Genomic DNA, 116511 nt, shown 5'->3' on the forward strand with positions numbered 1-116511 from the left:
CTTTTTCAAAAGGCTTTGATACTGGTAAGGAAAACAAAGTATAAAATCACATTCAAAAATGCTTTTCATTGTGGAACTGTACTGTCTAGCTACCATTTTAGAGATGTGTCCGATATTCCTGATTACGCGTCTACAGTACTAACATACAATAAGGCATCAGATACAGTGTGAGAAACAATTTTTTCGTAATGTTTAATGAAAAATGCTTCAGAACGGTCACCGTGTACTATGAAGATCTCACGCAGGAAAAGTTGATCATAACAACATGAGCTTAGTAAAGGCAAAATACATGATGCACAGATGAAAACAACATGCGACTATATATCACTACCATTGCCACGTACAGAAGAGAAAAATGAAAGCAAAAAGTTAGTTATCCCTCAAATTTCATCCATAAAGCTGTTGCACTAGCATCCTATTGCAACATCATCTCTTGTCATGAAAAAAAAAAAAAAATCAGTTATCGTTGATTCTCCTTGTAATTTTGATCAATGGTCTCTGAAATGAAAATTAGAGCCAAAATGGAGACTATTTGGCCAACAGGAAATATGCGTGCAGAGCCATGTGGAGTGGTCAAGCTGCCCGGTCTGTTAACCCTCAAGGTGTAGGTCTTTGGCCACTGTCTTGGCTGTGATGGGGTGCATGTTGCGCCTGTTTTCCAGGAATGTGTCGATGGCTCTCTGCCGCGCATCGGGAATGGCGTACAAGTCCCTGCACGATGGATAGCATTGGACTTTGTTTAATAACAAGTTCTGAACTTGGCTGTATTTTCAAACATCTCAAACATGGTGACATGACATTTGCTCCTGCCACAATTGCTCCAGTCTTATTTTCTCCGAGTACTTAGGGTTAGGGTCAGGGTCTCGATAGGACTTAGATTCAGTATGATGTGAGGATTAGGATTAGGGTGAGGGTTATGTTTGTGGGTTCAATTCATGTTTGGCTTAGTGTGCATGCACTTCATGGGAGCAATTGTCACAGGAGCAAATGACATGGAACCCTCAAACACACTCAAGGGAATTCACTCTGATAACGATGATAATGTTATAACAGAACAATAGACAACGGACGATGCATGTCGGACAATGGAAAATGAATGGACGATGAATGATTGGGAAAGCTCACTTCAGCCTTTGGCTAAGGTGAGCCGAAGTTAATGTTTCTAACACATCTGATTGGCGAAATAGACAAGGGCCGCACACTTTCAACAGATAAATGACCATTCATCTCACTTGCACAATAGTGAGTTTTTGCTGCTCTGAGCAAGCAGCACCCAATCACTGTAGAATACTTGTAAGCATGTGTGTCATATATACAAAAAAGCAACAACAATAAGAAACATACAAAATCTAGACCCGGTCAGTTTTGTCACTGGAGATACATCTAATATCTAACAACAGAACCCTGTTTCAACTAGAATTTGCTTGTTGGCTCTTCTGCCAAAATTCTACTGCTTTGCTACTTTTACTACTTTACAAGAAAACAGATGGAATTTAGAAGATTTGGCACAGGACTTTACCTTCAAAAGTATGTTTGAATAGCTTGAACTTTTGAAAATGGTTACTACATCAAGATATATTCTCACCTGTAAAGGACACGGGTGAACTTCATTCGACCTGTCTCCACAGCCATTTGAAGGGCGCCCTCAATGGCAGACTCATCACCAGCTCGAAGCTTCAGTCTCAGCCATCTACAACCAAACCATTTTGATGTGCACATCACTGTGACTTTCTAGCATATTCCAAAGTACTGAACTTTACACCTTCAGGTAACAGAATAGCATGAGCTAAATTTGGGATAAGATGGCAAGTAAGATTTGCATTAAAAAACACAAACATGAAAACTTAAATATTCTTTTTACAATGTCTAGGGCATCTTCCACTTGTCTTTGTTATGCACAGTAGAATGGTAGCTGCGCAATATAAATGTCCTTTGCTATTATTATTTAAGAAATTATGTGAAACTTGTGACTTCAATGTTAATTGTGATTATAAATGAATAACTTGCTCTGGCACGCTAACTGAATCGGTCATCAATTCATCACATTTGAGATTGAAATTTAATAATAATAACAACAATACTAATGATAATAACATTGTCAATTGGGGTTTTTTACATGGCACTTTCTACCATGAAGAGATGGCGACCTTGCTTTGCAAAGTCTTAGAATGTTTCACACACCAAAAATATTAGCTTCAACTTTTCTATCTTTTTGATGCTATTGATATTTTTTTTTTTTTTTTGTTATCTCTGTTAACTAACACAGTTCTTTCTCAGGAACTTTTATTTTATTTTATTTTATTTTATTTTTTTTTTTTTGTCAGATGCAAAGTACTGTCATGGAGGTGGATATTAAATTAAAACAGCAGTCAAAATGTTTGGTTCAAGCCAAAATTTCTCAAGGTGACTGCAACACTATTTTTAAGTTTTTGAGCAGATCTCATAACTTTGATTTAAAAAAAAAAATGCTATAGTGCAATCTAAAGTAAAATCCTGTATTCAGAGGGTTTGCACTGACCTACAGTTTATATCGTCATGACAACAGTGTTTACAGAGCAAAAATCGATTACCTAAGATTCACCAGGGAGGTGAGACAATTCACCTCCCTGGATTCACAGAGTCTACTGTAAAGTATTAGTTTGCTCACACATTACTGATATTCAGGAATGTCTATGCTGGCAATGAGCACTGAGGACACATGATACACATGGTTGCAATTGAAATGATTGCAGGGAATATTCAGGATACTTTTCCTCACCTAAATCTGATTTCAGAGTTGTGGTTCTGGTCCAGGTTATACACTTCTTGCATTGCACAAATATGTTTGGGAGTCAGTGGTTTCTGTTGGGGGGGGGGGGGGAAGAAGGATAAAGAGAAGTGTCATAAATTGCATGATGACAGTTGATTACTATACAGTTCACACGAGTGGAAAGAAATGGTAACAGCAATGCCAATCAATGTTTTCCCACCTAAAAAGCCGCACAGGCAAACTGGATCGCATATCATATTTGTACGTCATTCATCATACGTAGCTTCAGAGATTTATATTAAAATGCAACATCAGGAATAAGACACCTCAAACACCTGAAATCTTATTCCGAGTTCAAAATGTCCAAATCCACTACTACTTCAAACAGGTACACACACATACACACACACACACACACACACACACACACACACACACGGAATTTGTTTATTGTGTATGTCATTGTAATTTACATTTATTTATTCATTCATTCATTCATTCATTCATTCATTCATTCATTCATTCATTCATTCATTCATTCATTCATTCATTCATTCATTTATTTATTCATTTATTCAGTCTTCTTTCAACAGGTGGCCCCATCAGTAGGCAGGTACTGTTCTTCCTGGGGGTCCTGAACATACAAACATGACAGATGACAAAACAATGACATTTACATTAAATACAACATACTGTACGTGGACAAGTACAGTTCTTCCACTGAGTCCCATACATTTTAACTCTATTGTACAAATGCATTTATCCAATGAGAAGCTCCTGTCTTAACTCCTCTTACTTTGAAAGGAAAGAACTAGTAAGAATAGCATAAATGCTTACTGTATTTTGTTGTCTTTTAGATGAGGTAAACAAAATACAATCTTTGGATACATTCATTTATACAACACATGCAATAGATCCTTGCCATCTGACTGGATGAATGTGGGTCACATGACATTCAGAAGAATCAGGTACCCCACGCTCACTCTTAATGGCAGTGCAATAGACATCTATTGAACAGTAAATAAAGCTAGCCAGCCATGCAATAAATCCTAGGACATACTGAACTTGTGTATCGTAAAGCATTGGTGCACATGCACTTCCATTTAAGACCTAGAGCCAGATCTAGTTCTAGGCCTTACTGTTAGTCCTCCTCCTAGATAGGTTTGATGTTAGATCTATTTGGGTCTGGACCAGGCCTATATCGTGTTTTTTATAAATATTCAACATTTTATAATTCGTGCAACAGTTTGAATATTACATTCAGTGCAAGTTTAACCGTTCTATTAAACTCCGCTTTGTGTCTTAGAATAGAACGATTAAACTTGCACGCTCATGTACCATTCGTAATCACTGCACTCATAAACAATGAATATTTGTATATTATACACTTCTGTTTTCAAAGGTACTCTTTTCCCCCAGACTAACCTCATGGAGAAGCTGAGCAAGAAATTCCTGAACCTGGGAGGATGACATCGATTTTAGGTCATCAGATGAGAACTGTCCAAAGTCACCTTCAGATGCCTGGAAAGCAATTTTATACATGTAGATATTCAATAAAGGGGACATGTCCTATACACACATATATGGCATCATGTTGATAGTTATTTGAGACTTCTAAAAGACAGCTCAGGTGGCCTTTTGTAATCAAGCAAATCTGTATCAGATTCATACTCTGCAGGTACAATGCACAACCTTACTGTACCCCTCCCCCCCCCCCCAAAAAAAAAAAAAACACATACACCCTAATCATGATGTGACAGGGGCTAATAATCACACAAGCGGTACATATACATCTGTAGGTATAGAATCATAAATAATAAACAAAGATACGATTAAAACACTCCAACCCCATAAAAAATACCGAAAAATCATAGGAAAAAGAAAAAGCACATTGCTCAATAATTATCATGGGCATACATTATTTGCAGATTTGCATTCCTACTTTTTCACCACATGCTTTCTGTTAAAAATAGTCTTTAGTTGAATCTGTAGATTTGAAAAATAAAATAGACTGCTCTTCTAAGCACAGCCCCATATAGTCCAGCAGTGTCTTGCAAAACAAGGATAATAAACATGGTAAAAAAAAAAAAAAAATGTGCAACATGGATATAAAAGCAAACACCTTACACTTTATTTGTAAGAATTAGCAGATAGCATGTCGACATAACTTTAACAAGACACACTGTGCATTACCGTAAACGCAGAAATTTTCGAGGTACATTATTCTTCACATTTTTCGCGCTACTTATGGCTAGCACGAGTTCTAAAACCTGTAAAAATATCTTCACAATTTTATCTCCACATTTGGAATCATTTAACAATTGCACAGTGCAAATTCAAGAACCTGCAAATTTTATTGAGCCCCCCAGGGCGAAAAATTTATCGCATGAAAATATTTATGTTCACAGTAGCTTAGAGGGGCTCGTATCAATCACTGATTGGCCAGCTGTATTTCGGAACATTTGGATATTGGAAACTTGTCACTCTTTCTGGAGTTATGATACCAGTGCTGATTTCACAGCATTTGGTAAAATCAACCGAAGCCACTATTGATAGTGCAATTTTTCACACATCTAATCCCAGCCCTGTCTAATATGTCCACTTCACTGCCTCCTTACCTCAGCCCATTTCTTGCACAACTCTGTGCACATGTCACTCAGGGTTGTGTCATACCTGGTAAGAAACACAAACACAAAACATGAAGATGTGTGAGATACAGTGCATGTCCATTATAATAAACATGGTTATAATGAAGCAAAAATTCAGACCATAACATTATCCACTCTCCATATTTCTATTGTTCATTTGTTCGGTTATAATGAAATTTCGATATAACGAAAGAAAACTGCCAGTCCTGAGGACGGGAGTCCACTGTATAAAGAGTGTTAAAGTCTCCTAGCAAAGAGCTGTTCGATGAGGACGACCAAATTGTTATTTCGAAAAATACGACCTTACACACAATAGATCATAATAGATCACCAAGTCTCTTTCTATTCATTAACTGCCTGCATAAGAGAAAAGATATGCTTTAATCTTCAACAGCATGCACACGCAGGCATGGGCTGCAGTTAAAGAGTATGTGTATAGGGCAAAAAAGAAATGCTCATGATACACTACTGCTTCTCAGCTTCACAATTCTTTGTTCTATCATTCTTTAAAGAAAAAAAAAAGAATATAATGATCTTTAACAAGGAGGATGAGGGGGAAAAAGAAGAATAGAAGATGAAGAAAAAAATAAGAGAAGATTTCAAAGTTCCAGGACTTACTTTGGTGTGACAGGTGGCATTCCAGGAGCAAAGAACCATTTGTCCCACTCTACACAGTCAAACACACCAGCAGTAGCCTAGTTTGGGGACAAGGGACAATGTAGATAATTGCTGCAACCAAAATTGGCACATACACAAGTCATACATGCTGAATGCAATTTATGCAACTTCAAACCAGCATGAAATCAATACATACATTTATGATAATCTATCTTCATCTTTATTGCAAAATATAAAAAGAATCTCCCACAAAAAAAAAAAAACACATAACAAAAATGAGCACACAAATGATGACATATTATTTTGTTTGCCCTGACCCAAAATAGACACAGCACATAAAGTGCAACATGAACATTACACATATGTATTAATCTACTATGTAATCCATTGCTTGGTATGCAAAGAAGGAAATGGTGTTGTAGAAGTACATCATTCATGTGCCACACAGCTCTTGCCCTTCCCTGTCCCCTTAAAGATTTTTAATTATCATCATGAAATATCTCTAAACCAATAAATGATAATAGGTAGAAAACATGTTGGGGATAATATGAATCACGATAAAGATGAAATACGAGCAATAAAACATCTAGTAGAGCTTATCATTAGTTTTCAGTACCTAACATTCACATACATGTACTCAAATTAGTAGTCTACAAACATTGCAAAAGCTTTTGTTGTTGTTGTTGCTTAATCTTATGGCACTTTCCATTCACAGTGAATATGTATGCCAGAAACGTTGTTGTTAATTCTCTTTGAATACAGCTTTACATTTTTCAAATTGCAAAAGCAAAAGAGCAGACAGTAGTCTTGCAACAAGACTTTCACAAAAATACCTGTTCCTGGAAGTATTCTAAGAGGTAGTCCTTCCAGTCCTGGGTAGGCAGAGTCTTGTACTTGAATTTTTCAATGTAGGATTTCAGGAATGCTTCAAACTCTGCAAAATGAATGATTACAATGCATAACATCGTTAGACGATACCTCCAAATCAAGACCCTTTAATGCTTAATAAGATGTATCATAACTATTGATCTCATCATGAAATAGACAAGCTGGTCAGAAAGAAATGGGGCAATTTCCAAAAATATATTCTTTTGAGTGATCTCTTCTGGTTCAATTGGAAGGGGTACACTGTACCGTTCTTGTGGAAGGATGATTTAGAACAGCTTTTTTGCACTTGAACATTACATGATACAAGTATGTTATGTTCATCATGATATCATAAAATGTGTTCACTGTTTAACACAGTGAAAATGTATGAATAAAAACCATATATCCTTCGAGGGTTTGTTTCAGGTTCATTAGTTTGTTTTTGAACCACTCGATGGTGGAGTTTATAATTCTCTACTCTGGCCCTTTATCACTTGCTAAACATGAATAAATTCTAATCACATAGAATTTAGCATGTTAGGTACAGTAAGCCAGACTTCATTTTCTTCCAAATGTTGTCATTGTATTTTGTCGTAAATCTACCATGCATGTCTGACAGTTTGGTCATTTATATCTTGCTTTTTCACTTTTATAGTCATTTTTCACACTGATTAATTCTTGGAAAGTGTGAGGCATTGAGAGATTAAAGCATGGACATTTACCAAACAATTACAATGAAGACAACGAATCTGTAAGTTTCCCCAATCCCCAAATTAGATATGAATATACCAAAGCAATTAAAATTATTGTTGGATATTGACTGTATCCACATTTTCTAATCTTGCAATGGCAAATATCAGTAACTTTGCATTTGGGTTAATGTCGCCAGCGTACCAAAAACCACATAAGAATATAGATGCAGATCAACAATGTTAGAGTGCAGATTTCCAACAGGATTTGCAACATACTAATATTCTGGGAAAGGAGCTCACACTAATTACAAGATTTCCCTAACTTAACATAATTCCTATCAAATGTCATTCCTAAAATAGCTTGTCTATGTAACAAATTTGCAGTTTACCAACCTGAATTTTGACATGACAAATTTTTGTTGGGTTTGGAAGGAATTGTCTTCTGTCTACTAAACAAATATGATTACATTGAATTAATTTCATGCCTATAGCAATGATAATAAAATTTCTATATTCTATTTTGCATTGTGAACCATCAAAATATTCTAGCATATGACAGCTTGGGGCCTTTCAGCATACCAGATGCTTAACATCAGGTTCTTACTATACAATGCCATGTGAATTAATTTAGTAATTAATAATTGCATATACAATTTGCTGAGGACATGTTTTAAATCATTGAAGAGGCATCTATCTACACAAATACGCTGTATTTCATTAAGAGGAGCATGCACAGCTGATAACCAAAAAATTTCAGCATAGTCACAAGAGTGATATCACATTTACAATCATACCAATGCCAATACAGAATCAACAGCCATATCATATCAAAAATATTGCTATAAGATTTTCTCTTTGAGATTAAGTCTTTACAAGAACCAATTATTTAATGTCTAATAGCACCCTACGGTAAAGGTTTACAAAAAAAAAAAAAAAAAACACAACCACAAGGAACAATCTTACACAGGCAAAGGAAAGCAAACACTGTCCTTAAGCTTCTGCTGCAGCAAAATCTACCAAGCTCGGTCATACTAGCATTTGTCACTTCACAAACTTATCATGCTGATCAAAGACAAATATAGTGAGTCAGTTTGTTGCTTTAGGGTATTTGCTTCAGTTTTGACATGAATATCTATCAATCTTTTAATTGATCAATTAATAATTTTCCACTCATAATTTGAATGATGTGATAAAGATTGGCATGAAAAGGTAACAAGAATTCACAGAATATTGTTAAAATGTGTCTTTAAAGTATGGTGAACGAGACATTAAAATCAAGAAAATCATATAAAAGAAGATGTCAAAGCAGAGGGAAATGTCTCCTAAAACAGATTTTTAACGTAACTTAGTAAAAAATATTCGCGCCACTGAGAAATCGCGAGTTAAAACTGACTGATTTGCTTCACCGATATTCACTCCAGAACAACTGTCTTTTTCGAGTCCTAAAATATGATGTCACGAAATGAACAAAACCCTTTACGAGTGCAGCAGGATATCGAGGCTGCCATTCATAAAGCACATATTTCTTGGTGAGCGGATGCAATATCTGGCCTGTCTTTAGTCGCCTCTGCTTTCTCGGCTGAGGCATTAAAACGTTCAATTTTTACCTTATATTGTACGGAAAGACTTTGAGTTTGACATCGAGAGTGAATTGAGTGATGACAGTAACAATGACACTGATAGTGACAATGGCGAAGTCGGAGTGGTAGAAGAAGCACGGGAGAGGCGACGGATATGGAAGGCCGCTGCGGACATAACTCGTTTGGGGCATACATGGAAACGGGCACACTGCCTCTCCAAATGTATGCCCCAAACGAACCACGTCCGCAACGGCCCTCCAAAGACGGAGCCCACTGTGTGGATGGAGTGGTAGCGCAGCGCACATTTCGTGACGTCATAATTTTGGTCACCAAAATTTCGCCGTCAGATCGGGTTCTGGTGGTCTAAAAAGGGTTCCAAAACACCATCTCTCCATCGTTCTGGAGACGTTTTTACCTTCTAAAAGTTAATTATTCATATTCCTAGAGACTTAAAGGGGCCGCGAAGCCCAAATCAACCTAATTTTCAGGTTTAGGCCAATTTTATGTAATGTTTTGTGGTGATTTCGCATTTACGACTACTTTTTGATGATTTTGATGAATAAAAGTGTTATTTTGAGAGAAGATACAGCTCTGGGAACGCCCCCTGAAAAAATGTCAAAAACATGCACACGGCGCGTACGTCCTCATACGTCATCTCAAGAATGATGCGAGTTCGAGCAGATGCGTGCAACGTATACTCAGCTCTATTTAGCACGTAGATTCTGTTAGCGGATAACAGTAACACAACTAGACCTCTAGCTATTTTGCTTTTGAATAACCCTTGAGGCTTTCCCCGGAACTTAACATGAGCGATTCAGACAGTAGCGTGGAAGAGAGCGCAATTCACTTTTCCAGTTCAGATTCCGAACATGACAGTCTTGCTGAAATTTCTGACCAAATTCGAGCTATTCTGCAGAAATCAGACCCTACGGTACAGGTTTGAGCCCGAGCTCGCAGATGAACTCGAAGATGAAGGTGCAGTCGGAGGTGAAGACGAGAATGAAGAAGACATTGAGAGGAGGCTAAGCAACAGAGATTGGTAAGTCAAAATGTTGATTTTCATTTCACTGAAATTCTACTGTTTTTTTGTCGCAAAACTGTAACGTTAGTTCCCTATTTACCAATTTGCCCTTACCCGTACTTTTGCAGCTTCGACGTGCATTAGTATGTCAATCGGCCTGGGTGTACATGCTTGCCATAGCTGTGCACAGTCACAGCCAGCCGAGCCTAGTCATTCGGCACTTTGGCCGTGCCATACATGGCGGTACTATCGATGTAACGGGGTACCGGGTTTAGCGTAGGCAAAGATTTATCATTTTTTTTGTTTTTTCATGAGCTGGGCTAGGAACTCGATATGAATGAGCAGAATTGAGATTTGTTTCGCTCAGCAATCATATTTGCATAAGCATGATGTTGATTTATGGTAATGGGGTAGACTCTATATTAAAAAACCTAGGTTTTAGATCTATGTGGAAATTTTCTTTTTCTTCAGCAATTGTAATATTTTTAATCATCGTTTATATCAACTAAAGAGACAAGCTCTGATCATTCCAATTTCAGAGCAAAGTGTTCATTTTTTGTTACAAGTAAATTCTACTCAAGACTACTGTAATTATCTAGTACTGTACTGGTATCATCTAGTATTATAAATGATGTTGATTTATGGTAATGGGCTAGAGTCTATATCAAAAACAACAACAACAACAACAACAAAACATTCTTATTGTGGACAAATAAATATGGGGAATTATGCATTGATCGGGCTCCCTCAAGCTCTGCCCCGGCGTTTTCCCCCATGCTGATACATGTACGAACAACAGCGCCTATAACAGGTCTTGTCTGCGCCTGCAGCCCAGCACAGTGACTGCACTAGGCTCATGCTGACGAATGACGATGTTTCATTTCATTAATTATCCCCGCTCTTTATCTCATCATAAAGTCTGAATTTGATATTTATGTGCATTTTTACAATGAACAGATTCTTAATCAGGCATTTTATTGGTTGTACAGCCCCTCTTCGAATGCATCCTCCGGGAAGTGGGCGCTGCACACCAAACTTGAGCCATCCCAATTGGCCCTTGTCGTTTTACTCGTGTGGTCCAGATTCTCCGTAAATTTGGATCGTTGGGAAAGGTGTGAAGGCTCACCCCATCCTATGCCGTGTTACTACACCCTGCAATGATGCATCGTCCAGGCATGGTTTCATTTACAGGGTGCAGCTAAGATCTCTTGAAAATATATTTTTGCAATCAAACGTTTAACAACCCAACGTCTTGTGAACAATCAACACACGACAACAGCGTGGTACATACGCCGCCGGGTGGGTATGGGCCGTGTGCGCGTGCGTATACTAACGTTAGTATACAAGTAGTATGTGGTACGGGTGCCTCGCATATCGGCTATGGTCAGGAGTGTCGTCAACTACGAAAGCTTCATTCTTGAGATGACGTATTCGGTTACGTGACTCACATTTGTCGAAATTTCACTTTTTTTAGCGGCGGAGCTTAGGAACTTGGACATATACAAAATCAAGATGGCAAAATTGGATTCTCTCTCTTACAGGTGCTTTCTACAAACAACTGGTGAAAGATTATCAAAGAATAAACACATCTTAGCCCTCTCAGAGCTCAAATTTGTGGATTTCACAGCCCCTTTAAGCTTTCCAGAAATGTATAAATCACCTTGTTTATGAATATCGTCCTTTTTTTCTCGTTCACCATACCTTAAAATGATTTTGAACTTCTTTGAAAATCAAATCCCTAATAAACACCCTTTAGAAGGGACATGTGAAAATGCAATATTTTCTATCAATTTCCTTTAGCTGTTTGGACCTCTATAAGAATGAAAACCCACCAGCCAATCCGACCAAACTCTCCAGATAGAACAAGAAACTGGAACCTTTCTCATACGCTATTGTGGAAAGTGCGTCATCGGGGTCTATACCGCCCTCTAGTGGCACAATCAAGTGAGTGAACTGAGGACTGTCTGCAAATTTCTCCATCTATCAAGACAACAGAAGTAAACATGCAATGACAACACCAATTAGCACATGAAACACCAAATCAAGTTAAGTATTAGTATCTCAACAGGGAAGAGTATCAACTGCTGCAGTCAGAGTGATAAGCCATTTCAACATTAAAATCACAATTCTGACACATTTTCACAAATCCTCACGGTCACATGACTTCATGCCATCTATTTCTACACATCCATTAATTTACCAGTATCAGCACAGCCTGTGTACTTCCATTGCCATGTGTGGCCGTGGAAGTAGTAGGAACATGCAGAACCAGAGTGGTGCTGGCTTGTCCATTGCAGAATGATATTTACAAACATTTAAGACTTCGATCTCCTGAAGATCTTAAGAGTCATTTTTCTGTTCTTTTTCACAATCACTTTTGGTTCTGAGGAATCAAATACTGTCTTCAAAAAGCCCTCCACGTGTGAGTGTGGAATTCTTGCAAGATGTGTGAAATAGAGTAATCAAGTAACTATCAATACACTTATCATAAGTAAAATGCTATTCTTTGTTGATATGACTTGATTGGATCTTTGATTGGGGTCTTGCAGAAATGAAGTCAGAAAATTGGGATTGTCGATGTGGAATGGTCAGAGTACTGCGAGCAGCTTGGGTTAGGACTAGAGAGTATCCAGAGATTTGTTAGTTATGGAGTATGACTACAGTTCTGAAAGGGGGGGAGGGGGTGAGCAACTTCCAAAGAGAGACCCATGGATGGAAGACCAATGTTTGGTTATCTTCAAGAGACCAAAATGATGGCAACAGAGAATTGGATTATAGTTACGATGAAATGGCTTATCACCAGGATGACAGTGCTGCTGGTTAGTGTGGCAGGCTGAATGCACATTGGTCATTTTAGCTTCTTACCCTGGACGCCTACGAGTGATTCGAGGTAGAAAAGAAAGCAGGAGCCCTTTTCATAAGGAACGCTACTGAACGCGTCATCTGGATCAATGCCGCCCTCTAGGGGCGGAATGAGCTGGGTGAACTTGTGCTCAAAGCCATACTTCATCACCTAATATACAAATACAGTAAGTAAAATGATGGCAAGACAGAATTGGGTTGTAGTTATGATGAAATGGCTTATCACCAGGATGACAGTGCTGCTGGTTAGTGTGCAGGCTATTCAACATGCACATCGGCCATTTTAGCTTCTTACCCTGGACGCCTATGAGTGATTCAAGGTAGAAAAGAAAGCAGGAGCCCTTTTCATAGGGAACCCTACAGTAAGCATCATCTGGATCAATGCCGCCCTCTAGGGGCGGAATGAGCTGGGTGAACTTGTGCTCAAAGCCATAATCCATCACCTAATGTACAGATAAAGTAAGTAGCGGATGTAATGCTAACTTATGAATTCAAAGAATGAAATGCTTACTTGAATAGCAATTCAATACATCATAATACAGTATGTTATGTATTATTGGGTTTTCAAAAGCAAAACCTGCATGCATAATGACGCTGTGGGATATTACTTGGTCCAGCTCTAATTGGGTTTCCAAATGCAAAACATACACATACCATGGTCCTTGATTTTTATACTTGATATCTATATCTTTATACACACTTGTAATTTGGTGGTCATTGAAAAGAAAACCAGATATGATTGATGGAATAATACAGTGGGTGGTCTACAGATAAGGCTAAAACCCAGACAATTGAAATCTCAAGGCATATTTGAACAGACTTCTCACATATAACACATTGTTCCACTAGAATTGAGTCAATAGTGTTTTATGAGATAGTCTTTCCACAAATAGACCAACATCTGCACTAGAAGAGTACATTTGTACCTCATCAATTGCGCTTCAAACAGTAAACTGAAATAACATGCATGATAAAATCAATGACGAGTGAAAAGTGGCGAATCAGTGCTGGAGTTGAGCGGAACAGATCATGAAGAGAAGCACTATGCAAATGATTGTATAAAAATCTTGGTAAAGCAGAATGAACGATAAAAAGTCTACACATTTTTTTTATTCATGGACAGCCCAGGGAAGTCAGATGGTTCTGCCTTTAAGCTTCATTGGTTCTAGCTTTTCGTTACTGATAAATATCATCAGGAAAATTGCCTAGACCATCACCAGCCTTATCAATAATGACAGTCTATGACCAGCTATTGATTTATGTGTTTCCTCTTTACTAATGACAGTAAACAGGTCTATGTCATGATTAGGTTGAACAAAGACAAATAATTCTCCTTTTTTTTAAATTCTCTACAGGGAGTGACATAAGCATTCTCAATCTTTCCCATGAAATTAATAAGGGCATTAACACTACAAATTTAGACAAGTGCTAACACACTCCTGTCATTTCCAATGGGCAGATCAATAGCACCCTCCACATTCTCAACATGATGGAATTGAACTGAAACTCACTGCATTGAGGAGTTCCTTGGTGCCGCCGATGAAGGCAAAGTGTCTCGCCTTCTCCCCCTGCATCCGGCCCAAAATCTTCCTCTCCACGAAGACGGTGAAGCCCTCGTTGAGCCAGAAGTGCTCCCAGCTGCAGTTGGTGACCAGGTTTCCTGTCCAGCTGTGGGCAATCTCGTGTGCCACAACCTGCACAAATAGCGATTGAAATAGGATTTCACATTGCTTCTTGAAACACTGCACTTTTGGCTGTGTACGTAGACCAAGAGGATTCTAAAGCAACACAGCAAGATATTGGAATGCACACAAAAAGAGCTATACTGCAACTTTTTGATAGATCCATTTAATAGTAGAAGTGCTATCCTGCCAAAATGTATGACTATGGACTTAGATGTTACATAGCTATGTATTATATTTATGAGAGAGTTTTATTGCAGGTAGTTTAGTGCTGGAAAAATTCATAGAAGGCTGATATTTCATTGGTAGAGAATATTAAGATCTTCATTGTTTCAGGTGACACACAACAGCATAAACACTGGGCCTTTGTTTGCCAAGAATAGCGATAAATTCCAAGTTTGTTCAATAGACAGCCAGGTATTCAGTAAAATCAGACACCAGTCTCACAGTAATGATACTTGATAATACTAAGGAGGTTTTATACATGGAGTTCCAACTGGCTGTAATTATTCAAACAGTTGTTAGATTTCTATTGATGTAAAAAAAAAATTCCACAGGTGCACTTGTGCCTTTGATGATCGATGTTCAACGCCGCCGTCTTGCAGAGTAATCTGAGGATTCATTTTGAACGTTATTATAATGTTGGCCATATTTTACTTATTTATTTAAAAATGAAATGAAATTTCACTTAATGATAAAGCATGTAAAACAATAGTTAATTCCATCCAGAAATTTGCACAAAAGTGTAAATTAGAGCTGTATCATGTGAAAATGTTCAATCTGTACCATCCTGGAAAGCTTGTTTTATCACTTTTCCGCTTAATTTCCACAAATGAAACTAATATAGAATAATCTTCAAGTATAATTCTTTATTGATAGATATATAAGATTAGTACCCGGGTATGCCCAGTCAAGTAATTTTCATCTTCATTTCAGCATTTTTTTGCTCAATTTTTATTTGCGCCTTCTCGTGTCTGTACCATCTACCTTTTATAAGAAGGGATAGCGAAAAGTAATGACCATCACAAAGACATATCTTTCTTTGAAAGTGGCTGGTGATTATGCAATGAGACACGAGTCAATTGTCTTCGTATCTGCGCCGCAGATCCTGTTTGGCACATGCTTCAAATATTTTTGAGCGGCGGCTTCGAACATGGGATCAAAGGGAATAACACTGTTGTTATTCCATCTCTTGAACCTCCTTGATAATACAGAGAAAAAGCCTACTGGATAATGCAACCAAACTACCATCTACTCGCAAGCAATCTATAATCAGTCATACAAGAGTTGCATCATTACTTTTACTCGTGTTTATGTATAAATGTTAATGCCACGTATGAAGAAAATCCAACTTTATTGATTAAAATTTTTTTCAAAACTAAGCAATGTGCAGAATACTCACATTTGCTAGTGACCGGTCTCCTGCCTGTAAGGAAGAAAGTGAGAGGAAAAAACAACAACAACTCATTATGTACTTGCACTGCTGAAAATCAGTTTAACAAAGAACAGTACAGACCTTGGCTGCTCAAAACAGACTGATTTTAAATTATCAATGTTTCTCTCACTAACTCTGCTTGCACTTATTTCATTTATCATAATCTGGATCACAGTAACTGCAGAAAGAAACAAAAACAGCAACAACAAAGAAATGAATGACATAATGAAAGAACAATGCAAGTGAGAAATAACGGCTTTGTTCCACTAACAGTGATTAATTTTTCAATTGTCATAAATTTGCGTGGATATCATCACATTGGTCAGGTTTTCATGAGACAAATATCAAACTATGATCACTGAAATCAGCTATTATTCAGGTGCAAATGCACTTTAGCCAAACCTTGTGGAGCAAAAACATATTAGATTTTGAATGATTCTCCCTCTGAAATTGGCTGCAACTTAACCCATTCCATACTAAATTCTGAAATGCCTATAGACTTAATATGCCTGCCACCACGTCCCCGTTCGGAACGGCATAAGATAAACAAAGCCATGCAGCTGAACAATGCCAATGTCTCATAGGAAGGGCAATGTTTATTACACAACATACATTACCAGGGACCTGTTGCATACAACTTTTAACCTGAAAACTCAGGTAAGTATGATTCTGCCATTGAATTAAACACATGAAGAAAGAATGTCAAAAATAACCCAAGTTTTCTCCTGTAAAAAGTTTTATGTAACACGCAACATGATTTCATCACCACAATTCATTGACCAGCTAAGTGTCAGGAATTCTGAGAGAAGACGGTACACTGACAAACGCAGCACAGAACATGTTATCTGACCCTTGCCAATGCAGATGACAAGCCAAGTCCAAACTTGTGTATCTATCTATAGAGGTATTTCAACAGATATAGTTGAGTCAAATAAAGGATAACAGATCGACACCGCAATATTTTCCTCACCAGCAGAGTGGGTGTGACAAAAGTGAGACAGGGGTTCTCCATTCCTCCATATGGGAATGACGGGGGCAGGATCAGCAGGTCATACTGCCCCCACACGTAGGGCCCCATCAGGTCTTCTGCAGTGGACAACATCTCTTCAGTCTGATGAGGAAGATGTAACACAGTTCATACATTCCACATGATGAGGTTGGAAATAGGTAAAGATATCAGTACTTATTTAAGTGTGTGATGTTGACGTTATGCAATTGCATGCACATCTAACTAACATTCTATGTTCAGGTCAAATGTGTCTGGTAACGTTACTTTATTGAATCAGATTTCAGAACAGATAGCCTTAACTCAATCCCCACCTAGAATCCAATATGGTGAATATATTTTAGATTGATTTTAAGTTCATGAAAAAATGTAACTGCTGCACTTCAAGGGCATAATACTCTCAGATTATGAAACTGAAAGTGCATACAATGAAAGTTTGTTAACACCGCTAGACATAAGACATCTCTGAACAAAGAAACAACAGTGTTGTAAACACTTTCTTAACTCACCTTGAGGAATTTCTGGTAACAATAGATATTTTACCTTGGAGACTCATGACAAAGTAATAAATTTTTATCTCACAACTGAAGTAACCTCTCAAGGATACCTAACAAAACCTACAACTGACAATGCTTTGTTATTATGGCACAATATAGATTGAACAAATGTGAAAGAGAAAGGAGAGAGACAACGTTTAAAAAAACCCCCAAAACAGTAGCTTACCTCTGCAAACTCGTATGCAGACTTCTCAATGAGTTCCTTCTCAGACCATACTTTTGAACGTGGCCCAATTTTTCTAGAGTGCAATAAGAAGAAGTTAACAAGTATCAAAATTGACATGATTCTTCCAAAACAGCAGACATGCATCACTTGATGTGTTGTGAGTCCTAGAGTACATAAACCTATTGAGGACTAGTCCTTAGTATGTTCCGGCAGGTGTCTGTTGGAAATGCGTGTTGTAGCAAAATCAGTCCGTCCTCAACAGGTAACAACTCTTTTATGAGACATACAAATACAAAGTTAACAAATCTAAGATGCCGTTTACAGTGCAGGGCTGGGCCAAACCTGGGCTAAGCCCAGGCTGAGCCTGGCCTCAATTGCGGTACTCGGCCTTGCAATACTGTCAGTTTACAGTGGAGGGCTCAGCCTGGGCTTTAATTCAAACCTTTCAATATTTTGTGGTAGTGGCGCTCTGCTTGTAAACAAACAATTATTATTAGGAGCGCACCAGTCGCAATTTGGTACCGCATTTGGCCCAGTTTCCATTCACAGTGAGAAAAGTCTGGGTCAAGACTACCTCCAGAGGTTGGCCAAATGCACGGCCGTTTTTGGTACTGTATGTGGCCTTTTGAGCGCTTACAGTGAAAGGAAAGCCAGGCTCAGCCCAGCCTTTTCACTCACTGTAAACAAGGTCTACAACACTCTGATTTTATCCAATCAACAGAACATTGAATGACCACAAAATAGGATGAATATATCAGGCTGATGTACAAATTGATAGCAGAGTAATTCCATCCATACCATCAGCCCTTATCTTGAGCACAATCAAACATATCCTGACCAATATTAAGACACTCCACATATTAGATTGTTCAGGAAGCTACATCATTTGATTCATGAAATTTTTCCATCGAGATGTTTTTACGTCGATGTAGAACAATTTGTCAATCAGTTACATCATTTGAGTTAAAAAAAAAAAGAAAAAGAAAAAGAAAATTTATTGACAAGGAAGTTCACCTGCTTTCCAGTGCTCCAACAACAATAGCTATCAGATAGCTTGGCATAGGGACCGTCTGCTTGAAGGAAAAGATCTTGGAGGCACTGTCTGATGAGCAAGGCTCATCCCCTTCCCCACAGGCACTCATCAGACACACCAGGTCACGGGGAACTGTCACCTACACATCATATATTGTGAGAATGAAAAGCAATACACAGACTATCGTAGCACAAAATCAACTAGATTCTTCTGTACAACGCAATGCCAGAAGTACGCAACCAGATTGTCTCTATTTCTGCAAATGCTGAAATATTGGTGGTTGTTTCTCGAAAATTTGGGAAATAAGCTCTCAATCATGAAAATAACAACGCGCAGAAATATTGACAAAAATGTGCCCCGCATGCACTGTCCAAGGCCAGCACATGATTGTTGCAACATCAAGTCAACAAGCACTAATACATTTGTGTTTCTGACAGACTTGATCGCATTTCAAGCAATGTTTTAACAAAAGTTTGTTTGAGTAGTCACTCTTTCTTCTGAATGTTTGTGTTAGGTTGTTTTTGTTTTTGTTTTTTGCAATGATCATGATAAAACCACAAAGCACAAAATTAAGTTGCAAAAATGTCTGATCAACTGTCATTTGTGAAATATCAGTGCATGAAAATAGTAGCATTTACAGTAATAATTACGACGTAAGTCAACAGTTTATTCATATTGTTCTTTTTGTCTTTCACTTTCCTCATACAGAAAGTAAATATAAATTCACACTGTCTCTGTAATTACAATTACATTTTGTAAGACTTAAAAGACTTACAAATCCAAGGTGTTAACACTGTTTAAGTTCATGGCATGCCACTCTTTCCATGACCTAGATAACCTCTAGATATGCAAACCTATGAAGGTCTGTGAACATATATGAGTTGACCAAGAGTATCGAGCTTGGTTACGGAACAGTCATCTGATTTGTTTGATTGATTACCTTAGCATCATAGGTTGCCTTGACGGATGGACTGTCTTGACACGGCAGAATGCTTCGAGCATGGATAGCCTGTAAGAATGGGAGAATGAATACTTGTTGCTAACTCAGGCACACCAATCATCTGACAAAATCAATGTTGTCCACTCTATGTTGTAGTAAGCATATTCCATGCTCTTCTAATACCTTGCTATGCAGGTTACAACACTACTTCAAGCAGGGCTCAACACTAACTTTTTTGTCGGGTGGCCTGTTTGGGCCACAAAAATCTTTTAATCTGAAATTTTGGTGGCCCGAAAAAGATATGTAGAAGCCAGAAATTAAAGTAAAGGTAACAATCTATTTTGAATCTCAGTTGCCTAATCGGGCTACAAAAAGATAAACTTGGTACCCCAACATCAATCTTTAGTGGCCCGAGGCCACCAGGCCACTGGGTCAACAGGCCATTGGGCCACCAGGCCACCACCAATGTCAAGTCATGTTCCAGCATATTACACCAGGGGAAAAATTGTACTAGCATTATTTTAGTAGGATTTTAGCTAAAACTGTTGTTGGAGTAGCAGTAAACATATAAATTCTGTACCTATACATTTAATGGGTTTTCATTTTGCTTGTGATAAAGGATTCAAATTCATCATTTTACGTAATGACAACAAAGTCAATGCTTTGGTCTGTTACTGACATGTATTCCCATTTTAATTGAATATAGTCTCTTTCTGTCCAAGACCATCTCAATGAGATGGACACAAAGACTACCACAAGAAAGTAGAAAGCATTGTCTCTTTAAGGACAAGTTCACCTTCATTAACATAAGGATTGAGAGAATGCAGCAATATTAGTAGAACACATCATTGAAAGTTTGAGGAAAATTGGACAATCCATGCAAAAGTTATGAATTTTTAAAACTTTTGTTTTGGAACCACTGGATGAGGAAACTACTAAGGCTCGTGATGTCATATGAGTACAACAGTATAAAGAAAATTCAACATATTTTCACTTTTTTCGCATAATAAAAGAGCACATGACTTGCCTCTTTCTAAAGGCAATGGGAATAATATTACCCATAACATATGTCAGTAACGAGTCAAGGGAATGTGTACTTTTTTCAAAAGATGAAATTTTGTGAAATTCTCTTTATATTTTCCCTATATTGTTGTACGCATGTGACATCATACACTGCATTAGTCTTCTCATATAGTAGTGACTGCACAAAAACTTTAAAAATTCATAACTTTTGAACAGATTGTCCGATTTTCCTCAAACTTTCACTCATACTGTTCTACTAATATTGCTACATTCTCTCAATCCTTATGTTAATGAAGGTGAACTTGTCCTTTAAAGATTTTCAAGGCAGGTGCAATTGGTTTCCAGAATGTCCTGAGAGAAACCCACTCATTTTGACAGTTTGACTTCAATGTCGTAAGCATAAATAATCTCCTATTTCACATTGAAACCATGCAGGTTTGTGTATTACGAGCAAAGCTGTGAAAAGTCAAGAGACCTTGGTTTTCCTATCAGTTTGAAGAATTTCTTAATCCATCAATATCTGTGGTGCAGGCAAAGCAATATTGAAACCAGAAAAGCATTTGGAAAGTGCAGACCTCCCACAAAGCAGCTCATTTCCACCCTACATGCATGCTCAATATTGCCCCCTTTTCCCAATGATAAAGAAGCCTTGTTTTTACCTCCTCATTATCAGCTTCCTGCTATGCAACACCTCGAGCAGGGTACGCGCTTTAGTATGCATGTGCAAACCTCTAATGTGCGCAGCTTGAACTCCCAAGTTCACCGACTCTATTTGCTAAAAGATTAAAAAAAAAAATCCATCAAAACTTCATAAAAATTCCAGGATCACTACCAAAATGTAATCATCTGTTCCTTGTGTAATTATTGACCTTTCCCGTAAGTTTCATTGAAATCCATAAATAACTTTAGTTATTTTGCAAGCAAATCAACCCTGACAAAAACATACCCTCCCTCGCAGAGATAATAATGGTAAAAGTGGACAAAATGAATTCTAATTAAACATCATGTAGTCTTTCCTGCTGCAGTTATTATACTAAATTGGGGTAGCACAGTGACAGAGCAAACTGCTCAAGACAGGTGAAATTTGATTAACATAAAACCTGTGAAGCTAAAATGATAAGAAATTTGCTCTTAGATACAAACTGCATCATACAACAACGGGGTAAATGAATAGAAGGACTGGATAGGAAGGCTAGCACCAAACCTGACATTGGCTGTAGAGGTATGGGTGTTGTTTGCCAGAAGTCTGACTGGGTTCAAGCCATCCAAGAGCAGATGCTGAGGAAGATGTCTCATAGATGACCTTGATACACACTTGGGACCCTCTGGAAAGTAAAATCAATTTGACACATTTAGTAATCTCCAAACACAGAGTGGCTTTAAATGACATTATACTTAGCAAAATGATAAAAACACATATGTTGAGCAAAGTTGGAGATGACAGCTTTTTTTTTTAAGGCACAAGACGTACTATAAGATCTTTAGAAACAAATGCATAAAAGATTCCTCAAAAGTCTGTGGTTGTCAAACTACTTACAATGTACGTATAATTTCAAGATCCATTCTTCATAGCCTCTGTAAGGGACTGGAACAATCTTCCCTCATCAAATTATGTAAACAGTTCCTCTGGGAAATATTAGTTAAAGTCGAAACAATACAGCTAAGTTGTTCCACATGCAGTGCACTTTTCACCTCATCAAGTTACATTGCAGCATGGATGCGTCTGCAGAGGATATTTTGCTGATGAAACTATCCAGATCCAGTCCAGATAATTTTTCACAAAGAAAGGAACAAGTGATATGTTCAAGAATGACTTAGTAGCAACAATTCAAAGAACCAAATTTGTTTATCACATAAGAACATGACCTAGTAGAGTGTTTAGTGACATGCCTGTTGGGCACAATTCCTTACACTCACAGATTACTTACTTGGCTTGCGCAGATGATGGTAAGTTGATAGACAGAGGTGAGCCAAGTGCGCCGGTAGGTTCCTTAAGTTCAAAGGTCAATTTCTCTCCTGATGAATCATTGATAACCTCCGACACTGTCAGCTCTTCGCTTGTATCTAAAACCTGTAGGATAGTTGTGGGTTCATTTAATTATAGAATTGTAAATGAAGCAGAACTGCAGCATTTGCAGCCACTACTTGATCAAAACGGTCTCCCAATTCTTACATATATGGTAGCATCTCTAGACTCTAGTCCAAAACAATATCCAACATCTCTCCAGCTTCAGCAATATTCGCCTACAATTTTCTGTCATGGACTTTTCTTCTCATATAAGAACATTTTACTACAAAATATATATCTCATATTTTCCCTCTTAAGAAATATAATGTAATACATGAGGTAAATAATAGTCACATAGATGCACAATACAGCAGGGCTGCCAACCTTGAGTGAGAGTTTGGAGTGAGACATTGTGAGGGAGTGACCAAACCTGAGGGATTGAAGCAACCGTGGCGGTGGTGGTGGGGGGAGGGGGGAGAGGGGGGTTGAGGGTGGTGTGGAAGGAGAGTACATCTCCCTCCCCCTCCCCCTTTCCACTGGAGGGAGCTTTGACAGTTTTATATTTTAGATGGTGCACCCTGCCCGGCCCTGGTGCATACTTCAGTTCAGTAAAGATTTCAACACATGCATAGAGAGTGTGCCCCTAGCAAAGTCTCGAAGGTTTGGGCTTGGGCATTTGAATGTTTGGATTATCAGGGACGGTCAATAGGGAACACTTCTTTTTTTTTTTGCTTTTTGCTTTGTTTTTTAGGGTTCGGTGTGAGAATTTTTTATCAGAGTGAGACAGTTAAAATTTGGTGAATTGGGCGAGTCTCACGCTAAGTAAAAAGCGTGAGCTTTGACCTCAAAATGACTCGAGTCATTTTGAGGTCATAACTGTGTGTGGCCCCTACACCCTTGGACTGCCAAATCTTTAATAAACTCCTTTTTACAGCATTCACTGAGATTAGAATCAGTTTCAAAGTTTTATTGCAGATTACTTCCGTTTTGTTTTGTCCTATGTAAACTGAAAACTGCTCAGTCCCATACGTGCAAAAATATGCACTGCTTAAATTTCGACACACTTACCACACTGGAAACACCGTCCTGGAGAACATCCAGCGACAGTTTCACAGATCCAGTGAGTACCTTCCGCTTAAAATCCACATTCCATTCAATTGATAGATGTTTTGTGGTAACCTTTGATGGATCGGACAGTGAATTTGGGTCGCTTCGTTTGTCAGCCATTCTGCCGAATTCGCATTTCCCTTTCAGCAAAGAGAGTGTACAATAAGCGCAAGCACGCACTCGTGCAGCGAGCGCAGCGGCGGCGATCGCGGGGCGAAGCCACCGAACTTTAGTTCGGTGGGCGAAGCCCGAACTGTGGTGCCGGGTGCAGAGGACTGTAGCACGTGAGAGCGGAGGTGCAGACTGAGAGCTAGCTGAGCGAAGAGGCGGTCGCTTGCCCTCATGAATATTCACAACATAACACAATGTCAAAACTCGATGCCTGTACCTGTGAACCGCAAGAATCAGCAGCTGGTGATCGAACATCGAACCAAGGACAAGGAGGCCCAATCTCCCTGATCGAACCTTGACCACCCTAATCAGTGGGAATATGTCATGTGATCCCAATTTGATTATGGCGAAATAGACTATTTATATATCTTTTTTTCTCTCTCTCTCGATCTGTATCTCGAAGAGGATCGTCCACAATTCAACACAACTACGGAGTTACTGTAGATTGATTATGCCATTTGTTTTATTGTTCTTTGACCCTGTCTTTCAGAAACAACAGGGAATTAAAGAAATACATCCACAATTTCAACTAACCGTGATAATATCTCTTTGTGGTGTCACGTTCACGGAGATCGCATGTTGCAGTTCCATGATATTTACTCCTACAACATTTTCTCCTATAAGATATCTGTAGGCTAAACCAGACATCTATAGTCTGCCTACAATTGTAACACTAAGTCTAATCATAATCATCACATCAAACTAAACCTAAAACCCTATCAGAACCCTAACCCTAACCCTAACCCCAATTAAGTGCTTGCAGAAACTTAGACCGGAGCAACTGTCGCAGGAACAAAAATGTTGTGTCACCATGCAACACATGATAATATATTTCTTGTAAGAAACGTACTTTGTAAGTTGACAACAGAAGAATATAGGCACTACCATGAAGTCAACTGCAGAATGTTAAACTGAATTGTAATAAAGAGGGAGGGGGAGAGAGGGGGAGGGAGAACAGAAAACATGTCACTCAGAATACCTAAATACCTAATTACCTAAATAACTAATATCATGCATTTCAATGAGCAGTTTTTGGTCTGTAATTAAACCAAGGAAGAAGTTCAAGTGGTACACTAATGTCAAAACACATATCATCTGCATTAGGTAAAGTGGTAGCGGCGATGATGTTACTAGATAACATAAATTTGGTGTTTTAAAGTTACATATTCAAAGAGTTTGTTTGATCATAACCACCTACATTTCAACTGAAATAGGTTCAATGTATATTTGTTTCGAGCAACTAAGTACTTTTGGGTCAGGAATTTGCAAGAAGACTTTTATGGCAAAACGAGCTAACTCCATTCTTGTTAAGTTGAGATATTTGTTATTAAGCTGCTAAATAAACAAAGAAAATAATAAGAAAATACATAATATTTTTAATGATAACTTCTAGAATAATCCTTGTTGTGTCACTAGTGAGGTATAATACCGGGAAGGTTTAATTTTGCTCTATTTAATGGATGGACTTACTTTTAAAATGCTTAGTGGCGCTTAGCTCATTTTGCAATAAAGTTCTTCATATTTAAATTGGTTCATTGGGATATCAATCATCATCGTTGAAAAGGGTCAGTAGATGTGCACTATCGTCAATGTCACTGTACTTAGAAACAGCTGCCAGAGTAGTCGAGAAGGAGAGTGAAAGGATAAAAAGATATACCAGGAATTAATTCCGGGCAAGAGCTTATCAGAGGTCTTTGCACTGTGGAGTATGAGAACGAAGGTAGTCTCTCTTGTAGTCGGAGCACTAAAATTGCTTGGACGATCTGGGTGTGTGCCCAACCGAGTGCAGATTCTTCAAAATGCAGTTACTCAGGAAGGCGAGAATCTCAGATCGAAGAGTATAGAAGTCTGAGGTTCCAGGATGGAACTAGACGTGATGTTGATCTCCAAGAGATGTTTTTTTTTTTTTTTTTTTTTTTTTTTTTTAAATGATAGAGACAATTACAATAATAAAAACATAAGGAACCTATTTGTACAGACTACGGTATGATACAGACACGGCCGGCGCTACATTGAAAAAGGGGGAGGGGTAGTTCATTCATTTTAATTCTTTCATTTATTTGTTCATCTCCAACAGAACTTGTAAATACATTTTTTTTTCTCAAATAAAACATAAGTACATAATAATTTATGTGTCAACAATTATTACAATTTCTATTTCTGGTGCCACTTCCGAGTTTCATCAGCTAACAAGCAAAAAGATATTCTTCAGCTGACAAGGAAAAACATGCTTTACCCCCGTTCCCACTTCAAGGTTTCATCGGCTGGCAAAATAAAAATCGTTCTGGTACAACTTTCAATAAGCAACTTCGAAGCATTTTTTTCTATTGTGCAAAAAAAAAAAAAAAAAAAAAATGGGGCGCAAGCACTCCTCCCCCCTCCCCCCCTCCCCCCCCCTCCCCCCCCCCTCCCCCCCCCCCCCCCCCGGCCGAAATGTGGTTTCCTGGACTTGGTGGGTTAATGGACGAGTAAATGATTTTTAAGAGTGGGCAGCAGAGTGGATCATTACGAATTGTATCTGGGTTAACTTTTCATAAAACCAGTGAAAATTCTGGCTAGCTTTGTGTTTGTTTTATTCGTTCGAGACTGAAAAAGGGTCGATCGACATCCTTTCTCGCAATTAATAGCGCCAGCTTTAGGTGGAACATTTATACCCCGCTGCTCCGTGGATCGCGGGTCTTTGTTCAGTATTCGGTGTTGACGAAAACTTGGTCTATTCATCATAAATTGGAGTCAGATTGCCTTGAATTAGGTAAATATTATGGAAATCTGTCCACATAACTCAAAACTTTTATTCCAAACAGTATTTAATCATATCTCCTCGTAATTTTACACCGCTTGTTTGCGTTTCGTTTTGTGCATTGTTTAGTTGTGGCAGGTTTACATAGGCCTAGTCCCATGAATTATATTTTGTGTCTCCAATAAACTACATGCATGTACTACTTTAGAAACGGTAGACAATAATTTACGCTATTTTATTTGTTGTTTATTGTTTCGGCGTGGGCCATGGCATACTGCAGGCTAACTGTACACAGCTGCAGCCCTGTTGCAACACTTGTGTACAGCGACAGGACTGCTCCAATTGGGATCCTAAACACAAACACTGACAAAGCAATGCATGTGCGGTGCACGTCGATTGCGTTGATTTTGCAGTTTTGGATTCATGACAATAATGTTGACGACATCATGTTTGTCACCTTAGACTTGTGAAGGACAATCGTCATTAAAATTAAATTCATAATGGTGTTATCGATATTGACATAGACCAAAGACAAGAGCTCTACACAATTCACAAGTTACCGAAAACGAAGATTTAAATTTAATGCAGCGTGTGCGCACGGTAAATCAGACTTCTTCTCACGGCCATATTTGAATAACCAGTAAGTAGCGCGAGCGTGATTGGCGCTGCACTTTCAAAGGTCACGCTGTCGACCGTGCTGTGGTACACTCAAGCAGCGCATGCCACAGAACTGTATGTGACGCACACAGAATTTGGTCACACATTTGCGCACAACTTGCATCGTTCAAATCTGGTATCTAGAATTATGCAACGATGGACTCCGAAAGTCAGGGATTGTGCTAAAAATTGGTCAGGGTACTAATAGTTAGAACCTGGACTCAAAATAGGCCAGGACATTTCTAGCTGGAGCTTGGTTTGGCCCTTCTTTGCCTTTAGATTGGTTCTCAAGTTTGAATTAAACATGTTACCTATTGCTATTCTATTGGCAATATTTGTGGCAAACTAAGAGAAAAGATGACATCTAGACAATATAAATAATGTGTATGTCCCATTGCACAGAATATAGATTGGATCTCTTCAAAATTGTTTCATACAACTCTTAACCCGTTGAGGACGGTTTGATTTTGCTACAACATGCATTTCCCATAGACACCTGCCCGAGTATACTCGGGACTCATCCTCAACGGGTTAAATGAAAGTCTGGTTGCAATGAAATTGGTGGATAGATTTTAACTTCAGGGATGATGGGTAATAAAAATAGCAAAGTCCTTTTTTTTCTGTTTCAGATTCCAGCCATCAATTGTACAAGAGGGTGTAGGTCAAAGATGTCCAAGCGTCGCAGATCTACAACCTCAGAGGCAAGAGATGATGATGAACCTCACACGTCGCCAACAACCCTGACCATTAAGAGGAGAAAGAGATCTGTAAATGTCCAGGATGTTGTACGTGTTCCACCAGTGTCTCGGGTTTTTGTTTGTTTGCTTGCTCATTTGTGTCACATTGTACTACTAGAAGGGTTTGACCACAGTTGTATGTATGTATCGCACAATAAACCAATAAACCTAAGATGGGAATGAAAGTAGATCAATCAAAACAGAATTCAAAGAAGATCACCATACTGCAATTTGAATTGACCCATAATATAATATCATAATTTCTTCAAGACGAAAAGAACATTTGATAGCTGGTGCTATGAAATCATTGTGGTCTGAAAATGCAATGAATAGAATTATCAATACAGTTTGTTTGTCTTTCCTTGAGGTCTGTTTTCATCAATGATTGTGGTAATTGTTATCATATTGACTTTTGTGTCATTCTGTATTACATGCTCATATGAAGTGTATGAAGTATCTACTTTTCTTGTCTACTTATGTTGAAGGCCAGAGAGAAGACTTGAGGTACGGTTTGGTGAATTTTCAATAGTACAGTGCTTATTTGTTGAACACATTTGTCAGTGTTAACTGTGAGCAACTTTGCTCTGAATCAATTTGTAAAAATGATGAACATCGGGCTAGTGTTTTGTTGTGTCTGTCATTCCCTGTTTTGACATAAGGGTATATGTAGAATAATTCAAATTGTTTGCTTGTTTTAAAAGCCATAGAGAGAAAAAAAAAATGAAATTTTTAGAATTATTTTTCTCTTCTTTTTAAATTATAATGAGGTGTATTTGTGGAGTGCATTTATCAGTGCTCGTTATGAACAAATTCATTCTGAATGTATACAATATAATGATATTCATGCTAAAGATAACACAGTTCTTATATAGCTCATATCACTACCGTGGCGTCTCTATGCGCTTTAAGGGAGAGGGATGAAAGTAGAATGAGGAAATGTAGTGTACAATGTATGTACCATAAATGCAAAACCAAACTCATTCATAATACTTTTTGAACAGAAATGTCTTGAGAGCAGTTTTAAACTTTAACATTGTGGGAGCTTCTTTTATATAACACGGAACAGCGTTCCAAAGTATGGGAGCAGCATGAGCATACAGTGTTAATGTGTGGTATTTGATTGTTCCCTTACAGGGTGAAGTCATACAGGAGCTTTATGAAATTATCCGAAGTCACAAAAATGAAGAAGGACGACTAGTTTGTGAACCTCTCATTCGAGTACCAAAGAGGAGGCAAGTGAAGTTTCATTATTAGCTCAGTAGATGGATCTAGGGAATTATAAGTACTGACCCACATCATGTTCAAGTTGACTTTTAATACCTTAAGTGAAATCAGATGGACATAAACATTTTGTGTACTTGGAGTGCCGATAAGTACAGAAAATGCAATAGTGTTGTAAAGTCTGTGACACAGAAAGGGTCAAGGTAGAAATTTATGTGTAATTAGAAATCTCACCTAGAATAAGAAAGTTATGGAATTTTAAAGTTTTACACATTTTCACTGATGAATGATAACAACGCAAAAATTAGAAGAGATGCATAGTTATATAATGATAAGAACATAACAAAAAACATTTATTGCATATCAAATAGGAACTTTAGTGAATATCCATGCATTTAGATTTAGATCAGTGGGAGGTTTGTGCTGACATTTGAAATGGCCTCCATGTTTTCACTGATATTGGTGGTTTGTGAAAAAAACCTGAATCTTTGAAATTCTGTAATTTTCTTGCGTAAGGTCCAACTTTGATGAAACCTCGCATAATCTGATAGTTTGTTTACTATTTTTTGTTTTAAAAGCCAACTGGACCATGGTGTGGACTTTGCAGGAGGTTCAGACATATTTTGAAATGCCTAACATCACAAACTAGCTATGAATGCAATGCCTCTGTTCGTGTACAAGGTATCTTTATACCGGGTAGACCTATAGGACATTTCATTTATTTTGTTTTATTGAGAATACAAATTTTCATTGTGATGAAAAACAATCACAAAAAGGCACAAAGTGTGCAACTGTGAAACATGCATACAGTGCAAGAATAGGAGGGAAAGAGTCTGGTATACAGAGTAGTTTGCTTACAGATCCTCATGATTTCTGTAAAACCTTATATACACGATGCCCCACACAAGCATACAGTCCTGAAAGCCAGCTTTCAATCAGGCTGCCTGTTGGTATGACACTGTTAAATGAATCTGTTACTCAAATTTCCTCTCATCTATATATCTCTTCATGGCATAATCCAGTCCTTCGTACATAAGAGTTTGGTTACTGAGTGTGTGGGGTTTTTTTTTTAGCAGCTGTCGATCAAAAGTTTTACTGAAAATTGGTATGGGAATATAAATTGAATAAGTCTTGTGGGAGATGAGTCATCATTTAAAGCTACTCTTAACTGTTATTTGTGTAAGAACTCCACTGCCCCTCCCCCTTTGATTATTATACCCCCGCCAAACGAAGTTTGAAGGGGGTCAGGAATCAGCGGACGGTCGGGCGGTCGGTCCGTTGCAAATCTTGCGTCGCGAACTACTTCCTCACTTTTCAACCGATTCCCATAAAAGTTGGAACAGATTTGTGCCTTGGGTTGTAGATGTGCAAGACGTATTTTTTGACAGTACCCGAAAGTATGTTGCCATGGTAACGGCATATTATGGGCAAAAATGGGTACAAATCTTGCGTCGCGAACTCCTCCCACAGTTTTTGATCAGTTTTTATGAAATTAGGTACAGATGTTCATCTGAATATGTTAATGTGCAAGACACATATTTCCGCAGTGGCAAAAAGTGCGTTGCCATGGTAACGGCATGTTATTGGTAAAATATAGGGCAAAATGCTTCATGGCAAAACTGCTTCATCAGTGTTCTTCCAATTCTCATGGAATTCATATTGAATGTTTGTCTTAGGATATAGGTCAGCATGACACATTTCTTGACAGTGACAAAAAGTATGTTGCCATGGTAACAGCTCTCATATTATGAGCCAAAATGATGGAAAATTTTGTGTTGCAAACTACATTATGTACTTCCTCAGTTTTTGCCCAATTTCCATGAAACTTGGTACAGATGTGTGCCTTTGGTTGTAGATGTGCAAGACGCATTTTTCGACAGTACCCGAAAGTACGTTGCCATGGTAACGGCATATTAATGGCAGAAGATCAAGGAAAGATCTTGCGGATTTAACTACTTCCTCAGTTTTTTGACCAAAGCTTATGAAATGTTGTTTTGACCAAAGCTTATGAAATGTTGTTTGGCGGGGGTATAACCAGTCGCTGTAGCGACATTTCTAGTTGCCAATAGAATCCTGCTGCCCCTAAATGGAATGATTTGTATCACCCCACTCTCTGCCATCCAAAGGTCTGCCCCAGAGTACTATGAGGTGGTGTCCAACCCCATCGACATGCTGAAGATCCAGCAGCGGATCAAGACGGAGGAGTACGATACAGTGGATGACATGGTTAGCGATGTGGAGCTGATGGTGAATAATGCACAGGCGTACTACAAGGTGAGATCAAGGTGGCCTAGATCAGACATAATTTTGAGCCTCTGTCTGTGATGCACCAAAAAGTTCAAGGAAGATTCATATCTAATGCAATTTTGATGGAATGGATTAGGACAAAGGCAGGTTATTACTTTGCAGAGATTCAGCCATGGTGCAGTACTGCAAAAATACAGGATAGAGTTGCATTTATAGTAGACCTCAATTTGAGCTAAAATGCATCTCGAAACACACTTCATGGCAGCAAAAGTGATGCACTCAGAATACCAAAAATATTGACTGATGCCACTCTCATTTCACCCTCATTATACATGGCTTTATATATAAATTGTATGCTGTTAGAGAAGTAGTCATTAATTGGTGTAGCTTTTAATAGTGAAAAGTGATAGAACCTTTTTTTGTTGTTGCTGAAGAGTTGCCTAACAATTAAGAAAAGGATGACATAAAGAAAGTGTGTTCGTGATGTGAAGACCATTTGATTTGATGAGTGATCATGTTCTTACCCACAGAAAAACTCACAGGAATACCGGGATGCCAATGAGCTCTGGACAGTCTTCCTCCAGTCACGACGAGAACTACTGGAGGAAGCGGAGGCCCGCAGGCACCCTCCGCCGGCTGTTGAAGAACCACAGGTGAGAAAGAGATGCCAGCTTGTTAGTGGTTGTTCACTTCGTAAAAGGTGCAACTCCAAATTTGCTGCTGTTCACTTTTGCATTTTACTCGAGAAGGGTGACATTTATATTAAAGAGAGACAGTCTGTGTTGTAATGTTGTAAACTTGTAAAGTTTGTGATAGAAATATGTGTGCTCTTCTTTCCTGGTCAGGACGATTTTATGAGCTAATAGTATGTGTATACCCCAAGTTTATAGTAGAACCACTAATATGCTAAACATAATAAATGTATCAAGCAGAAATCCATTGATTTACAGCTTGAAATGGTGACTCCTTGGGTCATTATATCACTAAATTCCCCAACATAAATCCAAACCCTCAAAATCTTATTTTGTACCAATTTGTGTAGTTAATGAGAGAATGTGAAAGGTATTCAGTTAAAATGAAAGGAAATGAAAAAAATGAATTGAAATGAAAAAGGAAATTAAAGAAAAAATGCCTCTGTTTATCATGAATTGTAAAAAATGCCTCTGTTTATCATGAATTATACTTAGCAGGTAGTTTGACCTCAACGTTGATCTGTGCCATCCTTACACCAAATGTCATCTTTCAGTAAAATTTGGTAGAATAGGATAGGATAGGAACCTTTGAACATCACATCATTTGTCAGTGTTTGTCTTTCATTTTGTGGCCAGCATATTTATACCGTCAAGAAGTCACACAGTAAGGTAAAGTACAAATATGTCTGTGATGCTGCCAATACCAATTCTTGGCTCCCTCTTGAAATCATATTAAAGTTCAATAAGTAACAGTGCCTTGGGATGCTCCTATTAACTTCTGTTTTGCTCGTTAAATACTAATCTAAAGAGTGAAATTCCAATGTGATTTGTTCACCTAACAGTGTTTATTGTAGCTTAGCTATGAAAGGTTTGCATGCCATGAAATGTCTTGATTTTTTTTTTTTTGTAATTGAAATAAAACATCTTAAAACTGATGAGTCAAGAGAAACAATATTCTTTTTCTTCTCTAGATTTTTAAAAGGAATTCCTTAAAGCCAATCTAAATCTGGTCAAATTTGTGTAGTAGAACTTGGAGATGAACTTAAGGTGCACTTGATGGTCAATCTTTGGTAGAGACCAGACTAAAAGCCATTTATGCACTGTAATAAATGCAAAGAAGGCATTCTATGACTCCAAATTACATCCACTATCAAAGTACTGCCATACTTTAATTCTTTGTGAGGTTGAAGCGAAAGATGGCAACGTGCATCCGTCACCCGATGACAATATGAATGAATGATTTCTCTTCCACATCTCTCCACGCCACATTTACTGCTAATTCTGCTGGGTCACCCACCACCTGTACCATTTTTTCAGCTCCAGCAGCTGAGTGCCAGTGTGGGGCCCCACACCTCGTACAAACCAGTGGAGCCCCCGAAAGCACCCATAATCCTCATAAAGAAACGGGAGTACTCTCAGCCTCATATCCCAGCCTTCCAAGTGGCTGGGTATGAGTCTAGGTTTGCCGGTCAGGTATTACATCAGTCACATTAATTTGTTTATTTTTTGTATTTTTGTATTTAAAGTTGTCACCCATGTTTGTACATTGTGCTGTGTCTTGTAAAAAAAAATAAAATAAAAAAGGAAGCAAGCAAAGGCAATCAGATGAAACTTACATACAGATTTTTTTTTTTTTTTTTTTTTGTCAAATATGTATTTCAGGGGGCAGAGCATTGACAAAATCTCATGAGCATACTTTATGTTTGAAGAGGTTGGGTATATCACTAATGCTACCGATATTCGCTTTCAAAAAAAAAAAGCAAGTGAACAAACATGTGTAACCTACATCTTTCCTCTCATGCTATGTTCTCATGCAATACAAATGGAGGGCACTTATTTATATGAAAGGAGTGTTCTGTGAAATGTGAGGAAGTTCCATTTGTGTGTTATGCGTTGTGTCTCCCATAAAGGTACCTGTGTCCCTGCATGTAATTGAGGATGGTGCAGAATGAGCTGCTCCCTTATATAAGCGTCATTGTTCTATTCTTTTTTTTTTTCATTTGATTTGAATGTCAAATTTCATGTCATGTCACGCAATGCATGTATTTGTTTTTCATCGACTAGTTCAGGTTAAATGAATCATTTGAATTGAGGGTGCAAGAAATCCACATTCTCGCTAACCAGCAATTATTTCTACTCTCTGGATGCACATGAAGTACAATGGCATTTTACCTATTAAATGTTGTGGATCCTTTCCTCACTGCTGTATGGGCAAATGATTAATGCAGTTATTTTGGGATAAATAGAGAAGGTGAAAGAAAATGAAAAACCATCCATTATTAGGCATTTTTACTTCAGCCCCACCTGTTGTCGGTCCATCATTCATATCACTATGAAAAAGTCAATGCACTATTGCTCCATTTAACCCTAAAAAGACTGGGGGGGGGGGGGCCTAAAAGGCCCCCCCCTCGACATTTCGCGCGATAACTCTGCAACGCGCAATGCTCTCGCCGCGATGCTCTATGACTTTTTTCTTTCGAGTTTCCCGCACATTTTGACACCAAATTTGTGACGCCCGGGGGTACCATTCTGAAGTTACATAACTTTTTGTACATGCACGTGAGGCCGAAAATGGCTCAAAAATGTGATTTTGTGTACAAAGTCAATGCAAATTGAGTTTTTTCACATGGTTCATATAAATATGCTTATTTTTACTCTCAATGGCTAAAATTAATTTGTTTTAGGAGTATTATGCTTCAAAAAGTGTCTGCCACAAATTTTGTTTAAAAAAAAACAAAAACAAAAGGTCGTAAAAACAAAGAAATACATAAGAAATTCATAAAACAATAAAATAAATAAGAAATTGATTTTGATACCGAATTTTTTTTTCAAGTACATTTGCTAAGAATGCCACAAAGAATAATTAGACCAAAAATGAGCACTTTTGGAGCTTTATTCACTGATTTAGATCAAAGAGTCTGATTTCTTGCATAAATTAGCATAATTAATCAAAATAAAATAAAAGAAGACTATTTTGTAAAATTTAAATATACAATCTTGTAGATTACATCGCACACTACCATTGTGCAAATTTCCGCGGCAATCGCGCGATCCATGGCCGAGATCTTAAGGGGGGGCCCTTTAGGCCCCCCCCCCCCAGTCTTTCGAGCTACCAAAATAGCCCAGTCTTTTTAGGGTTAATACAACAACCATATGTAGCCGCTATATAAATAACATTTGCATTAGTAAAAGAGTTTCTTTAGGGTCCGCTTCTTAAACGACTGTAATTAACCAAAAGCAAACACTAACACAAAAGACATTGTAAACGAATAGTTTTGCCTCTGGTTGAAAAAAAAGAAAGAAAAAAAAAAAAAGGTCGAGAAGCACGGTTTGAAATAATTTTGATTTGATATGCAATACTCAGTGGCATAAAGCAGATTTCTTCTCCCTTTCCCCTTCCATGGTCAGTCATCAAAACACTTGCCTTCGAATACTCACTCACTTGGATCCTAAACCTATTGTAATATCTATGCTGTAATCATATTCCCATGTGCTCTTATGAGAATGCATCTTCCCCAACATGCTGTAATGTAAAGGTTTTTATGCATTCCGCGATACATATACAGTTTTATATGCTTAGTGTCACTACTGATAATTCATCATTGAGGATGTGTGGGCAAGAAGTGAGCTGAGGATCATTATTATTATTATTTTTTTTTATTCAGGGCAGTAACAAAGAAAATGACACTATTTGTGATGTAGCAATAATGTCACATTCTTGTGGATAGTTCAAGTCATAATTCACTTTAAAGACAGGCAAATGTGAGTGCTGCATACACATGAGGAAATATTCATTAAGAAGATATTGTGGTCGCAGTGACCTAGTAGAAAACAAAACAAAATGCTCCATTTGTTCTCAGAAACAAGACTATTGCAGACATTTCTCATGAATATGGCCAATGATACGAAGATATAGGCAATGCAGTTTGTATCTTAGTCCATTTAGTCACAGTGCAACATGCTTCTTTTCAGGCGCGGTGGAGCACCCCAATTTGCATCTCATTATCGCCCCGTTCTATTTGAATTTCCAACGGGCATCCACGGCTGCCCGAAACTGTGTGCATGAAAAAGTCAAATCTTTACCTTCTCCTTGTGCCGCTAGTAAACTCAAACTTCCCACACTATCTAAGTTTTTAAAAACCTTCCTTTTGATGAAAAAATTATGAAATTTGCTGCACTAGAACTTGAGATATTAAAGCGTTTTGAAAATCACCTCTCGCAAAACATGCTCTCTGTTTTTTTCCGACTGGACTATGGCCGGGCTCCAATGTGTCCGAAACTGGCAACATAAGTTCATCAGGCCTCAATCCATATGGTGAAAGTTTTCGCTTTGTACCACCTGTACTTTTTGAGAAATCAACTTGTTTCTACAGGGTTTGGAATAGAAAATTGTAGTCGGCGAAACAATTGAAAATGACGTCATTTCTTTTCCCGTAATATTGGGCATGCGTGGTACGTGAGATTCAGGATTTCGTGCTCATTGTTGGTTTGCATGTGACGCAGTCAATTTTGCTGAGTGTCGCACGGCGGTGATTGCTGAGCTGCTGCCGCGCACGCTGCATGCAGCAATGCGTTGTGTGTGCTGTGACATGCAACGCCACAGTGACGCGATTAATTATACATGGGACCGACCTGTACGCTTTGCGTTCGTGTCATTTTTGACATCACCTTCTGTTTTTTTCCGACACAACCATGGCCGGGAATATTATGGTATGAAATTTAAAATGCAAGCAGATAAATAAATTTCGGTGTACTTTGTTTGAATGGCGCTTTTGTTCCGCAATCACACTTCGTGAATTTTAGGATGATTTTCGAGGCATATTTTTGGTAATTTTGCTCGCCAGGTTTTCGCTAAAATTTCACATTTTATCATTGTCAAATCCTTTAATATGTTATATGTGCATATTCGGACATGTTTTCAAATTCAAACTAACTCAATTTTAATCCGAAAATAGGTTTCCTGAAATTGTTATTAGCTTGAGAAGTTGTTTACTTTTTCTCAACTACGCGAGTACATGTTGTTTACTTTATGCAAATGAGGCTCGGCTGCCGATGGATTTCTGCGAGATATTTGGGGTGCTCCACCGCGCCTGTTTTAATAATCTTAATTCAGTGCTGGCATTTTATTTCTTGCATTATCACTCCAAGGTTCTTGTAATTCTGAGAATCTGAATTCATAGCATGAAAACAGTGTTTCATTGCTTTTTTGAAAATAATATGTTTGTCTTGTACTGCTTTGAAAACTAATGTGTTGTCGCTTTGGTAATTTTGGTTGAAATGGAAACTTTACTCCCTGCAGGAAATACTAACTGAATTTTCATGTAATATTATATTGGGGAATACTTCAAGATTAACCACAACCTACTGTAAAGTCCTAGCTTATTGAATTTGCAAAGAAAAAGTGAAAAAGTAACAATTTTGCAATGAATTATGAAAATAAAAGTTTTGCCAATATGTAAGAAGCCCTTTTATATCACAGTTTACTGTATACGCCATATATTTAGCGAGTCTAAATTTTCGTGAATCAGGACTTCCCGACGATTTTGTGAATGGTTAAATTTGTGATCGTGGAGTTAAGTACTGAACAGAGATGTATACACACAAGCACATCATGTTAATATCGGGATCAGAGTCAATTTATATTTTAGCGTGTCTTTAAATTCGTGAATAGCACCTGACTCACGAAATTTCACAAAGAAAAATATGTCGTGAAATATTCGGCGTATACAGTGTACAGTATTCAACTGTTGAACACACATTTATTACATGCAGTTTATTGCTATTCTTCAAAATGATTTTCTTGTATATCAATATATTAAGATATTTTTGTGTTGCCTTGTTGTATGTGTTAAATATACTGTTTTTTGTTATTGTTGTTCCATATGGCTGCCTTTTTATGTACCGAAAGAAAGCAAAGAACCCCAAAAATATTAGTGCGAGCTGAATATCAAAGAGAAAACTCACTGCTAGACATATTCCTTCTCTATTTATTGTCTAGCTAAAAGATTTGATTTCAGACGTATGTATGAATACAAAATGAATACAGTCAACCTTCCTAAGTCAAGTCTATTTGGACTGAAGAAATAGCTTTGACTTACAGAAAATTCGACTTATGAGGGATTATAATCAATAGAATATAAAGAGAAGAGGACTTGAAAAGACCTTCGACTTAGACGATTATTCAACTTATGTAAGGTCGACTTTAATAAGCAAGGTTGACTGTATTTAGCTGTGACGCTGTGTTTTAATGTGTTGATGTTGGACTGTTTGGCATTCAATGTAGCTTTCGTCACTAGTTTTAGCCGTCACTCAAATCACCAATCACGTCAGCCAGAGAGAGTTGTACACTTTACAACCAAGCTTTCTGTCGCCTCTTCAGCCATTATTTTTAGTACATGTCATTGACAGATTTAACGCAGTATTTCATACTGCTGATGAGAAATCTGATGTAGAGAAGAGAAAGAGTTTATTTGAAAGTTGAAATACTTCCAACAGCTGCACCATGTTCATATGCAATTAATGTTTCCACAGTGATCAAATTTTGTTCAGATCTTTTTTTTTTCTTTTTTTTTTCCAGCAAAGTTTGTGGTATGTAGTTTATAGACAGTTCTTTGCGGTCTTTCCAACCTGTTATACCATCTGCACTGTGTGTTGACCAATATGCGTTCAGTGTTTGAGCTGACATTGTTTGTAGTATCATGTAGTTTGCCCACTGCAAAACTAAGTCGCCCTATTACTGCTTTTTGAGCTTGTGAGTGGATTCAGCTCAAGCTTTCTTCACAGCAAATGTTGAGATTATAATACAAAGATACAAGTCCTTTGTGAATATAAAACACTACTGTAGAGGCGAGGCAGTGCCAAGGAAACGTGTAATTTGCAACGCTACTCTTGGATATATACATATTGATTGCTGTTTCTCTATTTACAGGAGGGTGCAGGCATGAGTGGAGGAGTTATAGCTGACAGTGCGGTAGGGAGCGAAGTGAACGCCGCCCCTCAGGGTCCAGTGGAGGAAAGTGGCTACATTGTGGACGACCCCTCTGACCCCTTGGAAATCCTCTTCAGCGCCGTCATGGGTCACCGCGATGTCACCGGACGCATTGTCAGTCTCATGTTCCGCAAGCTGCCGCGGCAACATGAATTCCCTGCCTACTATGAGATCATCGATCATCCAATCGATCTGTGTGACATCGCTGTCAAGATAAAGGTGAGAATGAGGCGGATGACTGGAATTGAACAGAAAATAACACAGTCCATTTGAGCCATTACCCTCTCTAGTGTTACATCCCAGTAGTTGCTCTCCTCTTTTGAACTGAACAAGACATTGCAGTTGGATAACAGGTTTTGTGTTAATGTGGCTTTTGCAAAAGTTACAATGAGTTTTCTTATTGTGTTTCATCATGACCTGTTACGAAATGTATATAAAAAATGAAGCTGAAGAATGTATAGTCCATTAGATATATCTCATTATCAATAATTTTGGCAAATGTAAGTGCCAGCTTGTGGCAACTAGAGGAGAACAGAAGTTGTTTTGTTTGAAGGTTGGTCCATGTATGGTAAGATAATTACGTGTAAATGGTTTATGGAACATCGTGAAGTTTCCGGAGCTGTGTTTGATTAGGCTGTCTCTATGAAATCCTGAAGAGAAGTAAGCTATGCCAGCAAAGGACTGCGGTTGACTACAGACTGGCAGCAGTGCATAAAGTGTCAAAACCTTGATGTGTAATGGCATGGTTTCCTTTCAAATGCCTCCTTTCTTGCTTGTGACCTGATAATCAGAACAAGAAGTATGACCGCCTGGCAGACCTCGACAAAGACCTCTCCTTGATGGTGAAGAATGCCAAGTTGTTCAACGAGCCGGGCTCCCAGATCTACAAGGATGCCGTCACGCTGAAGAAAGTGATCGTTGCCAAGAAAGCCGAGCTGGAGCGCCAAGGCAGGGATGTCCACCATGCGAGTAAAGCAAGGTCTGTGTAGGTTGTACGTGTAGCTTCTCCAATGCCGTGCAGTTATTTAAGGGATTAAATGTTTGCTTTGTTGTCAGGGATGTGAGAAGAATCGGTGAGATGAAAAGCTGCATGAGTTGTTGGCTTCTGTAGATGGTTAGCAAATGGCAAGCATACTCGTTTTTAGGAAGTGAAAAATTCAGCAATTTTTCAAGTCTTTAAAAATCATGAAGGAGTCTGAGCATATGAAGTTCCAAGGGGGATTTTGGTTCCCCTTTTTGTCCCCGCCGAACGAGTTCGAGCAGGGGACTATGAAACGGGCTCCGTACGTGTGTGCGTCCGTGTGTCCGTCCGTCCGTGTGTCCGTCCGTGTGTCCGTCCATCCGTGTGTGCGTCCGTGTGTGATCAAAATCTTCAATTTGCTACTTCTCTGTCATTTATGAGCCAATTTTGATTCTGTTTGCTTTATATGATAGCACTACATGGGAGCTTTGAAACTTCTACACAGAATTTCAGTCGTGACCTTTGACCTTGACCTTTGACCTATATTGTACATTTTGCTACAAAATGCTACTCCTTCGCCATTTCTAACCCGATTTCGATTCTGTTTGCTTTATGTGATGGCACTAGGTGAGGGCTTCAAAATTTCTACACAGAATTTTGACCTTTGACTTCTTTGACCTTTGACCTTGATTTTTGACCTGTATTGTACATTTTGCTACAAAATGCTACTCCTTCGCCATTTCTAACCTGATTTCGATTCCGTTTGCTTTATGTGATGGCACTAGGTGAGGGCTTCAAAATTCTACACAGAATTTTGACCTTTGACCTTTGACCTTAATTTTTGACCTACATTTTGTTGTACATTTTGCTACAAAATGCTACTCCTTCGCCATTTCTAACCCGATTTCGATTCCGTTTGCTTTATGTGATGGCACTAGGTGAGCGCTTCAAAACTTCTACACAGAATTTTGACCTTTGACTTCTTTGACCGTTGACCTTGATTTTTTACCTATATTGTACATTTTGCTACAAAATGCTACTTCCGGCGGGGACATATATTACGCACCGCGTAATTTCTACTTTTCCTTGTTTAGAGCTGAAGTGAGTGAAAAAAAAAAAATGCACTAATTTATCAATGTTAGTCACAAAATGTTCTATATAATTGATGCAATCGATAAAGCTTGTAGACTTCTTTTGCCGAAAAAAGTGTTTTTATAGCTGATTTTCCCCACTTGATATTGCTAGTTGAAGTATTGTTCGTATGTTTTGCTGTAACTGTTCCCATTTCAAATTCTTCGTTTAATCTATGACAAATCTCATTCCAGGCAAGCCATTGCTCACGCCCAGTCAGCCATCACCGAAGCCCTCAATCTGGCAGGCTACGTGGAGAGTGTCAAAAACACACCCATCAGCATCGGGTCATCGCTGGCATCCCACGGGCTGCTCGGCCCCTCCCTCACCTCCACTCCGAGTGGCTCCCTCAACATCGACGAGGACGACGAGGACGACGACAGCTTCTCGGCTGACAGCGGCGACCCGCGTCACGTCCTCTTCGACTTTGTGCTGCACTTCCGCAACCAGCTGGGCCAGCTGCTGTCAGAACCCTTCATGAGGCTGCCCAACAGCCGTATCTACCCAGACTACTACCGGGAGATCAAGAAGCCGCTGGCACTGACCAAGATCAGGTCAAAACTCAAGGTCAGCTGTTACCAGGAATAGTCAAGCTTCGTAGATCCATCCCTCCCCCTTCCACTTCCGGACCTTGATAGTGGGCCACGCTAGAACCGTTGCCACAGTGTACATTAATACACACTAGCAAATTTCATTGTCAGCGCAAGTCTAGTGTGCCCATCAAAAATTCGAACAGATTTTAAATAAATCTGTTTATCCAATGTTTTTACTTGATGTTTTGAGGTTCAATGCTTCAAGCTACCGTGACCTTGACTACTACATGTATCTTCACTTCAAACCTTGCCCCAGTACTGTAGTTGTTTGTGTCAAGCTAGTTCTGGTGTGCCATTTCAGCCTATTATAAAAATCCCTCCTAACCCTTGTTCAGGTTCTTGTTTCAAGGGCAAATGGGCAGATTAGAAGAAAAGGAAGTGAAACTGAATTGAGTTTCTGTAATTTTTTTGTTTTATTTTGTTAACTATCTTACGGCAGACTAACAAGTACAAGAATCTGAGTGAGCTTGGTGCCGACCTGGAGCTGGTGTTCAAGAACGCCTTCCAGTACAATGACCCCTCCTCGCAGCTCTACAAGGATGCTGAGACACTGCACAGGGCTATGCTTCACAAAAAGAAGGAACTAGAAAAGAGTGATGTGAAGGTAGGTGAGAATAGTGTTACTAAAAAAAAAAATAAATAAATAAAAAATTTGAGTGGAAAAAATTTGATTCACTAGATATATGGCATATACAGTACATGTGTATGTGTATATGTCTGGAATTGATATCATTGATACGTCATATATAATGCATGTTGCATGTGCTGGTCTAGAGCAAACAGTGGCATGAAAGTTCATTACGAGCTCTTTTATCATAGGCAAGGCTTTATACTGATCATTATTTGAAAAAAAAAAATGAATGAAAGGAAAATCAAAGAGTATATCACCTGAAATCATGGGGAAGACAGAGATTAACATAATTGCTCTCCATGTGTATAGTTACATAATGACTGCCATATGAAAGATTTTGCTCACTATATTTACATGTCTTAAGATAGCGATCACATGTTGAGATCCTGCTGTGTGTGTGTGTGTGTGTGTGAGTAAAATCAGTGGTCATCAGGATGGTAGAAAGTATAATGAAATTTGACTACTGCCTATCATGCAAAAGTCGGTGCTTATCGCAGATAATCTTAGTCACAGCCTGCCAAGCACAGCATCTGTTTAGAACTAACTTTGTGTGTGTCTGTTTTTACCTCAAAATACCTTTGAAGTTTGAACTATCATTCCTTTAACTCTTGGGGATTTGTAGATCTATTCATCCTTGAAAGTAGTCTATGTCTTTGTTTGAGGTTTTGTGAAGAATGATTGTGTTATGAGGTTTTTCAAAAGTAAAATTTTGGAATCTCTGAAATCATTAAATATAATTTACACTCATAGTGAGTAAGTCTTTGTTGTGAAATTGTTGCAATGTACGTCCTTGCATTCAAAACGATATTCCAAAGAATTGATTGCAGTTCTCCTGCAAGAAAGATCAACTGGATGTGGTATGATAACATATGTGTTTGTAAATATATGTTCTTTTTATCCCCAGAAGGAATTCGAGAGTGAAGATGAAGGAAGCGAGAAAGGAGGAAGTGAAAAGGGAGGAAGCGAGAAGAGTGGAAGCGAAAAGGGAGGAAGGCGGAGAAGGAGCGGCGTGCCACCCTGGAAGTCGAGGAGATCCGATGCCGAGTCCACCCTCAAGACCAAGATGATGATGCTCTACCAAACTCTAGTGCAATATCAGGCAAGCCACTTGGAGAAATCTTTAACGGCATAGAATACGTACATGATTACTTTCATTTAGCGTAGAATTTGATCTTCAATTCATGTTTTTATGAACTGAATCATCTGCATGCAGTAGTTTCCTGTACCTTTCTGTGCAACACAACACTACAAGCAAGCAAACTCCAGAACACACAAAACATGTAATCATCCTATACTATAATGCCAACTCATTGTGCAATACCCATGTACCTCTAAGATTCAATGAGGCAGATTATGAAATATAATTTAGATGAAAGGAATTGATAAATCATTGTTCTGTGTATGTTCTACATTTTCAACAAGAATAATTTCATGAATGAATATCCTTACAGAGCATATGAATCATTGTAAGTGTATTTTAAGTGATGAATGTTCAAGTTACTCAGGTTATGGAGAATTTGTACATGACTGCGTGTGTATATGTTTTTGGAAGATGTAAACCAACGAATAAAATGAAGTATGACAAAATGATAAGAGGTTCAGATAAGTCATTGTGAAGTTCAGTAATTCACAAAGTAAACTGCAGAAATTTTGCAGTCTCTCAGAATCTTCAGCAAAGGTAGTGGGTTTTGTGCCAATATACAGTATGTTTGATGCATCAATGTATTATGAAGTGAGTGGGCCTCGTTCTTTTGTCAGGACGGGACAGGAAGGAACCCCATCGCTCTCTTCATGGAGAAGCCATCAAAGAAAGAGTATCCCGACTACTACCACATCATCACGGAACCCATCGACATGCGCACCATCGAGGGAAACATCAGGCACGACAGGGTGAGTGTTGGCTTCCAGCAGTGATGATGATGATGATGACGATGATGATTATGATGACGACAGTAACTTTGATGGTGATGATGATTATAATGATTGGTTGATGACGATGATGACGATGACAATGATAATTATGATGGCGACAATGACATTGATGGTGATGATGATTATGGTTGGATGATGATGATGATGATGATGATTATGGTTGGATGATGATGATGATGATGATGATGATGATGATGATGATGGTGGTGGTGGTGGTGGTGATGGTGGTGGTGATGGTGGTGTGATGGTGGTGTGATGGTGATGATGGTGATGATAATGATTTTTGCCTACTGATAACATTTTGTGTCAAGGAAAGTGGTGGAGACACAATTTCCTCGAGTCAGACTGGGAACCTTTTGATCTTGATCCACTGAAATTGCAGTACCCGACAGAGAATTTCCTGATGAAGGATTTTGCTCTGATGTTCGAGAATGCCCGGCACTACAACGAGGAGGGCTCCATGGTGTACGAAGACGCCAACCTCCTGGAGACCATTCTGAGTGAGAAGTGCAAAGAACTGGGCTTCTTTTTGCCACCAGGTAAGAAGAGAAGCCCCAATGTTCTGTCTGGAATCAAGACTATGCTTTAATTTTAATATAGTTACCGTTTAGCAAATGTTTCAGTTTTAGAAATTAAAGTTACATGGTTCTGCATGAAACAGGGCCTCCTGATATGGGAAAAATATGTGGGGTAAAAAAAGATATGTGGAAAAAAAATAGAGTCAAATTATATATGCAATATGCTACAAAAGTTAAGATCTGTGCGTGATTAGATTTACCATACTTGTCTCGTATATAGTAATTACCTCCGCCAAGGGAGGAGGTTATGTTTTCATTACCATTGGTTTGTTTGTTTGTTTGTTTGTTTGTTTGTGTGTCCATGTGCAAAATAACTCAAAAAGCAGCCAACGGATTTGGATGAAACTTGCAGGAAAGGTTGAGAATGACACAAGTAACAAGCGATTACCTTTTGGTAGTGATCCGAGAAGTTTTTGGGAATTTATGAAGGATTTTCGATATTTTGCCACATAGGGTCAATGAACTTGGGAGTTCAAGCTGTGCATTTTTGAAGTTTTCATGCGCGCACTAAAGTGCATACTCTAGTTTCTGCTGGGGCGAGGCGCGCCAACCATCTGAGGGTTTATGACGTAACAAAGGCTTCTGTATTGGGAAATCAGGCAATTTTTCATTGGGTGAAAATCACAGATCTCTATGGAAGAGCAAGATCTGGTGGAAAGTAACTGCTTTGGGGAGGTCTGCACTCTTGGAGTGCTTTTCTAGTTTCATAATAAATCACTCTGCTAGTAAACAGGTTAGCATGGTGGCATCATGCACTGCTTTTACCACTGTATTGGTGTTAGAGAGCCTTGGTTCACTGAAACTAATTTCTGTGAAGACCTATGCCATCAGCTAAAGTTTCTTGCCAACTGCCAGTCACTTTGCTGCACAATCGTTCATACAAAATGATGTCTATCATTAAAGGTCCTGTTTACCTTTGGGAGCAGTGATTAAAAAATGTTCAAGATATCACGTCATGTATATGTGTAGGTATATTGTACCACAAAACATCCTGACATATAAATTTTTTGCAATAAAGCCTAAAATATAAGGAGATATCAGTATTTTTTTCAATAACCGTAACTGTAGATGGTTTAGCCTGGAAAATTTTTTATTACAACTACTGTTCACATTTTATTTTTTACAATACTTAACATTGATTTTACTGATTCAAATTTTTACGGTGGTTGTTTCTATCCCTAACTCACATTTCAGAACTATTTTAAAGCACTAATGCTGGGTTTTTGTTTCATCTGCAAATGGTAAATTATACCTTTAAAGTATGTATTAGAGAATGTAAAGATGTGAGTTATCAATGTTGTATCCACATGTCACATCATGCTCTGATAGGTTTTTACACAGCCTGAAGATTTTCCAGCTGTAACCACAGTTAGTTTTGAGATAATTTCAGTATGCTACTGGAAGTACTAGTAGCCCGAGATTTTATGCTGTTCCCCTTGTGGTTTTGGTTTGCCCCGTGCTGATCCTGTAGCAGACTCGGGCCGGAGCACGCCCAAGTCTCAGAGCCAGAAGAAGACGCCAGTGAAGCGTTCCCCGGCCAAGACCCTCAGTCCCACGGCACAGAAGCTCAACGACCTTTTTAACGCCATCAAGGATTACACCGACCAGCACGGGAGGGAGCTCTCTCCACCCTTCATTAGGCTGCCCTCGAAGAATGTGAGCATTTGGAGTTTAAAGGGTGGAAAACACCTAATTGTATCACACACAAAAAAAACCCCAAAATTAGAAAAAACTGTAAACCTGTGTTCTACTCATTACCATATTAGTAAAAGAACTTTCCTGAGGTCTCACTGGTTTAGAGTAGAATGAAACCCAAATATATATATGAATTGAGGTAGTTCAGGAATATCAGTGGAACACATAGGGGAAGTCTGAGGAAAATCGAACAATCCGTTCAAAAGTAATTAATTTTTATGCCTCCGCCACGAAGTGGTGCCGGAGGCATTATGTTTTCGGGTTGTCCGTCCATCCGTCCGTCCGTCCGTCCGTCCGTCCTTCCGTCCGTCCTTCCGTCCGTCCGTAATGAATTTTGTGGACAAGGTAACTATCGAAACCTGTTGAGGTATCCTAATGAAACTTGGCATTTATGTGTATTAGGGGGTGAAGTTGTGCCTATCAACTTTTGGGTGCACATGCTCAAGGTCAAAGGTCAAAAGGTCAAGGTCAAATACATAAGATTTCACTATTTCCACCATATCTATTGAATGCCTGAAGAGATTTTCTTGAAACTTAGTGTATACATGTACATGTATTACCCAATTAAGATTCTCTGGTGAAAATTTTGGTCATGAGGTCAAAGGTCAAAGGTCAAAAGGTCAAGTAAAAATATTAAAACTTCTTTTTTTTCTCCGTACCTTGGAAAATTGTTCAAGGTATCTTCATGGAACATAGTATATACATGTACTGACTGGAAGTGATTATCTAGAGAATGTAGGGTTCATGGGGTCAAAGGTGGTCAGGGGTCAAAGGTCAAGTGCAAGACTTCAAAATTTTACTATTACCCTCATATTTATGCAATGCCAGCAGGGTTATTTTTTTACACTTGGTGTATGCGTGTGTAACCTAATAGAAATTCTCTGGAAAGTTTTTTTTCTCTCTCTTTTTGCCTCAAAGGTCAAAAGGTCAAAGATCAAGTGAAAGTGCTGAACTAACTTTTTCCGCCATATCTCGGAAGTGGCTCAAGTTACCTTGAAGCTTAGTACATATTATGCATGTTCTACCTGAAAGTAATTATCTTATGAAATTTAGGATCAAGGGCCAGATAAAAATGGTAACAATTTACTATTCAATTCAGAAATTGCACTTTTTCTCCACACCTGTACCTTGAAAATTACTCAATGCCTAAATGTATGATTGGGTCAAAGTCAAGTTAAAGTCCTTAAATCCCTAGATACATGCTCTCCTATTCATCCAATTAAACCTACGTCAAGGAAGGTGAACATTCAACACATTTGTGACAAACTTGTCATTCCAATATTTTGCCAATTTTGTGAAAATGTAATCACACAGTGTCCACATGTACTATCTAGACCTATTGGGAAAATCATGCATTATGGCGGAGGCATACCAGTCGCCAAAGCGACATTTCTAGTTAAAGTTTTGGTGCAGCTGTTGCTGGATGAGAAGACTACAACATTTTGTGATGTCGTGTATGGACAACGATATAAAGAAAATATAACATACTTTCATTTTTCTAGCATAATGAAAGAGCACTTCATTTGCCCCTTTCAGGAGTAAAAGAATGATATTACCCTAAACGTATGTCAGTAACAAGTCAAGGGAATGTGTACTTTTCATTAAAAAATGACATCATGTGGAATTCTCTGTATAGGCTTTCCTTATATTGTTGCAGATACAGGACATCACAAATTGTGGTTGTCTTCTCATCCAGCAGTGGTTGCACCAATACTTTTAAAATTCATTACTTTTGAATGGATTATCTGATTCTCCTCAGACTTCGATGATGTGTTCAACTAATATTGCTGCATTCACTCAATCCACATGAATATTTGACATTTGATATGGCAAGGCTCTATATGAAACAATGTAAAATTCAGTCTGGATGCGAATTTGTGGGGCCAAGGTGGTATGACCTGTGCCTTGAATGACCTTTGAACTCCCTTTGTATCCCATGCAGGAATACCCTGAGTACTACCAGGTCATCAAGCGGCCAATGGACATGCAGCGCATCCAGCAGAAGATCATGTCCAGGGGCTATGACCAGTTGGAGGACATGGTCAATGACTTCCTCCTTATGTTTGACAATGCCTGCAAGTTCAACGAACCCGACTCGCTTATCTACAAGGTATGTATGCCTTCTAGTGATATTTGGTTGTTACTGCTGCTGTTGTTTTGATTGATGTTATTTTTTTCTTTCCAATGTACATGAATAGTATAGCTAATTACAGGATAACCTTGGCGTGGTATTGTTCAGAGCGAAGTGATTAGGGAGCTTTAGATTTTAGACGCGGGGACATTCAAAGGAAAAAAACATGTTCTGAGCGTGCGCAGTAGCGCGCGTAAAGTCAATCTATTTTTAGCTTGCGTCGCCTGAGTTTTTCACTACGCGTACTGGGCTATTTTCACGTCCGCACAGTTTGCGACGTAGAGAGCTTCTTCATGCACTGATCATATAGGGGCGCGATTTTGTTTTTTATACGTTGCGTCCCAGCGTAATCTAAAGCTACTTTTCCACACGACGCAGGGAGAGGAGAACGTCCAGCGCAAGCGTCGGCTCAAACGTCCGCGCGTCAAAATCTAAAGCTCCCTATTGTAAGATGACTTCAATAATCATAATTCAATAGCTGGTGATGCACAGAGCAAACTTCTGTCAATTATCATTATTATTGTTTTTTATGCCTCCGCCATGAAGCGGTGCCGGAGGCATTATGTTTTCGGGTTGTCCGTCCGTCCGTACGTACGTCGGTACGTCTGTACATGCCGTCAATCCCTCGTTTGAGGCGAGACCCCAAATCCCACCTCCGAAAGTGGGGTGCGTATATTTGTCGTTTGGGAGTTGGGAGTCAAAGTACTTGTCCATTGCAAATAAACTTTCTGCTCAGACGTGACAAACCTGGAGGCCAAGCCAGGGTTTGATGACTCCAGCAGCTGTCGTATTACGTAAGAGCATGATAAGGATATCTGCCTGTGGCAGACCATTCAAAGTGAACTCAATTTTCTCTATCCTTTTTAAAGTTTTCAATTTTATATTCTATTGAGAAATTCTATGGTCATCCATTTTACATTTCGAACGAAAAAAATTGACCCGTAAATAACGAAAATACAGGAATAAGAAGGAGAGCATTACCAGTTTGCCGGTCCTGACAATGTGCTATTTGGCAGTGAGTTGAGACTACCTCCCTGGTTACAATCAGCCTGCTGACTGGATCATTGAGAAAGCAGCTGTCGTATTACATAAGAGCATGATAAGGATATCTGCCTGTGGCAGACCATTCAAAGTGAACTCAATTTTCTCTATCCTTTCTAAAGTTTTCAATTTTATATTCTATTGAGAAATTCTATGGTCATCCATTTTACATTTCGAACGAAAAAAAATTGACCCGTAAATAACGAAAATACATGAATAAGAAGGAGAGCATTGCCAGTTTGCCGGTGCTGACAATGTGCTATTTGGCAGTGAGTTACAACGGGGAGGTGCGACTACCTCCCTGGTTACAATCAGGCATGCTCTGTCTGCATACGCTGAATGTCCACACTCACACACACACACGTACACACACACACACACGCACCATGGAGCTACATAGCCCATGCCAAAACCAAAACAATCTCCTCCTCTCGCGGTGCCCCCCCCCCCCTCCTGTGGTGCTGTGGCGATGACTGATGCTTAGATTAGGCCAGGGTCAAGAAACAGGTGTTTTATATCTTTGATTTTAAGTCATTGATTGCCAAGATATGCACTGGCATTATTTACGGGGGTGTAGCCTCTTCAAACGAGAGATTTGCGTCATGCGTCCGTACGTCCGTACGCCCGTCCGTCCGTCCGCATTCGTTTCGCGATAACTTGAGAAATATTGACTGGAATTTTACCAAACTTGGTCCAAGTATAAAGTATGATGGGGCAATTACTTGATTAGATTTTGGGTGAAATCGGCCAAAGGTCAAAGGTCAAGGTCAAATCATGAATTGTATCCGTGTACGCGATAACTCAAGACTGGATGGAGCAAATTTCACCAAACTTTGTCTGAGGATGATGTATGATGGGACAATTACATGTTAATTTTTTCAGTGAAATCGGACAGAGGTCAAAGGTCAAAGATGAAGGTGAAATCCCAAAATTTATCTGTTTACGTGATAACTCAAAACTGGATGAAGTAGCTTTCACCAAACTTGGTCCAAGGATGATGTATGATGGGGCAATTAGTTGAGGAGATTTTAGTGACATTGGCAAGAGGTCAAAGGTCAAAAGGTCAAGGTCAAATGCTAAAAATGTTGCTATTTCCCCCATATCTATGCAATGCCCGAAGGTATTTTATTGAAACTTAGTGTAGACATGTACTACTGCGTAAAGATTCTCCAGAGAGAGTTTCATGTCATAAGGTCAAAGGTCAAAAGGTCAAAGGTTAGGTGAAAATGTTGCAATTTCACTTTTCTCGCAAATGGTTTAATGTATCTTCATAGAACTTGGTACATATGCATGTACTGACTGGCAGGGATTATCTAGGGAATTTAGGGATCTTGGGTCAGTATGTAGTCAGGGGTCAAAGGTCAAGGTCAACTCCTCAAAATTTTACTGTTTCCCTCATATACTAGTGTATATATTTCTGACAAACCTGTCATATCAGTATTTTGCCAGTTATGTGAAACTGTCATCACACATTGTGAAGACATTGTACTATACACCTATTGGGAGAATCATGCATTATGGTGGAGGTATCAGTCGCCATAGTGACATTTCTAGTTTAAAATGTGATTTTCAGGGTATTGGTACACTTTATCATAAATGCACAGGAAGGATAGTACACTGTTAGCACAATTCCCGCCATGGTGTCAATCAAAGATAGTAGAGATATAAGATACGAAGGCGCGCGATAAAGATGGACACAAAATGGCTACCCTACATGACGATACAAAAGAGAGCTAAGTACAAACTCAGTACACCTAGAAACATCATTCATTTCCAAAGGTAGTGGTATTCTTGTCATCTTAAAAAGATTTAAAAATTATAGTCGTAGCTTTTTTTCGATGAAGGAGATAATTTTGAAGAACGAGATTTTAGAGTAATAAGGATTATTTCGTGGAGGTAAAAATTTGGCAACAACATGATCTCACAATCAAAAACGCTTGATAAACAACAACAACATCTGCAAAGACAGCGCGTCTCAGGCAAAGACACACATCACCTGAGACGCGCTGTCCCTGAAGCCGCTGCTGTTGTTTATCAAGCGTCAAGGCAACGCGTCTCAGGTGATGTGCGTATACGCTTGAAGACCGCGCGCTGTCCATTTGTTTTGTACAGGATTAGCGCGCACTTTCGTGTCTTATTTATTAAGCGTCTTTGGTGTCAATCTTATGGTAGTGCTCTGATCCAGCACCTTACAATGCATTACATCTATATGAAGGTCTTGGTTTCACTTTATTCAGACTTTGGGAATTTGTGATGATGCATGCAAAGGAAACAAGCCAAATAGCTCTAACACACACACACACACACACACACACACGCACACACACACACACACACACACACACGCACACACACACACACACACACACACACACAAATCCAACTCAATAAATTGTTGATGGTTTTGCAAGCTCTGATAGCCAACTGTATGTTTTCCATCTGAAGAGGGCTGCATACCTCTACAGAGTTCATAATAACAAGCAATGAGTCATTGAACTGTACATGTCTTTCAAGTATTGTTCAATGGTGTGATCTTTCTCCACTGGCTGGTTCAATCAAGTAGCATACTGTACACATGAATGTATGCCATTTATACATGCATAAAATTTGCTATATATGAATGACCGCAGATCTGACACCGTAACAGAATGCCTGATCACATTTATATATTCATATATAATAATATATATATTCACATACATTGTATATTTTCATGTATTCATATAATCATATATTCATATATTCATATATTCATATATGTAGTATGGACCTGTTGATCATTTGTGATTATTTGTAATTATTTGTAATTATTTGTAATTATACAGTTACAGACAAGCCTGATTTCACATAGACCATGTACAAAGTACAGCCGGGCCAAAGGCGGGGCCTAAGGCCGGACCCAAGGCCACGGGCCTTAGCCCGGAACCAGGGGCCCAGAGCCCAAGTGGGCCCAGGCCCAGGGGCCCATAGCCCAAGTGGGCCCAGGCCCAGTGGCCCAGGGGCCCACGGGCTCACGGAGCTGACGGGGCCCAAGGCCAGGCCGAGGCCAGGAGCCTAAGTGCTGGCCACCGGACTGGGGCCACCAGACTGAGACCACTAAGAGTACCAGTCATGTGCATACACATATTATGTAAATACACTGTACAGGGCTGTGCATATTATGTAAATACACTGTACACTAACTATACACAGTCATGACTTGCTGTGATAATGATGTGACAGGCCTGTGCATACACATATTATGTAAATACACTGTACAGGGCTGTGCATATTATGTAAATACACTGTACACTAACTATACACAGCCCAGTCGCTGTATAAATCGCGACAGGGCTGCACCTGAGCAGCCCACAACACAGAGCAAACACAAAGCAAATTTTACGACTGCATTTAGTTTTGATACTTGACATCATTTTTTGTCACCTCAAATATGCATCAAAGACAATCTTTATTAATGAAACTTCATACCGTACCTGTTTTCCTGGGGTTATTTGTGGGAATTCTCGGATCTGGGTACTATTTGCAAATCTAACAACATGTGAAAATATCAACTCCTGATCATGTAACGTGCATGTGTATATTTCTGTGTTCACTGCTGTATTCCATGAACATGAATTCAACAACTACTGTTATATCCTGTAATATGAGCTGCCAGGACAAAACTCACATACGCTCTGATTCTGTATAGCAATCACTTTCAAAGCAATGTATTGATACCTTTCTGCCAGCTAAAAATTCTTAAATGTCGGTTCACCCATGTGAACGGGTACAGAAACTGAAGCCTAGGTGGTGGGTTAAGCAGAATTGCTGCTGTCCTTACAGTCCCACTCATATGTTTTCATGTTAGTCTAATGCTAGTTTGTGGCAATAAGAGAGTGTGCCAAGCAGTTTGCCAAGCAGGGATTCAGCTGGATGTCGAAAGTGATTAGCCATTCTGATACTTGAATTTAACAATACCATTTAACAATTCCATACCACTTAAAACCCCAACCCTATCAAATTCTTTAGAGTTTCTGCTATCAAAATAATGATAGGATAATCTGCAGATAAAGTAGATTTTTTCTGTCACAAATCTGCTGTTACTGTGTTATCACCTCCGCCCAGGGGGAAGGTTATGTTTTTTTGTTGGTTTGTTTGTTTGTTTGTTTGTTAGTTAGTTTGTCTGTGTGCAAAATAACTCAAAAAGTAGGTTACGAATTTGGATGAAACTTGCAGGAAAGGTTTAGATTGATACAAGTAACAGATGATCAAATTTTTGTAGTGATCTGAGAATTTTGGAGGAATTTATGAAGGATTTTTGATATTTTGGCAGGTAGGGTCAATGAACTAGGGAGTTCAGGCTGCGCGTATTTGAGGTTTGCATGCGCACACTAGTGCGTGCTCTAGTTTCTGCTAGGGCGAGGCGCGCCGTGCAGCTGAGGGTTTATGACGTAACAAAGGCTTCTATATTGGGAAATTGGGCGACTTTCAGCACACAATGCTATAAGTATGTATGGGTGGAAATCATTTCTATGGAAGAACAAGATCAGTGGTGGAAATGAGCTGCATGCTTGGCGGAGGTCTGCGCTCTCAGAGTGCTTCTGCAGTTTTGAATGTCTTCCTGTGTGAAAAATGTGAAATCAATGAAAGGAAAAAATATGGTACCTGGTAAATATTAATAGCTGTGCACATCATTATTCACACATGTACTATACAATGTATGACAGTAGCATATATTCACTCACAAAAAAACACTGATACATGTAAAGGAGTTAAAGAATCAGCAGACATAGTTTTACATGATGTATTGCAGAGTTCAATTAGTATTAGTATTAGTATTAGTATTAGTATTAGTATTAGTATTAGTATTAGTATTAGTATTAGTATTAGTATTAGTATTAGTATTAGTATTAGTATTAGTATTAGTATTAGTATTATTATTATTAGTAGTAGTAGTAGTAATAGTAGTAGAAGTAGCAATGATAATAATGGTTCATTGAGAGTCTGTACGTACGTCCGTCCCATCTTGTTTTTGTCGATATCTCAAGAACCGTGTGGTGGTTTTACATCAAACTTGGTATGAGGGTATATCCTGGGGGGATAATACTTTGTTTGGATTTTAGGGTCACGGGGTCGAAGGTCAAAGGTCACAGGTTATTTTGTGAAAAAAAAAGGTTGAAAATTCATGTTTTTCTCCATATCTCGCAAATGGTTCAAGGTATCTTCATGGAACTTAGTATATATGCTTGTTCCAATGGGCAGTGATTATCTAGGGAAGTTGGGGGTCATGGTTCAAAGGTCAGGGGGTCAAAGGTCAAGGTCAACTCCTCAAAATATCACTACTTTCCTTATGGTTATGCAATGCCTGAAGGTTTTTTTAAAATTTTTTTTAACTTGATGTATGCATGTATTACCCGATATATATTCTGTGGGAAGTTTCTTGCCAAAAGGTCAAAGGTCAAAAGGTCAAAGGTCAAGTGAAAGTGTTTAATTGCACTTTTTCCTCCATATCTCAAAAGTAACTCAAGGTATCATCATGAAACTTACATATTTATGCATGTTCAACCTAACAGTGATTCTCTTTGGAACTGTGAGGTCAAAGGTCAAAGGCCAGGTTTAAATAATGCTATTTTCCCATTTGATACTGAAATTATACTTTTTCTCAATACCTTGAAAATTACTCAATGCATAAACTTATAAAAGGGTCAAAAGTCAAGTAAAAATCATCAGTTCCCCAAATACCTGCACTCTGACATTTTTAATCATTCATCCAATTGAACCTAGTTCTAGGAAAGTGAACATTCAGCACATTTGTGGCAAACCTGTCATTTTAATATTTTGCCAATTGTGTGAAACTGTCATCACACATTGTCAAGACATGGTACTATAGACCTATTAGGAGAACCATGCATTATGGCGGAGGCATATCAGTCGCCGTAGCGATATATCTAGTTTTTTTTTTTTTGGTATTGCAGGGCCTTGTAGAACATTAGCTGTGATCACAAACAGCTTTAGATATGATATAGATAGTAATGTTTTAAACAAAACAGATTTTTATTTTAAAGGCATTTCATGGAACACATACAATCAGCTGTAAAACTGTGCAGTGTTTCTACATAGTAAAGTAGGCACCTACTCGTACCCATACAGTTTCCGACAGAGCTGAATCGTGGAAGAAGCAAAAACTATGCTCATGATATTGCATTACTGAGTTGAGCTGCTGTATTGCGTAAACCATGTGCATCATAACATTTATACTGCCTAGTATCTTTGAGATGTCACATGTAGACAATAGCATGCCCTAAGTGCACCATTACAGAGGAGAATGTCTGTAGAAGATGAGATGCTAAATGTTAATTTGAGGGAATTTTACGAACTCTCTTGATCATCTCCACCTCCCGTCCTCCCAGGACGCCCTCACGCTGCAGCGCATCCTACTGCAGACCAAGACAGTGTTGATGGGGGACGAGACATCCGGCGTGCCTGACGTCCAGGGACTGGTGCGAGAGATCCTCACCAGTCTTTTTGTGTCTGTAGCTAACCACCAGGATGAGGAGGGCCGTTGCTATAGCGACTCACTGGCAGAGATACCTGTGGACAAGGATGGAAATGCTGATGGACAGAAGTGAGAACTTTTGAATCTCCTATAGTTGCATACCATTTACAGATATGACCCTATATAGTACAGAGATGCCAACCCTATCCATCTCTTATACTGGAGATTCTCCCGCCTAGACCCCTTGGCAAATTGAAGATACTGATTACATGAACATGCACACAATATTACTTGCACAGAGCACACATAACAGGAGTGAAGTGTGATCATCACTTGGGCCAGGGCCTGAGGTCAGGGGTTATAAATGCTCTCTGGTGCTGTCTTAACCATATTTTTGAACATATATGATAAAACAATATTTGGATGGGAAAAAAAACAAAATCTTCAGCTGGAGAAAATATATCTGAAACGGGAGACACACAGCTAGAGCTGGAGAATTTCAAAGTCAAGCTGGAGAGTAGGAGGATTTGTGAAAATGTCCTCCCACCCAAAGTCCCCCATTCCACCGAAAGTGGGAATGTGGGAGTCTCTGATAACATTGCACTTATAATATCTGACTTGACAGCAGTCATTGCAATTATTTTCCAGAGGAAATGATACAATTTGTGCTTTCTGTATGAATTGCCAGGAAACCGCTTGATTTGGACACGATCCGACGCTACCTGGACCGCGGCTGCTACAGGCGGCTTGACTGCTTCCAGGACCACATCTTTGAAGTTCTGGAGAGAGCCAGGGCTCTCAGCAGGACAGACTCACAGGTAATGTGTTCATTTCTTGTGTGTAAGATGGTTTGATGAGCTAGAGGTATGGTTCATTGAGAGCACAATGAGGGGACTGTGTGTGGCTTTAGACAGCGTGCTATGCTTGTGTGTGTGAATATGTTCAGACACTGTGTGTGGCATTGAATAGGACAGTGACTATACTGCCTCACTCTTATTCATGGGTACATTTGTTTGAATGATGTGGAATGTTTTATTTTGCAAATTGTTGTTTTATGAATGTGTAAGAATAGCACATCTGCACATCACCATTCATAACTTCAATGCAAACTGTTGTCTTTGCTGTGACAACAAGAATAGATTGCATTGAGTGATACAAAACAATTGCCTGGTGTTGCCAAATCCACACAAACAGAGATTCATTTTTGTATGGCCAATAGTTACAAGAGGGCGCAGCCTTCATCAGACATCTCAAAGCACAGAATTTAATGTAACCAGTGAATCAATCGTCATCAGTAGTTTTGATGCTGCTGCATTCGTCACTGTATGAAGTATAGCCGTGTTCTCTCCCTCTCTTTCTGTTTTCAGGTCTATGAAGATTCCGTGGAGCTGCAGCGATTCTTCATCCAGATCCGAGACGAGATCTGCAAGAATGGGGAGATCCTGCTCTCCCCCGCCCTCAGCTACACTCACCGACATCTCCAGAATGACCTGGACGAGGAGAAGAAAGAGAAACTTCCAAAAGAGGTAAGTGACACTTATTATTCCTGTCATCGGATGTATAGAGATTTGCAGATGTAGGCAGATGGAATACAGGCAAGGAAAGACAGGCCAAAGGACGCTAAGGCTTGATAGATCTATAGATCAAGCAAAGTTATTAAATTGGTAGACGGGTGCAGATACTCTAGGGTACATATGTCCCAAAATGATGAAAAAGAATTAGGACAAATATGATGCAACATACCTTTAGTGTATATGAAAGACTCCTTTGCAGCAGGAATATATGATTGAAAAAGATATTTTATTTTTTTGTGTGTGTGTTACTCTGCGTTAGATGAATAACTGCTATAGGATTGTTTTTGTTACAGTAAATATCATAATCAAATGCTGCGGAGACTGTGCTTTCAGTGAGAATGTGTAAAATTCAAGCCTAACAACAAGCATATGAAGAAAACACTATATCTCTGATGCGTACTTCCACCCATGTGTGTAAAATGAGAATCCAGAGTAAAGTGCAATTTTCTTGTGGTTGTGGTTCTGTCACTGCGCCAAGAAATGGTTGCCAAGATCAGATACTTTCAAGGGAGTGGAATGAATGCTACGTGGGTGCCGATTTTTTGAATATCATTTGGAAGGTAATGATATGTTGTAAAGATCTTATAGCCTCGTAACGTCATGAAGAAAGTGCCAGAGAAACTCAACTGTTGTAGCTTTGCGATGTGGTTATGTGGTAAAGCACAGTGATTACACATTGTTTATTTTTGAATCACCAACTGCTAACAAGAAAAGCGTATTTGGCATAGCGGAAATGCGTGTGGGAATTCTCAGCAGAAATGCCAGTGCTCTTCATTCTAACTTCTGTAATGTCTAGGCTGTGGATGGGAGAGGGATAAGTTCAGATGGAGATGGTTTAAGTTACCATGGAAACCATTAATGATGGAACCATTTTTGTGCTAGATAAAGGAGGATAATGAGAAGAAGGAAGAGGAGGATGCCAAAAAGGACCACAGTATGGATGACCAGCATGACAAGGCAGATGGCGAAAAAGATGATGTAAGACTCACACTGATGATGAGATACAGTATAACACGCAGTTCTAGGGCAATCACCCCCTGGACAATTACCCCAGACTCTTCCCCTGACCCTAACCCTAATCCTAATCCTGAACCTAATCCTAACCTGAACCCAAACCCTAACCCTTAACCTAAACCTAACCCTAATCTTTACTCTAACCTAATCATTAGCGAGTATTTAGCCAGGGGGTAATTGTCCTAGGGGGGTAACTGCCCTGATACCATAACACCCAACTAGTCTTTTTTTTTTTTTTTGGCCATTTTAATTACGCCCCTTCTTCCTCTACCCTCGCTCTCTGGATAGCGTCTTCAAGATTTTTTCCTAAAATGTAGTGTGTCTTCATCAGTATGGTTCTCGCAGTCAGTAATTTTTTTTCCAGATATTAGTTAAAACCTTTGAAGGTTTCCGTGGCGGTAGAACGTTTAGTAGCAGAAGGCGTCACGGTGCTCCACATAATCTTTCTTGGGCATGTGTGTATCCCTGAAAATGGTTTATCCGCTCTTGACGTGTTGGCAAGTGTGTTTTTGCCATTCTTGCCATTGCCATCTTGCCATTCCCTTGAAGATGGCTAGAACATGCTTGCTGAAACATCAGGAGTGGATAGGCCCTTTGTAGGGCCACATATATACCCAACAAAGAATATGTGTTGCACCCTGAAGCCTTGTTCTACAGATACCAGTTGTAATGGGATAAGTGTCACTTTTCAAAACTCGCATGTAGTTGACAGCCAAAGTAAGAGCGAAATGTAGAAAATGTGCAAGCCTAATATATTTTGACTCTGTTACTCTCTGAGGGAAGTACTGTGAGTTGCACATTTAATGCATTTGTACCTTGAGGAACCAAGTGCCCTGTCAGAGATTTCCACTCTCTCATACCCAGTCCTTGCAATCCCTTTATGGCAAATATTTCATAGGAGATTTTTTAGTGTAGATTAAATGATGTAACATGCAATCATGTCCCTTTTGATCATTTCGTTAGGGCAAAGGGGCTAGAATATCAGTATCAACTTGTCTTCTCGTGTTGTGCTTTATGCTTCTGAAACGTTTGTCCCTTCCAGAATGACGATGGTTTGATGGTGAATGGAGTGACCTACAGAGTGGGAGACTTTGTCTATGTGGAGCCAAGGTGAGCAGAATTTCACCCCATATCCAAAACTTTTGATCTGTGTAGCCATGCTGTAGCGGTGTAAACATTATTTATGTCTAGCATGGTTGGAGGGCATTTATGATAATCACAATGAAAACTGCGTCTTTGTTTGCTACAATATCTCTTCAGTGTTTGAGGTTGTTTGTGGTATGGGATCTCCGAGCCATAGATTGAATTTTATTCAAGTTTGCTTACTGCAGTATGCCAGTGTATGCATACACTAATTCTGTTTTGCATTCATGATGTAGAAGTCTCTATTACAGAAAGTGAGAAAGCAGCAATAAGGTGAGAAAGTAGCAATAAGGTGATCACATACAGGAATGACTGGATACAAGAAACCATAATGGTGCACCAACAGAGATATTCATTTGACGATGGCAAGTCAAACCTGTTCAACGAATGATGTATGCATGCCATCAAAATGAGACACAAAGAATTGAAATCATACAAGTTTCTTGCGTGAGCACTGTGATTATACAAAGATTCTCATCCAGGAATGGCCGAGTCAAAAGTGCTCACTGCATTGTGATGTTTAAAGGTCTTGTTTTCCTTTGGGAACAGTGATTTAAAAAATGTTGAAGATATCACATTTGATGCATATGTGTAGGTCTGCTGTATCACAAAACATCCTACCATATAAAATTTTCGCAATAAAGCCTGAAATATAAGGAGATATCAGTATTTTTCTCATTAAACCATAACTGTAGATGGTTTTTTCTGGCAGTCTGGAAACATTTTTATTATAATTATTGTTCACATTTTGTGTATTTAACAATACTTAACATTGATTATACGGATTCCAATTTTTACAGTGGTTGTTTCTGTCCCAATCTCACGTTTTAGAACTATTTTAAAGCACTAATGCTGGGTTTTTGTTTCATCTGTAAATGGTAAATTATGCCTTTAATATTACCATGCAGTGAGAAGCAGCTCAAGAACCACATTGTGTGCATTGAGAAGCTGTGGAGGGATGCGGACGGGGAGGTGTGGCTCCACGGCAACTGGTTCCTCCGCCCCAACGAGACCTTCCACCTGGCAACCAGGAAATTCTTGGAGAAGGTAACGCTGTCATCATAGTGCAACATTGGCATCTTATTTACCTGGTTAAGTCTTATATTTTGCCAAACTGTGCTCATATGTTCTTAGATAATCATTGCACTGGTTTTATTTTGTGATTTATCATGTCTTTTTGAACTATGTGATCGATGCTGAAATTTAGCTTTTCTTTAATGAAGTGTGTAGCATGTTACTACTTTCAACAGGTAATTAATAACAGGGGAATTCAGTGAAACAAACAAAAAAAAAAGATTGAAAAAACATCTTCAAATTCTTTGCATTTTGCACTCCAGGAAGTATTCAAAAGCGACTACTACAACAAGGTAAAGATCTCACAGCACGTCCTGGGTAAGTGCTTCGTCATGTTTGTCCGGGATTACTTCAAGAACAAGCCGGAAGGCTTCGATGAGGACGATGTCTTCGTCTGCGAGTCCCGCTACTCTGCCAAGGCCAAGGCTTTCAAGAAGATCAAGGTGAATATATTTCTTCTATAATTTTCTTCAAACATTTCTCTCTGTGATTTTTCTCTAATTCAGTTTACTGTGAAGTTCTGTGGTTACTTCAAATACATAAGATATCTGGTCTCTTGTAGAGTTGACGTTAATTTCAAGATTCATTTTACAAATTGTCATATGTTTACTGGCTCATCATAACTACTTCAGAACTGCTGCATTAAGATACTGTCCTCTGTACAAGGTAATGTCTTCACAGAAATTATAAGGTTTCAAGATAACAATAAACATTTCCAAACTTCTCAAAAGTCAAAACTGAATTTACTAGAAGAATCTGCATCTTTACAACTGAAGAAAAAGCAGATAAAAAAAGAATAAAATGTGTAAGTGCACTATTGTTTTTGATGTCATGGGATTATTTGTATGTTGTCCTGAAACTTCAGATCTGGGCTGTGCCGCCGGGTGCAACAAAGATCCTTAACCGGGATGAACCGCTGTCGAAGGTCAGGATTGCGTCCGTCTTTGCCGGATTCTCCCCCGATAAACCGGTGGAGACCTTTGATGACACAGAGAGCCTGCCGGTGTTTGACAAAGAGAGAGAGGTAAGTGTGAGGAGCGGCCGCTTTTTGGGCAGAGCAGCCAATCACCACGGCTATCCAGGGAATCTTTATTCTGCTTCAGAAGCCACAAAGTTGAGAAAGGGATGAGGGCTGGACGAGAAGCAATCTTATATCTTCAGATGTCACAAACACGTTGGAGCCACATTATCCGCGCTTTTACGGCGTCACAAAATGTCGAGTAGAGGCAAGGGATGCATGCATGATAGTCTACAAAGAAACTATAAACGAATAAATGTTTAAATGCATACTACATACATGCACATACTTATGTTGATATATGTATGTACCAGAGTTACAAAGTGAGAAAACATTAAACATAGTGGAGTGCCTTGATATGTGCACACTAAGAGAGAATTACATTGGGTCGCATCAGTATCTGGAGTGTCACTGGTGAACCTCCTCCCAATTCAATACAATACATTCCAGAGGGATTAGATTCATCATCAACAATTGTGGACTCATTTGAATGAATGAATTCTTGTGTAAAGTTGTTTTCATTGCAACTGATTGACAGCACTTATTGACAGTGGTTGGTTCTTATTTACTTCGACAAAGGGCAATTTTCTCAATTAGTTTGTCAATCAATTGAAGCTGTGGACGTTCCTGCTGTTCAAAGTAAGCAGTCACATGCACACTAGTAATTTCACATCACCTGACCATGTTTGTTTGTGTTTGTATGTCTGTATGTTTGTTCTCTGTGTTGTAGGAAGTCATGCAGGAGATGCCCAACCAAGAGGGATTCACCTACTTTGAGCAGGTGTGCTGGAACAGCGTCTGGTTCAAGCTTGGTGACTGTGTCTACATCAAGGCCATCAAGGGCCGACCCAACATCTGCAAGATGGACAAGATTTGGAAGGACAGAAAGTAAGGCTGATATAAAAATTTTCCTAATCACCACCTCCCCTCTCCCCCTTTTTCCGTCCAGTTACTCTGATAGCTGCGCCTCTGGTTCTGTTTTAGTTTGTCATTGTTGTTGTCTCTCAGCTTTGTAATTGCCTTCGAGGGATTCATGTGGACGAGTTTGTCTGGTTTCAAACCGTAGCCAACATTCATTTTTAACTTTGGCATTTTCTCTCAGGCTGATAAGATATTTGTATATTGCTACTAGAAATCGATTAGTATAATGTGTACCAAAATTTTTTGGGTGCACCATGTTTTGTTTGTAAACTATATCTAAGACCATGAGGATGATACACTATTGAATGTATGATGGCAACAATAGGGACAAAAATTGTATGTATATATTCAGTGCAAGAGATTATAAGGAATTCAGGTTGTTAGGCCCTAGGCCACCTTGTAAATAGGTAGGGCATGATATAGCATTACCCACTGATGAGTGAGAAATTAATGAAATATTGCATCTTGGTGATGTGCAAGAAATGAGAACAGTGACATACCAAAGTTATGTAGCACCACATTCATGTATCTGGAGATGTCATCATAGTCAAATGATGTGGGAAATTAAAAGTCAAATCTGTATAAACGTACTCCCCATCCTGTTCAGTGGCGACCTGTACTTCTTTGGCCCGGTCTTTATCCACCCGTCGGAGACGGTCCACCCTCCTACCAGGCTCTTCTTCCAGAATGAGATCTTCCTCAGCTCCATGGAAACCTCCTACCACATCACCCAGGTGCTCGGCAAGTGCTCTGTCATGCTCTTCAAGGACTACATCGCAAGTGAGTTTTCTGTTGGGGATGGTGAGGGTGAAGGAGATGCATGCTTGTGTGTATTGTGTGTGATCTTCATTTTTGTGCTATTAATTTCATGCATTTTTTTTTTCTCTCTCTCTACTGACTAAATTAGCTCACATGTTGCACTTGAGTTGTCTCAAGTTGTGTTTCAAATTATATCACAAACAAATTTGTACTTTGGAAGAAAAGTTCATGCCTTGTGTCATTTAACATTGAGGAAAATGATAGTTAATGGTAAAAAAAAGTAAAAAAGATGAGTGTGATATTCATTGCATTCTCTTTAAACCAGAGTTGGATTTTCGCGTTGTTCTGCGATGTCATGAAGAATGTAAGTTTGGCTATTATGGGTAATTCAAGGTTCTTTGTGAGTCATCTTGTATTCTGCTAATTTCTATGTGATTTTTGTTTTGTTTTTGTTTCCACAAAGGCCGACCGACGGAATTCGCCGAGAAGCATGTCTACGTGTGTGAGTCCCAGTACAAGGAGGTGGAGCAGTCCATGCGCAAGATTAAGGGCCTGAAGAGACACAACGTAGCCAACAAGGTGATCGACGATGAGATCTACTTCTTCAAGAAGCCCATCAATCCCGTGAAGGAGCCCTCGCCGCTGCTCCAGGAGCAGTTGGACCAGACGGAGGAGGAGGAGGAGGAGGAGGAGGAGGAGGAGAGCGAGGACAAGGACGAGGAGATGGAGATGGGGATCGAGCTGGAGCTCGACGACGAGGAAGGGGAGGACCTCAAGGCCGATGAGGAGGTCGCCCTCATGCATATGGCCGAGCAGTTCTCCGACGTCGACGAAACCGCCTCGGCGACGTCCAGCATCTCCACCCCGAAGACGAGCAAACCCAAGGGGAAGAACGGCGAAGAGGTGAGGTGAAAGTGTGGAAGATACTGGTGTAAGAATTGATCCCCGAGGAAAAAAAAAAAAGCCCAACAAAATCTGCAACATCTAGTCAGACTGCATGTGCAGTATTTAGCATTCCCCCTACCAACAGCTATAATTTATGGTAATGTACCAATGTTTGTACCCCTGGTAGTTTCTAGCAAAATATTCACATCGCTCCATGTTGACCATTTAGGTGACAACCGCTGCATTCAGCTCAGCAAGTTATCCAAAATAGAAATGGAAATATTTAAAAAAGGCTTACTACTTACTCAACAACCAAATCATGTGGCACCCTTGGATACAAAGAGTGTAACCTCTAGTGTAACATTCAATGTCTTTGCATTTGGTAATTTGTGATTGCACTGAGTACAACAACAATGATGCAGAAAAGTGATGTAAGGCGTATCTGACAGATTATGTAGACCATGCAGTGTTTATACGATTTTGTTTTTGTGGATTATTACAGAAACCCATCCGCCCTCCCAGTGCTTTCATCTTGTTTGCTAGTGAGAATCGGGCAGCATGCAAGAAGAGTAATCCCGACATGACATTTGGCGACATCAGCAGAATTATTGGCTCAGAAGTAAGATGATTAGGTCTAACACTAACGTAGGACGCCACCCACTAACACATCACCTTCCACTAACCGTAAGAGAGGAATGCTGACTCAATTTCTCACACACCTGGACACCCCCAATAAAGTTTGCACCAACAGGTTTTTGTGGAGTTGTCAACATGTGTGTGTGCGTGTGTGTGAGAGAGAAATCAAACTTGCCAAAGAGTCTAGGTACTTGTGCCTGCACCAATGTTTAACAGCCGTATCTTGTTAAATGTTGGTTTTCATGGACACTTATATATATGTGTCTGTGTGGATAACATTTGGTGCATGTGGTCTTTCGAGATGCAGCAATGAATGAATAATTTCTTCTGAGTAATTACACAGTGATGTCACATGATTTCACTGACCTTTATCTCTGTAGGCCTCAAACAATGTGTTGATGGTGATATTAACTGTTATACATGTCATGAAATGCAACTTGTAATGAATGGAGCCTTAAGATGTAACATATTCAAACAGACCTTAGTCTGATAGTACATGTCACTCACAATTTTGTGTGTGTTATGTGAGAGTACTGATGTACATGCATTATCAAAATATTACTCATTCTCACTTGTGAAGCACCTAACCTCACTCTGTAATGTTGTGTCATTGTAAAATATTTACCAGACTGCTTGTGCAAAGGTTTGTGCTTTCTGTGCTGTTCTGAGTTTGAGAGCAAGGAAGGCACAAAATAATGGCAGATACCACAAGCTAATGACTTTCTGCTTGTCTTATGATAATAATGCTTTCCTAATTTCCTACAATGAGATGTTGGGGAGACAGAGTTAAACAGGACGCTGGTAATTTGCTTCCAAGAGTCTGCATTGCTAACAGACATCTGTCGTGGGAACTAACTTCACTGTCAAAGTCTCACAGATATTCGTTCTCAAGAAATTATTTTTCTTCTCGTTCTTCTTCTCCTTCGCCGCCTTCTTTTTCTTTTTCTTCTTCTCCTTCTTCATCATCACCATCTTCTTCTTTATCCTCTTCCACTATTTATCCTCCTCTATTTCTTCTTCATCTTTCCTTCCTCTCTTTTTCCTCCTCCTTCATTTCTTCTTGTTCTTCTTCTCCTTCTTTTCTTCTCCTTCTTCATATTCTTCTCTTCACTTTCCTCTTCTTTGTCTTCTTCTTCTTTTCCGTCTTTGTCTTCTTCACTTTCATCATTTCCTTCTCTCTCTTTATGTCTTTGTTCTCACCCCTTCACTCTTTGTGTCGTGGACTCATGAATTTGCTTTGTATTTTGCCTTGTGTGTGCAACTCGTGATGTTGACTGTCACTGTGTCAAACTTAACACCTCTTCTATACAGCGATGCATCTGGCATGGGCTATGACTTGGTGCTCCCCGCACACTCACCAATTATGCTTGATCATAAAACTTTGTAAATGTTTATTTTCCAGGAATGACTTAAGATGGGGTATTGTATTGAATTTTTTGCATTCTGAAATGTACTTTGCTTCTTTTTTTTAAACATCATTATTGTGGATTTGCTGTTTCAATGTTATGCCTGAGACATACTGGGCTTTTTATATGAATTTTCAGCACTTGTTATTGAAGACCTTCACTAGAAATATATAAATATATATATAATATATATATATATATATATATATATATATATATATATATATATATATATATATACAAATGTATAACATGATATTACTTTCATGTCTTCTTCAATTCTGCTTTTGATGGTATTCAAAGACAGTTGCATCTAACAGGAAGAACATTTCAGGAATATTTCAGGACTGTATAAAAAAAAAGACCAATACTGCAAATTTCATCACAATACATTCTATATGCATTAAATATTGGCGAGCTGAAGGAGTGGGGAAAAAAAAGGAGGGACATATGAAAGATGGCTTGAAAAGCTTCTGGAGATCAAAAAAATAGATATGAAACTCTGTATATATATATATATATATATATATATATATATATATATATATATATATATATATATATATATATAATATCTATATATATATATATATATATATATATATACATATATATGTATATATATATATATATATATATATATATATATATATATATATATATATATATATATATATATATATATATATATAGGGAAACATATTGGGGGGAAGTGTCTTCATTAGGGAGACAACTGGTCATTAAGGAGACAATTTTCGTGTCTCCATTGCGTAAACTGCCATTGAACATGTATTAATAAATTTGCATATAAAACAAATGGAAATGTCTTCCAAATGACCCATCTAGGAGTATATATATATATATATATATATGTATATATATATATATATATGAATAACAGCAATAAATAGTTTCTGCTCGGAGTCCTAAGAAAGTATAGATTCACAACAGTAGGTCAATATAAACTCCGTTGGAGACGTAAATTTGACGAATTTTCGCCCATAGGGCTTTGTCAAGTCAATACATTTGACACTTTAAAATAAAGTGTCAAATGTATTGACTTGACAAAGCCCTATGGGCGAAAATTCGTCAAATTTACGTCTCCAACGGAGTTTATATTGACCTACTGTTGTGAATATATATATATATATATATATATATATATATATATATATATATATATATATATATATATATATTTATATATATCTTGTTTTTTTTTTAATGCTCCAAGTTAGACTGAGTAACTAGATCTTCCAAAAACATAGAGCCATCATGGCAGATGCGTTAAAAGCACAAAAAAGTTTTTGATTAATAATTTCCATGCAGGAGGTCTGTGAGCTTGAACTCTGTGTTATAAGCTCTTTCGAGCATGCAGATACACTGCTTTGTATGAAATATTAAGTTTGATGTTGTATGAAGTGCTGTGAAGCATTAAGTGTGCACCATATATTGCTGCCTTTTCAAGCACATAAACCTCGTTTGTTGGATTATAGGCTGTTTCATTTCTTGCTTTCTTCCTATTTCCAATGAGATTACTATCTTTAATGAGATAACAAAGAAGAGTAATTACATAATACTCATTGTAAGCTGTATATTCCTTGTCAGTGTCATACGCCTATGTGATGTCTTACCTGTAAGTTTAAACAATTTTTGTTCTGTCCCACCCTGAAATGTATCCTGGCAAACCTCACAGTGGCGCAAGCTGTCCAAGCCAGAGCGGAAGCGATTTGAGGTACAGGCGGCCCAGATCGCGGCCAACATGCCCAAGGTGCCCAAGGTGGACAAGGACAAGGACAAGGACAAGTCCGGCAAGGATGCGGCCACCCCGGGCCAGGCGGGCAAGGACGGCTCCACCGTGGACCCGAACGGGATCCAGGTCTACGAGTGCGGCTGGGACGGCTGCGACTATATGTACGAGGACCTGGAAGATTTGATATCCCACGTTGTGGAGAACAGCGGCCACCTCAGGGCAGCGAGTAAGTGATGGCTGTGTGGGTTCTGCCACTCTTGGCCAGTCGGACAGAAATTCTAAACTGACCTTTCTATACTCCTATCTTTCCTCTTCTTTTTCTCCCTTGCTACTCTGATGAAGTCTACAGCTTTGTTTTGTCTTCCCTTGACAACCCCCCCCCCTATTTTCTGTTCAGCCCTTCTCCAAGGTCACTGAGGCATTATATATTCATATTGTTTAGTCTGTCTGTCTACTCATCCATTTCATTCTTCTTCGGATCCATGTTCTATTTTAGATACATTTATATATGCTGTATTTGTCCTACCTTTGCTAATCATGGTATATAAATGGGTACAACGGGGTAATCAGCTTATCAACTGGGGCACAATATGAGGTGAAGGGTGATTGTCTGGGTCAAACTCCAATATGTCATGGTTCAGGCAATAATTCAAGAAGACTTTGATATCATTTCGCTCAACTTTTTTTTTTTCCGCTTTGATGTAACATTAAAGAGAAGTCCATTGAAAAGATTGATGGCCAAATCTATCTGATTGGATCCAGGTGTCAACATTGACAAATCAGTCTCTGAATTTCACCGCTTCTCAGGTTTGTCATGTAAGACTATTATACTGGAATGGATGTCAGTCCTCCCCAGTTATGTCTCGGCTACCAAACTTTTCATCTATTTATTAGATTTGTTTTTTCCTCCTCTTCTATCACTATGTTCCTCCTCCCCTCTCTGTCTGTCTGTCTGTATGTCTCTATGTCCAGCTGTGAGACTATTCTTATAGTGCCTTCATGTTCTCATTTTGTTTGTTTTTTTTTTGCATTCTTCCTTTTAAAAAGGGGGAAAAATTGGCTTATTTCTGCTTTGATTTCTCCAGTAGCCTTATGTGCTAAGTCTGACCTTCCCCTTTTACAAATCTTCCTCCAACTTACCTTGAAAGTTCCAAATTCGATTCTGATAACCTTTCATTTCATATTTAGGGATAATGTTTGCCTATTTATTTTGTACAGTATATGTATATAACATGAATGAATTCTATCACACATGTGCTATATAATGGCCATCCAAACAAACTACACTTAAGTTTCATCCTCAATTTAGGGCATTGCAAGAGATATTTCACTCTTTTGCTTTGAACAGACAAGCACTTGTTCATTTTACCAACCCAGCAGTTTTAGTAGCCCCTAGCAAGCGGGCAAGTGAATTTATACATGGTCAATTATACTAATGCTTTATCTTTATTTCACATACACTGTATACACCTTAACAAGGCAAAATTTATGCATTTGATTAACCGACACAGGTAATTCCCCTAATGCTTCATTCCTTGTTTATTGTTTTCTTGCATGCTGTTATTAGCGCCAAGGCTGCTAGAGCTAATATCTTTCTTGTAAAGTTATCAATCTATTAATCAGAGTTCTATTTAAATCCAGTACTCAATTTCAGAACCTCATGTTCATGTACAAGTATATAGCGCAGAGCAAACTATGGGCCTCTTCATACCCTATATACACGATGTATATTTTTTTTATACCAAGCAAACAAGCAGCCTAATAATTCTTGTTTTATGTTCAGTGCTTTGAAGTTCTGTGATGATAAAATCTACTTTCATCGTAACTTCCGTGCACTGTCCGGATATATGCGTAATTTGAAATAATGCTACTAACTATTATTTTATAATGAGATTTTGCAGACCTACCAATCTCTTTCACACTGTCCTGTTTTCTGTCCGAAATTTTTCTGTATCAATTCAATCAAAACTTTGCCCCTCACCAGTTGGTTGTATATTTAACTTCTTGTGCATCTACACATCCGTGTTGGCACATAAAAGAGTCCATAGTAAGAGATGATCCCTGAAGTAGATTCGAGTTAAAGGGATGGTACAGTTCCAGTTGAGATGGGACTTGAGGTTTCTAACATGTTTTGATGATTATTTTGTGAGATAATGAGAAATTTCTTATGAAATATAAAAAAGTAAAATTCTAAAAGGATTTCAAAGTTTATTTGATGAAAATCGGTTTTGAAATAGCCGAGATGTCCAAAACAAAGTAATCCTAATAAAATGTGGGACCCACCTTTTATTAGGATCGCTTTGTTTTACTTTGTTTGTCGATATCTCGGCCATTTCAAAACCGATTTCCATCAAATAAACATTGAATTCCTCTTAGAATTGTATGATTTTAAACGTTTCATAATGTGGCTTTAACCCGTTGAGGACGAGTCCCGAGTATACTCGGGCAGGTGTCTATGGGAAATGCATGTTGTAGCAAAATCAAACCGTCCTCAACGGGTTAAAGTACCTTGCAAAAAGTTAAAAGCTGAATTATCACCTCAACCAATTCTGTACTATCCCTTTAAAGTGTTTTGAGAGACAAGGAGACTTGAGAGTGGCAATGAATGACCAAAGAAAATTCTGTGTTCTTGTCTGTCCTTACTCTCCTCCGACATCGACCTCCATCGGGTGATGATGGAATTCTCCTTTGTAGAGTCTCTTGGTAAGCAAGCAGGTAAACACCATCGTGTCACCTGTCCCGTGCATCTCGTCTCCTCTCCCTCGACTCCCTCCTCCTCCTCCTCCTCCTCCTCCTCCTCCTCCTCCTCCTCCAGACTTCCCTCCTTCTTCCTTCCTCTCCTCCCCCTCCTTCCCCTCCTCCCCCAAGCCTAGAAAGCGATGTGTCGGCATGCAATGTTTGCTATCGGCCAATATAACTAGATATAATTGTTATTGCTATCATTAGTATCAGTATCAGTATCAGTTATTTTATTGTTATCATTATCTTTTTTATTATTGTCATTATCATTTGCAGCAGTAGTAGCAGTAGTAGTACAAGTACATTGTAGTTGTAATAGAAGTAGTATAGTAGTAGTAGTAGTAGTAGTAGTAGTAGTAGTAGTAGTAGTAGTAGTAGTAGTAGTAGTAGTAGTAGTAATAGTAGTAAGTAGTAGTAGTAATAATGATAATAAAAGTAATGGTAGATGTAATAGTATCATTATCATTATTTTTGTTATTATTGATATTAATTTCATCATCCTCATCAGCATCATCACTATCTTTATAGTTATTGATAGTAGCAGTTGAAGTAGTACTATGCTACTTTTGCTCATGTTCTTGTTATCTTTCAAATAACTGGCATTGATATCATTTTAACAAGAAGATAACAAATTGATTTAAGTGATGATTAAAATCAAATGAAAAGAAAATTCAAACATCTGATTACAAGCTGAATGCAACATTGCTGTGCCCTTATCATTAAATCATGTTAATCAGAGTCAAAGCCAGCTGTGCATGCGACACACTGTCAGCAGCAACCAGTGGAAAAGAGAGTGTAGGTTTCTTTCTGCAAAATGCGCTGTTTAATAGCCTTCACCAAGTTTGCTGCAGGGTTAGCGAGCGTACCATAAATTCCAGTATGGTAGGGTGGTAACCAATTTACCTAGGGTGTACCAAATACATTGCAGTATCATAGTTACCCAGTTTCCCTCGCCCTCGTGCATGTAAGTATCCAAAATCCTACATTTATGTTCCCCCATGTAAAGGCCCTTAAATGCATGCTGTTTCAAGGTAGAACCTTGTTGATATTTCTGTGGTCGACAGACTACCATCTTCTTTCTTTGTGAGAGGCATAGTAGATTCTGGATGTTGATTGTGTGAGAGGATCAGTGTCTGTGCAGTGTATGTCATCACATTAACCTTTAATGTGCTTTGAGAGCCGATTGGCACATGAAACCCTATAGTGTTGTACACACCATCCTAAGTCCCTGCTACTGAAAGGATTAAGCTCTTTTAACATCTGTGAGTTCCAAGATACACATGCAACACCAGAGAGCGGATCGCAGCTCCTTAATAGCAGCCGTGGCCACAGGGGTGTTGAGGTATCCCACCACCGAGAGCCCTGCCCCCAAGATGAGTGCGGATTGGAGTAGGGGGTGGGTGCTGACTCGTGAGTTAGCCCCCGGCTGACCTTTTAACTATGACATTGTGTTGTTTTGAATTAGGCACCACTACCACCGTGGAGGGCACCGATGGCACCACCAAACGTGAGTCTCGTCCCCCCATCCCTTCTGCTGTCTTTCAGTGTTGCACCGCCCATGCATCCTCAGTCAAAGTGTGCACCGTCTATAGTGTCTGTTACTCTCGCATGCCCCTCTCACTCTCTCTCTCCTTCCCCAAAGTCTCTCCATGAAGCATTGATTATTTTATGACTTGATTTTGAGTGTGTGTGTCTATCCTAGAGTCTACCTTCTGCCTTACGATCATAAAAATTCCAAGAAAACTGCCCTACATGACTTCTTCATTGTCCTTCCTATCATGAAGCAAAACATTGCACTACCTCTACCTCATGTTGCTGTGTGCAGAAATGACCAACATTGTCAGCACCGTGTCCTTGGTATAGCAAATATTGTGTAGAACATGCCGCCATTTTCTCATTTATGATTGCCAAAGGTTTTTCAAATTTGTTTCCCTGCAACGACAACGTAGTGTTATGTTAGCAGAATCACCAACTCTCACTTCTATTATAATAGGATAGGGTCTCTCCCTCTAGGACAAGCATTCTTCAAGATGGTTTTACAGCCTTTGGGTTTTGATGTGTGCCCCTTTTCTTTCATTTGTGGAGGAGAAAAGAGAAAAGTGTGATTATTGGCCAAGGCTTACAACATTGGCAAGATACATGTAGAAACTGTTAGGACCATAACTACATTTTAAGATAGACACAGTTAGAAACGTAACTACACAAAGTGCACATTCCATTTAACTGTTGAAGATGTATTTGGTGTATATTCTCTCATAAAGAAAGTCAAAATCAACGACAAAGAATCATAAACCCAGATGCATACTGCAGATCTTTTCTTTCTTTCTTTCTCTTTTCTTTGTTTTATTTTCAGGAACATCCAACAATTATTAAAAAAAAAAAAAGCTTTGAGGATTGACAAATAGATATGGCAAACCCTCCTCAACAACTTAAGCCAGAGGATTACTGTAAAAAAAAATTGAAATGTCCATTCCAAGTTTCTCCTTATTGATTGGTGTTGTTACAAAGAGTATTATTTGAAACAAACTAACAAAGTAAGACACGCGGATATGTGTTATTCTATAACGATGAACTAAATATATCTGTCATCAGTGAACCTCTTATCCCTATTGACATCTGGAGTATGAAACACTTAAATAACCACAGGACAATACCCTAATATTAGTTACATTCAGACAGTAATCCTTTATATTGAGAATAAGCTAACTTCGAGGATAAGCTCATTGGTACATATTGGGCGACAAGTTTCGCATGGTCTCTTTTGTCACAAATCGGTCATTTCGTCAAGAAATGATAATTTTGTAGTTTCATCTGAAATTATCATTCTGTTGACGAAATTGTCATCTCATGACAAAATGACCAATTTCATGATGAAAGAGACCATACGACACTTGGCGCTTCATACGTAAGTACGAGCTCATCCTCAAAGTTACATTAGCCTATCCTCAAAGTTAAGGATAGCTGTCTGAACTTAGCTTGTATCTCACCACTCTTTAACAAATATGTCATGAATGCATAACCAACACCATCTGTGTAATGTTTACTTTCCTTTTACTTAATGCTCACTAACCATTTATGAGTTGATTATTCATGAAGTATTTATTCTCACACCTAATACAGTAGGTAGAATATTTGGTTTTGTTTGTTTAATTTTGTTTATGCACAGTTTCTGAGCAGGGTCTGCGGTAAATCTGTAATCATCCCATGCGAACAAGGGAGTTGCCGCAATTTGTGAAATGTGTTTGTGTATTTTATTTCACTGTTTTGTTAAGTACAGTGTGTTACAGCCATAAAGTCATTGTGTGTTCCCTTTTTTTTTCTTATTGATCATCATCATTCATTTCTTTCATGATTTCTTTGTTTATGTTTGCTTGACATGTACCAATGAAACACCAAGTCATTATTGCATCATGATGCTCGTGTATAGCATGATATCTGAACTGCCATATGTTTCATCAAGACTTAATTTGATTTCATCTTTCCTTATTACCTGGACTGCATAGACTTTCAAATGAAATCAATTTTGATCAGTGAGATTAATTCTAATTCGTGACAGAACAGGCCCCAGTTCAGTAAAGATCTAGGCAGAAATATGTCAGAAAAGAAACATTCTACTGTATTCATGCTGCATACTGTTACTTTATTTTGTAGCTTATCTTCAAGCTCTTTTCCTCAAATGTGCTAGTAATAATCAAAACATTACTTGTGCTAAAAAAAAAAACCCAACAACAACACCAACCCAAAAGTATTGGTTTTCAAGGACGGTAAAAGGATTAAGGTACATCGTCAACATTCAATTCAATTGTTTTATTTCCATCAATAAAAGGAAATACATACTACAACATGATGCATTTATAAATTCAACTGTTAATCAATTTGAAAAGACAGATCAGTGAGTATAATACAAAGCATGTATGAATGACAGCATTGAAAAAAGAACAATGCATACTTTGCAGTTGTCACAGAAACAAATGAATAAGAGCAAATATTTGTTTCCTTTTACTAGAATTCACCCAAGGGATTTTTTTTTTTTTTTTTGGGGGGGGGGGTAAAACAAAAGTAATTGGTCAGTTACACTATTTTGCACTCAGCATGAGATTTGTTATTTACCATGATTTTACATTACAGGCATATTTTAGAGAAAATGTTTGTAATCTGTATTGTTCCCCCAATTCACTTAAGTGTACTTCTGCTATGTGGATGAAATTGGTGTTTGTAGGCAGGTCTAGGTGCAAAAAAAAAGGGGGGGGGGAACGAAAAGATGTTTATACATGGACAATGTTGCTGTTACAGTCTTATGTGCGCTTATGACCAAAAATGTGATAAGATTTATGCATTGCGAATGTGGCTGGATATTGTAGCAACCTTGCATGCTTTCTACCATTGAAATTTGAATTGTGTCCTCGAGATGTTAAGTATTGTGTCATTATGTCCCTCTATTTTCCCCTTAAACTTATATACATTGGTCCATTGAGTGTCTTCTTGTATTGTGGCTTGAAAAATGTGTTATGAAACTTGTATAACTTGTCAGATGATGTTCAATTTTTTGGTTGTTATATTTTGATAGCTTTATTGTCTGCCTTGTTCAAATGAATATACTACAGGATCAACTACAAATGTATCCAAATGATACAATTACTAGGAAAATCCCCCCCCCAAAAAAAAAATGTCCTTCGCTCAAACTATAGCAAGGTCAAGGTTATGAAGTGACTGTGGAAACCATCTCTTTACTTTAGTCACTGGACAGCCATTTTCTACATACACCTTTCTTTTTGTGTGTGTGTAATACATGCTCTGTTTTTTTCTCATGCTTATCCCTTTCCAGGAGAAAATTCTTTCCTTTGCTGTTGGAGGACATGTACCCGCTTCAAGAAGAACCAGTAAGCCTGGGAGGATGTGGCCTCAGCATCACACTTCACCATGATATTATTAGATTGTTTCTCTAATAGAGCTCAAAGGGTCTAGATCTCCAACATACAAGATGTCAATAGAAGAAGGACACCTCAGGTCATAGGTCATATGAAAAAAAAAATTGTCAATGTCATGTTAGCATTCAAGTTTATGGCTTCTTATTCCTAGTGTTACATTGTAGGAAAAACAGTTGTACGTTTCAACATTTTAGCTGTTCCACAAAAGTGTCAAAGCCAGTTACGAAGCATTTTCTTCCGACTAGCACCGGGTCTTCTCTTTCATTTTTGTCTTAACGCTTTGAAGATGACCTTGTGTGTGATTTGAGATGAAGATCTTTGAAGCTGCCCTTTTGTGAAAACAGAAATGCTCCCAAATGAATCAATGTTTCGAGCTAACCAAATGTTTGGAAGCAGTTTTAAAGGGTGTGTACAGTTCTGGTCGAGGTGAGGATTTAGCTTTTAACGTTTTGCAAGATATTCAGAAACCACTCTATGAGATGTCAAAGAGCATGCAGTTCTAAGGGGTATCAAAAGTTTATTTGATGAAAATTGGTTTTGAAATGGCTGAGATATCAAAAAACAAGGTGAAACAAAGAGATCCTAATAAAGTTGTGGCATGTCGCCTTTTATTATTAGCACTTTTTTGGATATCTCAGCCATTTGAAAACCAATTTTCATCAAATAAACGTTGAATCCTTCTTGAAATTACATGCTCTTTCATATTTCATAAAAGGCTTTTCATTATCTCACTTAGGAATGTTCAAAACATGAATCCCCACCTCAACCAGTACTGTACAGTCCCTTTAATGATGATTCCAAGTGATTTATCACAAAGTATAAACTCTGATTGTGACACAGCAAATTATGACAATTTTTTTGTTTTCAAGTCTTCTGTTACTATTCTTTATTTCAGACCCTTCCCTGTCTACTCTCGCCTGGTGAGACACTGCAAGGAGGTACACATGAAGCATTCAGCAAGGATGATCTACCCTCATCAGCTGTCCAGGTGAGCTGCTTCAAAAGTCTTTGGGTGTATATATGGTCTCCATCTCCTGTTGTTAATTTTCTTGGTCCAGCTCTTTGAACAGCTGCTCGTCCATATTTTGTTGTTGTTGTTTATTGATATTTGTAATTCTTCACCCTTCAAACATACAATATTCATTTATGTATTTAATTTTATAGATGTATATAACTGTCTCATTATCAATGACCTATGCTTTGGGTAGTTTCACTGATTTCTGAGATGGGCAGTCATTGGACAATGTAGGTCCTGAGGAGTTGCAATGCCAGACTGTGGCTAGGATACACGCTTTTTTGTTCTCATCTTTATCAGTAATTTGTTGCATTTATGTTCATGCAAAATTATCATTTTGCTTACGGGAGGGGTGGGGGATCCATTTCAAGTATTCCGATTAGACCAAAGCTACATGTATGCCAGTTACAGACCATTCATTCATCCTGATTTAGGGCCAGCTTTCTTTCTTCCGCCCTTTGTTCGTCCACATTGCAGATGCCAGATGCCTCTGTTCTTGAGGGATTTTTTATTTATTTATTATTTTTTTTTTTTATTGAACTTCAATGCAGTATGTGGTATTATTAAGTTTTATCCAAATGTGCCAGAATCATGAACTCCAGTAGGTTGCTGAGATACGAAGTTTCAAGGCCTACGTTCATGCATATCCATCATTTCAGTTCTCTCGATTCAAGATACTCCAAAGCTTTAACTTCAAGTAATTGTAGTAGGGAATGCAGGGATACGTTTGAGAGTCACTGTGATGTTTGATGTTCTCCAGTTTTACAAATCTCAGAATTAATGACTTTGTGTCTCTCTTGTGCCAGGAATTACTATTCCCGCGAGGCCCTTCATGGGCCCAACGCAGTGAGACCCTCCACTCCAGGCTCCAGTGCCGTCATGGGCGTGGTGGGACCGCCCACTCCTGTCGGTATGGCAACTCAACAAATCAACCAATCATACGGTGGTAATTTAGAGATGTCTCTTTTTGCTAGAAGTCTACACAAGATCTCTGGGAGGCTGTGCAAGCAGCCTAGGGTGTCATTTGCATATCATACCTGTGTGATATTTATCTCTATATACTTTTGTTTGTTTTTTTAAAATCTGTTTTTCTGATCTCACAGTGAAGTTGTGTGAATGTGTTAACATTGTTTGTTAGTGGATTCTATGTGCAAATATCTCATATCTCACTGCAAAGAAAAAAAAAAACAGTGAAAAAATTGTGCACCTGGGTTACTCTTGCTTCTGTTCTAAATTGTCAGTATGATTGGTTGTCCTCTTGTTTGGGGGAAATTGGGAATTGAAATTGATGTTTGGCAGTGCATGGATAGTATTTTCTTTTGCTTATTGCGTTTGCATGCCTCCTACTTTTGAATGATGTTATACAATGACACACAGGTTATGACATCATTCGTTTGTGGTTTCTTTTTCATTGCGCATGTTTGATGTTTAATATGCCAGCCTCTTGTAATTGCATGATTTCCTCAGTGACACTGATATTGCATGACCACCCGACACTTGAGATTAATGATCCCAAATTCATATTACTGGTTCCAATATGCATTAAGCTTTGCAAGTATATGTTGACGGTTGTTGTAGTTTTGATTTTGTTTTTTGTTTTATTTATGCATTTGTTTTTGGCAATGCTTTCAATTATTGACATATTTTGTGTTGTCATTTTTCCCCTTTTGAGTTGTGGAACAGAGCTCTGCATAGTTTAAGTATTCAGGGAAAAACAAACCGAATCATATCAACAGAGGGTAGATAAGTGTGTGAAGAGGGTAGTTAAATGTGTTTAAAAAAAAAAGAAGTATGGGTGGGATTAATGTAATTTCATAATGTGCTTTTTGTTGTCATTTTGTATGAAAACATATCGTGCCAATTGTTTATTATCCAATTAAGGAAGTGTTTTAAAGAAAGAGAGACGAAATCATTGATAGGAAATGCAGTTTTATGGGGAAATTGTAAGGCTTCATAGAATATGCTACCAGTGACAGTATGCAGAGCTCTGGAAATTTCCACGGGTATTAAAGAGTTTTTTGTTGTTTTGAGTTAGTTTGAACACCTCATCCTCCTCCGACACAGGCTACGCCATGCAGGGGGACATGTACGGCGGAGCCGTGCCCCACGGCGGCCCCCATGGCTCCCCCTACAACCAGGGCATGCACTCCTACCAGCCCGGCATGCTCCCACCCATGGGCCAGCCGTACCCCCCTTCATCCGTCATGCACCCCCCTCCCGCTCCCCACATGGGCGTGGTCCCCCCTCATCAGCAGCAGCCGGGTGAGTGTGTGCGCACCAATGCATGGTGGAGGGCACATTCTGAACCCTGGGGGTGAGGGGTCACCACTAACTTCCTTATTCATCTTTAATTCACACATTCACTTGAATGCAATCTTCATTTTTTCCCCCCTAACATTTAAACAGAAAAGAGTCCAAGGTTTATACATTGGTGTGTGTGTGTGTGTGTGTGCGTTCGCGCACATGTGGATGACACCGTCACTTGTGAAACTGTATGATTTTGGCACAGTTAAACTTTAACAACTGCATCTTCATACCTTTAAACATTAATTCTAAAAGATTATGAACTGTGTGCGAGAGCAGCTCTTTTTACCAGTGCTTCATTTATATATTTTCTTCTCTTTGATCTGTCATTTTGTCTTAAAAGGAAAAAACAAACAAACAAGGTGGTTAAACAGTTTTATCAAATCAGATAAAGCAGAGGAGACCAAGAGCACTTTGTGCAGTTGGTGGGAATACCTTCTGTGACTAATGCATATTCATAATAGCTTGGACATTATTAGTACCTTCTTTTGTATGGGCAGTTCATCAGTGTAGCTGTTAAAGGTAACATACAGTGTGTAATATGATTTGTTTTCTTGTTTTCTTAGTCAAAACCTATACTGATATTTTATTTCCTGGGAGAATGATAAAACTTTAAGCGTAAGAAATTAATAAATGAGAGTTTTCAGGGTGTTCATTTGACCTCTGATCATTCTGTTAATGGCTGTATTGTGTGGTTTTACTCCCATATTTGGGTTCGTATGTTAACCCTATTCTAACTGGGGGGGGGGGTCAAATTGACCCCCCCCCTTGACGTTTCGCGCCATGATTCCGCAACGCGCAAAGATTTTGCCGCATCGTGTCATGACTTTTTTCATTTGAGTCTCCCGCATATTTTGAGACCAAATTTGCGACGTCCGGGTACACCGTTCTGAAGTTATGCAATGTTTTGCAATGTTTTGCATATGCATGTCAACCCGAAAAACGCTCGAATTCATGATTTTGTGTCCAATGCAAACTGTGTTTTTTTGTTTAATTGATATAAATTAGATTATTTCAACTTTTAACCATTGAAATAAATCAATTCTAATGTAGATAAGCTTGAAAAAGTGCCTCCAACAAATTTTGGCAAAAAAACAATAGAAAACAAAAGGTCGAAAAAACAATAAAATAAATAAGAAATAAAAAAAAAACAATAAAAAACAAAAGAATATAATTTTGATTGCGCTATTTTTTTACTAGAAAATTGTTGGATGTGTCTTGAGGAACTCTGACACAAAAATTTAATAATCCTTCAGTCTTTTTGATGGAGTTATAGGTGAAAATATGATTTCATGCGTTAATTTGCATAATTAATTTATTAAAAAATATGAAATCAAAATTTTTCTATTGTATGACCATGTAATCTTGTAGTTGACATCCGGCTCTATGTTCAGGCAAAATTTTGCGGCGATCGCGCGATCGGCAGCCGAGATCTGAAGGGGGGGTCAAATTGACCCCCCCAGTAAAAACTTGGTCTCAAATAGCCCAGTTAGAATAGGGTTAAGCTGCTTTAAAATTTCTTTTTTGTTTGATGCAAAATATCCTTTCCTTAAATTTATCATCAAACCCACTTAGAAAGTTGTTTTGTTTTCTTCTACAGCTTTGTTGCAATTATTTTTTGTTCATACAAATAGGTATATTTAAGTATGTTCTGATTCAATTCATACATTAAATATTTACTTTGTAATACTTTTTTAGTCACACACACACACACACACGCACAGGCAAATATATGAAATTCCTAAATATTTTTCTGTTTGAGGCAAAGTACTTTTTTTGGTATTTATCACTGAGACAACTTTCCATTACTTTGATTTCTTTCTGTTTAGTGTTATTGTGTTTATTTTCTATATTTATTCAAATCAATAAGAGTCAAGTGGTTCAGAGTCAGCAATAAGGAGCCTGCTTGTGCAGTGAGCCCAGAGGATCAGTTCTGTTGTATCAGTGGCACAATCACTGTGCTTAATGTACTAAAAATATTGTCTATATCCAGCTGCATTCTTTTACCTCAGTGACTCAGTTTAATGAAAGTAATTTCTGTGAGATATAGAGGGATATCTTACTCTGGAAAGAATGCAGATGATTACTTGTGTTGTCAAGAAAGTAATTTGAGCTTTCTCTCAAGATGTACCTGATAGTCCCAAATATTCGCTTTTGTGTGTTTATTTTATTGATATATCTGCTTACCAGAGAAATAAGGATTATCCTAAAGGACAAGCTCTTAAAAAATTAATGATTAGTTTAGTAGGATATTGGTACATACTCCCACAAGCTCTGTTAGTGTACTGGATATGCTTGTTATTTTCCTAAAACTGTGTAACATACAGTGGAATGATGCACTAGCCACTCTTATAACTCTGTTGGCTGGCAAAATTATTGTTCCACTCTGCCCTGTGCAATATGACCTCTTGTGGCAAAATGGTGGCTTTGTGTAGAGCAACTAATTTACAGACTTATACTGTATATTACATGCTTAGGCAGTATTTTTCTGTGATATTAGTTTTATGTGTGCATATGTGCATTTTTTTTTCTCCAAATGCAAGTATTAAGCTGTGACTGCAGTTCTAATAAATGTGTTTCTTGTATTGTCCAATATTAAGAGGCTGCTTTATTACTTTTTTGTTCTTTTTTGGTAAAGCTCCCCTGCAACTAGGTTTTGGTTGTGAAGCAGGGTACATAGACAGCAAACTAACTCATTTTAACACAGCTAAAATGCTCATGATGTATCCATATTTACTATGAGGCATAATTCCAACTTCATATTTGCCTTTAACTTCATCTGTTTTTGTATATCTTTTTTTTTTCTTACAAGTTCCTAACATGCTGTAGTGAATGACCTGGAAAATCAGAGTTAGGGGTCTTAACCCTAAAAGAGCTTCACATCCATTCAGGCAATTTTTGCATATACTTGCGCTTCACAGACCCAAAAGATCTGATAATATGTATTTCACTTAAACATATCACAGTCACTGTGTCACGTTAAAGACCTAATAAAATGGTTTAGGCATTTTTTTCTCAATGATGTAATAATATTAAATGTTAAATTCTAAGTAATTCTATGGTTGTGCGGGGTTTTTTACTGTTCTGAATTTTGTTCTATATTTGTTAACATATTGGATGCAATTTCCTCGGTTTTGGAAAACTTGCTATACTTTCACCGCATGCGGCGCACTATCACTTCTAAATTGTGATGACGTCTAAGAACGGAGTCGTTCACGACCAGTCTGCCTCTAGCCGTAGCCAGCGAGCTGGCAAGGCTATGCTAGCGCAGCGCGCGCAGCGACAGCCGGCCGGCGCGGCGGCTGCACTGGCTAGCGCTGGCGGGGGAGCGAGCTAGCGAGCGCATAGCAGGTGCTGCGCTGCACTATTGTCATTGGCTAAGCCTTTAGACAAAAGAATATTTAATGAACTGTATCGGATTTAATACTGCCAATAATACAGATTACAACTGTGGTACGCTTGGATATCCATTATTTTCGGCAAACTCGTGAAATAGGCCCCACCACTGCGTGTCTGTACTAAATAGTAATACTCCGGCGACTCGCCTGTTTCAGCCCCACCGTGTGGCGTTCATCTCGGTAGGTAAGCACGGCGGTTGGGCTACCTTCCACAGTGAATACTCGTGAATGCGGCGAAAATGACTTCATAATATGGCCCTCGGCTCGACTAATTTAACGGCCAATTAACCATAAATACAATCCTACCTAACCCTAAACCCTAGGAGGACCTACCCTTGCTTGCTATAAACGCACGGGTACGGTGCACGCGCACTGCGGTGGGTGGGGCCTGTTTCACGATAGCCCCACCACCACTGCGTGTCTGTACTAATACTACGGCGACTCGCCTGCTTTATAGGCCTAGACCTCACTCGTGAATCCAGCCCCACCGTGGCATTCATCGGTAGATAAGCACGGCGTTTGGGCTTCCTTCCATAGTATGATTTTTAGCATAAAACAAAAACTACTCGACCAAAATTGACGATCATTCTTGGTATCGTTTTTCTTAGAAAATGACGCATCTAAATTACTGAGTGTAAACTACTAGTAGACTGCTACTAGATCTACTACTAGACTACTACTGGTAGTTTAACTTGTAAGCGCCGGCCGACGGGCCAGGCCACAGCCGGGACGCTCCCGCTTGCTTGCTGCGGCCGGCGGAGTAGACGCTCACTTTGTGAGCGAGCTGGGCCTGTTCTTCTAATCTACTTACTAGACAGTTACAACTTACAATGTCAGTCATGTAGAATACAGTATATCCTTTCTAACGTTAAACTATATGGGGGCATACCAGACATACCACTCTGTATTTCCCAGGCGATCGTTTCCGTGAGGTCTATTCTCGGGCTTGGTGCCATGTTCATACGCTCTTGCACTGGCAGCGGGGGAGATGCAGCTGGTTCATATCGGTAAGGTGCAGCCCCACGATAACGTTCTGGTTCATCGGCTGCCTCTCCCTCCCCATCTTCCCCTTCAACTTCATGTGCCTCCTCTTCCTCTCCGCTATCGTCAGAGCTGCAGTCTTCATCATCATCATCAATGTCGAAGTTTACCCATATAGGGGAAGACATTATGCTCGAGGTACCAGGTATCTGTGCAAGCTAACTTAGTGATAATGTACGTGGTACTAAATGCGTACATGTCGACAGTCGGTGTGTCGACCGGGAGCGCACATCCCGCGGGGCCCGGGCCTGGCCGGGCTAGCTATCGTGTACGCGCGTGTACCAAGCTAGTAATCTGAGTGCTTGTGCTGAGCGGCGTCTGCTAACTGAGCACAACTCCGTGCTTATACGTCATCAATCGGTTCAGGGGTGTTGGTCACGTGACTATCTTTTTCGCAAAAGCTGCAACGGGGTCTTCCAAAAATGTGATATTTGGGGGAGTTTCTAGAAGCGATAAAAACCGGAACGACACTGACAACATATTTACATTGATAATCATGACATATATTTTACATTTCTTTTGCATATTAAAACATTTTGCAAGCATTTTATTAGGTCTTTAAAATAAGAACTCTGATCAAAAACTTGAAGAATGCATCATATTTAAAAAGGTGTATCGTATTCTTCTACAGTTAGCATGCTCTTGCAGTAAGCCCTGCAGCAACAAAAATGTTCTTCAGTCAATTCAGAGCCTGACAGACGCTTGATATATGAGATCGAAATTTAGTATTTTGTATGATAATTTGAAGCTACATACGAAAAGTCTAATGCTGTCATTTGATAGACACTGTTATCCCCTGTGCAGTCCCAAAATGACTGAAACTTTGTTTTGTTGTGTGTAGAATATTTTTTCAAGTAATATGTTGCTCCATGTTTCTCCCAAACAACGGTGATCCTAATAAGAATTATTGTGCATTGCTTTCTTTTTTCTTTTTAATCACACGGATGTTGTTTCCACCGTCACCGCCCCCCCCCCCACTTGTTCTGCTGCATTGTTGACTTATGTTTGTTGATGTCACTGTTGTTGTTGTTTATGTCAGGCATGATGCAAGGTCCGTACAGCATGGCTAGGGGGCAGGCAATGAGTCCGCATGCTGGGGCCCACAGCCCTGCCTATAGTCAAGGTGAGACGTCCAAGCCTTTTCATTTTTGCCGCCAGGTACGGCTTTCTGAAAGGTCCTGGTGGAGAGAGAACCACCTCTATCTTTTTTTTTTTTTTTTTTTTCTGTTGTTCTGTTTGATTTTTTTTTTTTTTTACTTTGTTCCAAGTCGAAAAGCTGAAACTTTGTAGAATGTGCAGAAAATGGGATTATGGGGCAGAGCAGCAATGCAGACCAAATGGAGCTACATACTGTAAAACCAGATTTCGCAAATTAAAGCCAACTGCCCTTCTTGCGGCATAAAAATTTCAGCACATTACCACAGGAACTCAATTCATTGTGTAGACACAAAAAACACTTTTGCATTCACGTAACTTTTGCCAATCTTGGCTCTTCAGAGAATTCGCGAAAGTTTCATGCAGGTGAAAATGTGTGGTTTTACAGTATAGTTTATGTATAGTTTCAATGAAAGGTATTGTGCTTTTATCACTGTATAATGATAGACTTAAGATTATCCTTTCACAGAGTTTCATATCTATTTTTTTGATCTCCAGAAGCTTTTCAAGCCATCTTTCATATGTCCCTCCTTTTTTTTCCCCACTCCTTCAGCTCGCCAATATTTAATGCATATAGAATGTATTGTGATGAAATTTGCAGTATTGGTCTTTTTTTTTATACAGTCCTGAAATATTCCTGAAATGTTCTTCCTGTTAGATGCAACTGTCTTTGAATACCATCAAAAGCAGAATTGAAGAAGACATGAAAGTAATATCATGTTATACATTTGTATATATATATATATATATATATATATATATATATATATATATATGTAAATGATATGATATTATATGATATGATATGTAATTATATGATATATGAAATATACAGGGTATCTGCCATGAAGGAAGAACAGGAATTTCATGAATTGATGATTCAATGATAAGAAAAAAAGAGCAAGGTTACGTGAGCATTACCGACTGTATCATTTGAAGTAGTCCAGAACATCACTAAGTAAGAGAAATGTCATCGCTGATGTTATCTCAAGCTGTGGAGTGCCAAAAAAGTTGAAACAAGGGCAGAACTCTCCCCCCGCCTTCTTCCTTCTGCCCTCGTTTAAGCTGCCCCACGGGTGCAAGTTCACTGATCTGTGATTGGGTGTGGGTGTCCTATCCTCGGCTCTTACTTTCTTGATTTTTGCATATCAGTTGATACATTTAAAGAAATTGACTCAGTCTTCAACATATTTCTCTAATTTACTTGAATTGTTTGTATCTACTTCTCTTTTTTCCCTTCATATTGGGTCCAGACACGGTCCTTTGTTTGAAAATCAGCATCATGAGAAACTGTCATAAGATTTTTGACTGACTATGATATCATAGACTTGACAGGCTGGGTTTTACACAAGGTTACTGCAGTTGGAAGTTCACACTAGTATTCATGTGGTGTTAGACCTCGGGACTTGTCAAAATTTTGCTGTTTGTCGCATTTGCCAGACCTCAAAGCTGTTACTGTAGCTTTGAGTGTAATGCCCTCTGTGCATTATGGCCAATTAATTTGCATGTAAGTGCATTGTGAAGGAAATTTGATTGTCTATTTGTCTGTTTTAAAAATGATTGCCCCCCTTGATGAGCTTCGAAGACTTGTATTGGTTTGAATGTATGATCTGCTGTGGAATTTGACTTGTGTGTTGCACAATTTCTGTGTCTGCCAAAAGAAAAAAAAAATGTACAAAACACTGTGTCGGTCACACTTTGTCTTCTTATTCTGTATTAGGAAAAATTCCAGCAGACATCTTTTTCTTTTATCTTGTAGAATATTATCACCTGGTATATATATATTTTTAGATGGGGATAGAGGCACACCGTACATGTATGTTTGCTAGTGTCTGCATTGCGCACCCAACTTGCACTCTATACACAAAGCTTTACCACAGAGCTTATAATCCTGCAGAGCCAATGTCTGAAATGTATTTGTTGTGGTGTTGTGGTCTTTATCAGCCCTAAAAGGGTAACACCTGCTTTACATCCATCTGGACCCCACGGGAGACTGGCTAGTGCAGCTGAATATGGGCTATCCAGCCATCTTCTCAGATGGAAAAGTGAAACAGACAAACAAATGAACAAACACCTTGCATTTGAGAATCTAGTGATGGCACCATAGTGTAAATCTTCCTTAGCAGCAGTGAAAAGAAGTGAAATTTGATGTAAGCTTTCCTTTCGTCCAGAGAGCTAGCAACAGAAATAACTAATATGAGGCTTCATTATCCCAGAGAAATCTTCTGGTAAGATTCGACAGTGTTAAGGTGATAATAGACCATGTACAATTGTAACTGTAGTAAGTTACAATGCCATACAATTTTGATGAAGGCTATTGGGGGGGGGGGGGGGTCAAGTGTTGCAGTGGCCAATTTCTTTATCTGTTTTTATGTTGGTTGACTCAAATTTTCTTTACATGGAGCACATGAAATTGTGCATCAAAATCCTACAAGAACTAAGCAATCACTTTGATACTTTTCAGTTATAGAATTTGCTTGATGAGTGTGCCAAGTTTCATGAAAGACAGATTCCAGTAATCTCTTGTAGCAGTTGCTATGGTGATTTAAATCCCTTTTGTTGTGTGTACACATAAAAAGAGAGTGAGTCATTGCTATTCAAAAGACCCTGAGATTCAGAGCCCTTTCTTAAAAGTAGAAATGTCACAGCTTTTATTTTCTGTCACTGTTTCAATTGATTCATATTATCCAATTTTGATGATTTATGAGCTCTACATGATATCAAAGCTAAAAGCCTATTCTTTAAAAGTTGTCCAAACTTTACACACATCAAAAAAGGTGTATCTGATGACATTCTACTGTTTTGAGATGTAAGGTCGCATCAATATAGATATGAAGTTGTACAGCATGTGCTACCATAAACATTTCAGAACAAGAGATATATATAAAATATGTGTGTGTTCAAATGTCTCACTGAGGGCTCATTTCATTGAGAATTTTACCATTATTGCAAGATATGATAATTTCAGTAGTAGCAGCTGCATCATTGTCAGGTGATCGGTTGTCACCCAGCTACCATTGATATAAGCTGCAATCATTACTAGAATGGCAGCTTCTTGCAGCAACAGCTTATCAAAAAGCAGGATTACCATGACACTTGTCATTACAGCAAGAGTGGCTACCAATTAACCATAGCAACTTTCTGTGAAATAGGACCTAAATGTTGTCTGTAAAGGTCTGTTCCTTTTAAGATTGTGTCTTTTCCCAACATTCCTTTGACAAATTGCATCATGATATCAACGTACAGAAAAAACAAACAAACCCTAACTTATGATGTTGTTGGGGTGGGTTGTGTGTGTTCTTCTATCAGGTGGAGTACCTCAGGGACAGCAGAGTATACCCGCCCAGTACCCTCCCTTGGCCCCACCCCAGCCCATGTTCGTTCCTGCCCCGCCCAAGACACAGCGGCTGCTGCACTCTGAGGCATACATCAAGTAAGGTTTAATTCTTTTCTTTCTTTCTTTCTTTCTTCCCATCTGGAAGAGCAATATGAACCCCAAAGCATGACTATGCAGACTTTCTCCTTGCTTTATACTTTTGTATACTCTAATCTTGTGTTCAGTTTATGTTCATTCTCAAGTCACTCGTAGGTAAACTACATAACAAATCACATGGTTATTCAAACCTACAGTTGACAGTGTGAACAGGTAGAATGGGACTATTAGGGATGAATTAAATGAAGGCACATGAAGGTAGGCATACAGCATCATATGTTGTTCATGACAACAATTATGATGGAGCATGTATTAAAGGACAAGTTCACCTTCATTAACAGAAAGGATTGAGAGAATGTAGCAATATTAGTAGAACTCATCATTGAAAGTTTGAGGAAAATCGGACAATCCGTTCAAAAGTTATGAATTTTTGAAGTTTTTGTGCAGTCACTGCTGGATGAGAAGACTACTGCAGTGTATGATGTCACATGCGTACAACAATATGAGGAAAATGTAAAGAGAATTTCACAAAATTCACAAAAAGTCGTTACTGACTTATGTTATGGGTAATATTATTCCCATTGTCTTTAGAAAGAGGCAAGTCCAGTGCTCTTTTATTATGCGAAAAAGGTGAAAATATGTTGAATTTTCTTTACATTTTCTTTACACTGTTGTACTCATATGACATCACGAGCCTTAGTAGTCTCCTCATCCAGCGGTTCCAACACAAAAATTTTATAAATTCATAACTTTTGCATCGATTGTCCAATTTTCCTCAAACTTTCACTGATGTGTTCTACTAATATTGCTGCATTCTCTCAATCCTTATGTTTATGAAGGTGAAATTGTCCTTTAAGCTCAGAATGAAGTGCCGGGATTGTTGCTTATTTTTTTCTTACTGATATGAAAAGACAGCACCTCTTGTAAATCTCTTCTTATTTTCCTCCGATGTTATACTCATTTGCATATCATTTGCGTATTTTGCATATCATTTGCATTTTGAGAAGTTTATGTTGCCTTGAAGGAGGACAAAAAGGTCAGTGAATTTTCAACTTGTGACTTTTTTCTTTTCTGATCAAGATTACTTTAAAAATTCAAGGAATTAATCATGATGAAAGGGCTCCCGAGGTAAACTCTAAGGGTACAGTCACATATAAATTGTGATTTATCTTATAAATGTTTAGCATGGTTCTATATTCCTGTAGAATGATACAGAATTTCTTCCGCACTACTAAGTATTTCTCCTCCTCTCAGGTACATCGAGGGCCTAAACAACAGGTCGGAAACCATCAGCGACTGGAAGCAGAACCTGACGGCCTCCAAGGAGACGGTCGCCATGACAGAGCAGCAGAAATCCCGCCTGCCCCGCCACTGGTTCGCCCAGGGCGTGCTGGCAGAAGAGGGCGACATTGTGGACGCCCTGTGGAAGATGCGGGACATCATGCTGAACGACTCGCTCATGATGCCACAGGCTTTCCAGTTGTAAGTGTGAGGAGTTCAACTATGGAAGTACCTTACTAATTCATGTGCATGTGTGTGTGTGCGTCTGTGTGGGTCACATTTAGAAAATACAGATTGACGTAGGTCGGAGTCGTGACCTGATACTTGCAGTCCAGGAACTTTAAGTCGTTTGGAAATTTTCAAACACCAGTCAGTTTGTGAGACATCTCACATGTGACTTTATGGCATTCAAATTTATGTAGGAAGCCCTTTTGGTTGATCTGCTTAAATCTGCTGATATGCTTCTTTCATTTCACTGCATTTGTCAAAAAAAGAAAGAAAAAAAGAAGGGTAATGTCCTATTTAGATGCTTCCTGTTTGTTTGTTGTGCTGTAGAAATGTAAAGGTTTACAGATATTCAGTCATTGGGTAATCAGGTAACAGAAAATATCTGTTTGAATATGAAACAAGATGGTGAAATGATGAAAGGGATGCCTGTATTCACTTGAGACCATATGTCTAGTTTTGTGTATTGAGCTTCCAAAAGTGTGACTTCAAGAATTTTTTAGTTTTTCCCCCCATAAATCAAAGTTTCTTATTGTATATTTTGTAAGGCAGTGAAGCAGAATAGCACACATTTTACCAGCTGAAATGTTCTGCTGAATTTTTTAATGTTATTTCATATGCCATACTTATTTCTTTTTCTGTTTTTCTTTGGAGGAGGGAGATGCTTCATGTGACATATTGAAAATAAAGCCTTAATTAGCTCTAGCTATCCATGCGCAAAAATATGAATGATGCAAAAACTTGATTCAGCACTCAAAAGAGATGTCTTTTTATTCATGTTCTCCTATCAGGTATTGTTTCCAAACCAATTCAAAATTATCCTGATGTTCTGATGAAGCACATCCAAATTGAATTTAGCCAGCTTTCACTCTTCTCTTTCTCCTCTTTCATTTTCTTTATGTGTGTACAAATAATTGAACATATTAATGTGTTCATATGCAGTCGAGTGTTGCACATGATGTAGTTGTCATGCACGCATGTTCAGTTAACCCGTTGAGGACGAGTCCCGAGTATACTCGGGCAAGCGTCTATCGGAAATGCGTGTCGTAGCAAAATCAGCCCGTCCTCAACGGGTTAATAGAGGCATTAGTTGATATTCAAATGCAGCAAAGTGCTTGCCCTGTTTCACTGTACTTTTTAGTGAGTATGAAGTCAACTGCCATGTCCTCGAGATGAGAATATATAGGACTCTCACTTACTCAACATTCTACGTTGACAATGAGGTGATAGAAATCGAAAGCTTTATGTTGAATGTTTTGTTTTTCTCTCTGTCAGCCAAACTCCAGACACAAATGCACAGCCTGCACTTTGATGACAGGCGACATTCTAGACGTACAAGGAAGAGATCTCAGCACCTCCTTCTAAAGTGCGCAACATTCAAACTGCACCCCTGACTCGATTGTCCTGTCATGCGCTTTCAAAGCTGGAATGTCAGTCGCTTCAGCGCAAGTTTATGGGACTATTCAATGCTGGGGAGTGGAAGAGTGAACACAATGTTACCAATTCTCTCAAATTCTCCAAGAGGCTCCCAGAAACCTTTCATATCTTTTTATGTCCTGACAAGAGAATATAAAAAGCTCCCCCAATGTGGGATTTGCTTGTGCCCAATGTGGGATTTGCTTGTGCCCATTGTGGTGCTTGTGGAACAGAAGTATCTCCCTGCTTGCCTTATGGAACCTTTGTGGTTTTTAATGTCTAAATGTTGTTGACAGCCTTCTCTATACAATCACTATTCATCTCAAAATGAATGATGAAATCTGCCGCATTTACTGTTGCACAGTGTGATAAGTAAAGTGGCGTGAAGTGATGAGTCGAGAAAATTTTGTTACAGTTTGATACAATGTAACTAAGTTTCTATGATCTATGTGATTAAAATGCTCAGAAGTATTGAACATTCCACTCAGAAAATATGCGTGATATGTAATGGGAAGTACAAATATGTGACTACCCTGAATATTAATTGTGCTGAAAATACAAATCAGTTCCTAGATAGGAGTGATATATACCATTTTGTAACCTTTGTTGAATTTATGTTGATATTACAGTAATCTATGTTGATACATGATTAGATATCTGGTACTCATCTTTATAAAAAGAAAGATGAATACCTCTCCTACAATACAGTTAAACCTGTGTCACAACTAACCTGTCAATGACAGTCAACTACATACAATGGTGAACAAAATTGCAAGCTCAGGCCATGCTGTCCATAGTGGCCACCTTTACTTGGCCACATTGTGTTTCCCTGTGATAAAGCCTTGATAGGTAGATAAGATTTGACTTTATTTAATCCAGAGTGGTAGTCTTTCTACCTGTTTCCATGTCATTTTCGGAAGAGATGTGTGGTTTGTGATTCTCAGTCCCTCGGTAGACAAAACGAAACCAAAAGCAATAGGAATATGGTTGTTAAGAACTTCCCTGCTCACGTGTGCGCCAACTCAGCGAGAGAGACTTCTTAATGGTGATATCGCTTTGTACACTACAATTTTTTTTTTCTAAACATGGTTATATGAAGTTTCATCACATATTGACCAAATTTGTTTTGTTCAAATTCATTTTTCTGTCATTTCAAGCTGAAACACTGTACTGCGTAATGAGGTAATTTGGAGGAAATATGATAGCTTGTACTGTTGTTGTGTTGCTGTTACTGAGTATGAATGGATGATACAAATACATGACTATGATCATGACTACACAAGTCAAGGCATGTTGTGACAAAAGATAAATTTTGCTCTTCCTTTGAGAAGTTTACTGCAATTCCTATCCGGGTTGCAATTTTTTTCCTGTCTTTCTGTTTTGCTTTGTTTTGTTTTTGTTTTGTTTTTGTTTTTTGTTTTTGTTTTTGTTTTTGTTTTTGTTTTTTTATTTTCAATTTGAGGTCTTGTAAGGATGAAATTGCACACTCGCTCGTCCCCTGCAGGCAAGACAAAAAAATCACCGCCCCAGATCTGGCTCACTAACGTCAGTTTTGCAGGAAATTCAGACAAGGAATGCAGAAATCAACGTTTGACATCTGTTGTGAAACATGTCCAAAAAAAACCACATCCTGACCAGAAATAGACACAGAGATAGGAATTTCCTGAAATCAACCAGAAATAGACTCAACTCACCTGATGTAGGGGGGAAAAGTGGGAAAATTTCAGGATGGGAAATTTTCTTGAACTCGATATGCTTTACTTTTCAATTTGTTTGATCGTTTGTTTTTTTGTTTGTTTTCTTCATTATGTTATGTACAGTGAATTTAATTATTGTGTCCTTGGTACTGTTTATGACATGCAATTGATCTTGTATAGTGCCTCATTCTGTATATGTTGTTTTTTTCTTTGTTTGTTTTTGTTTTTGAGAAAATTGGCATTGTAATGCTATCATAATACCATTTGTAGTGTAGAAATAGAAAGTGGGATTACTGTACTTTTGGTATTACCTGATGTTTCATTGAAATATTGGCAAAATGAATCTATGCTCATAGAGTGCATAATGAGGAAGAACTTGCTGATTTACGTGTTCGGTGGTTACAGCCATCAATGCATATGCAACTTTTCGGGACAGGAATGTGGTTTTTGTTCTTCTCATTTAAACTTTGATTCTACTAGCATGTCACATGAGGACCAATTGACTTTGGGACTAGCTTTTGGATGCAAAAATCAGTGTGTATATGTTGTCAGTTGTCATAGTAATGGCCAATCAGCTTTCAGGACTTCAGCTTGTTGCCATGGTGATGGTAGTCATAGCAATTCAGTGTAGAAAGTCTATTGTGCAACACATTCACAGGCTTGTTTCATGTCAAGTTCACATGTATTGGAAAAAAAAATCAAAAAAGATGATGCATAGGTAAGACACATGAAATTTAGAATAATGAGGAGAGAAAAAAATCATGCCAAAGGTAGAATGTTTAGTGGACTCTTTAGGACATGTAAATAATTACACACAGAAGGATGAGTTTGCAGGTTGTAGACTGGTGGATGTTTTTGTTATATTGTACAGCTATTTATGAGCACCAAACCAGCTTTTTGTCATCGTTGCATCATTGTTTCTCACAAGCCATTGTTTTCTTTGTTTATATTATGAATGGTGCATGTGTGTGTGTGTGTGTGTATTCAATAAAGTTTCAGCTCAGACAGCTCATGCACGGAACTTTTGTGAATACAGTGTATTATGAAAGCAAGATTTTGTTTCAAATTCTTTTGGGTCGATACAACCTTGAGGCATGTACAACGTTGCAGCTGTGTGGCGTTCTGTGTGTGATTGTGAAGTAGATTTGTGTGGGAAGTCGGGAGAATTGAGAAAGAAAGGAAACAAAACAAGTAAAAAAAGCAGACAAACAGTCACACAAATTGTGCTCAAAACGTGTGGGCAACCACTGGCATTGCCCTTTTTTGCCAACCTGTGTGGTGTTTTTTACGACGCAAGATGTATAAAAGGGTGAATAGAAGGATGTGTTTGACAATACCAGGATTGTGTGCAAAGGTCTCGCATAATGGCGACGCAAAGGTCGATAGTTTGATCTTTGGATGATTTTTGTTGAGAGAGTTGAAAGAAAGAAAGCTGTGATAAACGGTACCATAATCATGCTTATTTTTCCCAAAAATATTTCAATTGCAACATCCAATAAACTTGAACCGTACAATAATTTACATACATGCACAGACACGTGCATACACACACCCACACAATTTCTTTTAAGATGGCAATTCAGGCCCTTCATGAACAATAGGAAGAAGGAGAGAGAAAGGAAAGAGAGGGGGAGTGTTTGTGTGTATTTGAGGTATAAAGAGTGCATGTGTCACACAAATAAACTGATATTCCTTTTCATATGCCACTTGTGTCTCTGATAGAACATTAGCACAGCAGTGATTAGATCACAATATACTGAAATGTCAAGTTCAGGATGTGATTCACTCATCACATGTGTTCTGTCAAAGCCATGCACATTAATATTTTGATTCTTTCCTCTTGTTTTTCTTCTTTTTTTTTTTTACATATCCATAAAGACATGATTGTAAACTTGTTCTCACTGTCGTGAATTTGTGATGATGTCATTCGTGGACAAGCTTGAATCAAGTTTATAACTTTTTCTAAACAAATCAACTATCCTTTGTGAATGATGCCTTTCTTAACTTTCATGAAATGAGGAAATAAGAAATCTGTACAAAAAGTACAAAAAAAGTACAAAAGGCTATTCGGAATTCTCTTGTCCCCCAAAGTCCTACAGCTGGTGTTGGAAGACGTTGATTGGCAACAGAGTAGCATGTGTTAAGTTTTCAATCAAACTTGCTCAACTTTGCCAAGAAATGTTAATCTAGACCATATTTTCATTTCCCATTATCATCTCTCTTTTTCTTTGTGGATGGGATGGGGTATACTGTGTGCTTCGGGATTTCTGTAATAGTTTGCCTCATGTAATAGTGTTGAGTTTCTTGTTAAATTTTAGTTAATCATGTATCATGTATTTATTCCAATTTTAATGAGATAGACAAGCTATATGCAAAATTACTTACAAAAGTATATTACAAATCATCACATTGACACATAAAAGTTCTAAAATGATACAAATATATGGAAAAGGGAGCCAGTAAAAACCTTAATTATAAAGTTGTATTATGTTACCCCTCTTATGATATCTGAAATATTCCATTAGTATGTTTAGGTTACATTGAATGTGATGCGATGTGTAAGTAATCAAAGCCAACCTCAAAGACGCGTGTCTCGTTAGAGAGGACCCATTCTATTTTCTTTTATCAAACATTCTCTACTTTATGGTCTCCTTGAGAATTTAAGAGGTGCTCCTTCAGTAGATAACAAAACACAATCCTATAGCCCCATGCTTCACTGAACATAATTGCATCACACTACCCTTCAAATCCAATGCACGCTTGACAAATGTTATGAGACAGCTGAAAGAGAATTCAGAGAATGCAAGAAAAAATAAGAAAAACAACCAAGGAATGCCTGTGGTCTTTTGGCTAGAGTTCATGCCCCCCAATTTTCCCAAGATCTGTGCTTCGGTTTTCTTTTGCAGTTCCCTCATCAGCAATCACTCGTGTTTGGATTAAGTGTACCGAGAGTAAACCCGAAGATTACAGTTTCCATATTTACCCGCTGGTGTACTCCAGACTTCAGTGAAAGAGAGAAACATGACTAACAACTTCCTGAAATCATGTCGCATGAAGTGCCAAACACTCTATCACTCACTGTGCGGCACTATATCTTCATGGTTTGGAGAACTGCCTGGCAAAATATGATTGATTCATAATGTTCGTAAATGTCATTGAAAGTGTGCTGAGCACTTTACAAGGCAACGAAAGGTCATAGAACATGATAATGGTATTTTAATGAGAAACTTTTGAAATGAAAGAGCAGTCAGATAATGGAGACTGCTCACAGATTCTGTGAATTGATACTTTTTTTTAGCTAAAAATTTGATATTAACAATTGTGATTTATGAAGAGTTCATTGTGTCCTTTGAGAAACACTAGATCAATAGATAATACAATGTTCTTTTGTAGCCATGTGATTTTAATGGTTGAAAGCTTTTGAAAGTACCATAGCTAGGTGCAGCAATGTCAACAGGGTTTTGAGTTAGAAAAACAAAATCAAAACTATACATAGACAAAAGCACTCCACCGTCATTAAAGGGGAAGGCTAGTAACTGATCAGTGGGAATCAGTGGAAATGCTGGGAGATGATTGTGGCAATCCTTATGGGATTCATTCAAGAGTTCATTGTATATCTATTGTTGTGTGAAAATGATTTGCTTCAGAACAGTCTCATATTCAAGTAATGTGCAGATTAATGCTCCGTCACTGACCAGGGACGCTAACCTGGAAGCATTAAACTGCACATTACTTGAATATGAGACCATTCTGAAGCAAATCATTTTCTCACAACTATAGATATACAATGAACTCTTGAATGAATCCCATAAGGATTGCCACAATCATCTCCCGGCATTTCCACTGATTCCCACTGATCAGTTACTAGCCTTTCCCTTTAAACTGAGTCGAGAATAAATTGCTAGTGTATTGTGTGGCACATTATTCTTATATTCATTATATGAGGAAGTAAACAATAGCTATGGTTTACTACAGATAAAGTGTTAAAAATGTTGTAATCGTACACTATATTCACGACACTACCGTGGTGTGTACATAACATGACTCATACAGGAATATAAAATCAATATAATTTGACAAACGGATATTGTTTGAATTAAAAATGTAGGGTTTAATTACATGTTTGATATATTACTTTCCATTGTCTTTTTTGTGATGGACATATATGATGTTCAGAGTCATAAGTTAACTGGCCTGTTCCCTGAGTTAGGCAAGCAAGCTTCAGGAATGACCGTAAGGATGAAAGAGATAAGCAGGAACAAAAAGACAAGGAAGGAAAAGGGAAGAGAAAGAAAGGGAAAGGGAATTGAGGTGGAAAAAGGAAGAAGAAAGAAACCAGAAGAAGGGAGGAGGAAGGTAAAGGGGGTTGAGGAGGAGGAAGAGGAACATTCAGTGGAGGGAAAGGAAAATTTGAAAATGAAAAAACCAAACAAGAAGGACTAGCTATTTCACCCAAAGTAGAGACTGGGAGGAATTTAGTGCACTAAAACTGATCTCGTTGTTTTTCTACTTAGTTTTTCATAAACAGGGTGCAGAATGTATTACTTAAAGGACAAGTTCACCTTCATAAACATAAGGATTGAGAGAATGTAGCAATATTAGTAGAACACATCATTGAAAGTTTGAGGAAAATCAGACAATCCGTTCAAAAGTTATGAATTTTTGAAGTTTTTGTGCAGTAACCGCTGGATGAGAAGACTACTGCAGTGTGTGAATAACTTACTCGTAGATGTCACATGCGTACAACAATATAAGGAAAATATAAAGAGAATTTCACAAAATTCCATCTTTTGAAAAAAGTACACATTCCCCTGACTCGTTATTGACAAATGTTATTGGTAATATTATTCCCCCTACCTTAGAAAGAGGCAAGTCAAGTACTCTTTTATTATGCGAAAAAAGTGAAAATATGTTGAATTTACTTTTACATTTTCTTTATACTGTTATACGCATATGACTCACAAGCTGTAGTAGTCTCCTCATCCAGCGGTTCCAACACAAAAATATTAAAAATTCATAACTTTTGCATCGATTGTCCAATTTTCCTCAAATTTTCACTGATGTGTTCTACTAATATTGTTGCATTCTCTCAATCCTTATGTTTATGAAGGTGAACTTGTCCTTTAAATGTATTGGTTTATATGATAGGAGTTGAGCAGCAAATGCCTCCATTTGTAAAAGAATGTGTCATATCAGAGATACATATTGGCCTGTTAGAGATATTTGTGAAAGGATGAAATATGTAAAGAGAGAAAGATGCCATGCAGACAGTGGATTTTTTTTTTTTTTTCGTGTAAAGAAAAACAGTTCCATCACTGTTGCTCCCGCAACAATTGCTTCCATGATGCAGCTAAACCAAACATAAATTCTACTCACAACATAACCCTAATCCTTATCCTAATTCTATTAATCCTCATATCAAAGTAAACCTAAAACCCTACCCTAACCCAAACCCTAACCCTAACCCTCCGTCCTCGGAGAAAATAAAACTGGAGCCTTTGTCATAGGAGCAAATGCCATGTCACTAAATAAAACTAGAATTAGACTTATAATATGCTCTTAAACAATCCACACAGACAACCATTTCCATATCTACTTTATGCCCAGATAGACACAAACATTGGTAGATATCTTTATTCATTAATCTTTTTGTGATATGTCAGTAAGATGATTCTAAGTTAGAAAGGCTGTGATATGTTTAGTATGGCTGTATGAAAGATGATGGTTCACAGAGATTTAGACTATACCAACCATCACAGCGCATCTGTGAGAAGACAGATATTGCGTCTGCACATGAAATGCATTTCAACTCTTTACCTTAAAGGCATAATTTACCATTTACAGATGAAACAAAAACCCAGCATAAGTGCTTTAAAATAGTTCTGAAATGTGAGTTAGAGACAAAAACAACCAATGTAAAAATTTGAACCAGTATAATCAATGTTAAGTATTATTAAATATACAAGATATGAACAATAGTTTTAATAAGAATGTTTCTAGATTAAACTGTATACAGTGAAGTCTCCTTAAAAATCTCCTTAAATTTTAGGCTTTATTGCAAAAAAAAAAAAAAAATATATATATATATGGTAGGATGTTTTGTGATACAACTGACCTACACATATGCATCAAATGTGATGTCTTGAACATTTTTAAATCACTGCTCCCAAAGGTATAAACAAGACCTTTAAACTGTTCTGTGCAGGAACTTGGTGGCCTGCATATTACGTCTTTGGGCATTTCAGAATTTAGTATGGAACGGGTTAATGTTGGATAAGACTGAAGGCCTCCAATAATAACAACTGATGCAGCTCTACTGAGTAGAGGGGAGTGGGTAGGTGGGGGTTTGGATGAGGGTGGGGTGGGGTGTGCAACAGATATAGACAAGAGGAATAGTCCAATCGAGCTAACCTCCTAATCAGCCAAGGGTACATCATTTGTGCCTTTACTGCATGCCTCGTTTGTAAGGCACAGTGGTGGCAAGTTTGTGTGGAATTATTGCAAATTTAATACAAGAATGTACTGGCAGAAGATAATGAAGTTACTATATATATGATGTGCTAGGTAGCGCACCAAACATATCTCACTTACTAGCAGGCATATTGATAAAGATTTCCATGTCTCTTCACATGGCTTAATTTGCACTTATATCAAGACTTATTATGTGAATTGCAATGTAATAATACAATAAATCAAGTCGTCCTCATCAAATTTAATTGTCATGGCTGACATTTGACACATTCATAAAATTCAATTTCAGTAACTGATTCATGACCTTGGCATTAATTTGATGTAGTCTTAGACCAGTGCAAATCTGATGCAGATCATGCTGTACCTGGATTTAGCCCACAGAGTATCATCTGTCGAGTTTTGTTCCCTGCCAGTTTGATGTCTGAAATTAGAATTTGCAACAGCAGTCCTGAATGAGGTGTTTAGATAGTCTAACACAAACCTGATCTCGGGAAATTGCATCGCTGTCAAGCAATATATTATGGTGCTCAAATTTTATAAGCTCATTTGTTGTTGTCATGGGTTGTTGTTGTTTTTTTTCTTCAATTCACTAAAATATTGCTGCTGTGAATCAGACATCTATTAAAGCACTTGCAGTGTTTGAATAACCATCGCATAAAATTGGCCCCACAAAAGCATTATTGTGAAAGCTGAGTATAATATTATTCTCTCTGTGTTGGCTGAATGAATACATTATACACATATTTCTCCCTCCCCACCCCCATCCCCCACCCCAAAGACCACCCTGTCCTCAGCTCCAAACCAAACATCCAAACTTGAAAATTCCGCATTTAAACCCGAAATAAAGTCCTGGTATCTAAAGGTGCAATATATTGAAAAATAGTGGAGTCTATTTGGTTTCTACACCTGCAATAAAACACACCATGAATATATCTTGCCATCACTTTGACACTAACTGGGGGGGGGGGGGGGGGAGTGGGAGGGGTGGTGGCAGAGGATATATGAAGCCCTGTGAATGCACACACATTTACATCTAAATTAGATGTGTCAATACTCCACACTGCATACAAGATTAAACCATCACATATAATTCATTGCATGATAAATTTGGGACATATATTTCTACAGATATGGCAAATTCTGTGGAATGCAGCTATATGATAGCATTTGCTTGGTTCAATTACAACATGCCCTTTATCCATTGGTAGCTTTCTGCACAAAATTCTCCTCCGAGTGCACATCATGCAACAAGCTAGCACAAGCCTGCCTAGCAGATTTATGTTCATGTACTCTCAAATGTTTACTTTAGATTGTGTATATTTGCAAAAAGTGATCGCGAGATATGTTGACATATGCAGATAAACGTAAGAATTGCAAAGCATGCCATTGTGACAGGAAGAGAAGTACTCTCTCAATAGTGGTGAACAGGAGGGAATAGAAAGAGATCAGTGTACACATTATACAGCAGGTTGTTAACACAAATGTATTGTGCTATATGCAGTATAGAGATATGTGGACCCCTATGGAGACCAGCTCTGCTGATCAGGGTGTTCCACCCCATGAAGTGGCAATGAATTCATTATTAATATTGTTCGGTCACTACCACTGCATTAGAAAATAATAATGATACTAATAATAATAATAATAATAATAATAATAATAATAATAATAATAATAATAATAATAATAATAATAATAATAATAATAATAATAATGATAATAATAAAAATAATAATAATAATAAAAGATGCGTGATGGCTTCAACTCTATGATGATGACCACTATGAGACATCTATAACATATTTGTGACCTTGTCTATCTGCTATGCTCTTCAATTTCATTTTTTTTTTCAACATTAAGATAAACAAATATTTGAATGATGTGCCTTATTTGTGTGAAAATTCTAGATTCGTGCTTCTCAACCTTTTTCACCCCAAGGCCCACTTTGGCTCCTATACAAATGTTTTCGAGGCACATAGTTCGATGAAATATGAATTTTTGCATTATTTTTTTGGGGCCAATATCGCGTCCCATTGGTTAAGAACAAAAGTTCTAGATGATTTTACATTACACCTAGATCCTACAAGACCATTCTCAGTTGTCACGGGAACAAACCACCTTCTTGACATACGTAGAACCTTCACAACAAATCCTCAACATCCCTATAGAGATTGCCAAAACTTTGCTCAACCTCGCATATTGGTTTAAGAATGCAACATGCCATGTTGGCTGATGCAGAGGAGATTAACCTCAACAGGTGGATGCAGGTCGAGCGACTCAAAAGAGTCGGGGGCCATTCTGATGAGTCATTCATGTCATGGTAACAAAAATGATGATGTTGGTGACAATGATAATAAAGATGATGATGATAACTCTGATGATAATGCTAAAATGGTGGTAGTAGTAGTAGTAGTAGTAGTAGAAGTAGCTAGTAGTAGTAGTAATAATGATATTAATAATAATGAAATAATAATGATAATGATAACAATGATGATGATAATAATGATAATAATAATGATGATCATAATAATAACAATAATGATAATAATAATAATAATAATAATAATGATAATAATAATGATGATGATGATAATAATAATAATAATAATAATAATAAGAAGAAGAAGAAGAAGAACAAGAACAAGAAGAAGAACAACAACAACAACCATAATGATAATACATGGTTGTTATGATAATTTTAAGAAGAATGATGATAATGAATATCATTATTTTTAGATTATTATTATCATTAGTGGTAGTAGTAGTAGTAGTATCATAATTATAATCATGATTATGATTATGATTACAAAGTATTATTACACTCACTCATAATAACAATATTCATGATAGCAAGTCTCATTCAAACTTTTGATGTTCTAGTCAAGATATGCAGTTGGAGCCCTTCGTGCAAAAGATCAAATTCATAGGACTACTGTGAAGGACACATGGATCCCTTGAGTTTTCAGTTTCCCTATCCTATCAAATATCTGTCAGAAGCTGCACCGATTTTCTTGTTTTCAATTTGCCTTTTACACACCATATTGCTTATTAGAACATTTTGCCTATCATTTAGGACCTACTGGAAACCTTGGGCATAAGCTTTGAGGTTTCTACGAATGAACAATACAAATGGAAAGTGTTTTTTTTTTTTTTTGGCATCACAATCAAATCAAAACATTTCCTATTCATGTGTATCCAACAAAGTACAATTGTCTGGTGAAATAACCCATAATTCTAGTGAAAGAGCCGGCAAGCCAATTTTATGAAACTGAGAGCCGGTTCTGTGGACACTCATTTCCCCGCCACCACATGGGCAGCTGTTCAGGTGGTCCCTTGTATCTGGTATGAATATTCATGAGACCCCCCAGGGAATTATAAGTCAGCAATACATGGAGCGGACAATGAGACTGCTAATTTCTACTTCAGACTTCATTTTGTCTCGGTCTATCCATACCTCGGAGGAACTTTATACCTTGGGGATAATGTCTCAACTCGCAAAACCAAATTCAGAACATGTATGTGTGTGTATATAATTATATGTAATAGATAAATAGATAAATATGTATGTTATAAATACATGTATATACATATTTATTTATCAATCATATCTACATGTAGGCCTACAGGGCCTATGATATGCAATATGCAGGTTATAGGGATATATATATTTATATATTCATAAATCATATCTGATATGTATATATATATATATATAATACATTCGGTATAAAACATGCACACATGCACACACACAAATACAGACATATACATATATAACAATAGGCCAAGCTGGATTTTGGGCGACACAAATAACATCTTGTGTGGCTGCCAGAGTTCAAGGTAGGGTGCTTGGTTTATTGTGATTGCCAAAGGTCATGACATGTCAAAGGGCATTTGTAGAGGTCATGTGTTAAATGTCATGTTTGAGCCTAGTCAGAGCTGAGCATTTGATTCAGCTGTCGCAGAGATAGGGAGAGAAAAATGTGTCTTTTAGCAACAAAATATTAATATAGTATACTGAAGAGAAATATGGCCCGTTAGAATAGGCAATAGAGATTGAATTGGCACCTTTCGGGAATTTTTTTTTTCACTCAGTGTTAATTTCGTATCTTCCATGTGTGTAGCATGTTGCTGGGATAATATTACCTACAAATCCACTCCGACTATTATACACAGATCTGAATTCTTCACCGGGACGGCTGATCAACGTGGCACGAGTCCATGGCCTATTAAAATAGACTTGTGTGGGGATGACTCAGTTGGTAAACACAAACCAGTCACTATGTACGATTTGCACTGTGTGCCTCAAAAAGTACACTTTAATCTTGGGGACATCCTCAGCATTGAAGATCACATGGGAAGAATTTGAGTGTATAAATTACAAAACAGTGGTATATAATGTGATTCATGTATGAACTGAATATATTCACATATACAATATGAATACATAAACACACATATTATATTTACATATATTGTAAAACCTTGTTTGTATGCATTTTAATTTTGCAAATTTTGTGAGAGCCGAGATTCATGAAATTAAAATACACATGAAAGTTGTCTGTACTGTTTGCATTGAATGCCAACGTGACAATTAGCAAAAATTTCATGGTGCGAAAACTGCCGTCAGCTCCAATTCGCAAAAATTCAATGCCACAAAAATATCTTGCTTTACAGTACATAACTTATATTTTATGTGTGTGTGTATATATATATATCTATATCTATCTATCTAATATATATATATATATATATATATATATATATTAGTAGTACACATCAGTGAAAGTTTGAAAAATGTGAAACATATGAAGAGAACTCTACAATCTTTAATTTTCTTTTGAAAATTACACATTTCCTCAACTTGTTACCTCCTGCTTTCTGAAAGAGGCAAGTCAAATGCTCTTTTATTATGCAAGAAAAATGAAAATATGTTGATGAAAATATGTTGAATTCTATATATATAAATATGTTGAATATATATATATATATATATATATATATATATATATATTGGCCGTGACGCGAGAAAAGGGCCCTTAGCGCCGCTGCGCGCAAACGCCAGAAAACGGCGCGGAAGTTTAACAAAGCAATACGCGCAAAAAAGATCAACTAGCTATCTACGCGCACTTGCATAAACGCAGCAAAAGTGACAGGATTTGGACTAAACATGCTGTTTTGAATGTCGTAATTGGGGCATTTAGGAGTGGAATTTGAGAAAAAGGTTTTCATATCCAAATACGTCACGAGTTTCTTCTACAATATGGAGGTGAAAACTCATTTTCGGTATTTAATGCCCTAAGGGCCCTTTTCTCGCGTCACGGTACATATATATATATATATATATATATATATATATATATATATATATATATATATATATATATATATATATATGTATATATATATATATATATATATATATATATATATATGTATATATATATATATATATATATATATATATATATATATATTTGTATTACAGTCTTCTCATCTAGTGATGGCGGCACCAAAACTTCAAAAATTCATAACTTTTGAACAGATTGTCCAATTTTCCTCAAACTTTCACTGATGTGTTCTACTGATATTGCTGCATTCACTCAATCCACACACAACTTCAATCTATATCACGGTATATGATTGTTTAAATTGGTATCACGCAGAAGCTATTGGTTTCATGACTGAAAGATTGTGCAATACAACTGCTCTAATTCATGCATGGGGAATGATGTTTGTTTGCTAAAACATAGCACCCTCACTGTCATTCACCATTCTGCATCACAGACTGTATTGCATTCTATGATGAATCTGTTAACCAGGCACGTAATCTAGTATAGTGCATTTTGAGGTCTGTAAGGAGTTACATGGCTACTGCCCTGCTATGAATGAAAACAAAAAAGGTAATCTTTATTGATCAGTAAGACTATTCCAAATACATGTTCATTGTTTTTTAAAGTGACTTGTAACTTGCGTATAAAGAAGAAAATTGATGAAAAGATGAACTGAGAATAAAGAACCATCCTCAAAAAATCACTCATCCAAGCTCTCAACAACAATCATGACAGACAAACTGACATAAATTACAATTATATCACATATTTTCCAAAGTCCACGGACATCTTTTCTCTTTTTATTTTCATATTGCTCAAACTGACACATATTCACATCACTGTTTTACAAATGACACCAGTTCATATTTCTAGCTAATCCTACCGACATTTCTCTTTTTGATATTCAGCTACCAAAGACACTAGCAATTAACAATCATCAATTCTCTGACACGTGATCCTTCGTTTACATATCCAGAATGTGATTATCTGGAAATATCATTCCAAACATTTAAATGATCATCAAAATCTGCAGAAATCTCTGCTGTAACATAGTTAATCCACAGTCTACAATACTACATAATCACTAGAAAAATTCTCACTCTATCAAATCGTCTAAATTGTACAAAATCATTTTATGTCTACAATTCATTCCAAAATGTTTCAGTTTGATTTCCGTGATTTGTACAAACATACATGTACACAGAACATATGACTCGGGGAGTACCGTTGTTCAATTTGCGACAAGACTAATAAATACAGTACAGGTTTGGTCATGTTTGTAAGTCATTATTCTAGTAGGAATCTGTACATTTGAATTATAAAAAAAAATATTAGTAACAGTATTTTTGTGAAATTACTTTTGAATATTACAGTACTCTGTCATGAGAATTTCACAACCACATTCTAAAATTACTGGGATGACGAGAGACAGAGTTAAGAAAAGAAAAGCAGCATATGGAGGCGTACCATCTGTCAAATATTATGTAAAAATTACGCTGATTAAAAGGTCATATTTGTTCATGATCAAAGCCACAACACACATTCACATTACAAATTCAGTCCAGAAAAGGTCAGCTGAAATATAAACAGTGCGTCAGAATGGCAAAGTGGTACAAAAATAAAAAGGACTCAAGTTGCCTCATCACAAGAGAATTAATCACGTAATCCACAAAAAATCTCGGGTCTGCGTGAAAGCAGAATTTAAAATGCCAAAGTACCATCTATATTCATCGTTACCACAATAAGTTGGGGTTATATTGAACAATATCATCCTATAGGCTTATTGTATCTTGAATAAAAATGTGATTAATGATTAAACAAGCATTATTCAATGCACTCTGTGCATCTAGTCACTGGAAAAATAGATGAAACAAGCCTATATCACACTGGCACTAAACAAAGACGCATAAAATTTGGTGAATCGAGAAAAATCTGGCAACACACTTCGTTTGGCCCCATTTGTATTCCTACAATGTATTGCTCTCAATTACACACTCAAAATAGAGAAGATGAAAAAATGATCGAATTACTTCAAACAATGGTTAATATCTACTGTATGTAAGACACTTAAAATCCCTCTCTTCATTTAAATATCAAACATCAATAAATATAAGTAGTTTACAACCATTGAAACTAAGACAAAAATACACCAAGAAAGTGAAGGAAACCAAATGATGAGTGATACAAAATACATTCCTCAGCAGATGATTGTCCAGTGTCTGTCATATCGTCTGGAGTGAGATTTGTGTGCTAGTATGTACATGATATTGGGAAATGTGAAGGGAATATTGGCAGAGTTTAGTGCATTATCTCTGACTAGCAGCCTACTTGAATCTCCATCTCCAGTGATGATTCAACTGTTGCATGCGTAAGGGGCGATATAATGGGCTTGCTGGGGGCTTTTCTTTATTTAAAAAAAAAGAAGAAGAAAAGAGGACCGATTCTGCGGTATTTCTCACTCCCCCCCCCCCCCTTCCCCTACACAAGGTTTAAAGTCAAAGGAAGCCTCCCCTATGAGATGAACGCACATGGAAGAGATGGTATTGCACAAGTTTGAGACGACAGCTCTACGCATGACTGCCTACATAGCAGAATAGCAACCCTTTTTTTTCTCTATCTCTATCTTGCTACACTGCCACAGCCACTGTCTAACATGAATACAGCAATTTAAATCTCATAATCACATCTCGTAACTATCGGAGTTGTTTACTGACAGATTTTGAATAATTGTGAATTTGCAGGATATGTTGAGCACACCATACACAGCTACTGTTAAAATCCAGCAAAAAGTTCATTTACCAAAAATTGCATTTCAAGAGGAAAAAAAGAAGAAGAAGGGCAACATAAGATCAAATTCCAATGTTTGATCAGATTTGAATGACATTGTAACTAATCAATTCATGAATCCATCAGTTATGATTGTATATGACAGCTAATAATGGATTAAATAAAGAAGCTAACCCTTGAATATGCATAGATTTGTGTTATTTTTTTTTTCTAATAGGACCCACCAGTACAAGTTTATACCTAAACATGCAGGAAGATTAAAACTACACTTCCAAACCAATAACATATTGCACAGCTTGGGATGCCCAGTCTCTACTGTTAAATAGTTATTCTTCATGAGATTTAAAAAAAAAAAAAAAAAAAAGAAAGCGTAAGAAAGCCAAAATTGAACAATGCAAATGACTGTTTTATAGAGCTGATGGAAAATATGGAGGGAATTTTAAGCACAATAACAGAGAGCACAAAAAAAAAAAAAAATAGCAATAATGAGCTGAATACAGCCATATTTTGCCACCATTTGTAGTGTTACATCCAAACACATCAGACAAAAGCACTCCCTGCAACATACACTGAAATATGTATGCTCTAATACAGTAATTCTGCATATACATGCAGTGCACATTGTGGGGTGATATTTACACTGCGCAAATGCTATTAGGATGTCGGCACAAAAGGCCGGCTTTTCAGGTCTCTTGCGTCTGAGGGGAGGAGAATAGGGGATGGGGGGTGGGGGGAGGGAGGAGGAGGGGGTCTTGGGAGAATAATAGCAGGCAAATGGAGGTCAATCTATAGAAAACAGTCTGACCTCTGCCATGGAAACACACTACTAGAATGAGAAGCCTTGTGAGGCAATAATCAAACATAATTTATGCACAAACAAGCAATTTGCTAGTTAAAATATTGGATATTATCCTCTCTCCCTCTGAACACACCCCCCCCCCATCCCCACTTCCAGAAGATGAGGAGATTTTGAGCAATCATATTATCTAAATATGAAAGAGAGTCACATCAAATGCCATTCACTTCAAGAATTAGATGGTCAAAGCTATTACCCTCGAAAATAGAAACATATGTGGTACAGAAATATTGCCTGTATGCAAATTCTTGACAGATGGTTACTTAATGGTTGCATATGGTTTGCACAATGATCCAATGTTGCCAAAAGGAGAAAAACACTGAATAATGCAAAGCATAAAATACTGAACTCCTCATCGCTCCATGCATGTTTTAGATGGGGAATATGCCAACGATCTCCCATCAAATTCACAAGGTATAATTTTTTCGTCATCTGTTTCATATCAGTCCTCTCTCCCCAACCCAAAATTTTATCAAAGAATGTCAAGACCTTACTGTATGAACATCAGAACATCCATCTGGATCACTCTCCTATCTCATATCCCAGTGACATTGATTTCCAACCAAATTGTAGAATTAACCTTCAAATATACATGATTCTTTTCAGAAACATGAGACAAATTATTTAGAACTGGAAAACAGGTCAGATTCCCCCCCCCCCCACACATATTTTGCTGTCGCAAACAGAGTAAAAAGAAAGAAAATATCTTCACAGCTCCATAGCATACCAAGGTGTTCAATTTCCCATGTTCTGAGTGTAGCCACAGAACTCTACACACAAGCCAGTCACGAACTAGTTGAGATCCAGAGGTCCGATAGCGTTAAACCAGCGCGATTGTATATTTGAACTGTGAACCAATCATGGCGCACAACGATTTATTTCAAGCACAACATGCACGTTATTTGCCCACACTTCTCTTGGCAGCCCGGGCTTGCTCAGCCTTTCTATATTTGCCGCTAAAGGTCTGCAAACACGCTGGTCTTAAGCCTTTATCATGAACAGCACACAGACATTGCAACAATGAACAGACAGGAATTGGGAAGGAATAGAAATGAACTTGAGATGGTGTAATACAGCTCTGCTTCCATTCACAAACAAGATTCTATTTGCCCCCGTACATGTCCCTTGCATGAAGAAGTACCATACAGCACACTTGGAATACATTTTCTTACATTTGAGCAAAAAAAGAGGAGTTACAAAAAAATATGGTTAGAGAGGGGAAAAAAAAAAAACCCTCTCACATATATGCATTCTCACAATAGCATGGATCTGCATCCATTGAAAATAACTTTCCCTTGTAACCATCCATTCGTGAATGCTAACGATATCAACCTTCGCAAACATAGATACATAGAATATGCGGCGATCTTTTTCCTTAAATCAATTTAATGCATGAACGAGTCCATAGTGTATCCAGCTTCGAAAAAAACATTGTTGTGAGCAGTAACTATCTCTGCTCCGCTGATGGCTTATTAGGCACTCCGAGAGTCAATTTCTCTCTTAATAGCTGCCTTCAGTGAAACCTTATAAAGCCTTCATTATGACATTTGCAATTGAGTGCAAAATTTCCATGGCACCTCCCATGACCCCGTCCGTACACGATGGCGCGCAGGCCCCCGTAGGTGAACAAAAGACCAGATTGAGCCGAAAGACTAAATGCAATTACATAGAGCTAACAAGGGGCAGACTCAATCTCTGCACACACAGCATCACTGTATGCTGCCGTCCCCACACACAAGTGCGCTGCGCCACACATGAACCTATTATGCCGTCTCAATGACGACATTCGTGAGTGTTTGGTTGGCGAAATTGAAATCATAATTGTGCAAATCTACGAGCATACACAAGTATTAGATGCTTCTACAGTGCTCTTTCTTTTCTCTCACTCTTACTCTCTCTCCCTCCCTCTCTCTTCCCTACTCTCCACCTCTCTCCCTCTCTCCACTCCCTCTCTTGCTGTCTCTCTCTCTCCCTCTCTATCTCTCTTACTCTTTCTTAATATTCTGATACAGTAGATAGCATTTATGATGATGCAGTGCACTGAATTGCCAGCTTTCACAAAATGTAATATCTCCCAATTTAAATTTCCAGAACCTCACGTGTAAGTGTCTCCATAGGGAGCACACATTCCACTGTTAAACAAGAAATTCCATGACAATATCAAACCACAGTTTGGTTATTGCGCCTGGAAAGAAAAATAAAATGAAGGCAAGCACAGATTTACGACATCAGCGAATGGATTCATACGATACAAACAAATTACCAGACATATACATTTCTATAAAATGAGAAATAATTCGGCTGAAAAATGAGCAAATGCATAATGCAATATAATCAATGATATCATGTGCACAGGAATAGTTCATATTATTGAGGCCAGATGGTTGTTACGGGCAACAAACAGTAAGAATCAGACCAAAAGAAAAAAAAAAAAAAGATTGATGTGCAATATAGCATACAAGTTCATGCGTTCATAGTAGGCTTAGCAACATAGTGCATACTTAAGTATACATTGAATGCCCACTTACTGGATTAAGAGAACCAGTCAATCATCCTATATTGTTATATAATGCCAACAACAGGTTGTTCAGAGAAAGAAATCTACTTGGATGAATACCACTTGTGGCCTACACTGTACATGTACACACTTCTACCGTGGTATTGACTACCATTCAAGGTGACATATTGCGACTGAAGAGGGCAGAACGTGGTGGGGCAGTCTTGTCTGAGCTCCACAAGCGAGGCTAACTTCAACATATAATCGACAAATGACAACATTTAACCGCTCAGCGAACAAGTTCTCCCCCGCCTGACAGAAGGGCCCTAGCACGAAAATTTTGACTCAAAATCAAATTTTGGTTTGAGACATAATTTGACAGAGTTTTGAAAGCTCTTTTATATGATGTAATCATCATTTTTCAGCGATTTTTTCGAATGCGCAAACCTTAGGCCCTTCTGCCAGACAGGCGACAAAGTAATGATGTTTTGACAATAAGCGGCTGCAAGCACCGAGTTCCCTTTAACTAACATATTTCATGATCTGATGGCTGCCATTACACATTTCATTTCCTCAAAGATATTTTGAGAGTGTGTAGTCTGCCAATCATGTATGGCAATCTAAATAGAAATATGCTAAGTACGACTTCTCATTCTTGATACGATAACTGCAAAATAGGAAAAATGGATCTATCTGCAGCACGTGGCACTGCCTACTTGAATTGACAGGCGTGTAGTGGGATGCGGACGGGAAAGGATACTCCTGTTATTAAAAAGCTGCAAAATTTTGCAACTTCACAATCATATATTCACTCTACATGACCCACACGAACTCAGGCAAGTCTCCCATATTACAGCGCATACAATTTTTTTTTCTCGCTAGCTCAAAAGAGGGATGACCTGAATCCACCAAAAACTTCCAAAGGGCTCAGGTAACCATGGTTACGAGTATGACGGGGTGTCACTTGTTGAGTTAGAGGAAGGTATTACTGGGATATTACTCCCTTCACACGATCTGACAATGTAAAAATTAGGTTTGCTGTTTGACAGACTAGCATACAGACCGCATGCATATTCATGAGCCTGTATTCCATCACACATCTAGTAAAAACAACAGAGTATTGTGACCATGCATACTTAACCAGCCTCTAATAATACCAAATTTCTGCAAATATTTAAGTTCCTTAGTCAATATGGCAGGATAAGTGCCCTTTACACATGACAGGTTGTCAAAATGGGCATCAAATGGACATCTAGAATGGGTAGAATGCAGCATACATTGTACATACATGTAGCACTTGGCTGCGAATATTTCAACTACAGTACATTACACAAAATATAGTTGCCTTTTTTCCACATGCACCAGAGGAACCTTGTATGTGACATCCTGAAAAGGAGACAGACTAGAAATGTGAAACTGGTTGTAAAGAGTTTGCTGCAAGAAAGGCATCTGTGCATAGAGATACGGTTATGAGGAATTATGACAACTTTGTTGGGAGGAAGGGTCTACTATGAGCAAAAACAACAACGACAAAACCCCAAATAAACAATACAGCAATACAAATCTGTGTGGTTTACATCTTGCCTACAGGCAGTTATGTTAACAAGGCTTTCTGTCACATGCAAAGAATATTTTGTTTTCTGGTTTTTTGTTTTTTTTGTTTTGTTTTTTTGCTTTTGTCTTTTTGTTTTTAAAGAGAGATCTACCTATAAAAGTATTTCTTTCCAAACATACAATTAACCTAATGAAAATAATGTTAGGTTCAGACCACTGGAAAACGTTTTTTGTGATCAGTATATGGAATTATTCTCAGAGAAATGGTGGCTATGATTTTGCTCACAAGTTTGACTTCAGCTTTTGCCTATGCACTCACACAGCTTTAAATAGCAAAGTGGTGATGGGGGAGGAAAGGGGGAGGGGGAGGGGGAGGGGGAGGGGAGGGGGAGGGGAGAGGGGAAGGGGAGGGGAGAGGGTGGCAAATGGTGACCACTCCCCAAACCCTCTTGCTACAAGTTGTATTGATAAATTGTGTCTCTATTCATCATAAATAATCATTGTGAAGTCCAAATATGAGGGAGTTTTTATATACTTATGAATAGCGATTGCTGAGCAAACATTATTCTTATGTCAACATTGATCCATTAAACAGTTATCATTACCATTTCATTTTCATCTTTCACTGTTGCTTTGGCACAAACAGATGGTAGAAATACGCTTGTTTCTAAATATCCCAAGAGATGCTATACTTAAAGCAATAAACCTGTACATGTAACCTGCAAACCCTGCCAACACTCACACAAAGGACCTGTCTTCCCTCCAACATTAAACACTCATGCTCAAATTCTTTCCAACCTCTTCATTCCAATAATCAACAAATCTCTCCCTTTTTTCCCCCTATTTCCTTGAAGCACCTTACATCCCGCCCATCTTATCGAATCTGTTACCCTGTACTATGCAAACATTGCACTCGCTTTGCATGAAGGAAAAATGCAAACACAATCAAAATGTGGCCACGCACATTCAATGCAGAATAAATACTTGGTAAAATGGCGCATCTGAAACATATACAATACCTTTTGACGTCTGAGGTAATTAAAGCAAGAAGGTCTGAATAAGAGGGATTTGGGCGGGCAGAATGAGTAAATTAACATACACACCAGCAAAATGCACAATACACTGAAACAAATTTTTATGACTGTTTACTTTCTCTTTTAACTTTGGTGTGAGAGAAGAATAAACAGAATGGGAAAGGGAGGAGGTACACTACATATGATATTCAAGTTTACCATAATGTTTCATAGCTGGAATATTAAACATCTTCATAACAAGCTAAAAATTTGAGGTAGCACAAAATAGCTATCATATAAGCAGCATATTAATGCAATGAGGATCACACCGGATCCACCTTTATCAAGCTCTAGCAGTGTCTAGTAGCTGTACTTTGATATATTTTCGAGTGCGCTGCCATACACCGTGTCTAACGAATTTTTGGCATGCACTGTCACGACTACCTACAACGGCAAAACAAACATTTGTGTCAACCAGAGGTGGAGCAATCATCCACATAAATACTTATGACGAACACTTCAATACATATTAATACTTTCATTATAATAATCACTCTCCAGAACAACTTTTCTGTCAAATGAAAAAAAAAAAAAGAGTATGATTGATGATATCTATTTACACTGCAGTAAATTAGAAGAGTGTCAAAACATTGAACAAATTGTAATAAGCTTGTGTTACGTGGTATGTCCATACAAGGAAATTACATTTTTGAAGTTCATCAACAGGTGCGCATGAAGCTCCAGTCAGTATAAGCAGCTCTGTCCAATATCTCGGCAAAATGGTGGAGCAACATAGAAACAGACGTGTATGGCACTATTGGCACAATGTTTAACTCTGTTGGACATATCTACAAACACAGTGAGGAAAATCATCTAACGGCTTTCGACCCCGGAGATAACGGGGGGGAAAAAAAAATCACCCTGGCAGAATTACTCTTAAGCAGCTACATCATACGGTGTCATTGTAAGTAAAGATTAAAATCTACGCTGAAGCATCGCAGTGCCATAGGGAGAATTTCCCTTACGTCCTAGGGTGGACGGCAGCCTCTCCAGTGGAGGAGAAACGAAGGTGGTCATGTCACTAAGAATGTGACGCACTCTTCTCACCTATCGGGCCCCATTACAAGACAGGGTTGTTACACCATCAATAAAAATCGACCACCGTCAATCTTCTCTGTCCATATTGGACTACACTTGAGTCATTTTTCCATTTCAGCGTCGAGTGCTAAGTGTTACTCATGGATTTTTCTGTCTTCGGTTTCATTCCGTTGCTTGTGTTGACTCATGAAAACTTCATTCATAGCATGTAGAAAGGAGAGGAAGAAAGTAAAATAGGAAGAGAAAAGGGAAAGAACGGACAGAATGTGTGAGAGTGTGAGTGTTATTGTGAGAGGTTCACACTGTATTTGCATGTGTATTAGTTGGAGAAAAAAAAAAGTTTCCCTGTATGTATGCGTACAAGAGTGAGTGCTAGCAGATTGTGGCATAATGTGTAAGCAAATACTCAAGTAGCACAACAAGTTATTGACGAGAACTGGAGAGTCAAAAGAAAAAAAAAAAACAGACCTCACTTCAAGGTGTGCTTTAAAGTTCGCTCACCAAGCAAGCATTTGACCTCTCCCAGCTGGGTTCAAGTACGCGAGATGTCACTGGCTGCGAACTCACGTGACACAGTATAACAAGCAACACAAAGCAGCCCGTGAGCACAATCAGGGCGGAATTTCACCAACTTTCTTTGTGATGGTGAATGGAAACTCTTAGCTGTCTTGGACTTGGCACGAAGTGAAATGTATGATGTAGTAGCTAATAGCTACAGCCACTGGAGTTAAGTTTATGCAAGTAAATATCAATTCTTTGCTTGGTCACATGAACTCATGGCAGTGATGGTGGCACTTCATAATACGTGCTGCTGAATCCAAACGCTCAGGGCTGACACTTCTGATGTCAAGCTCAAGCTAGATAATTAGCCTACTGTATAAAAAGTGGATATTTTCGCTTGATTAATTTCTCCCAGTCTGCTGAGTAAGATAAATTTTGCATGTTTTTGATTCTGCAGAATCAAGATATCACATAGCTGTGCATAAAACAACAAAAAGAAAATATTTGCACGCTTTTATTTCAGCACTAGTTTCTGGTCGCGTGAAATGTGTGAAAATTTCCACACTGTGAAAATGTCCACTTTTACAGTATTATTTAGCAAGAAAGACATAACACCATGTGACCAAAATTTTGCAATACAAACTTGGCTATATTTTTGTTTCTGTTTTATTTGCTGTTTTGTCAAAGTAAACACTCAACATGGTTTAATCCCATGTATTTTGCTCGTTTCTGATTTGGTTTCAGCGAATTGACAGGGGTCTACTACGTCCCTGATTGATGAGTAATTACTGCCAGGGTACCGTGCAAACAGGAGTTGTATGAAACAATTTGACAACAGGAGGAAAAAACTCATGTTCTGCCACTCTGACAAAACACACACAAGGTGATGGGCATTTTGAGCTACAAATATAATCATCCCATAATTTGGGTATGACTACAAATCATTTGTAGCAAACATTGCATAACTAAAA

At 38.2% G+C, this 116511-nt stretch overlaps 2 protein-coding genes across 2 annotated transcripts; one reads left to right on the forward strand and one right to left on the reverse strand.

Moving 5' to 3' along the window:
* Positions 1 to 332: 332 nt before the first annotated feature.
* LOC140245991 (leukotriene A-4 hydrolase-like) lies at positions 333 to 24129 on the reverse strand. The gene is made up of 17 exons (XM_072325441.1): positions 23956 to 24129; positions 22808 to 22950; positions 22084 to 22204; positions 19857 to 19925; positions 18898 to 19055; positions 17884 to 17956; positions 17125 to 17265; positions 16122 to 16145; positions 14549 to 14731; positions 13041 to 13188; positions 6849 to 6949; positions 6016 to 6092; positions 5368 to 5422; positions 4175 to 4270; positions 2759 to 2841; positions 1586 to 1690; positions 333 to 711 (listed from the first exon to the last, which is right to left on the reverse strand). Exons 1-17 carry the CDS (start codon positions 24112 to 24114, stop codon positions 591 to 593), a joined length of 1857 nt encoding a protein of 618 aa, XP_072181542.1. The 5' UTR covers positions 24115 to 24129; the 3' UTR covers positions 333 to 590.
* Positions 24130 to 26828: 2699 nt separating this feature from the next.
* LOC140246302 (protein polybromo-1-like) lies at positions 26829 to 94437 on the forward strand. Its single transcript, XM_072325768.1, has 37 exons — positions 26829 to 26917; positions 28192 to 28347; positions 29434 to 29531; positions 31647 to 31794; positions 32298 to 32420; positions 33777 to 33932; positions 39388 to 39666; positions 40239 to 40426; positions 41734 to 42106; positions 42572 to 42736; positions 43668 to 43862; positions 44522 to 44653; positions 45078 to 45234; positions 46745 to 46929; positions 48911 to 49078; positions 56530 to 56744; positions 57304 to 57433; positions 57983 to 58141; positions 59072 to 59167; positions 60246 to 60313; positions 61255 to 61393; positions 61684 to 61863; positions 62286 to 62444; positions 63169 to 63326; positions 63967 to 64139; positions 64582 to 65021; positions 65506 to 65622; positions 68742 to 69024; positions 73003 to 73044; positions 76363 to 76417; positions 77361 to 77453; positions 78287 to 78426; positions 79545 to 79742; positions 85263 to 85346; positions 88688 to 88811; positions 90066 to 90293; positions 91593 to 94437. The coding sequence occupies exons 2-37, from the start codon at positions 28231 to 28233 to the stop codon at positions 91627 to 91629; spliced, it is 5802 nt and encodes a 1933-aa protein (XP_072181869.1). The 5' UTR covers positions 26829 to 26917; positions 28192 to 28230; the 3' UTR covers positions 91630 to 94437.
* The last annotated feature ends 22074 nt before the right edge of the window (positions 94438 to 116511 follow it).

This window comes from Diadema setosum, chromosome 2, assembly GCF_964275005.1.
Source record: "Diadema setosum chromosome 2, eeDiaSeto1, whole genome shotgun sequence".
Lineage (NCBI taxonomy): Eukaryota > Metazoa > Echinodermata > Echinoidea > Diadematoida > Diadematidae > Diadema > Diadema setosum.

What these genes read in the sequence shown, in the direction of transcription:
- LOC140246302 (XM_072325768.1), top strand. Translation starts at nt 28,231, where the DNA reads ATGTCCAAGCGTCGCAGATCTACAACCTCAGAGGCAAGAGATGATGAT. An exon ending in AGTCTAGGTTTGCCGGTCAG is followed by an intron (nt 33,933 to 39,387) that starts GTATTACATCAG and finishes CTCTATTTACAG; the next exon opens with GAGGGTGCAGGCATGAGTGG. An exon ending in AGATCAGGTCAAAACTCAAG is followed by an intron (nt 42,107 to 42,571) that starts GTCAGCTGTTAC and finishes ATCTTACGGCAG; the next exon opens with ACTAACAAGTACAAGAATCT.
- LOC140245991 (XM_072325441.1), bottom strand. Translation starts at nt 24,114, where the DNA reads ATGGCTGACAAACGAAGCGACCCAAATTCACTGTCCGATCCATCAAAG. An exon ending in AGGACGGTGTTTCCAGTGTG is followed by an intron (nt 22,951 to 23,955) that starts GTAAGTGTGTCG and finishes ACTATCCTACAG; the next exon opens with GTTTTAGATACAAGCGAAGA. An exon ending in ATGCCACCTGTCACACCAAA is followed by an intron (nt 5,423 to 6,015) that starts GTAAGTCCTGGA and finishes GTTTCTTACCAG; the next exon opens with GTATGACACAACCCTGAGTG.